Source organism: Rhamphochromis longiceps, linkage group LG8, assembly GCF_057381845.1.
Source record: "Rhamphochromis longiceps isolate RC_006_pf linkage group LG8, R_longiceps_female_GT1.1, whole genome shotgun sequence".
In the NCBI taxonomy this organism is placed as follows: Eukaryota; Metazoa; Chordata; class Actinopteri; order Cichliformes; family Cichlidae; genus Rhamphochromis; species Rhamphochromis longiceps.
Genome location: NC_140564.1, coordinates 17,436,100 through 17,575,594, shown reverse-complemented (window position 1 = coordinate 17,575,594; position 139,495 = coordinate 17,436,100). Strand labels below are relative to the sequence as shown.

Below are 139,495 nucleotides of genomic sequence, written 5' to 3'. Positions count from 1 at the left end.
TATTTCAGTAGAACAAATAAACAGCAGCATAAAGGCTCACTCACAGAGCAGTGTGGACAAACAAATCCACTCATGTTCTCTACGATCCCCAGGATCCGTACACCTGTCTTCTTGCAGAAGGTGATCTCTCTTCTCACATCACCTGTAGATACTGCCTGTAAGAAAATACATGACCAACTTACTTTGAGTGTCATTCATAAAAGAGTGTTTTTATTAGCATGCATTAGGTGGTCCAGCAGTTCTGTCTGTAATAATGACCCCAATAAAAGGAATATATGACAACATATTTTGGTCTTTGCAGAAAATACTACACAAGAGAGGTGCAGTGATGGCCAGTGTTCTTATTTACCTTACTATACAAAACGTGTGTTTTTTCTTGCCTCATTCTGATATGTACCTGAGGGGTGGTGACCAAAATGGCTCCATCCACTCTGTGCTTCTTAAGGTTTTCCAGTACGGCCAAATGCTCATCTGATGTCCCGGGCGGTGTGTCCACCAGCAGCACATCCAGCTCTCCCCAAGCTACATCTGACACAAACTGACCAATCAAAGCTGTGGGTAAAGCACATGCAGACATGGATAGGATGAATGGTAGAACAAACTTGAGCTCAACAGCAAAGTCTTCAAACACTGGGCTGGTGATGCAAACAGTCACATTGCACAATTACTTAAACTTAGTACTGTGAATGCACACAGGGTTGGAGATTCTTGGGAAGCACAGGGTGCTTGTTTGTGGTGCTCTTCAAGACCTCAAAGGATGTCTTGAAGAGCACCTTCACAGGTCTTGTACAGTTCAAGCCTTTCAGATTAGTAGTCTAGCAGATACCGTTTTTCTTGGGACCCCTCCACACCACAGCTTCATCTGGGTCCTCCAATAGAAAGCCAATAGACATAAGGGCCAAGCTCTTCTGGGTGTCAGTGTATACCGGCACCCAACCCGAGTCACACTGGTGCACGTCGGGCCGGCCCATACTCAGCATACGAGGAATGCTTGGCCCACAGAGGTCAACGTCGAGGATGCCAACCTGATTAAACCAGAAGTTCCTGAATGAGCTTCCCATTTGTATGAACATAGTCAGGCATAGCAAAACAAAACAGTAACACTGATGGGTGATTTCTCCATTTAAAAAAAATAATGAATCCAATTAAGCATTATAATGTGTTGTAATATAACAGCATGGTGGTAGGGCTGTTCGATGTAACGATATCGGATGACGATATAAAAACATATGTCGTTTCATTTTATGCTATCCTTTGTTTCGTGGTGTCGCAAAATAAACTGTTTACGGTAATATTTTTTCATGTTTTGATGGTCACTGTAGTGGCTTTATTAAAGTTCTCTCTTTCTCTTATATTTAATATAACCACACTATGGACGGACAAGCCCCTGTTTTTATGCGTTGTGGTTAGCAACAATGACGGTAACACCATCGCGTGTCCGCTTGTTTATCTTCCACATAAACCTTTCACAATAAAGCTCAAGATCCTGTTGAGACTTTTCAAAATAAACTGAATCACGTGAAAGAGCAGATTATTTACGGATGAGAAGTAAAAAAGAGCCGCCAGGTGCTAAAAAATAAACCTTAGACTCAAACGTTAGAACAGGCTTTTCCCCACAGCACTCCGTGTAATAAACACTCACAAAGAAAACGGTGGCTGTTACAACTTGTGTCTAAAAATGTATAGTTTCATGCATCGGTTAAAACACTGGACTCCAGCTACATGACGCGCAGCTGGAAACACTTCCCGCAAGATGGAGCTGCCCGAGATTCACAGAATTTACAGAAAATGTTACATTTTTGTGATTTATATCGTTATCGGGACGATAGATGTCTTATATCGGGATATGAGATTTTGGTCATATCGCACAGCCCTACATGGTGGCATATCTTGACATGAACTAAGCTCACCTTCTTCCCAGCATGCTTCAGGGCCAGCGCCAGCTCTGTGGTGATGGTGCTCTTTCCCACTCCTCCTTTCCCTGACAGAACCAACACAACGTGTCGGACCTGGCCCAAGTTTCCATCTGATTTAAAAAGCAGAAAAAAACTAATAAATTAAGGCTTTATTAGTTTAAATTTAAACAAGCTATGAGACACTCTACCTAATCTGGAAATAGGTTTTAGATAGTGCGGAGGGCACGAGCCCAGTTCACAAGTTCAGCATCAAGTTACTGTCGTTACAGTGCACAGTAACTATATAATTATACATGTTTATTACAAACTTCACTTTTCTAAGGCGATGAAGGCCTTTTACTGAGTATTGAACGACACGGTGGTTAATCCTTAGCAAACGACAGTCAAACATAATCTGAAACGGTCAGTTAGCTTCTGGTAGTTAATTGGCTAAATTAACCGTCAACTACCGTCTCCTAGCATGACAATACACAAAATATATGATAATTAAAAACTGCAGGTATCTGCGAATACTTTTGTTCGCCGGTAACTTCGACTTACCATTAATTTCTTCCATATTTTGGATATCAAATATGCGCACAGAACATGAGGGATCAACTTCCGATATAGTCACGCAGCACCTATCCAATCATACAATACATCCTACATCCAAGTCCCGCCTTTCTTTAAACACAACCAATAGGTTTCTGAAGGGTAGTGCGCTGCATTCAAGAGCGAAGCAAACGTTCAAAAACACAGAGTAAACACGCCCTTGACTGCATGATAATGGTGATCATTATTTTAATCTGGGTCGAAATCTAGAGTCCTACCACGCCAATTTTTTTTAATCTTTGGTTGAGACTGTTATCTGACCAGAAAGCAACAGTTTTAATTAAATGTCGTGTTTAAAATACTTTACTTCCTTTGACTACGATGACCTGGATGACTGAGAACCTTCACAGACACTTTACTTCTGTGTAAACGCTTTTTGGAGAAAAGCAGAAAAAAAATGCTTTTATTAACGTTGCTGTTGACTGGGAACACAAAAACAAACCACAGAGCAACTTGTTGGGACGGATGAATATGGTTTATAGTTTTTGGGGTTATAAGACTTTATTACGAGAGGAGTGCCAAGCCCATTTTAGAGAAATTTCGGAGTGACGCACAACACCCATGCCCATGGATTTGATTTTCCTCTTTAGCGTTCTCTCTTTTTCTTAAATGGATCGTATTGAAGATGTGTTTTCACAATTCGTCTTTCCATTTAAAACACAAAACTTCGCCTGAATTGGACGTGCACACATTTTCAGCCTTTTTTTCTTTGTTTTTTGTAGACATACAGTGTGGGGAAAAATCTTAAATAGGAATGTGACGGGGGGGGGGCAGATGGGATATTGCACAGTGGCAGGAATGAGCAGCAGTACAGACTGAACAGTACAGAAGGTTTTCTTTTGTGGCAGTTGTTACAGTATTGCACTTTTTAAAAAATATATAAATATCAATAAAGTGGAGTGACCAGTGCAGATTAAACAGAGTACTTGTAAAGCAAACAGACTCCTGTAACGTCTGCCAGATGGTAATAAGGAGAAGAGCTTATGTGCTGGGTGGCTGTGCTCCTTGATGATGCTGTGTGCTTTACGGTGAAGACAAATGTCCTGAATGACAGGAAGCCTCATGCCAGTGATGTGCTCTGCTGCCTTCACCACCCTCTGTAGTGATTTACGGCTGCTGGCAGAGCAGCTTCTGTACCAAACTGTAATGCAGCTTGTCAGCAAGCTCTCAATTGCACACCTGTAGAAATTTGAGGTGATTTTGGCGTTCATGCCAACTTATTCGTCTCCAGGTTTGTATTATCAGCAACCCACAGATCAGAATCTGTTCAGTAGCAACAATCCCACAGCATGAATATACCCTATATATAATTAATATATAGTTATTATGCTTTATAAATACCGCAACTAGGTGACTACACAAACCAACATGAACTCCTCCTCCACACAGGTCTTATCCAATAAGCTGTGAAGAGGGCGTGGAGAAGTAATGTTTACTTCTGTCTTGTAAGAAGTGGGACAGATGCACGCTGCACCCGTGACACACTTGGATATAGAGACACACCAATGAGCCACTGCAACACAGTGAGCAGGAAGAGTACAGCAAGGTAAGCACAGAATTCCTGCTGGGAATGACACAGTCCTGTTGCACTGCCTGTTATATATGTGCTAAGATAAAGGATCTGATCATATTTAACGGAACGATTCATCGCAAGCGTTATGAAGTAGACAGCATTCCTTCATGAGGAAATGGATCAGATTCAGGTACATGCGTACATTTTCAGTAGTTTTAAACGTGCCTTCATTATTGCTGTGGCAGTCCACTGGCACCATACCTGTCCTTACATAGACTGACAAAGGAGCTGCTCAAACTCGGTGCTCCGGATGATGATGCATTTAGAGTAATGTAGGGTAAGGCCCAATTAAAATGAGACTGGCTCCAGACTAACTAATCTAAATTAATGGCACTCTCCTGCACCTGTTTGCAAAGCGGTAACCAGCTGTTCCCTGCAGGCATTAACCATGAGAGTTAACAACTCAAGATGTGTAGTTTTTAGCAAATAAAGGCTCTGGTTGTGGTTTGGGTCGTTAACTGTATGTTATTACAGGGTATAATAAGTCTGCTACTCATATTATTTTGTAAACAAGGGTACATTTCAGAGAGGCAAACGCTGCCATTGAGGCATGTGATTGTGCATTTGGTAAACAGTTTGAATAAGATTAGATTCGATGTTTGAAAAAGCACACACAGTCTGGTGATGTTCTGGTTATTGCATTTGTAATTACAGTGTTTTTAACGAGTAAAGCTGACTAAGAATGGAAACAGTGTTGTTGACAGCTTCATTTGTAATTGACTGCAGTCAGCTATTATTGTAGTCTCAATAGTGTGCGCGCATTTTATAGCTGTTTACTGGCTGCCACTCCTTGAGCCTGTTTCTGCCAGAGTTTCCAGCCTGTTTTCCTCCTCACTGTTGCCAAGTTCTTGCTCAAAGGTGGTCATATGCTTGTTGGAATCTTTACGTTACAGCTTGAGACGACTAGTGTTGTGATTTGGCGCCATATAAATAAAACTGAATTGAATTATTGCTCTGTTAACAGCCAAAATCACATGATACAAATGATATAGGTTTCTTATTTTAGCTGTAATTGCTGTTACACCTGACCCACTTATCAGTGGTCAGGTGACCCTGGGAGTCCTGTGAAGCATGGGGGTCCTGTGAAGCATGGGGGTCAGCTTTAAAAAGTCAAAGGCGTGCATGAAAACACATCCTGTTGCTAACTGTGGCATATGGGACAGATGGAAATAGAGAAGCTGACACACAAAGATCATTCGAGGTGACTAGAAAGGCTTCCTCACAGTAAATCGTGCAGCTTGTCTCTAACTGTAATATCATATATGGAAGTGAAAAAAAAGGTCAGCAAACAAAACAGCTGAACTGACAGAGAGTAGTTTGGATTGACCTACTTTCAGTTGCCCTGCAGGTTTGTTAGAAACTGGTGAAATATGATAGCAGTGAGAGGTGGTTCAGACATGTTTTTGGGCCTGGGCCTTATTTTGTAGTTAAATTTAGATGAGTCAGTATGCTGCTTATTCCTAGACGACCCTCACCAGATTTTATACAAGGGGGGAGGGGGGGCTTTATATTAACTAAAGTGTCATATAATTATATAGTGTAGTATTAAGTGGACACGGCCCTGAAAAATAAAGGCATTAGACTACGTGTCCTTGGGGAGTGGAATGCTGTAGACTCTCGCTCATGCTTGCCTGGGAAAAAATAGATAACAGGGGACCATCTTCTAGTGAAAAGTTGCTGAAACGCTGTTGTTTAGACTTGAATGAGCGAGCTGGTAATAAAACTGTTAGGGGCATACCACCATTTTGAGATCCGCGGCAATGTGTCATGCAGGAAGCGTCTCTCTTCTAGAAGTATTGTGTAAGAGAATCAAAGTGTGAAATGATACTGAGCAGTGTGTTGTCTTCCATCGGATGCCTATGAGGAATCAAAAGAACTCGGTGAAGTGTTGATATTTAACAAGTACACGTACAGTGCTAAGCAGGAGTTTAGCAGTGACTGCACTTGACATAAATAAGAAATACGTGGCCTCCTGTACTTGTGCCAGCTGGTCATCAGGTGCTGGGTTGGCTTTCCACAGAACTGCAATGCTAAGAAGAGGCAGAAACAGACGGGCTCGGCACTTGGCCTGGAGTCAAACCTGGCAAGAGACAGATGCCATGGCTGTGATCCAGTCATCAGACAGAGAGGAACAGGAGGGTCGGACAGTCACACAGGTGAGACTTTCCTGTTTGTGTTTACTGGAATATAATTGAAACTGGGCTAAATGGAAAAGTGGTTTCACTGGAAATGAAGAACTGTATCCCTGCAATGTGAAACAGAATAGTTCTATTTAGAGTAAGTACAGCTAGTTCTTCCACTTGGACTGTTCACTTTCTGGAATAGCAGTGTGTGAAATGTGGTCATGACATGACAGCATGCCCAGTACTTTTAAAGAATCTTCTAAGTTTACTTGCTTGTATGCATGACCTCACATCACTAGTGATACACAGTGTTCAAAAACATAGCACACAAGTTCCCGTCTGGCTCTTTAGATTGCAAACTTTCCCCTTTTTTTTTTCCATTCAGCCTTGGCAACCTATGTTGCTCTTTGATAGCAATTTGTTGTGATCCTGATTCAGCTCTACTGCTGGAGCTCACTGCCCCCCTGGACTAGGGCCACGTCCGTGGACTTACAGGATCCTGTTTGTAATGTTTGCGTCAACCAGATCAGTGACTTGGAGCCTGAGGTGGATTACCGGGCCGGGTTCCAGACTGTCTCTGAGGTGGTGGCATTGCCAAGCACAGTACCAGTGAAACGGGAGTCTTTCTTCCACTGTGACCCAGAGGAAGAGCTCAGTCCGCTTCTTGGCGTCATCAGTGACTGTCTCTATGGGGAGGAGGACAAAGGTGAGCAGAAGCTGATGAAAGACAGCATAAAGATGCATGTAAACAATATTATAATTTGGGCATGTTGTAGAGTCTTTATATGCTTACGGCTGTCTGTCGGGGAATATTAACACTATATTCATTCATATTCCAACTTCTGTGCATTGTAAAGGTGTGATTAGTGCCACAACAAGCTTTCACTATCAGTGTCATGTTTAAGGTTCAGGATGGTCAGAAATCAACATCTTCATTTATTTCCTTTGCAAACTCATGAACAGAATAAGAAGGCTGAGAGTCACGTACACACCGATAGATCTAACACGCTCATGATAAGCAGCTGTAACATTTACCCATTAAGATGTTACCATCTGCAAATTATACTGAGCACAGCATATAGCGGTGCCATGAAGTTTAAAGCTATTTGATCACAGATCCCTCAAAACTGCATGATGAACAGCCTTAAAGTGGCGGTAGATGAAAAGCCAAGAAACGTCGGTGTGCTTCGTTTTTGGAAGAACATCTGGCATAACTGCTCGTGCATGGCGTGTGTCCAGGTTTTGACTGGGTGTGGGATGACCACTGTAAGTCCTCTGGAGCCTTTCTGAGCTGTGACAACAGGAAGGTGAGCTTTCACTCAGACTACAGCTGCGGCACCGCTGCAATCCGTGGCAACAAGGAGCTCGCAGACGGCCAACACTACTGGGAAATCAAGATGACCTCCCCTGTCTACGGTACAGATATGGTGCGTAAGAGAAGCTAAAAGAATACTAAAGTTGTAACAAAGTGACCTGAACATGAACATTTTTAAAATGTTTGTTTTGTTTTGCTTTTCTGGTGTAGATGGTGGGAGTTGGAACTTCAGAGGTGAACCTGGAGAAGTTCAAGTACAACTTTGGCAGTCTGCTGGGCCATGATGAAGACAGCTGGGGGCTCTCCTACACCGGTGAGTTATCAGATATAATGACTTTGATTGATAAGAAAACAGTAAATAAAACAAAAATGTTTCCCTGTGTGTTCAAAGGTCTGTTCCAGCACAAAGGGGACAAAATAAAATTCTCTTCTCGGTTCGGTCAAGGCTCGATCATCGGAGTGCACCTGGATACGTGGCACGGCACCCTCACCTTCTACAAGAACCGGCACTGCATAGGTTTGTGTTTTCCTGCGTTTTAAGGATAAGTAGAAGCTTTATTTGTCGGTTGCAGTTGCCTGCAGCTGAAATGACAGACCTACTCGACCATACATAAAATATACAAACACTGGGGAGACAGGTCGGGCTAGGCAGCAAAAAAAAGGGATGGACAGTGAGATGTGTAACACATAGGGGCAATTCAGGAGAAAAAAAATGGTTTCTGCCCATGATGACTTCCAACAAGTGAGTCATCATGAGGAGAAAACAAAAACCTCCATAGCACATAAAGAAGCACAGATATCATCACACTGTAACACCATGAAACACAGATAAGCAACATAAGTGGGGAGGGTGGGTGCACCAATGTACACAGTGGTCATGGTCACTGCGATTATTCGCGCCTCCAGCTGAGCCGCTGTCTCCATCGGGTGGGAGGTAAGCATGGGAGGAGGCATTGGATCCGTGGAAGGGAGTGTGGTGAGTGCACGTCAGTATCAGTGTGCATGTGTGCGTGTCGGGGTGTGTGTCCTGAGTTCAGCTTGAGAAAGTGTCCTTTCGCCTGTTAGGCCAAGATCAACAGTCCGCAGCCTACGCAGGTGGCCTTGAGGAATAGGGCAGAGAGTCAGGTTGTTCTCGTTATCATATCTCTTGGAAGCATGTTGTTGTTCTCCTCGGTGTCAACCTTCAAGTAGCTGGCGCCATCGGGGGGTGGGGGTATAGCCACATTAGAGATGTAGGTAACTGGTTTAGGGCGAACGGACTGCATCCATTTTTCAGTTAGTTACGTTTGTCTGCATATTCTAATAATCCCAATGGGCTCTGCCTGTCCTGCCAACAGGTGTGGCTGCAACAAGGTTACACAACAAGAAGTTGTACCCCATGGTGTGCTCCACAGCAGCCAAGAGCAGCATGAAGGTGATGCAGGCCTGCTATACACCCACCTCCCTGCAGTACCTTTGCTGTGCAAGGCTGCGCCAAATGTTGCCGTGTTGCCCAGACCTGTTTAATGCCCTGGATCTGCCCCCTGGCCTGCGTGTCCTCCTCCACATACAGCTGGGCTGGGTCTTCAGCCTCAGCAGCAGCCCCGAACCCTCAGAGGAGCAGGAGGATTTCGGCAAGACGAGCCTGCCTTCGAGCCCCTGCCCCAACCTGAGCCCGGTGTCCAGTGCCTGTGCTTCCCCCAGCCCCTGCACCAGTCCGATTCCCAACACGGACCCTTACCCGTCACCTCAAACTCATTCCAGCGCTTGCTGCTGTCCCCCATCTCCTCCCAGCAGCGACTACGAGAGCTGCTGCTCCGAGCCAGAAGATTATCAGTGCAAAAGGTGCCGTTGGACTTGACCACGTGGTCCAGCGGAGGAGATGTTTGACAAAAAAGAAAGAAAATTGGCACACAGCTTTTCTACCGTTGCCACAAATTTCTCCTTTTGTTGATCACAGAGAGATATTTTAGCCAACATTTGAGTGGATCGTTGCTTATTTGTTTGCTATGTAACAAGTATTTGTCTTCCACATAATGTTGAAATGAACAAGAACAAAGAGTGTGTGTGTGAGAGAGTGTGTGTGCGAGTGAGAGATGAGGCCTGCTGCCATTTAAAGAGGTTAGATTCAGAGAGAGAAGAGGCAAACAAAAGGTAAACTTCTAGAAAGCCGTAGACTCTGGAAGGAACAGAGGTGCTTTTTGATACTGTGAAATCGACTTTTTGTAAACGTGTTTTGTAATCGCCATTTTGCTTAAATGTCAAAGGTAGCTCTGCACTGCACTCTGCAGTTTTTTTTTTTGTTTCATTTTCTATTTCCAGTTTTTGCTACTTTTCTTTATGGATTTTCTTACTCAGGTTCATTCTTTAAAATAAAACCAAAAAACTAGAAAGTGCCTGCTTCAGCTTATTTATTCTAGAAAGATTCATACATATACATACAATTTATGCAGCTTATATATCTCCTATTTATACACAAAAAGCTGTGCTGAAAAACAGTCATCACATTATTCCCGGTACTCCAGATTATATTCTGGTAATCTATACATTTAATCTGCAGGAGTTAAAATGAGAAGAAAAAGTGCTTTTCCTGGAAAGTAAATCTCAAATCCAAGGCATATTTTTAACTTGTAAACATCAACATTAACATATTAGCAGCCAAGTGGAGACAGAGCATTATCAGAAACCAGATTCGTCCTCGCTGATGTCTCCCGGTCTTCTTGCTCTCGGATTAGTCCAGGACCAGCTGGGGGTTGTGGGCTGTGAGGCAGCGATAGACTCGGGCTGAAATCTCCGGTCCCACGCGTCTCTCTTTGCCTCCGCTTTTCGCTGAGAGGCCCGCGAGCAGCCCTTTTCTGTCCTCCTCTGACCCCAAGCTGTTATAAGCCTAAAATGAACAGAACATATTACAGAAGAAGAGTTTTTCTTCACGCAAACCTTATCAGACCACAGCGTCTCCTCACCTGTAGCAGCAGCTGGGGAGATGGATAGGATGCGGTCACAGCAGAGGCCACAGCAGGGCTGACTCTGTTCAGCTGCTGGATCTGCCTGCTCCAGACCTGAATCAGGCCGGAGCCATCCTTCTCTACCCAAACCCCACTGGCCCATGAGCCATCCACGCAAAAGGGCAGTTCTGCTCCCTCTGTCAGGAGTCTGCAAGAGCACAAAGTGGAGGTTTCATTAATTCACAGTCAGCCGCTATACTGTCTATGTCAGGGCACAGAACTGTGGCATACTTGAAAGGGCGTTTGGACAAAGCTTTGGTGACAGCACAAACATGATCAGTGACCTCCTGCCAGCTATCCAGGAAAACCACGGAGATATTTTTGTAGAGCTGTAGATACACGAGAACCTGGAGATGAAAGCGTTTCAAAAAGAGAGAGAGAGAGAAAGCTATTTGTTATCCATCGAGCTTTTTTGAAGATGTATACGAGTTCAAGATTCAAAGTGTTTATTGTCATGTGTACAGAGAAATAGCATCTCTCTGTGCAATGAAATTCTTCCTTTGCTGTCCATACACAAATGCCAAGTTAGATAGGGTTGAAGGAACAAGACCAATAAGGATAAAAATAATGAAAGATAAATAAATAAGTACAACAATAAGTAAGTGAAGACAAGTGAGGTACGCAGATGTTGATGTAAATGGATGTACAAAGGAGCTTAATGTACAAAATGAACTTAGTGTGCAAAGTGTCCTGATGTGCAAATTGCAGTTGACGTAGGTCAGCTGTGAGTTGTGTGTACATGTGATAAAATTAGGAAGTAAGAATCGCAAATCCTTGAAAGAAAGACAGAGATTCAAAGCAAACTGACCTCCTCAATGTCCAGATGATCCATCCCCAATTTGTATTGTAGAGGCACACTGTGGGCGTTTGACCTGTTGGTAAACAATAGATCAGGTCATACAGTTTCCGCACTTTACTTATAATCAGAAAGTGGAGAAGTGAAGGAGCCACTGGGTAACAGAGGAAGTTAAGTATTCCCAGTTAAGCTGACCTGTAATCTGGCTCAGAGTCTGTCACTAACAGAGTGACCACCTTCTTGCCATCACGGTTGAGAAACTCCAAAATCGGACTCCAGAAAGACCCCACCCCCGTCTCCACCGCTTGGCTGTGGATAATCTGCGGAGTGGCAGAGCGCAGTGTGAGTTCGAGGAGCCACAGCTCCTTCATACAGTCAATGACACCATTACAACAGCTCAAAGGACTGCTTACTCTATTCACAGAGATCACTACATCCATGAAATCAGCCAGACTCAGGACCAGAAGCACCTGCTCTTCCTCCTCCACCACTGAGACCATGCCACCTTCTCCCTGCTAAAGCCAAAACAGTAATCCCTCACGGGAATCAACAAAAATGTAGCAAATTGCTAAATCTAGATTGAGTGAGCTGCCTACCTGAGGTAAATCTTGGGTCCAGGCGATGCTGCCAACGAGCTGCTCGCTCTCGATGCTGAACTTCCAGTCAAGGGAAACCAGAGTGTCCAGCAGGACGTCTGAGCCATCCTGCTGCAGAAGAACTGAAGAAAGATACAAAACAACACAGCAATTTGTGCGTTTTTGTGCATTATAAAGCCCACTGCCATCCCCGCAGGAGTCATAGTCAAGGAAAATGACATTTTTAAGGTGGTGCCTTTTAGGCTGGAAACAACAGCCATTACTTAAACAGTACTTAGGTAATGGTTCTTAAAGATTTAGACAGGCCCTTGCAAGGAGCATTGAGTCACTGATGTGGAACGTAGACCAGGATGGAAATGCAAGACTGCAGTTTGACTTTGCTGCACTTTTTCCCCCTTAAATTCAAACTGGACATCTTGTTTTTGGTAATGACTGTGGAGTGGGGGCGTGAACGCTTTTGAGCTTATGCAGGGTGTTGAAGAAGTAAAGATGCCGTGGAAAACTGTATCGTAAACTAGAAATACAGAAAATACTCTTTAAGAGACAGGGATGGGATCATACATGGCACAAATACAGTCAACACAAAAGAGATCCTACCTGTGTCATTTTACATCTGCACATATTTATTTATTTATTTTTTAAAGTTGGCCCCAAATTGTAGTTGTAAAGTTAATTTCCGGCGACACCTGAAGGCATCCCTGTGTCCGTGTGTACCTGGGTGTATGCAGACAGTGATGCATTTGAGGCAGTTTTCTGGCCGGAGACTCTTGAGGGTCTTGGCTGCCTCTCTCCTCCTCTGCTGCTCCCGTCTCCTCTCCTCCTGCTCCTGGGCTCTGGCCGCTCTCTGTTTCTCTCTCGCCTCCTTCCTCTCCTTCACTTTCAGCCTGTCCTCTTCTATTTCCTCCTTACTGCGACGTTTCCTGGCAGGACTCGGTGTACCGGACCCACCTGCTGCTGGAGGAGCCAGAGCAGCAGACCCCCCCCTATTTGCTGCTGAATTGTGTGAACCCTGCTCCTGCTTTTCTGTGCTGGCTGTCTGGATGCTGTTATCGCTGCCCAAACCGGGTTTTGTTTCAGCGTCGCTGTCCTCAGACTCAGAGATTTCCCACGTTTTAGCTCTCCGTAACAAAGACATCTCACATGTTAGAGTCACAGCCGAAGTCCTTATTTGTAAAACCCTGAAAAAAACTTGGGAATATCTGAGTGGTACGGCATTGTTTGTATAAGCCCACGATGGTGTTCGATGAGGGACAAATCACCCAAAACTCGCGATACTTAGTACTGATGGGATTTCCAGCTCTTTTTAGAGAACCGTCTCTTTCGGCTCGACTCACTAAAAAGATTCGACTCTTTCGGTTCCCAGCCGACTCTTCAGGTTGTTTTGTTGCTTTAATTAATTTATTATTAACAACAATATAAAATTGTGCTCAAAAGGAATTAATATTGTAAAAAAAAGTGGTTTTATTTATATATGTTTATATATAAATATATACGGTGGTCCCTAGAGACAAAGCACTACAAACTCCAAAGCATGTACAAACTCCAAAACACATTTCTAGCATTAACTGAACTTCCAAAACAGAGCTACCTAGATCACTTAAATTACACAATTGAAAGCATATGTGTATTGTTTGTGTATTTATACACAAGCACTCATATAGATTCAAATAATTAAAAAAAAAAGTTCATTTACCTGTTACTACCACACACCAAATCCGGTCGTTGGTACTTTCTGACTTGTGTAGCCACTAGGATCCTAGCATCCTAGAGCACTTCTGTTGTGGTTTGTACCTGTTTTGGAGTTTTTATGTGTTTTGGTGTTTGTACATACTTCGGAATTTTTACGTATTTTGGAGTTTTGACGTGTTTTGGAGTTTTTACGTACTTCGGGGTTTGTACATGCTTTGTCTCTAGCGCCCACCGTAAATATACTTTAATTTATTCACTCCACATAAAAGGTAATAAATAAATCTTATAATACTAAAAACAACTATTTACATTTCTACTTTTAACCATTTAAATTTTCAGCTTTTTCCTGTGAAACAAATTAAAAGTGAAACAACACAAAACACTGCAAACCACAACACAATTAAATATAAATTAAAATATGAAAACAAAAAGAGCATGCACATTCTGTAAAGGTCCAGTTTTGTTTATTGATCTAAGCCTGAACAGCTACGCGTAGTGTCCAGTAGAGGGCTCTGTTGTTTAGTTAGCGGCAAGCTGCACTTCCAGCTCAGACCGGTTTTGTGGCGCACATTTCCCAGTAGGCAGCTCTCAATGAAGCGTGAAGCAGCGTGATACCGGACTCTAGCGAAACGAACAATTTGCAGCCCTTGGAATGCAGAGCGAGGTACATGTTTTAAGTTGTATTTCTTTGCTTAATTGATATTTTGTTGTATTTTCTGCTTTATTTGAGTTCATATTTGTAATAAGCGTCTAAGAAAATGTATTTTGTGTTTCTGTTTAGTTTTCACGGTGCATTGGTGCACCTGGCGCACTGTTAGATTCTGAATGAATCTCAAAGTAAAAATTACTGCACCCGTCGAGGCTCTCTCTGTAGTATCAGGTAAATGTTAAGTGGTAGGAACGTTTCTGCTGGGTTGTTGTTGTAGGGGGGGATGGAAAATAATAAAGGACACTCATGGAGTAATGGCGCGTCTCGTGTGTCTGTGAGTTATGCCTCCAGTCAAATAACATCCATAACCTCAAATAACGGAACATGGTGTCAGAAGACAATTGGAAACGTTAGTTGGGCATAAGTGAAAGGTTTCGGCGTCGGTGCCAGGTTAAAGGTCGGCCATAGAGGAGCTGCGCGAAAAGAGACGTGACGTCATGAGTCAGTTTCAAGTCACCCCGCCGGAGAAGTTCACTTTTAGGTCCGACGACTGGACCAAATGGATAAAGCGTTTTGACAGATTTCGCATCGCGTCTGGATTGGAGACGCAAGCGGACGAAAATCAAGTGAACGCCCTTATCTACACTATGGGCGAGGAGGCAGAGGACATATTGGTATCCCTGCACCTGACTCCCGAAGAGGCGAGCGATTATGAGACCGTTAAAAGGAGGTTGGATGCTCACTTCGTAGCCCGAAGAAACATCATATTTGAGCGAGCGAAGTTTAACCAGCGCCAACAAGAGACGGGTGAGTCAGTTGACAACTTCCATACTGCACTGCATTGTCTGGCAGAACATTGTGGATACGGGACTTTGCATGACGAAATGGTGCGAGACAGATTTGTCGTGGGTCTGAAAGACAAACGATTGTCAGAACAGCTACAAATGGATCCAGAACTAACGCTAGAGAAAGCGCTTAACAGAGCCCGACAAAGTGAGCTTGTAAAGAAGCAACAAGAGATGCTAAGCACTAACTTTAAAATGGATATTACCAACTCACAACTGAACCGCGTCCATGCTAAACGGCAAGAAGGGGCACGTCCCAAGCAGCTGACACCGCTACATAAACAACCCGCCAAAACACAGAAAGAAAAAAAGACACAATGCAGAAGATGTGGAGACATAAAAGGTCACAATCTTCAACAATGCCCTGCGAGGGAAGCCGCATGTAATTACTGTAAGAAAAAAGGACATTTTGCCAGGATGTGCAGAAACAAAAAACTGTGTGAAGTCAATGCTGCAACAGTTTCAGAGAACAGCGATACAGATGATGAGGTCGCTTTCTTGGGTTCCCTCTCTGCGGACACCAAAGAGAGTCCATGGGTAACAGAGATACATGTGGACAAATGCAACACATTCTTTAAAATCGACACCGGAGCGGATGTCACAGCAGTCCCAGAGACTTTCTACACACAGCATCAGTTGGGGAGATTGGATAAGCCCAAAAGGGTTCTGCAGGGCCCAGGAGGAACACGTCTGAAGGTAAAAGGCATGTTCACAGCCACTCTCAGCAAGAACAACCACAAAACCAAAGAAGACATTTATGTCGTAAAGGGTTTATGCACACCGCTGCTGAGCGGGCATGCTGCAGTGGCACTACAGCTGGTTGCTAGAGTTAATCATATTAGCTTAGACTCTATTGACGCTGTCAAACAAGAATTCCCCAAGCTTTTCAACGGCTTAGGCAAAATGGAGGGGGAATACAATATTGTTCTGAAACCAGAGGCACAGCCGTTTTCCCTCTCGACCCCTAGGCGAATCTCTCTTCCACTCTTACCAAAGGTTAAAGAAGAGCTGAACAGGATGGAGCAGCAGGGTGTCATTTCCAAGGTGGAGGAGCCCACTGATTGGTGCGCGCCTATGGTGGTGGTTCCTAAGCGCACAGGCAAAGTGAGAATATGCAGCGATCTCACTGAACTAAACAAATATGTCATGAGAGAGAAGCATCCACTCCCTTCAGTAGAACACACACTAGGACAGCTTGCAGGAGCAAAAGTGTTTTCAAAGCTGGATGCCAATGCAGGATTTTGGCAGATTCCCTTATCCAGGGACTCTTCTTTGCTCACGACCTTTATTACACCTTTTGGTCGGTATTGTTACAATCGTCTGTGCTTTGGAATCTCATCAGCCCCAGAACACTTCCAGAAACGGATGGCACGCATTCTTGAGGGTTTAGAAGGAGTCCTCTGCCAGATGGATGATGTGCTCATCTGGGGGACGTCACAAGCAGAGCATGATGAGAGACTTCGAAAAGCACTGGTTCGACTGCAGGAGGCTGGAGTAACATTGAACGACAAGTGTGAGTTCTCCAAGAACAGGATAAAGTTCCTGGGGCAGGTCATTGAGGCATCGGGGGTTAGCGCAGATCCTGACAAGACGCATGCCGTGAGTTCCATGGATGAGCCCAGCAACATAAGTGAGGTGAGACGCTTCCTGGGCATGGTGAATCACCTAGGAAAGTTTCTTCCTCACCTGGCGGAAAAAACGCGCCCCCTAAGAGATCTACTGAAGAAGTCCAACCTGTGGTCATGGGGGCCACAGCAGCAGCAGGCTTTCGACGGCATCAAAAAAGAACTGACAACACCCCCAGGGCTTGCTCTGTATGATCCAAATGCTGAAACGTGCGTATCAGCTGATTCATCTTCGTATGGCTTGGGAGCAGTGCTTCTCCAGCGGCACGCCGATCTAGGGTGGAAACCAGTAGCATACGCTTCAAAAGCTCTCAGCGCGACAGAGCAGCGATATGCTCAAATTGAGAAGGAGGCCCTCGCTTCAACATGGGCCTGTGAGAGGTTTGCAGAGTTCCTAATTGGGAAAACATTCCACATTGAAACAGACCACAAACCTCTGGTCTTGTTGCTTGGCTCCAAGGGCCTGGACGAGCTTCCACCTCGTATACAACGTCTACGCATGCGATTGATGAGGTTCTCTTATACCATATCTCATGTTCCTGGTAGAGACATTGCAACAGCAGATGTACTGTCCAGAGCTCCTGTATGTGACACAACTGAGGGTTTGCCGGAGGAAGAAATCAACTTGTATGTGGAGTCCGTCATAGCAAGCCTGCCAGCCACAGAGCCACAACTCAGAGAAATCCAGACACATCAGGACAATGACAGCATTCTAAGCCAGCTGAAGAAGTTCTGTGTGGAAGGATGGCCAGATAAGTACTCCATCGGAAGGGTTTTCCAGCCTTATCTGCCATTTTCAGGTGACCTCACAGTCCACAATGGTTTGCTTCTTTATGGGAGCAGAATAGTGATTCCCACATCGCTCAGAGCAGACATTCTGTCTAAACTACATGAGGGACACCTAGGAATAACGAAATGCAGAGAGAGAGCTAAACAATCTGTTTGGTGGCCAGGCCTGAGCAGTGAGCTGATAAAAGTGATTGGGACCTGTGACACTTGCTGCCGTGAGCGGACTAACCACAAAGAAACCATGCTACCTACCGAGTTCCCACAAAGACCGTGGGCCATGGTGGGAACTGATCTGTTCCAGATAGAGAATAAACAGTACCTGGTCATTGTGGATTACTTTTCCAGATTCTTCGAAGTTGCCAAACTGACATCTACAACATCAGAGGCAGTGATCGAGCACTGTAAATCAATCTTTGCACGTCATGGCATACCAGAGCGGGTTCGCTCTGATAATGGACCTCAGTTTTCGTCTGATTCCTTCAAAAGATTTGCACAAGAATGGGGTTTTAGCCATGAGACATCCAGTCCCCACTTCCCTCAGAGCAATGGGGAGGCCGAGAGGGCAGTCAGGACCATCAAAAGTCTTCTTAAAAAGTCTGGCGATCCCTATCTCGCCCTTATGGCATACCGGGCCACTCCATTGGCAAATGGCTACAGCCCAACGGAGCTTCTCATGGGTAGACGGATAAGGACAACTATTCCTGTCATCCCATCACAGCTACATCCAAGAGGTACGGACACAGACAAGCTCAAAGCTATAGAACAATCGTACAGACAAAAGCAAAGACAAAACTACAACCGCAGACACAGAGCACATGATATGCTACAGCTCAATCCTGGAGACAAAGTGTGGGTCTCAGACATGGATACTAGAGGGACAGTCGTGTCCATGGCAGGCTCACCGAGGTCCTACATCATCGAGACAGCAAAGGGCACGCTGAGAAGAAACCGTTACCATCTTACATGGACACCTGGGGCACCAGAGATTTCTGGCGATCCACCAGAGGCTTCACCTGAGAACTCTGTTCCAGCTGCACAGATTGTGTCGGTTCCAGACACTATCTCACAGGAGGCCAGCCAGCAGACTCCTGAAGCTGGGAGCCAAATCCAACCCAGGTCTAGGAGGCCTCCAGCATACCTAAAAGACTATGTTTGCTCATAGGGCTTGGAACTGAGTGAGCACTGGGGCAGAATAATCCCCACACTCAGGCTGAGGGCTGGGTAGTCTACCCCATCCCTCATAGAGACAATGAGAAATAAAGCAAATGGTTGCACTGTTTAAACATGTTGTTTGTAGCTGCACTGAATAGTTCAGAAATGTGCACTTATGCTTAGTGTTCAGAGTTGTATACTTTGAGAGTTTATTTTTGGACATTCTGAGTAGTCTGGTTTGAAACCAAGCGAGTTCAGTAAACAAGCTGTTACCAGATAAAGCACAAGGACATAGTAATAGTATACTTTAAAGCGTGCGGGTCTAATCTGTTTTCTTGGTTATATTCCAGCATCACATCCTATTTAGTAGGGGGGATGTAGTATCAGGTAAATGTTAAGTGGTAGGAACGTTTCTGCTGGGTTGTTGTTGTAGGGGGGGATGGAAAATAATAAAGGACACTCATGGAGTAATGGCGCGTCTCGTGTGTCTGTGAGTTATGCCTCCAGTCAAATAACATCCATAACCTCAAATAACGGAACACTCTCTATTTCTTCCTTGGCCGGGGGACTGCTACAGTGAAAACTCGATCACTGAGTGAAGGCTACTTGCTAGCTCCCATGCCAGATGAGTGCAGCCCGTGCCACGAGCTGGGTCCGTGTGTCAGCTGTGAGAGATTTCTACACCAGTCAAGATCATCTTTGCTTCGTTGCCTACCTCCCCTTTGAACTCTGATGGTCACTTTACGAAGGTGCAGGTATTATGCCCATTAAGGACTTTGCTGATAACAGGACTCTGCACTCTAATTCAGAATTACTTGCCTTAAATATTTTTGTGGTTACAGCCTTAAAGGTATACTGCATTGCACTGAGTAATTACAATCTTTAAATTGTATGGGTTTATTCTTCTTGAAAGTAACGTATATCAGCGGTATTTACAGTTACATTTTGTCTAATATGTGGGTGCTAATCTGTTTATTTATGTGATGTAAACGTCTGATGTGAGCATTGTTTCCAAAAGTAACACTCACGTAAGTTTAAGTCCAGACGTTATCGCATAGAGCAACATACACATTACAGTAACAAAATGTTGAACGCTGCTGAAGAAGCCGACGACTCAGAGCAACAAGGAGTAAGATCCAGCAATCGTGAAAGGCATTTAACTGAAAAGGGTAAAGAAATGCAGGAATATGAGGCAAAGAAAAATGAGAAGGCATTTAACAAAGCTTATGACACTTGGAAGAAGGCAGCTAAAGAAATCAGAACAAAGCTGAAAACTTTCTGCTCACCTGAAGAGCTAAACAATGCCAGTCATGACATAAGAGACAAGCACGCTGTAGTACAACAGCATTATGAACCCGTTCGCCGCAGCCAATCCATGACGCCCGACATTGTTAAGCGAATGGATGCTTGTGCAGTGCTTACAACTGACATTTGTGAAGTTGTTGCTAAACGACAGGAAAATATCGATCAGCTCTTTAACGATCGCCTTGAAAAGGAAAGAGTATGAGTGATGTTAAACAAAAGGGACTATGGTTCTGTGTTTGGTGATACAAAAACTGAAACGTCGTTCCCAGAGGGTTCAGTTGCACGCTCAAAGGCAGATTCTACTGGCAGTCGTGAGGTGGAAGCAGAAGCTGAACTTGCAGCCAAAGTGGAACAAGCAAAGGCCACACAAGAAATATTGGCACAGGAAACCAAGATCAGCCAAATGGAAAATGAGTGGAAAATAAAGGAAGTGGAAACAAAGGCAAAGTTGGAGGAGGAAAAGACTAAACTTCAACAGTTAAAGGCAGACAGTGAAGTGAAAGTAGCAGCTGCACGAGTAAGAGCCCTTAGCGCTCAAAATGACATTGAAAGCCATGATCAAGTGTCCTGCTACAACTTAGAAAATTCCGCAAATCTCCCCAACAGCGCACCACGGCTCTCTTTAAATCCACAAGCACCAACATTTAGACTAGGGCTGCCACAAACGATTATTTTGATAGTCGACTAGTCACCGATTATTTATGCGATTAGTCGACTAATCAGATCATCATCCACTGGACGTAAAACTACAGCTTATTGCACCAGCAGCATCTGCTCTTATATAACTATCATTAGCTTACAGCTTTAAGCTTTTAAGGTGCTAACTAAAAATAAAGACAAGATGATAGTTTATTCAATTTTAATGAAATTTGCAGATTGTTTCGGTGAAGTTTAATAAACTCCTTGCTATCTAAAATATAACAGGACAACGGAGTATATTCTCCAGCATCTCACACTTCTGATAATCAGCTGTCTGCTTGACGTTTATTCAGCTGTGTAAAAACTATAACTTTAATCTCAGACAAACCGATTTACTCAGGAACAAATAAAATACAAAAAAAAAAAAAGCCAAACAACAACATTTTTAATTTATCTAAGTGACTCATATATATTTAACCTGAGTAGCGAAAGACGGCGGTGGGTTTGAAAACAATTTGCCGGGAGTCCGGTGTTCTCACCGCGCTAGTGACCTAGCCCCCGGCTAGCTATCGAGCTAGTGGGTAACAGACGTCTCCGAAAACGTCGGAGCGCTTTTGAAAATATGTGGTGTCCTGATAAACTGAGCCGATATTTGAGGTTTACACAGCTACATTCTCGGCTGAAAATATGTTAAACGTTTATTTTGTGACCCAGAAAGAATAATAAGAGTAATATTAAAACTAACTAGCTGCCGCCATTGTTGGAAACTGAGCTGGGCCGCGCTATGAATTCTGGGACACAGCTGCTTCTTCTTCTTCTTCTTCGGGGTTTAACGGCAGCTGGCATCCTTGTACATGCAGTGCTGCCATCTTCTGTTTCAGTCCGTTATTACACTCTTAAATCCTGCTACTTATTCCTGCGTCTTTTGGGATCTTACAAAGCTTCAAACGACGCGTCGACTATTAAATCAGTCGTCGACGATTTTGATAGTCGACGTAATCGTGACTAGTCGACAAATCGTGGCAGCCCTAATTTAGACCTCACAATACTACTCCAGAACGTGAAGAACTTAGCTTAGTTCAAGCCCTCGCTAGCTCTCTTACCCTAAACAGGCTTCCTGTACCTGAGCCCACCATCTTTAGTGGCGACCCCCTAAAGTTTATGGATTGGAAGGTATCCTTTATGGCACTAATTGGTGACAAACCTTTACCTGTGTGTGAGAAAATGTTGTATCTAAAGAGCTATCTTGCAGGTGAAGCACGAAAGGCAGTAGAGGGATATTTCTTCCGCAACAGTGAGCAGGCATACGCAGGCATTTGGAGCGTTTTAGAGGAAAGGTATGGCAGCCCATTTGTTATCCAAAGAGCCTTTAGGGCTAAACTCACAAAATGGCCTAAAATAGCTGCCAATGATCCTAAAGCACTGAGGGAGTTGGCAGATTTTCTCCAAAGCTGTGCAGAGGCTATCCCTCAAGTCAAAGGCCTAGAGATCCTTAATGATTGTGAGGAAAATCACAAGCTTCTAAGAAAACTGCCTGAGTGGATAGTGCAGAGATGGAGCCGCATTGTGGTGGAGGAGCTAGACAAAAGCCAAGACTACCCCAACTTCGCTCGCTTTACAAAGTTCATACAAAATGAAGCTAAAGTAGTTTGCAATCCTGTTGCCTCACCATTCCTAATAAACGAAAGGGCATCAGAAGAGCGGCATGTTAAAAGAGCGAAGGCACTCAGTACTACCATCCAACCAAAGTCTCCACCAATCCCAGTATCTACTTCTAGACCTAAACCCCCATGTTTGTTTTGCAAAGAAGAATCGCACGGCATAGCTAAGTGTCCTGCTTTTGCAGCGAAAACTAGTGATGACAAGAAAGTTTTCATTCAAGAAAATCGTCTCTGCTTTGGGTGTTTGAGGAGGGGTCATGTAACCAAAGAATGCAGAGGACGTCACTCCTGTAGTAAGTGTGGTCGGCGTCACCCCACCTGTCTACACACAGAAAGAGTGAATGAACCTAAAGAAAAGAAAACTGAGGATTCTAAATCCCCAGATGAAGGTGCAAACAAGGAAGTGCATAATGTTATGACTCATGTACTAACAAGGAAACTATCTTCCACATCCAGCATAGTACCAGTATTTGTGTCAGTTGCATCTGAGCCTGAGAAAGAAATACTTACATATGCCCTGCTTGACACCCAGAGTGACTCATCCTTTATTTTAGAGGATTTGGCCTCAGAACTAAATGTAGATGCCCAACCAGTGCAGTTAAAGCTTAGCACCATGACTTCCGTCGACACAGTCGTTGCAAGTAAACTTGCCAACAACTTACAGGTGCGTGGGTTTGATTCTGAGACTCGTGTCCGAATAGAACACGTCTACTCTCGTGACTTTATCCCAGTTGACAAGTCTCATATCCCTACCAAGGAAACTGCACTTCAGTGGCCACACCTTGAAGGCTTAGCTAACAAGTTACAGCCATTACAGAACTGTGAAGTAGGTCTATTGATTGGTTATGACTGCCCATCAGCACTAGCCCCCCTAGAGATCGTCACAGGCAAAATAAACGAACCTTTCGCACAAAGAACCCTACTAGGATGGAGTATTATTGGTTCTGGTAATCCTCACCTAGACAGAGAAGGTAACCAGAGTTATGTGCACAGGATCACAGTCAAAGAAATGCCCATACCATCAGCCACAGAAGTACTCAAAGTCCTAGAGACTGACTTTAATGAGAGAAACTATGAGGATAAGTATGTATCACAGGATGATGTTCGCTTCATACAAATCCTCAGTGATACAATAAAACAAAGATCAGATGGGCACTATGAGATGCCGCTTCCCTTCAAGGGCAATGATCCACCAGCGCTTCCCAACAATAAGAAGTTAGCCACAGTCCGACTGCAACACCTGAAGAAAAGGCTAAAGGCTGATAAACAGTATCATGAACATTACTGTTCCTTTATGAGAGACATTATCAGCAGTGGTGATGCAGAATTAGCACCTCCTTTGTCTGAAGGCAAGACTGCATGGTACATCCCACACCATGGGGTATATCACCCGAAAAAACCAGCCAAGCTAAGAGTTGTCTTCGACTGTTCAGCAAAATTTCTCAGTGTCTCATTAAACGACACTCTTCTCACAGGTCCAGATATGATCAACTCATTGGTGGGGGTACTCTGTCGTTTCAGAAAGGAAAATGTAGCCATAATCTGTGATATCGAGAGAATGTTCCACCAGTTCTCTGTTTGTCCAGACATGCGCAACTATCTGTGATTTCTGTGGTGGCAGGATGGACAATTAGACAAAGAACCCAGAGAATACAGAATGGCTGTACATCTATTCGGTGCCAGTTCATCCCCTGGATGTGCTAATTTTGGCCTGAAATATTTGGCACAACAGTACACAGCAGACTATCCTAAGGCCTCAGAGTTTGTTGAACAGAACTTTTATGTAGACGATGGTCTAACTAGTGTCCCATCAGTTAAAGAGGCACAAGAACTCATCACCGAAACACAAGCACTTTGTAGACTTGGCGGTCTACATTTGCACAAGTTCAAAAGTGATGCGCTTTCCCAGCTGGAACCCTCAGACAGAGCAGACACCACAGAACCGCTTGATCTCAAACCTGACACAACAGCTGAAGGCCATGTGCTCGGCATCCAGTGGTCAATCAAAAATGACACTTTCAGTTTCAAAATAAACACTAAGGACCAACCTCCTACTCGCCGGAGCATACTGTCAGTGATCTCATCCCTGTACGACCCACTAGGGTTCGTAGCTCCCTTCACCTTAAGAGGCAAAGGTATCCTACAGGAACTGTGTCGCAGAGGCATTGAATGGGATGACCCCCTTCCTGACAACTTACGCTCACGGTGGGAGGACTGGAAAGATGGGTTGGAAAGACTAAAATCAAAGGTTGCACTGCCTCCACCAGGAAAGTTTGTGAAAGAGGACTTATATGCAAGGAAACGTTGGCGCAGAGTCCAGTATCTCACTGAGCAGTTTTGGAGTAGATGGAAAAGAGAGTACCTTCTGAACATATCTATGACACAGAAATGGCACCTACCACGTCGAAATCTTAAAGTCAATGACATAGTCATTATCAAAGAAGACATGCTTCCCAGAAATCAGTGGCAACTGGCTCGAGTGGTTGAAGCTCCAGAAGAAGATGACGGTTTGGTCCGCAGAGTCAAGCTTCAAGTTGGCGATCGAGGCTTAATAAAGAAGCAGGGAACAGCACACAAACCTCACGTAGTTGAGCGACCTGTTCAAAAGCTTGTAGTTCTATTAGAAAATAACTAATTGATGTTTCAATCAATACTGTCACATACTGTACTGTACTGCAAATTTGGGTATTAAATTGTTTAAATGTACTTACAAAAATAAATGGCCAACATCAAACTATAATCAGTCCAATGAGCAGTACAGAACCCTGATTGTAATTTATATAATGTTTTATTTCTCTAGGACACCTGTAAGTTACTTAGCAACAAACACATACGTTTCTGTCCAGGTGGTTTTAAGATATGAGTTTCCCAGTATCAGCCACAGAAGAAGCGGCCGCTCACTCTGTTCATGTAAACGACAGTGAAGCATATGATTTTTGACGCTGTTTCTACAACGAAAACGATGGCGCAGCCGGCGGAAAAAGGTACGTCTCACTGCAAAGTTAATTATTAAAAACACAGCAAGTCAGCACAGATTACTGATACGAACCAGACCTCTGCTTGTGACCCTGAACACGCTTCCCTAAAATCTCAGCATTTTATACTTCCACTGGGATTACAGAATTACATACTTTTTTCTCCTTAAAAACAAGCTAAAAACCAAAACGCACAATAGCGCTTTGTTGAAAGCCAAAAATGTCCTCAGACATAAAGACAAGTATTTGTTATATTGATCTGAGGCTGTTGCCTTTTTAAATCACCTGATGTTGCCCTTTCTTTATTGTGCTTCACTGTCTTGCAGCATACTATCGCTTTGTGGTGCTCTTCTTTAACTGTCTGCTGACCTTTGGGTCCTACTTTTGCTTCGACATTCCCAGTGTGTTACAGGATCAGTTCCAAGGGGTGAGCAAGAGGCAGCGCTGCTTACAGATCGCATCAATATTGCATGACTTGATTATCAGGAGGGAAAGACTGATGTTGTTTTTAATGTTTGACAGAACCTGACGTGTCCCAATGCGACGGTGATCAATGGGACAGTGGACTGTGTGGAGGGACTGGGGATGACCCCTCAGCAGTACAATCTTCTCTATGCCATCTATGCTTGGACGTAAGCACGTTAATGCATTGATTTCACTGTGAAAATGCAGAAAAGTGGCTTATCAATGAGAAGCTTCTCTCTGTTATCAACAGGAATGCAGTAGTGGTGATCCTGGCTGGATTCCTGATTGACAAATTAGGAAATCGCTGTAAGTTTTGTTTTATGTTTTCTCTCTGCATGGTCTGCAGTTATTTTTAATCTACTGACAGTAAAATGATGGTACAACCATTTCTTTTGCTCCTCTTTGCAGTCGGTGTGTTTCTCTTCTCTTTTCTCTGTGTTTTGGGCTCATCGCTGTTTGCTCTCGGCTCCCACTTCAAGGGATCTCCCTACTTGCTGCCGCTAATGCTCACAGGCCGTCTGCTGTTTGGATCAGGCACTGGATCTCTGACTAGTAAGTTCCCCTCATGTATATGGGCGATCGTGGCTCAAGAGTTGGGAGTTCGCCTTGTAATCGGAAGGTTGCCGGTTCGAGCCCCGGCTTGGACAGTCTCGGTCGTTGTGTCCTTGGGCAAGACACTTCACCCGTTGCCTACTGGTGGTGGTCAGAGGGCCCGGTGGCGCCAGTGTCCGGCAGCCTCGCCTCTGTCAGTGCGCCCCAGGGTGGCTGTGGCTACAATGTAGCTTGCCATCACCAGTGTGTGAATGTGTGTGTGAATGGGTGGATGACTGGATATGTAAAGCGCTTTGGGGTCCTTAGGGACTAGTAAAGCGCTATATAAATACAGGCCATTTACCATGTATATGAACAAATATTCTCTGCAGCGTTGCCTTTGAGGAGCATTTCTTAACCACTCAGTTACCTTTCTCCTTCTTCATTAGTTGTTCAGAAACGCATCACAGCCTTCTGGTTCAAAGGGAAGGAGTTGGCTTTGGCTTTCAGCCTGACCGTGGCCCTCTCGCGGCTGGGCTCGGTGTTGAACTTCTTCCTCACGCAGAAGTTTGAAGAAAAATATGGCATGCAGTGGACACTCTGGGGTGGTAGGTGACGAATGCGAAGAAATCTCAAGGATTATGGTGTAGTGCCATGTGACCTGGGTTTCTTATGTTATTGTTTCTTAGGCGCACTGTTGTGTGTGCTGGGCTTCACTTCCGCTGTCATTGTCAGCACCTTGGACAAGATTGGAGTGAGACAGCTGGGTCTCGATGGAGCCATCCAAGAAGAGTCTCGCAAAGTGGTACGATCAATATCCTTTAATAATAACAACATGCATACATAACACTGAAGATTAAAACCTTAATTTTTCAGTATTATGGACACACTAGTGATCTGTGTGTGGAGCATCATTTATTGTTGTGTGTTTTTATGTGTAGAGGATTCAGGATGTGAAGCTCCTGTCAGTAAGATACTGGCTGCTGGTTCTCACCATCATGTTCTTCTACAACGGCGTCTTCCCCTTCATTGCTGATGCAAGGTAGAGTTCTCAACATAAAGTGTGAGCATAAAGACTTGTACATGCAGAGCTGCTTTCAGAGTCATCCGTGAAACTTAAACCTGCATTCCTCTAAATACAACAGCACGTATTGCAAGTGATACTAGTGTCACAAACATTTACATCTGTCTTCTTCTTTTTTCTTTTTTTTTTCCATATCCCAGCAAGTTCATCCAGGATAAGTACAGCTACTACAGCCAGGAGGAGGCAGCTTATATTGTGGGAGCAGTCTATGACAGCTTAGTGGTCCTCTCAGCCATCGTGGGCATTCTCATTGTACGTATCTTTAATTTAAACCCAAATCTTATTCCTGTCTTCAATTCAATTTTATTCATACTGCACCAGATCAAAACAACTGTCCCTGTAGGGTGCTTTATATGGTATGCTAAGACCCCCCATGAGCAAGGACTTTGTGACAGTGGGAAGAAAAACTCCCTTTTAATAGGAATAAACCTTCATCAGGTACAGGAGGAATCTTGAAACACTCTCGCTGTCATGCGTTCCAGGATTATGTGGGTCTGCGGGGAGTTTTTGCATTGGCGAGCGCCGTCTTCACGCTGCCCGTGTTTGGACTCCTGGCTTTCACTTTTGTCCCTCCTCTGGTTTCAACCATATGGCTGGGAGTCACCTACTCCTTTGCTGCTGTGAGTGCGGATTTTTTTTTTTAAATTCATTTTTGATAAATAAAATCTTAGACGTCAGAGTTAAAATGGTAAATTATTACAATGAATTAATGTATTTTCTAGTATGTTAAACTTGTTGCTGCCTGTGTGGCATTCCAGGCCAGCATGTGGCCGTCTATTCCCCTTGTCATACCTCAGGCAACTCTGGGAACTGCCACCGGCCTGGCCACCTCCGTACAGATGTTTGGGGTCGGGATCTCCAATCTCATTGTTGGACAGATACTAGGCACCAAGTCCAGGTGGGGAGAACCTGACATTAGAATCTCATTGCAGTGCACTTGTTTAGAAGGTACCATGAAAGCTGCAGCAATCGCTTCAGAGTGTCGGGTCAGAACATTTGTTAATGTTCACATGAGTGTGGAACAAAACAGCAGAGTCCAAGTTGTCGTTCTTCATATTTAAAATTGAGAAGTGTGTGTGTGTGTGTGTGTGTGTGTGTGTGTGTGTGTGTGTGTGTGTGTGTGTGTGTGTGTGTGTGTACAAAGCATAATAATGCAAACCAGTTACACTTCAAATTACATCATACACATAAAGATACAGCTGAGCTGTACTCAAATGCAGTATATAAATAAATAAGCTGGCATATTACTTCAGACTGGTTATGTAAACCTAAAGTCAGATAATATGAATTAACACACATACAGCTATGCAATGAAAGCAACTTCACACTATTTAACATCCAGTACACAGAGCACAGAAACAACAAATCTCTCTGCTAGAAGCTAGTCAGTAATAAAATCTGTTATGTTAGCGAACTGCCACTTATGCAGAACCTCATTTAAACAGAAGCACAAAGAACTGCTCATATGTCATCAAACACGCTAAACATGGCTAAACAAAAACATGACTAAGTGAAGTACATCTTTAAACATACGGTCTCATGAGCACACGCACTGTCAGTTGTTTAGCTGCTGTTTGTCTCTGAGATGAAGCTGCCCACATGCACACCTATGGTGCATTCAAGGGTACATGGGAAATCCCACACACAACTCTACCTTTTTGTACAGCACTAATTGTCCTTCCAGTCTTGTTTAGCTCTGCAGTTTCTCCATTTGTGTTGCAGTGAAACTAAGATCCCGCTGTGGCGTTGGCAGAGGATGATGATCTTCATGTTGGCCAACACCATCATCTGCATTGTGACCTCAGTGCTGCTTAACGTTGTTGATCACAGACAGGTCAGACATCTGAGGTTACCTCATTTGGTTACCTCATGACTTTATTTTCTCGAAACACTATCAGCAGAAAGTTAATGATGCCCCCCACCCTTACAGGACGGGATCCTCAACAAGACAACCAAGAAGTCAGGGCAGGCACAAGAAGGCTCCAAGAACTCGGGCGCAGAGAAACTTGAAGTGAAAGCCGCTCACCCAGGCAGAGGAGAGGAAGAGCCAAATGAACAGAAAGGAAAAAGTGCACACTTTCTTTAGTAAAGTAGAAGTACAGATACCTGGGTTAAAATAAAATACTCAATTAAAAGTTGAACTACTGAAGCAAATTTTTTACCTAAGCAAGAGAGAAAAAGTACAGGCTCTGAAATGTACTCAAAGTAGGCAAGTAAAAAGTTCTTGAAGGACAATTCTACTGAATTGTCCTTCAAGAACTGTTAAAATGACAATCAATCTAATTGAAACAGCTGCATGTTACAGATGTGGCCTCAAAGATTTGTAGTTTAGATTTAAAAGCACTTAATGTAATGAACTCAGTCATTTTCCATTCGTTCTGCAGTTTGTTCCAAGCTAAGGGTGCTAAATGAACAAAAGCTCTCTTACCAAATTCAGTTTGGGCAAATATACCATTTATACTGTCTTTACACTAGACAGTATAATGTTGGAATTCAGTGAATGAATCTAAGCATCACTACTATAAAGGGACTGAGTAAGGTGCTGCTGAAATGGTGGTCAGCAGTATTTCTCATGTCAGAGATAACAGAACTACCATTAAAGTCAACCTCAGGTCCTTGGTCGCCTCCCTGACTGAGATACTTCTTGCAAGAAAAGCATGTGAAGAGTCCTGCCAAATCAAAAGGTCTTCTACTTCAATGTTCTTTAAGTCAAAGTGTTCCTGAATGCTTCTGAAGTCATTTTGTAAGCGTGGATTTTCTTCGATGTCATGTTATTCGTCTTCACATGCAGTGAATGAGTAACTACCATCTACTTAGGTATGTGTCTGCTTGTTTGTTTGTTTTTAAGCAATATTTAACTCATTACCACAGGTTGATTTCACTCAGGTTATTAAATGACAGATTTTCATTTATTTGACTTTATCTACAGGACATAAGTAGATAATTCAATTTTAAAACACATTTTATCTCTGCTGAAATAGCTATAATAACTACTGCCATGAATAACTGTGTGGACATTACTGCTGTTACTAAATCATGTTATATACACTGAACAAAAATATAAACGCAACACTTTTGTTTTTGCTCCCATTCCCCATGGGATGGACGTAGAGACCTAAAATTCATTCCAGATACACAATATAACCATCCCTCCCAAACAGTGGTCACAAATCAGTCCAAATGTGTGGTAGTGGGCACATCTGCTATATTGAGATAATCCATCCCACCTCACAGGTGTGCCACATCAGGATGCTGATCTGACATCATGAGTAGTGCACAGGTGTACCTCAGACTGCCCACAACAAAAGGCCACCCTGGAATGTGCAGTTTTGTCTCACAGCAAAATGCCACAGATGCCACAAGCAATGAGGGAGCGTGCAATTGGCATGCTGACAGCAGGAATGTCAACCAGATCTGTCGCCCGTGCATTGAATGTTCATTTCTCAACCATAAGCCGTCTCCACAGGCGTTTCAGAGAACATGGCAGCACATCCAACCGGCCTCACAACCGCAGACCTCGTGTAACCACACCAGCCCAGGACCTCCACATCCAGCAGGTTCACCTCCAAGATCGTCTGAGACCAGCCACCCAGACAGCTGCTGGAACAATTGGTTTGCACAACCAAACAATTTCTGCACAAACTGTCAGAAACCGTCTCAGGGACGCTCAACTGCATGCCCGTCGTCCTCATCGGGGTCTTGACCTGACTCCAGCTCGTCGCTGTAACAGACTTGTGTGGGCAAATGCTCACATTCGATGGCGTCTGGCACGTTGGAGAGGTGTGCGCTTCACGGATGAATCATGGTTCACATTGTTCAGGGCAGATGGCAGCTGAGAATGTCCCAGTTCTTGCATGGCCAGCATACTCACCGGACATGTCACCCATTGAGCATGTTCGGGATGTGCTTGACCGGCGTATACGACAGCGTGTACCAGTTCCCACGAATATCCAACAACCTCGCACAGCCATTGAAGTGGAGTGGACCAACATTCCACAGGCCACAATTGACAATCTGATAGACTCCATGCGACGATGTGTTGCACTGCATGAGGCAAATGGTGGTCACACCAGATACTGACCGGTTCTGGGTCCCCAGACCCCCAATAGTGCAAAAAACTGCACATTCCAGGGTGGCCTTTTGTTGTGGGCAGTCTGAGGTACACCTGTGCACTACTCATGATGTCAGATCAGCATCCTGATGTGGCACACCTGTGAGGTGGGATGGATTATCTCAATATAGCAGATGTGCCCACTACCACACATTTGGACTGATTTGTGACCACTGTTTGGGAGGGATGGTTATATTGTGTATCTGGAATGAATTTTAGGTCTCTACGTCCATCCCATGGGGAATGGGAGCAAAAACAAAAGTGTTGCATTTATATTTTTGTTCAGTGTAGTTATGGATGTTAATTAAAAGATTTAATGATCTTGCAGGCCAACAGGTTAACCCACAAATGTTGGCAAATGGAGATCAGGAACCTGCTAATGGCTTCCTGAACGATCTGTATCTCGCTCTCCGTGATTATTGTTGCTATCTACATGAGCTAATAGCTTCAGTACTGGCACAATATGACAATTACCTTTACGGGGACGAAGATGATGACGACGATGACGACGACGACGATGACGACGACGACGACGACGATGTTCAAAATATTCATGTGAGGGACAACGGTGACAACGATGAACAGCACGGGGATCACAATGCTGTGGTTGTGATCATTTTCAATGTTGGTGGAATTGAAAATGAGGAGGCATTTGAAGGCCGCATGGATGTTCGCCAGTACATCCCAGAAGAGGACCCTCAGCCAGGTGTTTCCAGGAAGAGGTCTAGAGAGATGGATGAAGAAGATTTAGGACCAAACAAAAGAATGAGATGGAGCGATGATGACTCTGAAGTATTTGAAGATGCGCACGAAGAGCTTGATCATGAAATTGGAGGCTCGAGGAAGCGTTCCCGAGAGGATTTTGAGCAAGAAGAGCAATACTTGCCTGTGTGCAAACTTCAGAGGTGTTCAATTGAGTCGACCAGCAGCAATGAAGACTAAGACTACTTCGACGGGTTTTTTCAGTATCCTTTCAGTAATCTGATGGCCTACTCAGGTGATCCTGAATCCTCTATGCTGCAATAAGCTGGGCATACACTGTGCTGCGATTTTTCAGTTGCGTTATTCGGCTCCTGATCAAACTGTAGGATTGACTCGCAGGGGTGAGAAGTTTGATCAAGGCCAAACTCGGGACGATCCCCAAAACGATCGCACGACTGAAAAATCGGCTCAAAATGGGCCAAAAATCGCACAGTGTATGCCCAGCATTAGGCTGCCGGGGGATTCCCATGATGCACTGGGTGTTTCTTCTTCACCCACTATGTTTAATAGACCTCTCTGCACTGAATGGTACTTGTTATTAACCTCTGTCTCTGTTCCATGTCTTTATACTATTTTCCTTGCCCCTCCCCAACCGGTCGCAGCAGATGGCCGCCCCTCCCTGAGCCTGGTTCTGCTGGAGGTTTCTTCCTGTTAAAAGGGAGTTTTTCCTTCCCACTGTCGCCAAAGTGCTTGCTCATAGGGGGTCATATGATTGTTGGGGTTTTCTTTGTAAGTATATCTTACAATATAAAGCGCCTTCAGGTGACTGTTGCTGTCATTTGGCGCTCTTTAAATAAAATTGAATTGAAAATTAAATAGATGTCACTGTGATGATTTCTTCCCTGCATAGAAAGCTTAGACCCAAATGCAGATTCAATGCACATGGTTAAACTATTTATGAGACTTTAGAGAGGGAATGGAGAACGTGGCTCGAGCTAGGAGTGTCAGCAGACAGCAGGAACCAGAGGAAAAGCTATCGAGAGACTGAACACCTGGCTCCTGATGGGAACAATCCAACGGGAATTCTGCAACAGAGGGAGAAGAAGTTGCTGGACGGGTAAGGGAGTTTGAGGGTAGGATGAGTACGTTGGCAGAGGAGACCTAAACACAGGGAAAACAAGGTTAAACACAGGGAAGGAGCACGCCAGAACTGGAGCAGAGGGGAAGCCTAGTTACCACTGGAGATGGCAGAACAAACTGGCGAGGAGTAGCAGGCAGCGCTGGTTTAAGAAGCCCTCCTGCTGATTGTTTGCAGATGAGGCCCAGGTGAGATGCTGGAAACTCCACCTCTGAAGTGTGGACACAGTATCCCCATTCCAAGTGGAAAAGCCCCTCAGACACTTCCATGGTGCATGACAAGAAGGATGAGAAAGCATTCATGGTCCATCCATCCCTCCGTCAGCGTAATGCCTAAAAGTTTATTCAGATGTAAATGTATTACATTTTTAAATAAAGATCATCAGTGTTTTTAATGACGCTGCATTTCATTCATGTGTCTCTATTGGACAGTGTTGTAGAAGTTACAGAAGACAGGAATCAGTTCCAGCTTGGCCTGACATTTGATCACTAGTGATGTGTGATACCACTGATTTCCTTTCCGATCCCATACCACGTAAAATTCAGGGTGGTATCGACGATACTGCTCCGATACTTTGTACAAAAACTTTACTCTTTTATTGTATCTCAAATTATAGCGTCATAATCATTACAGGACATCAGATTACTTGTTCTTATCACTTAATAATGCAGAATTCATCATATAGAAATCAAAAACCTGAAGTTGTGCACTATGTGAACACCTTGCCTGCCTGCAGCACTAAAGGACTCCCTGAGAGACGTCTGTCTCACCCTAGCAGCACCCGTCCTTCTCCTCCTCTTCAGTTTGCCTCAACATAAGCTCGTCATATTCTGTGATATGATTTACTTTGAGGTGTTTGACAAGGTTAGTGGTGTTGCCACAACACCTCACTTTCTTGCCACATGTATCGCAAACCACGTCTGGGCTGTTTGTGGATGTAAAATACGTGCGCACATGACTCCAGTTACGCTCAGCCATTGTTGTGAGTGCGCACGCCACAGGCTGCCACACATTTATACAGCCGTATTTCACACATGACTATAAAAGGCGGAAGAGGGAGTAGTTCTTTCCAATGTAGACAATCTGAATGATAGTTTCTTTCCACTGTGTTCCTGTTAATGAAAAACTACAATTTACCCCAAAATGATTCAAATATCGATATTTTAATGTGGAAACCTTCTGTTTCCACATCTGGACTTTCTGTTGCTGCCCACGCGGGTGAAACTTTCTTTGAAGTGGCTCATTGAAGTTGTAATTGATAATCAATTCCCACACAATGAGAGAATCCAATCAATTTGTTTATCAGGGGAAAGGTGTGATTTTTTAGGACACTGGAGCCTAACATTAACTGGTTTAAAATTAGCTTATTTCCATAAGAAGAAAAACATACTGAGAAAGAGATCACCAAAATATACATGTACAAATGTGAAATAGTCATATGTAGTGTGAAAGAGCTATTTGACATCTTTAAATTCAAAGTAATGTATAAATCCACTTACATAAAACATGAAAAGGCGGCGCAGCGATGCCCATCTCAGCCAGTGTATGATGGTGGGGCAAGATGGCAGCTTCCACAACATGACGCCAGCTCCTATGTATTTTTAGTAGATAAATGATACGTTTATGTATCAATTTGTTGGAAGATGTAATTACACCTTAATTATGTAATTAGAAGCAAAAATGATTTTTTTTAATCAAATCACCTCAAAAAATTACTGTACTTACTTTCTAAATCATTCTTTACCTCTGAAAGGGGTGGCTGTGGCTCAGGAGGTGGAGCAGGTCATCTACTAATCAGATGGTTTTTGGGTCGATCCCTGGCTGCTCCAGACTGCATGCTAACTGTCCTTGGGCAAGACATTAACCCCAAGTCACTCTCTGATGCATTCATCAGAGTATGAATGTGTGTGAATGTTAGGTAGAAAGCACAGAAAAAGGGCTTCTATGAACAGGTGTGAATGAGGCAACCTGTATAGAGCGCTTTGAATGTTCAGGTAGAGTAGAAAAGCACTGTAAAAATTTCTCTGTGTTGATTTCTTTTGGACCTCAAACATTACTCACCTTGTTGCAGGTTTCTTTATTAATGCTGAAAACCCAGAATGGAAACTGACCTTACTGCTTCCTTCCTTTCCAAACTATTGCGGCTCCTCCAACCAACGGCCGCGGCAGGCTAAACATGAGGACACAGATGACGTGCAACAGTAAATGGTAAATGGCCTGTATTTGTATAGCGCTTTTCTAGTCCCTAAGGACCCCAAAGCGCTTTACACAACCTGTCATCCACCCATTCACACACACATTCACACACTGGTGATGGCAAGCTACAATGTAGCCACAGCCACCCTGGGGCGCACTGACAGAGGCGAGGCTGCCGGACACTGGCGCCACCGGGCCCTCTGACCACCACCAGGCGGCAACGGGTGAAGTGTCTTGCCCAAGGACACAACGACCGAGACTGTCCAAGCCGGGGCTCGAACCGGCAACCTTCCGATTACAAGGCAAACTCCCAACTCTTGAGCCACGATCGCCCCATGAGATACACCTCTGTACTATTTGCTACTTTTATTCCACATACAACTGTCCACTGTACAAATCGGCACACGGCCTCAAACCATTAAACAAATGCACAGACTGCACAAATAACTGCACCATTTACTATGCCAAATTTCAACATTGGCCTATTGCATAACTTAGTGCAGAAGTATACATAAACCAAAAGATGCATCAAAATGATTCAAGCTGCGCTCAAGCTGCAGTCAACAGAAGGTTTCGCCTCATGCTCACCCTACCTTTCTGCTCATTAACATCAGGTGCCGTGAACAGGTGAGTGCAACCACATTTATCACACCCATTAAATCCTTTTATCTCATTGTGTTTGAATAATTGTAATTCCTTCTACTGGGATCTCAGCCAGAAGTCCATCTTTCACCTCCAGCTCATTTAAATCTCAGCTGCCAGACTTATAACAAATTCAAAGAAATAAATCATCATTCTCCTCCTCACAACCTTTTGGGTATACGATACATGGGTACAAGCCTTGTTACAGATTTGGTCACTTTTTATGAACCAAGTCACTGCCTGCATTCTGCACATCAGACACTCTTAGCTGTCCGTGCAGCCTGGCTCAATGCAAAAAGAAAACAAACCGTTTCGTGTTTTAACTCTTTGAACTTTTCTTTTGAGTTTTTAACTAAGATTTTATTGTGTTCTTTAACACACTTTGTAACTGTTTTGAAAGTGCTAGGCAAATTAACTGTTAACTATTACTGTTATTATTGTTATTGACAGTCTGGAGCTTTGGCAGTATGGAAGGTGGATGCGAGAGGGAGACTTCATGGAAACCACCTTTTTCTTTCCCATCACCATATTCCTGAATGTTTCCAAATGCATAGGTTAAAAAAAACAAAACTCGTTGCTTTTTTAAAAATTCTGCAACACTCAGAAATCCTAGCAGCTGGCACCACCAATGGACGCATAGCAATGTGGAGGATGGTGGTGCAGTCGGGTAGCAGTAGACACTAAGCCCCAGTGGAAACTGCAGACACCAACAGAAATTGGAGGAAATGTCACTCAGCTACAGGTAATGTCTTGACCAGCATTAGTACATTACTTTCGTTTGGTTTAATTACACTTTTATTTTAACTGGAGATTGACAGTAACAACACTGTTTTTCTTTGAGCCAAAATTTCATTGAAGGAAATTTCAATGCAGCTTTGATGCTGGATGGAGACAGCAACGCATTTTAAAACCCTGACTTGGACTGTGGGAATCAAGTCTTTACAATACGCACACACACACACACACACACACACACACACACACACACACACACACACACACACACACACACACACACACACACACACACACACACACACACACACACACACCAGCCTGACCAATAAGAGCCAAGAGTTGCAGTGATAGGCAGGCTGAACCAGCAAATAGCCAGAAACAACTGGTCAGTGCAGCACCGCCTCAGGTACCACATACAGATTTTAACTGGCTTCTGACTTTGTGTGGTGTGGAGTATGCTAGATTTTATATAAATATGGATGAGATTAGCTGGGGATGAACAAAATCTCCTTCAGCAACTATTAAATAGCCAGAAGGGGCCAGACAGTCAATATATTAATTCAGCGTTCCTACAGAACAGACCGTAAAGCATTCCCAAAAAGTCAAAACAATTATTTTAGCAGCTGATTTCTGTACTTAAAAAAACCCCAAACAAACATTTATTATAGCTCTATTATGTAGGTAATGTAGGAGACGTGGACACAAATACACAGAGGGTTAACGAGGGAAGTGGGAGCACACGGGGAACACAGGCGACACTGATAATCATAACGAGACACGGCAGGAGTAACACAACACTGACGGGAGACTATCAAAGTAAAACAGGAAGCACACAGAGACGCAGACCAGATTGGAAGAGAACACAGACATAGCGGGCTGGGAAAACATGGAATAAAACACAAGGAGGAGAAACGAGGCATGGGGGCTGGCAGATACACAGAGGGGGCACACAGGGGGTAAAGTCACGAGGGGAAATCAAATAAGCAACATCTTAACAGAACAACCGAGGGACCCTAAAGCTGACATCAAACAACAACAATACAAGACACACAAAAAACCAGGTAGAAGTCCCAGGACCATGACATGCAGGTGGTTACATATGGTTAAAATGATTCAAATGCACTAAGTATGCATGTTTTTCATATCAATATAGTCCATAACTTGATTACTGTCTGTAGCCCACATGATTAAACACTTTAGTTACATAAAACATGTGAGGTTAGATTTTATCTACTGTATAGCCTGTATAGTAAATTAATATGTAGCCCAATAAGTATAAAATCCAGAAAGCTACACAACATGGGGCGGTTCATTTACAAACACAGTTCTAACTTGAGTTTCACACAGTTTTTATTAGAAAACAATCAAATTGTTAAATGCTTCAAGTACACAAAATGTCAGAAATCTGCACCGTCATGAACAGAAATTTAAACCTAATTTTTCGTGATTTGTTGATTAACCCTCCGAGGTCTAAATCCCACGTTGTGCACATCAACATCACAGATTTGTACAAATAAAATTTATAACAAAGACATGTTAAATATTAAGCACTGGAAACAGCTTGTTGTTTTGTTGCCATAGCGTTTTGTTTTGTCTCCATTTAAAAGATATCAAAATCTGAGCAAACAACTTGATGTCAAAAGAATCTCTGCACATTCCGCAGTCTTTGCTGCTAAAGTGACATCACAGCATTTAAGCATGTTTGAATGAAAACATCAGCATATGAACACAAAACTGAAGAGACACTGCAACCGAATGAAAGCAGACCACTATTTAGTGACATTTGGACGTTTCCCTGAGGATTAACTGCTGTGTAATCTACCAAGAACTAAAGTAAGCTCAAATTTCAGTTTATAAACTCAAGATCATTTACTTAAATATATAAAGCCTGATTTCCCTGCTTGCCAGGACAGTATTTATGTACTTTACATTGTGCAAGACTAGACTATATTTTCCATCATAGAGAGGATGATGTGGATCTATTATTCAGGAAAACAAATGAAGACTTAACTATTTGTCAGCTGATGTAATATTTGACAAATGATACATAAATTAGAAAATGTTCTTAATCATATCTTAGAGTGACAGAAGCTCTTTTTAACACGATTATTTCTCAGATTATTTTGTTCATTTAGGAAAATAGAGAAGACGTAAGTTTTGTTCTCAAACAAACTATTAGAATTTCTGAGAAACTGAGCCTACGTGCACATGTACACGGCTATTTTTGAAAGCGCAGCTTTGTCTCTGCATTTGGGCCTTTCGTCCACACCTAAACAGCAGATTGAGTCACTGAAAGGTGAGATTTTTAAAAAGCACATTTTTGTGTTCAGGTGTGGACGAGGAAAACGGACATTTACTCAGGCAATGTCAAAAGTGTGCGCCGCTGTTGAAGTCACGCTGTGGCCACGTTATTGTTTACATGAGATCAATTTCTACAATGGCAGATGTAGACAACATACTGTGTCTGTTAATCTTAGTATCTGCAGTTTTTACACGCTTACATCAGACGTGGATTCTACATTCAACACAGACGCTCTCCCAACCCAAATCCTGACGTCGGTTTGGAAGAAATGTAATTTTAAAAAATGACATTTATGTATGCTGTATGCATTTAGTCCATTCCAAAGTTGTGAGTCTGTCTTTAGTTATTAACATTTGAAACGATGAAGGCACGTGAAAGTAACACAAAATTAGCTGCTTTTCCAGAAAAAGACAAAAACTTCTCAGAAGTACGTAAGGTTTTATGAGGTTTTCCCACCCAGGCTTCTAGACTTCTGATTGGCCAACATTTCTACACGGTTAAGATTTGGCGTGTTCTTGACAGCGTTTCACTTTGTTTTTAGTGTTTAGATGTGGAAGGAGATATTTTTTCAAAACTGCACATGTGGACTGGATTTTTATTTTTTTTTAAACGAAAAAGGAAAAACGTCCGTTTTCAAACATAGCCGTGTACGTTTGGACGCAGCCTAAAGTCATCACAAAAAAAGCAAATTCTCTGAACATTCTGGGTTGAGGTTTAGTGATCATTGTTGTTTTGTGTTCCTTGTAGTCAAAATGAGTGCAAGTGGAGACGGACCACAAAATAACCAAAACGGTAAGCACATGTACTCAGTCTTGAAACTGATGAAAAACAGATTTTCAGCAGATAGTTATGGATGTTAATTAAAAGATTTAATGATCTTGCAGGCCAACAGGTTAACCCACAAATGTTGGCAAATGGAGATCAGGAACCTGCTAATGGCTTCCTGAACGATCTGTATCTCGCTCTCAGTGATTATTGTTGCTATCTACATGAGCTAATAGCTTCAGTACTGGCACAATATGACAATTACCTTTACGGGGACGAAGACGATGACGACGACGACGATGACGACGACGACGATGACGACGACGACGACAACGACAACGACGATGACGACGATGACGACAACGACAACGACGATGACGACAACGATGACGCAAATGACGGCGGCGACGGCGACGGCAACGATGACGATGACGATGACGACGACGACGATGTTCAAAATATTCATGTGAGGGACAATAATGCCAATGGTGACAACGATGAACAGCACGGGGATGCTGTGGTTGTGATCATTTTCAATGTTGGTGGCATTGAAAATGAGGAGGCATTTGAAGGCCGCATGGATGTTCGCCAGTACATCCCAGAAGAGGACCCTCAGCCAGGTGTTTCCAGGAAGAGGTCTAGAGAGAGGGATGAAGAAGATTTAGGAGCAAACAAAAGAATGAGATGGAGCGATGATGACTCTGAAGTATTTGAAGATGCGCACGAAGAGCTTGAACACGAAACTGGAGGCTCGAGGAAGCGTTCCCGAGAGGATTTTGAGCAAGAAGAGGAATACTTGCCTGTGTGCAAACTTCAGAGGTGTTCAATTGAGTCGACCAGCAGCAATGAAGACTAAGACTACTTCGACGGGTTTTTTCAGTATCCTTTCAGTAATCTGATGGCCTACTCAGGTGATCCTGAATCCTCTATGCTGCAATAAGCTGGGCATACACTGTGCTGCGATTTTTCAGTCGCGTTATTCGGCTCCTGATCAAACTGTAGGATTGACTCGCAGGGGTGAGAAGTTTGATCAAGGCCAAACTCGGGACGATCCCCAAAACGATCGCACGACTGAAAAATCGGCTCAAAATGGGCCAAAAATCGCACAGTGTATGCCCAGCATTAGGCTGCCGGGGGATTCCCATGATGCACTGGGTGTTTCTTCTTCACCCACTATGTTTAATAGACCTCTCTGCACTGAATGGTACTTGTTATTAACCTCTGTCTCTGTTCCATGTCTTTATACTATTTTCCTTGCCCCTCCCCAACCGGTCGCAGCAGATGGCCGCCCCTCCCTGAGCCTGGTTCTGCTGGAGGTTTCTTCCTGTTAAAAGGGAGTTTTTCCTTCCCACTGTCGCCAAAGTGCTTGCTCATAGGGGGTCATATGATTGTTGGGGTTTTCTTTGTAAGTATATCTTACAATATAAAGCGCCTTCAGGTGACTGTTGCTGTCATTTGGCGCTCTTTAAATAAAATTGAATTGAAAATTAAATAGATGTCACTGTGATGATTTCTTCCCTGCATAGAAAGCTTAGACCCAAATGCAGATTCAATGCACATGGTTAAACTATTTATAAGACTTTGTTTAAAGAGAGGGAATGGAGAACGTGGCTCGAGCTAGGAGTGTCAGCAGACAGCAGGAACCAGAGGAAAAGCTATCGAGAGACTGAACACCTGGCTCCTGATGGGAACAATCCAACGGGAATTCTGCAACAGAGGGAGAAGAAGTTGCTGGACGGGTAAGGGAGTTTGAGGGTAGGATGAGTATGTTGGCAGAGGAGACCTAAACACAGGGAAAACAAGGTTAAACACAGGGAAGGAGCACGCCAGAACTGGAGCAGAGGGGAAGCCTAGTTACCACTGGAGATGGCAGAACAAACTGGCGAGGAGTAGCAGGCAGCGCTGGTTTAAGAAGCCCTCCTGCTGATTGTTTGCAGATGAGGCCCAGGTGAGATGCTGGAAACTCCACCTCTGAAGTGTGGACACAGTATCCCCATTCCAAGTGGAAAAGCCCCTCAGACACTTCCATGGTGCATGACAAGAAGGATGAGAAAGCATTCATGGTCCATCCATCCCTCCGTCAGCGTAATGCCTAAAAGTTTATTCAGATGTAAATGTATTACATTTTTAAATAAAGATCATCAGTGTTTTTAATGACGCTGCAGTTCATTCATGTGTCTCTATTGGACAGTGTTGTAGAAGTTACAGAAGACAGGAATCAGTTCCAGCTTGGCCTGACATTTGATCACTAGTGATGTGTGATACCACTGATTTCCTTTCCGATCCCATACCAAGTAAAATTCAGGGTGGTATCGACGATACTGCTCCGATACTTTGTACAAAAACTTTACTCTTTTATTGTATCTCAAATTATAGCGTCATAATCATTACAGGACATCAGATTACTTGTTCTTATCACTTAATAATGCAGAATTCATCATATAGAAATCAAAAACCTGAAGTTGTGCACTATGTGAACACCTTGCCTGCCTGCAGCACTAAAGGACTCCCTGAGAGACGTCTGTCTCACCCTAGCAGCACCCGTCCTTCTCCTCCTCTTCAGTTTGCCTCAACATAAGCTCGTCATATTCTGTGATATGATTTACTTTGAGGTGTTTGACAAGGTTAGTGGTGTTGCCACAACACCTCACTTTCTTGCCACATGTATCGCAAACCACGTCTGGGCTGTTTGTGGATGTAAAATACGTGCGCACATGACTCCAGTTACGCTCAGCCATTGTTGTGAGTGCGCACGCCACAGGCTGCCACACATTTATACAGCCGTATTTCACACATGACTATAAAAGGCGGAAGAGGGAGTAGTTCTTTCCAATGTAGACAATCTGAATGATAGTTTCTTTCCACTGTGTTCCTGTTAATGAAAAACTACAATTTACCCCAAAATGATTCAAATATCGATATTTTAATGTGGAAACCTTCTGTTTCCACATCTGGACTTTCTGTTGCTGCCCACGCGGGTGAAACTTTCTTTGAAGTGGCTCATTGAAGTTGTAATTGATAATCAATTCCCACACAATGTGAGAATCCAATCAATTTGTTTATCAGGGGAAAGGTGTGATTTCTTAGGACACTGGAGCCTAACATTAACTGGTTTAAAATTAGCTTATTTCCATAAGAAGAAAAACATACTGAGAAAGAGATCACCAAAATATACATGTACAAATGTGAAATAGTCATATGTAGTGTGAAAGAGCTATTTGACATCTTTAAATTCAAAGTAATGTATAAATCCACTTACATAAAACATGAAAAGGCGGCGCAGCGATGCCCATCTCAGCCAGTGTATGATGGTGGGGCAAGATGGCAGCTTCCACAACATGACGCCAGCTCCTATGTATTTTTAGTAGATAAATGATACGTTTATGTATCAATTTGTTGGAAGATGTAATTACACCTTAATTATGTAATTAGAAGCAAAAATGATTTTTTTTTAAATCAAATCACCTCAAAAAATTACTGTACTTACTTTCTAAATCATTCTTTACCTCTGAAAGGGGTGGCTGTGGCTCAGGAGGTGGAGCAGGTCATCTACTAATCAGATGGTTTTTGGGTCGATCCCTGGCTGCTCCAGACTGCATGCTAACTGTCCTTGGGCAAGACATTAACCCCAAGTCACTCTCTGATGCATTCATCAGAGTATGAATGTGTGTGAATGTTAGGTAGAAAGCACAGAAAAAGGGCTTCTATGAACAGGTGTGAATGAGGCAACCTGTATAGAGCGCTTTGAATGTTCAGGTAGAGTAGAAAAGCACTGTAAAAATTTCTCTGTGTTGATTTCTTTTGGACCTCAAACATTACTCACCTTGTTGCAGGTTTCTTTATTAATGCTGAAAACCCAGAATGGAAACTGACCTTACTGCTTCCTTCCTTTCCAAACTATTGCGGCTCCTCCAACCAACGGCCGCGGCAGGCTAAACATGAGGACACAGATGACGTGCAACAGTAAATGGTAAATGGCCTGTATTTGTATAGCGCTTTTCTAGTCCCTAAGGACCCCAAAGCGCTTTACACAACCTGTCATCCACCCATTCACACACACATTCACACACTGGTGATGGCAAGCTACAATGTAGCTGTTATGTATGAACCAAGAATTATTGTGTGCTATGCAAGCCATCGCCAGTAGGGGGCACCACGCCCAGTTATGTGTGTATGTTACTTCTGTGTGATCCCAATAAAGAAGAAGTCAACTTGTAAACAAACTGTTGTATGTGCAGTCTGACTCGGCATAATCCTTAATAGTGTATTGACACTACAGTGGAAATATAACAGTAGCCACAGCCACCCTGGGGCGCACTGACAGAGGCGAGGCTGCCGGACACTGGCGCCACCGGGCCCTCTGACCACCACCAGTAGGCAACGGGTGAAGTGTCTTGCCCAAGGACACAACGACCGAGACTGTCCAAGCCGGGGCTCGAACCGGCAACCTTCCGATTACAAGGCGAACTCCCAACTCTTGAGCCACGATCGCCCCATGAGATACACCTCTGTACTATTTGCTACTTTTATTCCACATACAACTGTCCACTGTACAAATCGGCACACGGCCTCAAACCATTAAACAAATGCACAGACTGCACAAATAACTGCACCATTTACTATGCCAAATTTCAACATTGGCCTATTGCATAACTTAGTGCAGAAGTATACATAAACCAAAAGATGCATCAAAATGATTCAAGCTGCGCTCAAGCTGCAGTCAACAGAAGGTTTCGCCTCATGCTCACCCTACCTTTCTGCTCATTAACATCAGGTGCCGTGAACAGGTGAGTGCAACCACATTTATCACACCCATTAAATCCTTTTATCTCATTGTGTTTGAATAATTGTAATTCCTTCTACTGGGATCTCAGCCAGAAGTCCATCTTTCACCTCCAGCTCATTTAAATCTCAGCTGCCAGACTTATAACAAATTCAAAGAAATAAATCATCATTCTCCTCCTCACAACCTTTTGGGTATACGATACATGGGTACAAGCCTTGTTACAGATTTGGTCACTTTTTATGAACCAAGTCACTGCCTGCATTCTGCACATCAGACACTCTTAGCTGTCCGTGCAGCCTGGCTCAATGCAAAAAGAAAACAAACCGTTTCGTGTTTTAACTCTTTGAACTTTTCTTTTGAGTTTTTAACTAAGATTTTATTGTGTTCTTTAACACACTTTGTAACTGTTTTGAAAGTGCTAGGCAAATTAACTGTTAACTATTACTGTTATTATTGTTATTGACAGTCTGGAGCTTTGGCAGTATGGAAGGTGGATGCGAGAGGGAGACTTCATGGAAACCACCTTTTTCTTTCCCATCACCATATTCCTGAATGTTTCCAAATGCATAGGTTAAAAAAAACAAAACTCGTTGCTTTTTTAAAAATTCTGCAACACTCAGAAATCCTAGCAGCTGGCACCACCAATGGACGCATAGCAATGTGGAGGATGGTGGTGCAGTCAGGTAGCAGTAGACACTAAGCCCCAGTGGAAACTGCAGACACCAACAGAAATTGGAGGAAATGTCACTCAGCTACAGGTAATGTCTTGACCAGCATTAGTACATTACTTTCGTTTGGTTTAATTACACTTTTATTTTAACTGGAGATTGACAGTAACAACACTGTTTTTCTTTGAGCCAAAATTTCATTGAAGGAAATTTCAATGCAGCTTTGATGCTGGATGGAGACAGCAACGCATTTTAAAACCCTGACTTGGACTGTGGGAATCAAGTCTTTACAATACGCACACACACACACACACACACACACACACACACACACACACACACACACACACACACACACACACACACACACACACACACACACACACACACACCAGCCTGACCAATAAGAGCCAAGAGTTGCAGTGATAGGCAGGCTGAACCAGCAAATAGCCAGAAACAACTGGTCAGTGCAGCACCGCCTCAGGTACCACATACAGATTTTAACTGGCTTCTGACTTTGTGTGGTGTGGAGTATGCTAGATTTTATATAAATATGGATGAGATTAGCTGGGGATGAACAAAATCTCCTTCAGCAACTATTAAATAGCCAGAAGGGGCCAGACAGTCAATATATTAATTCAGCGTTCCTACAGAACAGACCGTAAAGCATTCCCAAAAAGTCAAAACAATTATTTTAGCAGCTGATTTCTGTACTTAAAAAAACCCCAAACAAACATTTATTATAGCTCTATTATGTAGGTAATGTAGGAGACGTGGACACAAATACACAGAGGGTTAACGAGGGAAGTGGGAGCACACGGGGAACACAGGCGACACTGATAATCATAACGAGACACGGCAGGAGTAACACAACACTGACGGGAGACTATCAAAGTAAAACAGGAAGCACACAGAGACGCAGACCAGATTGGAAGAGAACACAGACATAGCGGGCTGGGAAAACATGGAATAAAACACAAGGAGGAGAAACGAGGCATGGGGGCTGGCAGATACACAGAGGGGGCACACAGGGGGTAAAGTCACGAGGGGAAATCAAATAAGCAACATCTTAACAGAACAACCGAGGGACCCTAAAGCTGACATCAAACAACAACAATACAAGACACACAAAAAACCAGGTAGAAGTCCCAGGACCATGACATGCAGGTGGTTACATATGGTTAAAATGATTCAAATGCACTAAGTATGCATGTTTTTCATATCAATATAGTCCATAACTTGATTACTGTCTGTAGCCCACATGATTAAACACTTTAGTTACATAAAACATGTGAGGTTAGATTTTATCTACTGTATAGCCTGTATAGTAAATTAATATGTAGCCCAATAAGTATAAAATCCAGAAAGCTACACAACATGGGGCGGTTCATTTACAAACACAGTTCTAACTTGAGTTTCACACAGTTTTTATTAGAAAACAATCAAATTGTTAAATGCTTCAAGTACACAAAATGTCAGAAATCTGCACCGTCATGAACAGAAATTTAAACCTAATTTTTCGTGATTTGTTGATTAACCCTCCGAGGTCTAAATCCCACGTTGTGCACATCAACATCACAGATTTGTACAAATAAAATTTATAACAAAGACATGTTAAATATTAAGCACTGGAAACAGCTTGTTGTTTTGTTGCCATAGCGTTTTGTTTTGTCTCCATTTAAAAGATATCAAAATCTGAGCAAACAACTTGATGTCAAAAGAATCTCTGCACATTCCGCAGTCTTTGCTGCTAAAGTGACATCACAGCATTTAAGCATGTTTGAATGAAAACATCAGCATATGAACACAAAACTGAAGAGACACTGCAACCGAATGAAAGCAGACCACTATTTAGTGACATTTGGACGTTTCCCTGAGGATTAACTGCTGTGTAATCTACCAAGAACTAAAGTAAGCTCAAATTTCAGTTTATAAACTCAAGATCATTTACTTAAATATATAAAGCCTGATTTCCCTGCTTGCCAGGACAGTATTTATGTACTTTACATTGTGCAAGACTAGACTATATTTTCCATCATAGAGAGGATGATGTGGATCTATTATTCAGGAAAACAAATGAAGACTTAACTATTTGTCAGCTGATGTAATATTTGACAAATGATACATAAATTAGAAAATGTTCTTAATCATATCTTAGAGTGACAGAAGCTCTTTTTAACACGATTATTTCTCAGATTATTTTGTTCATTTAGGAAAATAGAGAAGACGTAAGTTTTGTTCTCAAACAAACTATTAGAATTTCTGAGAAACTGAGCCTACGTGCACATGTACACGGCTATTTTTGAAAGCGCAGCTTTGTCTCTGCATTTGGGCCTTTCGTCCACACCTAAACAGCAGATTGAGTCACTGAAAGGTGAGATTTTTAAAAAGGACGTTTTTGTGTTCAGGTGTGGACGAGGAAAACGGACATTTACTCAGGCAATGTCAAAAGTGTGCGCCGCTGTTGAAGTCACGCTGTGGCCACGTTATTGTTTACATGAGATCAATTTCTACAATGGCAGATGTAGACAACATACTGTGTCTGTTAATCTTAGTATCTGCAGTTTTTACACGCTTACATCAGACGTGGATTCTACATTCAACACAGACGCTCTCCCAACCCAAATCCTGACGTCGGTTTGGAAGAAATGTAATTTTAAAAAATGACATTTATGTATGCTGTATGCATTTAGTCCATTCCAAAGTTGTGAGTCTGTCTTTAGTTATTAACATTTGAAACGATGAAGGCACGTGAAAGTAACACAAATTAGCTGCTTTTCCAGAAAAAGACAAAAACTTCTCAGAAGTACGTAAGGTTTTATGAGGTTTTCCCACCCAGGCTTCTAGACTTCTGATTGGCCAACATTTCTACACGGTTAAGATTTGGCGTGTTCTTGACAGCGTTTCACTTTGTTTTTAGTGTTTAGATGTGGAAGGAGATATTTTTTCAAAACTGCACATGTGGACTGGATTTTTATTTTTTTTTAAACGAAAAAGGAAAAACGTCCGTTTTCAAACATAGCCGTGTACGTTTGGACGCAGCCTAAAGTCATCACAAAAAAAGCAAATTCTCTGAACATTCTGGGTTGAGGTTTAGTGATCATTGTTGTTTTGTGTTCCTTGTAGTCAAAATGAGTGCAAGTGGAGACGGACCACAAAATAACCAAAACGGTAAGCACATGTACTCAGTCTTGAAACTGATGAAAAACAGATTTTCAGCAGATAGTTATGGATGTTAATTAAAAGATTTAATGATCTTGCAGGCCAACAGGTTAACCCACAAATGTTGGCAAATGGAGATCAGGAACCTGCTAATGGCTTCCTGAACGATCTGTATCTCGCTCTCTGTGATTATTGTTGCTATCTACATGAGCTAATAGCTTCAGTACTGGCACAATATGACAATTACCTTTACGGGGACGAAGACGATGACGACGACGACGATGACGACGATGACGACGACGACGACAACGACAACGACGATGACGACGATGACGACAACGACAACGACAACGACAACGACGATGACGACAACGATGACGCAAATGACGGCGGCGACGGCGACGGCAACGATGACGATGACGATGACGACGACGACGATGTTCAAAATATTCATGTGAGGGACAATAATGCCAATGGTGACAACGATGAACAGCACGGGGATGCTGTGGTTGTGATCATTTTCAATGTTGGTGGCATTGAAAATGAGGAGGCATTTGAAGGCCGCATGGATGTTCGCCAGTACATCCCAGAAGAGGACCCTCAGCCAGGTGTTTCCAGGAAGAGGTCTAGAGAGAGGGATGAAGAAGATTTAGGAGCAAACAAAAGAATGAGATGGAGCGATGATGACTCTGAAGTATTTGAAGATGCGCACGAAGAGCTTGAACACGAAACTGGAGGCTCGAGGAAGCGTTCCCGAGAGGATTTTGAGCAAGAAGAGGAATACTTGCCTGTGTGCAAACTTCAGAGGTGTTCAATTGAGTCGACCAGCAGCAATGAAGACTAAGACTACTTCGACGGGTTTTTTCAGTATCCTTTCAGTAATCTGATGGCCTACTCAGGTGATCCTGAATCCTCTATGCTGCAATAAGCTGGGCATACACTGTGCTGCGATTTTTCAGTCGCGTTATTCGGCTCCTGATCAAACTGTAGGATTGACTCGCAGGGGTGAGAAGTTTGATCAAGGCCAAACTCGGGACGATCCCCAAAACGATCGCACGACTGAAAAATCGGCTCAAAATGGGCCAAAAATCGCACAGTGTATGCCCAGCATTAGGCTGCCGGGGGATTCCCATGATGCACTGGGTGTTTCTTCTTCACCCACTATGTTTAATAGACCTCTGCACTGAATGGTACTTGTTATTAACCTCTGTCTCTGTTCCATGTCTTTATACTATTTTCCTTGCCCCTCCCCAACCGGTCGCAGCAGATGGCCGCCCCTCCCTGAGCCTGGTTCTGCTGGAGGTTTCTTCCTGTTAAAAGGGAGTTTTTCCTTCCCACTGTCGCCAAAGTGCTTGCTCATAGGGGGTCATATGATTGTTGGGGTTTTCTTTGTAAGTATATCTTACAATATAAAGCGCCTTCAGGTGACTGTTGCTGTCATTTGGCGCTCTTTAAATAAAATTGAATTGAAAATTAAATAGATGTCACTGTGATGATTTCTTCCCTGCATAGAAAGCTTAGACCCAAATGCAGATTCAATGCACATGGTTAAACTATTTATGAGACTTTAGAGAGGGAATGGAGAACGTGGCTCGAGCTAGGAGTGTCAGCAGACAGCAGGAACCAGAGGAAAAGCTATCGAGAGACTGAACACCTGGCTCCTGATGGGAACAATCCAACGGGAATTCTGCAACAGAGGGAGAAGAAGTTGCTGGACGGGTAAGGGAGTTTGAGGGTAGGATGAGTATGTTGGCAGAGGAGACCTAAACACAGGGAAAACAAGGTTAAACACAGGGAAGGAGCACGCCAGAACTGGAGCAGAGGGGAAGCCTAGTTACCACTGGAGATGGCAGAACAAACTGGCGAGGAGTAGCAGGCAGCGCTGGTTTAAGAAGCCCTCCTGCTGATTGTTTGCAGATGAGGCCCAGGTGAGATGCTGGAAACTCCACCTCTGAAGTGTGGACACAGTATCCCCATTCCAAGTGGAAAAGCCCCTCAGACACTTCCATGGTGCATGACAAGAAGGATGAGAAAGCATTCATGGTCCATCCATCCCTCCGTCAGCGTAATGCCTAAAAGTTTATTCAGATGTAAATGTATTACATTTTTAAATAAAGATCATCAGTGTTTTTAATGACGCTGCAGTTCATTCATGTGTCTCTATTGGACAGTGTTGTAGAAGTTACAGAAGACAGGAATCAGTTCCAGCTTGGCCTGACATTTGATCACTAGTGATGTGTGATACCACTGATTTCCTTTCCGATCCCATACCAAGTAAAATTCAGGGTGGTATCGACGATACTGCTCCGATACTTTGTACAAAAACTTTACTCTTTTATTGTATCTCAAATTATAGCGTCATAATCATTACAGGACATCAGATTACTTGTTCTTATCACTTAATAATGCAGAATTCATCATATAGAAATCAAAAACCTGAAGTTGTGCACTATGTGAACACCTTGCCTGCCTGCAGCACTAAAGGACTCCCTGAGAGACGTCTGTCTCACCCTAGCAGCACCCGTCCTTCTCCTCCTCTTCAGTTTGCCTCAACATAAGCTCGTCATATTCTGTGATATGATTTACTTTGAGGTGTTTGACAAGGTTAGTGGTGTTGCCACAACACCTCACTTTCTTGCCACATGTATCGCAAACCACGTCTGGGCTGTTTGTGGATGTAAAATACGTGCGCACATGACTCCAGTTACGCTCAGCCATTGTTGTGAGTGCGCACGCCACAGGCTGCCACACATTTATACAGCCGTATTTCACACATGACTATAAAAGGCGGAAGAGGGAGTAGTTCTTTCCAATGTAGACAATCTGAATGATAGTTTCTTTCCACTGTGTTCCTGTTAATGAAAAACTACAATTTCCCCCAAAATGATTCAAATATCGATATTTTAATGTGGAAACCTTCTGTTTCCACATCTGGACTTTCTGTTGCTGCCCACGCGGGTGAAACTTTCTTTGAAGTGGCTCATTGAAGTTGTAATTGATAATCAATTCCCACACAATGAGAGAATCCAATCAATTTGTTTATCAGGGGAAAGGTGTGATTTCTTAGGACACTGGAGCCTAACATTAGCTGGTTTAAAATTAGCTTATTTCCATAAGAAGAAAAACATACTGAGAAAGAGATCACCAAAATATACATGTACAAATGTGAAATAGTCATATGTAGTGTGAAAGAGCTATTTGACATCTTTAAATTCAAAGTAATGTATAAATCCACTTACATAAAACATGAAAAGGCGGCGCAGCGATGCCCATCTCAGCCAGTGTATGATGGTGGGGCAAGATGGCAGCTTCCACAACATGACGCCAGCTCCTATGTATTTTTAGTAGATAAATGATACGTTTATGTATCAATTTGTTGGAAGATGTAATTACACCTTAATTATGTAATTAGAAGCAAAAATGATTTTTTTTAATCAAATCACCTCAAAAAATTACTGTACTTACTTTCTAAATCATTCTTTACCTCTGAAAGGGGTGGCTGTGGCTCAGGAGGTGGAGCAGGTCATCTACTAATCAGATGGTTTTTGGGTCGATCCCTGGCTGCTCCAGACTGCATGCTAACTGTCCTTGGGCAAGACATTAACCCCAAGTCACTCTCTGATGCATTCATCAGAGTATGAATGTGTGTGAATGTTAGGTAGAAAGCACAGAAAAAGGGCTTCTATGAACAGGTGTGAATGAGGCAACCTGTATAGAGCGCTTTGAATGTTCAGGTAGAGTAGAAAAGCACTGTAAAAATTTCTCTGTGTTGATTTCTTTTGGACCTCAAACATTACTCACCTTGTTGCAGGTTTCTTTATTAATGCTGAAAACCCAGAATGGAAACTGACCTTACTGCTTCCTTCCTTTCCAAACTATTGCGGCTCCTCCAACCAACGGCCGCGGCAGGCTAAACATGAGGACACAGATGACGTGCAACAGTAAATGGTAAATGGCCTGTATTTGTATAGCGCTTTTCTAGTCCCTAAGGACCCCAAAGCGCTTTACACAACCTGTCATCCACCCATTCACACACACATTCACACACTGGTGATGGCAAGCTACAATGTAGCCACAGCCACCCTGGGGCGCACTGACAGAGGCGAGGCTGCCGGACACTGGCGCCACCGGGCCCTCTGACCACCACCAGTAGGCAACGGGTGAAGTGTCTTGCCCAAGGACACAACGACCGAGACTGTCCAAGCCGGGGCTCGAACCGGCAACCTTCCGATTACAAGGCGAACTCCCAACTCTTGAGCCACGATCGCCCCATGAGATACACCTCTGTACTATTTGCTACTTTTATTCCACATACAACTGTCCACTGTACAAATCGGCACACGGCCTCAAACCATTAAACAAATGCACAGACTGCACAAATAACTGCACCATTTACTATGCCAAATTTCAACATTGGCCTATTGCATAACTTAGTGCAGAAGTATACATAAACCAAAAGATGCATCAAAATGATTCAAGCTGCGCTCAAGCTGCAGTCAACAGAAGGTTTCGCCTCATGCTCACCCTACCTTTCTGCTCATTAACATCAGGTGCCGTGAACAGGTGAGTGCAACCACATTTATCACACCCATTAAATCCTTTTATCTCATTGTGTTTGAATAATTGTAATTCCTTCTACTGGGATCTCAGCCAGAAGTCCATCTTTCACCTCCAGCTCATTTAAATCTCAGCTGCCAGACTTATAACAAATTCAAAGAAATAAATCATCATTCTCCTCCTCACAACCTTTTGGGTATACGATACATGGGTACAAGCCTTGTTTCAGATTTGGTCACTTTTTATGAACCAAGTCACTGCCTGCATTCTGCACATCAGACACTCTTAGCTGTCCGTGCAGCCTGGCTCAATGCAAAAAGAAAACAAACCGTTTCGTGTTTTAACTCTTTGAACTTTTCTTTTGAGTTTTTAACTAAGATTTTATTGTGTTCTTTAACACACTTTGTAACTGTTTTGAAAGTGCTAGGCAAATTAACTGTTAACTATTACTGTTATTATTGTTATTGACAGTCTGGAGCTTTGGCAGTATGGAAGGTGGATGCGAGAGGGAGACTTCATGGAAACCACCTTTTTCTTTCCCATCACCATATTCCTGAATGTTTCCAAATGCATAGGTTAAAAAAAACAAAACTCGTTGCTTTTTTAAAAATTCTGCAACACTCAGAAATCCTAGCAGCTGGCACCACCAATGGACGCATAGCAATGTGGAGGATGGTGGTGCAGTCGGGTAGCAGTAGACACTAAGCCCCAGTGGAAACTGCAGACACCAACAGAAATTGGAGGAAATGTCACTCAGCTACAGGTAATGTCTTGACCAGCATTAGTACATTACTTTCGTTTGGTTTAATTACACTTTTATTTTAACTGGAGATTGACAGTAACAACACTGTTTTTCTTTGAGCCAAAATTTCATTGAAGGAAATTTCAATGCAGCTTTGATGCTGGATGGAGACAGCAACGCATTTTAAAACCCTGACTTGGACTGTGGGAATCAAGTCTTTACAATACACACACACACACACACACACACACACACACACACACACACACACACACACACACACACACACACACACACACACACACACACACACACACACACACACCAGCCTGACCAATAAGAGCCAAGAGTTGCAGTGATAGGCAGGCTGAACCAGCAAATAGCCAGAAACAACTGGTCAGTGCAGCACCGCCTCAGGTACCACATACAGATTTTAACTGGCTTCTGACTTTGTGTGGTGTGGAGTATGCTAGATTTTATATAAATATGGATGAGATTAGCTGGGGATGAACAAAATCTCCTTCAGCAACTATTAAATAGCCAGAAGGGGCCAGACAGTCAATATATTAATTCAGCGTTCCTACAGAACAGACCGTAAAGCATTCCCAAAAAGTCAAAACAATTATTTTAGCAGCTGATTTCTGTACTTAAAAAAACCCCAAACAAACATTTATTATAGCTCTATTATGTAGGTAATGTAGGAGACGTGGACACAAATACACAGAGGGTTAACGAGGGAAGTGGGAGCACACGGGGAACACAGGCGACACTGATAATCATAACGAGACACGGCAGGAGTAACACAACACTGACGGGAGACTATCAAAGTAAAACAGGAAGCACACAGAGACGCAGACCAGATTGGAAGAGAACACAGACATAGCGGGCTGGGAAAACATGGAATAAAACACAAGGAGGAGAAACGAGGCATGGGGGCTGGCAGATACACAGAGGGGGCACACAGGGGGTAAAGTCACGAGGGGAAATCAAATAAGCAACATCTTAACAGAACAACCGAGGGACCCTAAAGCTGACATCAAACAACAACAATACAAGACACACAAAAAACCAGGTAGAAGTCCCAGGACCATGACATGCAGGTGGTTACATATGGTTAAAATGATTCAAATGCACTAAGTATGCATGTTTTTCATATCAATATAGTCCATAACTTGATTACTGTCTGTAGCCCACATGATTAAACACTTTAGTTACATAAAACATGTGAGTTTAGATTTTATCTACTGTATAGCCTGTATAGTAAATTAATATGTAGCCCAATAAGTATAAAATCCAGAAAGCTACACAACATGGGACGGTTCATTTACAAACACAGTTCTAACTTGAGTTTCACACAGTTTTTATTAGAAAACAATCAAATTGTTAAATGCTTCAAGTACACAAAATGTCAGAAATCTGCACCGTCATGAACAGAAATTTAAACCTAATTTTTCGTGATTTGTTGATTAACCCTCCGAGGTCTAAATCCCACGTTGTGCACATCAACATCACAGATTTGTACAAATAAAATTTATAACAAAGACATGTTAAATATTAAGCACTGGAAACAGCTTGTTGTTTTGTTGCCATAGCGTTTTGTTTTGTCTCCATTTAAAAGATATCAAAATCTGAGCAAACAACTTGATGTCAAAAGAATCTCTGCACATTCCGCAGTCTTTGCTGCTAAAGTGACATCACAGCATTTAAGCATGTTTGAATGAAAACATCAGCATATGAACACAAAACTGAAGAGACACTGCAACCGAATGAAAGCAGACCACTATTTAGTGACATTTGGACGTTTCCCTGAGGATTAACTGCTGTGTAATCTACCAAGAACTAAAGTAAGCTCAAATTTCAGTTTATAAACTCAAGATCATTTACTTAAATATATAAAGCCTGATTTCCCTGCTTGCCAGGACAGTATTTATGTACTTTACATTGTGCAAGACTAGACTATATTTTCCATCATAGAGAGGATGATGTGGATCTATTATTCAGGAAAACAAATGAAGACTTAACTATTTGTCAGCTGATGTAATATTTGACAAATGATACATAAATTAGAAAATGTTCTTAATCATATCTTAGAGTGACAGAAGCTCTTTTTAACACGATTATTTCTCAGATTATTTTGTTCATTTAGGAAAATAGAGAAGACGTAAGTTTTGTTCTCAAACAAACTATTAGAATTTCTGAGAAACTGAGCCTACGTGCACATGTACACGGCTAATTTTGAAAGCGCAGCTTTGTCTCTGCATTTGGGCCTTTCGTCCACACCTAAACAGCAGATTGAGTCACTGAAAGGTGAGATTTTTAAAAAGGACGTTTTTGTGTTCAGGTGTGGACGAGGAAAACGGACATTTACTCAGGCAATGTCAAAAGTGTGCGCCGCTGTTGAAGTCACGCTGTGGCCACGTTATTGTTTACATGAGATCAATTTCTACAATGGCAGATGTAGACAACATACTGTGTCTGTTAATCTTAGTATCTGCAGTTTTTACACGCTTACATCAGACGTGGATTCTACATTCAACACAGACGCTCTCCCAACCCAAATCCTGACGTCGGTTTGGAAGAAATGTAATTTTAAAAAATGACATTTATGTATGCTGTATGCATTTAGTCCATTCCAAAGTTGTGAGTCTGTCTTTAGTTATTAACATTTGAAACGATGAAGGCACGTGAAAGTAACACAAAATTAGCTGCTTTTCCAGAAAAAGACAAAAACTTCTCAGAAGTACGTAAGGTTTTATGAGGTTTTCCCACCCAGGCTTCTAGACTTCTGATTGGCCAACATTTCTACACGGTTAAGATTTGGCGTGTTCTTGACAGCGTTTCACTTTGTTTTTAGTGTTTAGATGTGGAAGGAGATATTTTTTCAAAACTGCACATGTGGACTGGATTTTTATTTTTTTTTAAACGAAAAAGGAAAAACGTCCGTTTTCAAACATAGCCGTGTACGTTTGGACGCAGCCTAAAGTCATCACAAAAAAAGCAAATTCTCTGAACATTCTGGGTTGAGGTTTAGTGATCATTGTTGTTTTGTGTTCCTTGTAGTCAAAATGAGTGCAAGTGGAGACGGACCACAAAATAACCAAAACGGTAAGCACATGTACTCAGTCTTGAAATTGATGAAAAACAGATTTTCAGCAGATAGTTATGGATGTTAATTAAAAGATTTAATGATCTTGCAGGCCAACAGGTTAACCCACAAATGTTGGCAAATGGAGATCAGGAACCTGCTAATGGCTTCCTGAACGATCTGTATCTCGCTCTCAGTGATTATTGTTGCTATCTACATGAGCTAATAGCTTCAGTACTGGCACAATATGACAATTACCTTTACGGGGACGAAGACGATGACGACGACGACGATGACGACGACGATGACGATGACGATGACGACGATGACGACAACGACAACGACGATGACGACAACGATGACGCAAATGACGGCGGCGACGGCGACGGCAACGATGACGATGACGACGACGACGATGTTCAAAATATTCATGTGAGGGACAATAATGCCAATGGTGACAACGATGAACAGCACGGGGATGCTGTGGTTGTGATCATTTTCAATGTTGGTGGCATTGAAAATGAGGAGGCATTTGAAGGCCGCATGGATGTTCGCCAGTACATCCCAGAAGAGGACCCTCAGCCAGGTGTTTCCAGGAAGAGGTCTAGAGAGAGGGATGAAGAAGATTTAGGAGCAAACAAAAGAATGAGATGGAGCGATGATGACTCTGAAGTATTTGAAGATGCGCACGAAGAGCTTGAACACGAAACTGGAGGCTCGAGGAAGCGTTCCCGAGAGGATTTTGAGCAAGAAGAGGAATACTTGCCTGTGTGCAAACTTCAGAGGTGTTCAATTGAGTCGACCAGCAGCAATGAAGACTAAGACTACTTCGACGGGTTTTTTCAGTATCCTTTCAGTAATCTGATGGCCTACTCAGGTGATCCTGAATCCTCTATGCTGCAATAAGCTGGGCATACACTGTGCTGCGATTTTTCAGTCGCGTTATTCGGCTCCTGATCAAACTGTAGGATTGACTCGCAGGGGTGAGAAGTTTGATCAAGGCCAAACTCGGGACGATCCCCAAAACGATCGCACGACTGAAAAATCGGCTCAAAATGGGCCAAAAATCGCACAGTGTATGCCCAGCATTAGGCTGCCGGGGGATTCCCATGATGCACTGGGTGTTTCTTCTTCACCCACTATGTTTAATAGACCTCTCTGCACTGAATGGTACTTGTTATTAACCTCTGTCTCTGTTCCATGTCTTTATACTATTTTCCTTGCCCCTCCCCAACCGGTCGCAGCAGATGGCCGCCCCTCCCTGAGCCTGGTTCTGCTGGAGGTTTCTTCCTGTTAAAAGGGAGTTTTTCCTTCCCACTGTCGCCAAAGTGCTTGCTCATAGGGGGTCATATGATTGTTGGGGTTTTCTTTGTAAGTATATCTTACAATATAAAGCGCCTTCAGGTGACTGTTGCTGTCATTTGGCGCTCTTTAAATAAAATTGAATTGAAAATTAAATAGATGTCACTGTGATGATTTCTTCCCTGCATAGAAAGCTTAGACCCAAATGCAGATTCAATGCACATGGTTAAACTATTTATGAGACTTTAGAGAGGGAATGGAGAACGTGGCTCGAGCTAGGAGTGTCAGCAGACAGCAGGAACCAGAGGAAAAGCTATCGAGAGACTGAACACCTGGCTCCTGATGGGAACAATCCAACGGGAATTCTGCAACAGAGGGAGAAGAAGTTGCTGGACGGGTAAGGGAGTTTGAGGGTAGGATGAGTACGTTGGCAGAGGAGACCTAAACACAGGGAAAACAAGGTTAAACACAGGGAAGGAGCACGCCAGAACTGGAGCAGAGGGGAAGCCTAGTTACCACTGGAGATGGCAGAACAAACTGGCGAGGAGTAGCAGGCAGCGCTGGTTTAAGAAGCCCTCCTGCTGATTGTTTGCAGATGAGGCCCAGGTGAGATGCTGGAAACTCCACCTCTGAAGCGTGGACACAGTATCCCCATTCCAAGTGGAAAAGCCCCTCAGACACTTCCATGGTGCATGACAAGAAGGATGAGAAAGCATTCATGGTCCATCCATCCCTCCGTCAGCGTAATGCCTAAAAGTTTATTCAGATGTAAATGTATTACATTTTTAAATAAAGATCATCAGTGTTTTTAATGACGCTGCAGTTCATTCATGTGTCTCTATTGGACAGTGTTGTAGAAGTTACAGAAGACAGGAATCAGTTCCAGCTTGGCCTGACATTTGATCACTAGTGATGTGTGATACCACTGATTTCCTTTCCGATCCCATACCACGTAAAATTCAGGGTGGTATCGACGATACTGCTCCGATACTTTGTACAAAAACTTTACTCTTTTATTGTATCTCAAATTATAGCGTCATAATCATTACAGGACATCAGATTACTTGTTCTTATCACTTAATAATGCAGAATTCATCATATAGAAATCAAAAACCTGAAGTTGTGCACTATGTGAACACCTTGCCTGCCTGCAGCACTAAAGGACTCCCTGAGAGACGTCTGTCTCACCCTAGCAGCACCCGTCCTTCTCCTCCTCTTCAGTTTGCCTCAACATAAGCTCGTCATATTCTGTGATATGATTTACTTTGAGGTGTTTGACAAGGTTAGTGGTGTTGCCACAACACCTCACTTTCTTGCCACATGTATCGCAAACCACGTCTGGGCTGTTTGTGGATGTAAAATACGTGCGCACATGACTCCAGTTACGCTCAGCCATTGTTGTGAGTGCGCACGCCACAGGCTGCCACACATTTATACAGCCGTATTTCACACATGACTATAAAAGGCGGAAGAGGGAGTAGTTCTTTCCAATGTAGACAATCTGAATGATAGTTTCTTTCCACTGTGTTCCTGTTAATGAAAAACTACAATTTACCCCAAAATGATTCAAATATCGATATTTTAATGTGGAAACCTTCTGTTTCCACATCTGGACTTTCTGTTGCTGCCCACGCGGGTGAAACTTTCTTTGAAGTGGCTCATTGAAGTTGTAATTGATAATCAATTCCCACACAATGTGAGAATCCAATCAATTTGTTTATCAGGGGAAAGGTGTGATTTCTTAGGACACTGGAGCCTAACATTAACTGGTTTAAAATTAGCTTATTTCCATAAGAAGAAAAACATACTGAGAAAGAGATCACCAAAATATACATGTACAAATGTGAAATAGTCATATGTAGTGTGAAAGAGCTATTTGACATCTTTAAATTCAAAGTAATGTATAAATCCACTTACATAAAACATGAAAAGGCGGCGCAGCGATGCCCATCTCAGCCAGTGTATGATGGTGGGGCAAGATGGCAGCTTCCACAACATGACGCCAGCTCCTATGTATTTTTAGTAGATAAATGATACGTTTATGTATCAATTTGTTGGAAGATGTAATTACACCTTAATTATGTAATTAGAAGCAAAAATGATTTTTTTTTTAAATCAAATCACCTCAAAAAATTACTGTACTTACTTTCTAAATCATTCTTTACCTCTGAAAGGGGTGGCTGTGGCTCAGGAGGTGGAGCAGGTCATCTACTAATCAGATGGTTTTTGGGTCGATCCCTGGTTGCTCCAGACTGCATGCTAACTGTCCTTGGGCAAGACATTAACCCCAAGTCACTCTCTGATGCATTCATCAGAGTATGAATGTGTGTGAATGTTAGGTAGAAAGCACAGAAAAAGGGCTTCTATGAACAGGTGTGAATGAGGCAACCTGTATAGAGCGCTTTGAATGTTCAGGTAGAGTAGAAAAGCACTGTAAAAATTTCTCTGTGTTGATTTCTTTTGGACCTCAAACATTACTCACCTTGTTGCAGGTTTCTTTATTAATGCTGAAAACCCAGAATGGAAACTGACCTTACTGCTTCCTTCCTTTCCAAACTATTGCGGCTCCTCCAACCAACGGCCGCGGCAGGCTAAACATGAGGACACAGATGACGTGCAACAGTAAATGGTAAATGGCCTGTATTTGTATAGCGCTTTTCTAGTCCCTAAGGACCCCAAAGCGCTTTACACAACCTGTCATCCACCCATTCACACACACATTCACACACTGGTGATGGCAAGCTACAATGTAGCTGTTATGTATGAACCAAGAATTATTGTGTGCTATGCAAGCCATCGCCAGTAGGGGGCACCACGCCCAGTTATGTGTGTATGTTACTTCTGTGTGATCCCAATAAAGAAGAAGTCAACTTGTAAACAAACTGTTGTATGTGCAGTCTGACTCGGCATAATCCTTAATAGTGTATTGACACTACAGTGGAAATATAACAGTAGCCACAGCCACCCTGGGGCGCACTGACAGAGGCGAGGCTGCCGGACACTGGCGCCACCGGGCCCTCTGACCACCACCAGTAGGCAACGGGTGAAGTGTCTTGCCCAAGGACACAACGACCGAGACTGTCCAAGCCGGGGCTCGAACCGGCAACCTTCCGATTACAAGGCGAACTCCCAACTCTTGAGCCACGATCGCCCCATGAGATACACCTCTGTACTATTTGCTACTTTTATTCCACATACAACTGTCCACTGTACAAATCGGCACACGGCCTCAAACCATTAAACAAATGCACAGACTGCACAAATAACTGCACCATTTACTATGCCAAATTTCAACATTGGCCTATTGCATAACTTAGTGCAGAAGTATACATAAACCAAAAGATGCATCAAAATGATTCAAGCTGCGCTCAAGCTGCAGTCAACAGAAGGTTTCGCCTCATGCTCACCCTACCTTTCTGCTCATTAACATCAGGTGCCGTGAACAGGTGAGTGCAACCACATTTATCACACCCATTAAATCCTTTTATCTCATTGTGTTTGAATAATTGTAATTCCTTCTACTGGGATCTCAGCCAGAAGTCCATCTTTCACCTCCAGCTCATTTAAATCTCAGCTGCCAGACTTATAACAAATTCAAAGAAATAAATCATCATTCTCCTCCTCACAACCTTTTGGGTATACGATACATGGGTACAAGCCTTGTTACAGATTTGGTCACTTTTTATGAACCAAGTCACTGCCTGCATTCTGCACATCAGACACTCTTAGCTGTCCGTGCAGCCTGGCTCAATGCAAAAAGAAAACAAACCGTTTCGTGTTTTAACTCTTTGAACTTTTCTTTTGAGTTTTTAACTAAGATTTTATTGTGTTCTTTAACACACTTTGTAACTGTTTTGAAAGTGCTAGGCAAATTAACTGTTAACTATTACTGTTATTATTGTTATTGACAGTCTGGAGCTTTGGCAGTATGGAAGGTGGATGCGAGAGGGAGACTTCATGGAAACCACCTTTTTCTTTCCCATCACCATATTCCTGAATGTTTCCAAATGCATAGGTTAAAAAAAACAAAACTCGTTGCTTTTTTAAAAATTCTGCAACACTCAGAAATCCTAGCAGCTGGCACCACCAATGGACGCATAGCAATGTGGAGGATGGTGGTGCAGTCGGGTAGCAGTAGACACTAAGCCCCAGTGGAAACTGCAGACACCAACAGAAATTGGAGGAAATGTCACTCAGCTACAGGTAATGTCTTGACCAGCATTAGTACATTACTTTCGTTTGGTTTAATTACACTTTTATTTTAACTGGAGATTGACAGTAACAACACTGTTTTTCTTTGAGCCAAAATTTCATTGAAGGAAATTTCAATGCAGCTTTGATGCTGGATGGAGACAGCAACGCATTTTAAAACCCTGACTTGGACTGTGGGAATCAAGTCTTTACAATACGCACACACACACACACACACACACCAGCCTGACCAATAAGAGCCAAGAGTTGCAGTGATAGGCAGGCTGAACCAGCAAATAGCCAGAAACAACTGGTCAGTGCAGCACCGCCTCAGGTACCACATACAGATTTTAACTGGCTTCTGACTTTGTGTGGTGTGGAGTATGCTAGATTTTATATAAATATGGATGAGATTAGCTGGGGATGAACAAAATCTCCTTCAGCAACTATTAAATAGCCAGAAGGGGCCAGACAGTCAATATATTAATTCAGCGTTCCTACAGAACAGACCGTAAAGCATTCCCAAAAAGTCAAAACAATTATTTTAGCAGCTGATTTCTGTACTTAAAAAAACCCCAAACAAACATTTATTATAGCTCTATTATGTAGGTAATGTAGGAGACGTGGACACAAATACACAGAGGGTTAACGAGGGAAGTGGGAGCACACGGGGAACACAGGCGACACTGATAATCATAACGAGACACGGCAGGAGTAACACAACACTGACGGGAGACTATCAAAGTAAAACAGGAAGCACACAGAGACGCAGACCAGATTGGAAGAGAACACAGACATAGCGGGCTGGGAAAACATGGAATAAAACACAAGGAGGAGAAACGAGGCATGGGGGCTGGCAGATACACAGAGGGGGCACACAGGGGGTAAAGTCACGAGGGGAAATCAAATAAGCAACATCTTAACAGAACAACCGAGGGACCCTAAAGCTGACATCAAACAACAACAATACAAGACACACAAAAAACCAGGTAGAAGTCCCAGGACCATGACATGCAGGTGGTTACATATGGTTAAAATGATTCAAATGCACTAAGTATGCATGTTTTTCATATCAATACAGTCCATAACTTGATTACTGTCTGTAGCCCACATGATTAAACACTTTAGTTACATAAAACATGTGAGTTTAGATTTTATCTACTGTATAGCCTGTATAGTAAATTAATATGTAGCCCAATAAGTATAAAATCCAGAAAGCTACACAACATGGGACGGTTCATTTACAAACACAGTTCTAACTTGAGTTTCACACAGTTTTTATTAGAAAACAATCAAATTGTTAAATGCTTCAAGTACACAAAATGTCAGAAATCTGCACCGTCATGAACAGAAATTTAAACCTAATTTTTCGTGATTTGTTGATTAACCCTCCGAGGTCTAAATCCCACGTTGTGCACATCAACATCACAGATTTGTACAAATAAAATTTATAACAAAGACATGTTAAATATTAAGCACTGGAAACAGCTTGTTGTTTTGTTGCCATAGCGTTTTGTTTTGTCTCCATTTAAAAGATATCAAAATCTGAGCAAACAACTTGATGTCAAAAGAATCTCTGCACATTCCGCAGTCTTTGCTGCTAAAGTGACATCACAGCATTTAAGCATGTTTGAATGAAAACATCAGCATATGAACACAAAACTGAAGAGACACTGCAACCGAATGAAAGCAGACCACTATTTAGTGACATTTGGACGTTTCCCTGAGGATTAACTGCTGTGTAATCTACCAAGAACTAAAGTAAGCTCAAATTTCAGTTTATAAACTCAAGATCATTTACTTAAATATATAAAGCCTGATTTCCCTGCTTGCCAGGACAGTATTTATGTACTTTACATTGTGCAAGACTAGACTATATTTTCCATCATAGAGAGGATGATGTGGATCTATTATTCAGGAAAACAAATGAAGACTTAACTATTTGTCAGCTGATGTAATATTTGACAAATGATACATAAATTAGAAAATGTTCTTAATCATATCTTAGAGTGACAGAAGCTCTTTTTAACACGATTATTTCTCAGATTATTTTGTTCATTTAGGAAAATAGAGAAGACGTAAGTTTTGTTCTCAAACAAACTATTAGAATTTCTGAGAAACTGAGCCTACGTGCACATGTACACGGCTATTTTTGAAAGCGCAGCTTTGTCTCTGCATTTGGGCCTTTCGTCCACACCTAAACAGCAGATTGAATCACTGAAAGGTGAGATTTTTAAAAAGGACGTTTTTGTGTTTAGGTGTGGACGAGGAAAACGGACATTTACTCAGGCAATGTCAAAAGTGTGCGCCGCTGTTGAAGTCACGCTGTGGCCACGTTATTGTTTACGTGAGATCAATTTCTACAATGGCAGATGTAGACAACATACTGTGTCTGTTAATCTTAGTATCTGCAGTTTTTACACGCTTACATCAGACGTGGATTCTACATTCAACACAGACGCTCTCCCAACCCAAATCCTGACGTCGGTTTGGAAGAAATGTAATTTTAAAAAATGACATTTATGTATGCTGTATGCATTTAGTCCATTCCAAAGTTGTGAGTCTGTCTTTAGTTATTAACATTTGAAACGATGAAGGCACGTGAAAGTAACACAAAATTAGCTGCTTTTCCAGAAAAAGACAAAAACTTCTCAGAAGTACGTAAGGTTTTATGAGGTTTTCCCACCCAGGCTTCTAGACTTCTGATTGGCCAACATTTCTACACGGTTAAGATTTGGCGTGTTCTTGACAGCGTTTCACTTTGTTTTTAGTGTTTAGATGTGGAAGGAGATATTTTTTCAAAACTGCACATGTGGACTGGATTTTTATTTTTTTTTAAACGAAAAAGGAAAATTGTCCGTTTTCAAACATAGCCGTGTACGTTTGGACGCAGCCTAAAGTCATCACAAAAAAAGCAAATTCTCTGAACATTCTGGGTTGAGGTTTAGTGATCATTGTTGTTTTGTGTTCCTTGTAGTCAAAATGAGTGCAAGTGGAGACGGACCACAAAATAACCAAAACGGTAAGCACATGTACTCAGTCTTGAAATTGATGAAAAACAGATTTTCAGCAGATAGTTATGGATGTTAATTAAAAGATTTAATGATCTTGCAGGCCAACAGGTTAACCCACAAATGTTGGCAAATGGAGATCAGGAACCTGCTAATGGCTTCCTGAACGATCTGTATCTCGCTCTCCGTGATTATTGTTGCTATCTAGATGAGCTAATAGCTTCAGTACTGGCACAATATGACAATTACCTTTACGGGGACGAAGACGATGACGATGACGATGACGACGATGACGACGACGACGATGACGACGACGACGACGACAACGACAACGACGATGACGACGACGACGATGACGACAACGACAACGACGATGACGACAACGATGACGACAATGACGGCGGCGACGGCGACGGCAACGATGACGATGACGATGACGACGACGACGATGTTCAAAATATTCATGTGAGGGACAATAATGCCAATGGTGACAACGATGAACAGCACGGGGATGCTGTGGTTGTGATCATTTTCAATGTTGGTGGCATTGAAAATGAGGAGGCATTTGAAGGCCGCATGGATGTTCGCCAGTACATCCCAGAAGAGGACCCTCAGCCAGGTGTTTCCAGGAAGAGGTCTAGAGAGAGGGATGAAGAAGATTTAGGAGCAAACAAAAGAATGAGATGGAGCGATGATGACTCTGAAGTATTTGAAGATGCGCACGAAGAGCTTGAACACGAAACTGGAGGCTCGAGGAAGCGTTCCCGAGAGGATTTTGAGCAAGAAGAGGAATACTTGCCTGTGTGCAAACTTCAGAGGTGTTCAATTGAGTCGACCAGCAGCAATGAAGACTAAGACTACTTCGACGGGTTTTTTCAGTATCCTTTCAGTAATCTGATGGCCTACTCAGGTGATCCTGAATCCTCTATGCTGCAATAAGCTGGGCATACACTGTGCTGCGATTTTTCAGTCGCGTTATTCGGCTCCTGATCAAACTGTAGGATTGACTCGCAGGGGTGAGAAGTTTGATCAAGGCCAAACTCGGGACGATCCCCAAAACGATCGCACGACTGAAAAATCGGCTCAAAATGGGCCAAAAATCGCACAGTGTATGCCCAGCATTAGGCTGCCGGGGGATTCCCATGATGCACTGGGTGTTTCTTCTTCACCCACTATGTTTAATAGACCTCTCTGCACTGAATGGTACTTGTTATTAACCTCTGTCTCTGTTCCATGTCTTTATACTATTTTCCTTGCCCCTCCCCAACCGGTCGCAGCAGATGGCCGCCCCTCCCTGAGCCTGGTTCTGCTGGAGGTTTCTTCCTGTTAAAAGGGAGTTTTTCCTTCCCACTGTCGCCAAAGTGCTTGCTCATAGGGGGTCATATGATTGTTGGGGTTTTCTTTGTAAGTATATCTTACAATATAAAGCGCCTTCAGGTGACTGTTGCTGTCATTTGGCGCTCTTTAAATAAAATTGAATTGAAAATTAAATAGATGTCACTGTGATGATTTCTTCCCTGCATAGAAAGCTTAGACCCAAATGCAGATTCAATGCACATGGTTAAACTATTTATGAGACTTTAGAGAGGGAATGGAGAACGTGGCTCGAGCTAGGAGTGTCAGCAGACAGCAGGAACCAGAGGAAAAGCTATCGAGAGACTGAACACCTGGCTCCTGATGGGAACAATCCAACGGGAATTCTGCAACAGAGGGAGAAGAAGTTGCTGGACGGGTAAGGGAGTTTGAGGGTAGGATGAGTATGTTGGCAGAGGAGACCTAAACACAGGGAAAACAAGCTTAAACACAGGGAAGGAGCACGCCAGAACTGGAGCAGAGGGGAAGCCTAGTTACCACTGGAGATGGCAGAACAAACTGGCGAGGAGTAGCAGGCAGCGCTGGTTTAAGAAGCCCTCCTGCTGATTGTTTGCAGATGAGGCCCAGGTGAGATGCTGGAAACTCCACCTCTGAAGTGTGGACACAGTATCCCCATTCCAAGTGGAAAAGCCCCTCAGACACTTCCATGGTGCATGACAAGAAGGATGAGAAAGCATTCATGGTCCATCCATCCCTCCGTCAGCGTAATGCCTAAAAGTTTATTCAGATGTAAATGTATTACATTTTTAAATAAAGATCATCAGTGTTTTTAATGACGCTGCAGTTCATTCATGTGTCTCTATTGGACAGTGTTGTAGAAGTTACAGAAGACAGGAATCAGTTCCAGCTTGGCCTGACATTTGATCACTAGTGATGTGTGATACCACTGATTTCCTTTCCGATCCCATACCAAGTAAAATTCAGGGTGGTATCGACGATACTGCTCTGATACTTTGTACAAAAACTTTACTCTTTTATTGTATCTCAAATTATAGCGTCATAATCATTACAGGACATCAGATTACTTGTTCTTATCACTTAATAATGCAGAATTCATCATATAGAAATCAAAAACCTGAAGTTGTGCACTATGTGAACACCTTGCCTGCCTGCAGCACTAAAGGACTCCCTGAGAGACGTCTGTCTCACCCTAGCAGCACCCGTCCTTCTCCTCCTCTTCAGTTTGCCTCAACATAAGCTCGTCATATTCTGTGATATGATTTACTTTGAGGTGTTTGACAAGGTTAGTGGTGTTGCCACAACACCTCACTTTCTTGCCACATGTATCGCAAACCACGTCTGGGCTGTTTGTGGATGTAAAATACGTGCGCACATGACTCCAGTTACGCTCAGCCATTGTTGTGAGTGCGCACGCCACAGGCTGCCACACATTTATACAGCCGTATTTCACACATGACTATAAAAGGCGGAAGAGGGAGTAGTTCTTTCCAATGTAGACAATCTGAATGATAGTTTCTTTCCACTGTGTTCCTGTTAATGAAAAACTACAATTTACCCCAAAATGATTCAAATATCGATATTTTAATGTGGAAACCTTCTGTTTCCACATCTGGACTTTCTGTTGCTGCCCACGCGGGTGAAACTTTCTTTGAAGTGGCTCATTGAAGTTGTAATTGATAATCAATTCCCACACAATGAGAGAATCCAATCAATTTGTTTATCAGGGGAAAGGTGTGATTTCTTAGGACACTGGAGCCTAACATTAACTGGTTTAAAATTAGCTTATTTCCATAAGAAGAAAAACATACTGAGAAAGAGATCACCAAAATATACATGTACAAATGTGAAATAGTCATATGTAGTGTGAAAGAGCTATTTGACATCTTTAAATTCAAAGTAATGTATAAATCCACTTACATAAAACATGAAAAGGCGGCGCAGCGATGCCCATCTCAGCCAGTGTATGATGGTGGGGCAAGATGGCAGCTTCCACAACATGACGCCAGCTCCTATGTATTTTTAGTAGATAAATGATACGTTTATGTATCAATTTGTTGGAAGATGTAATTACACCTTAATTATGTAATTAGAAGCAAAAATGATTTTTTTTTAATCAAATCACCTCAAAAAATTACTGTACTTACTTTCTAAATCATTCTTTACCTCTGAAAGGGGTGGCTGTGGCTCAGGAGGTGGAGCAGGTCATCTACTAATCAGATGGTTTTTGGGTCGATCCCTGGCTGCTCCAGACTGCATGCTAACTGTCCTTGGGCAAGACATTAACCCCAAGTCACTCTCTGATGCATTCATCAGAGTATGAATGTGTGTGAATGTTAGGTAGAAAGCACAGAAAAAGGGCTTCTATGAACAGGTGTGAATGAGGCAACCTGTATAGAGCGCTTTGAATGTTCAGGTAGAGTAGAAAAGCACTGTAAAAATTTCTCTGTGTTGATTTCTTTTGGACCTCAAACATTACTCACCTTGTTGCAGGTTTCTTTATTAATGCTGAAAACCCAGAATGGAAACTGACCTTACTGCTTCCTTCCTTTCCAAACTATTGCGGCTCCTCCAACCAACGGCCGCGGCAGGCTAAACATGAGGACACAGATGACGTGCAACAGTAAATGGTAAATGGCCTGTATTTGTATAGCGCTTTTCTAGTCCCTAAGGACCCCAAAGCGCTTTACACAACCTGTCATCCACCCATTCACACACACATTCACACACTGGTGATGGCAAGCTACAATGTAGCTGTTATGTATGAACCAAGAATTATTGTGTGCTATGCAAGCCATCGCCAGTAGGGGGCACCACGCCCAGTTATGTGTGTATGTTACTTCTGTGTGATCCCAATAAAGAAGAAGTCAACTTGTAAACAAACTGTTGTATGTGCAGTCTGACTCGGCATAATCCTTAATAGTGTATTGACACTACAGTGGAAATATAACATAAATTGGCGACGAGTTGTGACGTCTGGAAGACTTGGCTGTCTACTGAGCATGAACTGACTGCGTGGCCGAGTTCGGACGGAAAACGGACGATCGCGTGGTGAATTAGCATCGGAGCTAGCTGCTAGCTGCTTTTCGCCGACGAGTCAAAAACGACAGTGTTGGCTGTGGACAGCGGATACATCATGGCTGGAATGATTGGACAGATGGACCCTTTTGATAATGCTGGTGAGCAATGGGCGACGTATATTGAACGTTTTGAGCATTACACCCTTGCTAATGACATTCAGCCTGAGAAACGGGTCCCGGTGCTGCTGAGTGTGATGGGTCCCAAGACGTACAGTCTGCTGCGTAATCTAGTGGCGCCAAGCAAGCCTGGGACAATGCAGTATGACAATATTGTGGGTGTTTTGCAAGCTCATTTTGCTCCCAAACCGCTGGTAATAGCTGAAAGGTTCCGGTTCCACAAGAGGAATCAGGGGGAAGAAGAAACGGTCGCACAGTATGTGGCGGTGCTGAAAAGACTGTCAGAACATTGCGAGTTTGGTGCGTATCTGGAAGATGCTCTACGAGACAGATTTGTGTGTGGATTAAAGTGTGAAACTGTGCAGAAGCGTCTTTTGACTGAGAAGGATCTCACGTTTCGCAAAGCAGTTGATTATGCTGTGTCGGCAGAGACAGCAACACGTGAAGTGCAGCAGTTGAGTGGTTCCCTTAAAGTGAATGCAGTGCTGTCACAAAGAGGTGAAAAATGCCGCCGCTGCGGGAAAATGAATCATACTGATGATGACTGCTGGTACAAAGACCGTGACTGTCACCAGTGTGGAAGGAAGGGCCACACGAAACGCATGTGCAAAGGTAGAGCCAGAAGCAGCCAAGATTGGAACAGGAAAGAGAAAGAGGGGAAACATGAGCTGAAAGGCAATGCAGTTAAAAACAGAGCAAAGGACAAAAAGAGGAGAATTCATCATGTTGCCGCTGAGGAGAGTGAAAGTGAAGGAACCAGACCCGACACTGATAGTGAGTTGGAGCTGTATTCTTTGTCACGAAAAGAGAAATATTCACGTATCTCCCTAATGCCTGTAGTTAACGGGAAGAAAATGGAGATGGAGCTGGATACAGGGGCTGCTGTGTCTTTGATTCCATGGGAACAATATAAAAGTATGCTGAGTCAGTTGCCGCTGCAACCCACTGACATCATGCTGAAAACGTACACTGGGGAGCCGCTGGCACCAGAAGGGGTCATCAAGGTGCAAGTTGAACTGAATAAGCAGCGTGCAACTCTACCCTTGTACGTGGTAAAGGTGGATGCTCCACCACTGTTTGGTAGGGAGTGGCTGAGAGTGATTAAGCTGAACTGGAAAGACTTAAAGATGGTCCATGCCAGAGAGCAAAGCGGAAATGACAATCTGGAGGCTGTGCTAAAGAAACACTCTGCCGTTTTCTCTAAGGAGCTGGGCACAATGAAAGGAATTAAAGCCAGATTGACTCTTAGGCCTGATAGTGTCCCCAAATTCTGTCCACCACGTAACGTGCCTTATGCTCTCCGCCCTCGGGTGGAGGCAGAACTGAAACGCCTGACTGAGCTTGGGGTGATCACACCAGTGGAGCATAGTGATTGGGCTACGCCTGTGGTCCCTGTCAACAAGAAGGATGGCTCAGTGAGACTCTGTGGTGATTTCAAGGTCACTCTTAATTCGCAGCTCTGTGTGGATAAGTACCCACTTCCACGCATTGAGGACCTGTTTGCTTCTCTAGCAGGAGGTCAGCATTTCAGTAAGCTAGACTTAGCAAATGCCTACTTACAGATGGAGGTAGAAGAGGAGTCTAAGAAGCTGCTGACTATTTCGACACAAAAAGGGCTGTTCCGTTTCAATCGCTTGCCTTTTGGAGTGGCGTCTTCACCTGCATTGTTTCAGAAGGCTATGGATCAAGTGCTTCTCGGCCTACCATACACCCATTGTTATCTGGATGACATCCTCGTCAGTGGTCCAGATAAAGAGACACACCTGAGATCCCTTAAGGCAGTTTTGGGCAGGCTGGAGGACTATGGCCTGCGTCTCAAACAGGAGAAGTGCCTGTTTTTCCAAGAATCGGTGGAATACCTGGGCCACATAATTGATGCGGCAGGGTTACACAAATCACCAGAAAAGGTGCGTGCCGTTATGGAAGCTCCAGCACCAGCTGATGTCAGCCAGTTACGTTCTTTTCTGGGAATGCTCAACTATTATGGACGTTTCATACCTGATTTAGCTACAGTCCTGAAGCCGCTGAATGAGCTACTCAGTAAAGAGAAGAAATGGCAGTGGACATCAGCCTGTGAGTCAGCTTTCCAGAATGCTAAAGAACGTCTGGCCTCACCAAAAATACTCACCCACTACAATCCTGAACTGCCTCTCCATTTGGCATGTGACGCTTCACCATATGGCGTTGGAGCCGTGCTCTCACATGTCATGCCTGATGGCCAAGAACGGCCAATTGCTTATGCTTCACGAACCCTCAGCAAAGCAGAACGAAACTATGCTCAGATCGAGAGGGAGGCGTTGGCAATTGTTTTTGGAGTGCGCAAGTTTCACCAGTATCTCCATGGTAACAAGTTCACCTTGCTCACTGATCATCGCCCACTGACCTCAATTCTGAGTCCAGTAAAAGGTACACCATCAATGGCAGCTGCGCGAATGCAGCGTTGGGCGCTCCTTCTGTCAGCACATAATTACACCTTACAGTATCGGAAGGGGGCACATCACGCCAATGCTGACGGTCTGTCACGTTTACCTCTGCCCCTTGCACAGAAAGAGAAACAGGGAGCAGTTGAGGTATTCTACGCATCTCAGCTGGACACATTACCAGTCAGTGTCGCCGAGATCAGACGTGACACTTTGTCTGATGTCACTTTGTCTCGTGTGCTGGAAATGGTAATAACTGGACGTTTTCCAGCAACAAAGGACACAGATCAAGAGCTGTCACCCTATCTGATGCGCAGACATGAACTCACAATACAGCAGGGATGCCTCATGTGGGGCTTGAGGGTGGTTGTGCCACCTAAGCTGCGCTCTCATGTACTGAAAGAGCTCCACACTGCACATCCAGGGATGGTGAGGATGAAGAGCTTAGCTCGCAGCTATGTTTGGTGGCCTGGCATTGATTCTCAAATTGAGCTTCAAGCTAAAGCCTGCCACTCTTGTCAGCATGTGCAAAAAGAGCCTGGGTTAGCGCCTTTACACCCTTGGCTGTGGCCTTCCTGTCCATGGGAACGGATCCATGTGGATTTTGCGGGTCCATTTGAAAGTCACATGTACCTGGTGGTGGTAGATGCACATTCCAAGTGGCCTGAAGTGCATATTATGGATAGCACCACAGCTGGTAAAACCATACAAGTGCTACGGGGTCTCTTTAGTCGCCATGGCATTCCCCACGTCCTGGTGAGTGATAACGGACCGCAGTTCTGTTCTGAGGAATTCAGGGTGTTCCTGAAAGCTAATGGAGTCAAACACATCCGCTCTGCGCCGTACCATCCTGCCACTAATGGTTTGGCTGAGCGTTTTGTGCAGACATTCAAGCATGCACTGAAAGCCTCCAGGGGTACAGCACCTGTGCAACAACGCCTTGACACGTTCCTCTTGACATATCGCAACACTCCGCATGCAACAACTAGAGAAACGCCAGCTATATTGTTCATTGGACGCAAGCTGCGCTCTCGACTGGATTTTTTGAAGCCCAGTGTGGCCGGAGCTGTGCGTCGGTCACAGGATGCGCAACAACAATGCCGACAGCAACACTCCAGGGACAGACGGTTCACTGTTGGCGAGCCTGTCCTGGTGCGCGATTATAGGAAGGGAGAGGACAAGTGGACGCACGGTGTCGTACTGGAGAAGACTGGGCCAGTGTCATACAAGGTGAATGTGGGAGCCCAAGGGGTGTGGAAACGTCATGTGGATCAGATGCTGACACGACCTGAGTCAGTATCTCAGCAGGTCACAGTGGATCCTCCGACAAGCTCTCAGATGTCACCAGCCCAGAGTGGTAGTGACACCATGCTTTACCCTTGTACAATTCTGCAGGAAGAGACTGTTGAACAAGTTATGGGGACCACCGTACCTCCAGATACACCCCAGTCTCTTAAATCATCACCGACTGACTGTACACAGGTTACAGAGCCTGTAAGACGTTACCCAGTGAGAGTCACCAAGCCACCCGCTCGTTATTGTGATGGGTGAGCGTATTAAGTAGTTCAGTGAGAGTGTTGGCGTTCAGAGACATTATTCTCAACTAAAAAGAAATTCATACAGAAAGCAACATTAGTTCCAGTTTTCATGAATGTTGTAATATAAAAAAAAAGAAAAGAAAAAAGGTGCTACTTTGGTTATGGGAAATGTTTCTGCGGGTGGTGCCACGGTCGCATAGCTTAGTGGGGAGGAGATGTTATGTATGAACCAAGAATTATTGTGTGCTATGCAAGCCATCGCCAGTAGGGGGCACCACGCCCAGTTATGTGTGTATGTTACTTCTGTGTGATCCCAATAAAGAAGAAGTCAACTTGTAAACAAACTGTTGTATGTGCAGTCTGACTCGGCATAATCCTTAATAGTGTATTGACACTACAGTGGAAATATAACAGTAGCCACAGCCACCCTGGGGCGCACTGACAGAGGCGAGGCTGCCGGACACTGGCACCACCGGGCCCTCTGACCACCACCAGGCGGCAACGGGTGAAGTGTCTTGCCCAAGGACACAACGACCGAGACTGTCCAAGCCGGGGCTCGAACCGGCAACCTTCCGATTACAAGGCGAACTCCCAACTCTTGAGCCACGATCGCCCCATGAGATACACCTCTGTACTATTTGCTACTTTTATTCCACATACAACTGTCCACTGTACAAATCGGCACACGGCCTCAAACCATTAAACAAATGCACAGACTGCACAAATAACTGCACCATTTACTATGCCAAATTTCAACATTGGCCTATTGCATAACTTAGTGCAGAAGTATACATAAACCAAAAGATGCATCAAAATGATTCAAGCTGCGCTCAAGCTGCAGTCAACAGAAGGTTTCGCCTCATGCTCACCCTACCTTTCTGCTCATTAACATCAGGTGCCGTGAACAGGTGAGTGCAACCACATTTATCACACCCATTAAATCCTTTTATCTCATTGTGTTTGAATAATTGTAATTCCTTCTACTGGGATCTCAGCCAGAAGTCCATCTTTCACCTCCAGCTCATTTAAATCTCAGCTGCCAGACTTATAACAAATTCAAAGAAATAAATCATCATTCTCCTCCTCACAACCTTTTGGGTATACGATACATGGGTACAAGCCTTGTTTCAGATTTGGTCACTTTTTATGAACCAAGTCACTGCCTGCATTCTGCACATCAGACACTCTTAGCTGTCCGTGCAGCCTGGCTCAATGCAAAAAGAAAACAAACCGTTTCGTGTTTTAACTCTTTGAACTTTTCTTTTGAGTTTTTAACTAAGATTTTATTGTATTCTTTAACACACTTTGTAACTGTTTTGAAAGTGCTAGGCAAATTAACTGTTAACTATTACTGTTATTATTGTTATTGACAGTCTGGAGCTTTGGCAGTATGGAAGGTGGATGCGAGAGGGAGACTTCATGGAAACCACCTTTTTCTTTCCCATCACCATATTCCTGAATGTTTCCAAATGCATAGGTTAAAAATAAAAAACTCGTTGCTTTTTTAAAAATTCTGCAACACTCAGAAATCCTAGCAGCTGGCACCACCAATGGACGCATAGCATTGTGGAGGATGGTGGTGCAGTCGGGTAGCAGTAGACACTAAGCCCCAGTGGAAACTGCAGACACCAACAGAAATTGGAGGAAATGTCACTCAGCTACAGGTAATGTCTTGACCAGCATTAGTACATTACTTTCGTTTGGTTTAATTACACTTTTATTTTAACTGGAGATTGACAGTAACAACACTGTTTTTCTTTGAGCCAAAATTTCATTGAAGGAAATTTCAATGCAGCTTTGATGCTGGATGGAGACAGCAACGCATTTTAAAACCCTGACTTGGACTGTGGGAATCAAGTCTTTACAATACGCACACACACACACACACACACACACACACACACACACACACACACACACACACACACACACACACACACACACACCAGCCTGACCAATAAGAGCCAAGAGTTGCAGTGATAGGCAGGCTGAACCAGCAAATAGCCAGAAACAACTGGTCAGTGCAGCACCGCCTCAGGTACCACATACAGATTTTAACTGGCTTCTGACTTTGTGTGGTGTGGAGTATGCTAGATTTTATATAAATATGGATGAGATTAGCTGGGGATGAACAAAATCTCCTTCAGCAACTATTAAATAGCCAGAAGGGGCCAGACAGTCAATATATTAATTCAGCGTTCCTACAGAACAGACCGTAAAGCATTCCCAAAAAGTCAAAACAATTATTTTAGCAGCTGATTTCTGTACTTAAAAAAACCCCAAACAAACATTTATTATAGCTCTATTATGTAGGTAATGTAGGAGACGTGGACACAAATACACAGAGGGTTAACGAGGGAAGTGGGAGCACACGGGGAACACAGGCGACACTGATAATCATAACGAGACACGGCAGGAGTAACACAACACTGACGGGAGACTATCAAAGTAAAACAGGAAGCACACAGAGACGCAGACCAGATTGGAAGAGAACACAGACATAGCGGGCTGGGAAAACATGGAATAAAACACAAGGAGGAGAAACGAGGCATGGGGGCTGGCAGATACACAGAGGGGGCACACAGGGGGTAAAGTCACGAGGGGAAATCAAATAAGCAACATCTTAACAGAACAACCGAGGGACCCTAAAGCTGACATCAAACAACAACAATACAAGACACACAAAAAACCAGGTAGAAGTCCCAGGACCATGACATGCAGGTGGTTACATATGGTTAAAATGATTCAAATGCACTAAGTATGCATGTTTTTCATATCAATACAGTCCATAACTTGATTACTGTCTGTAGCCCACATGATTAAACACTTTAGTTACATAAAACATGTGAGTTTAGATTTTATCTACTGTATAGCCTGTATAGTAAATTAATATGTAGCCCAATAAGTATAAAATCCAGAAAGCTACACAACATGGGGCGGTTCATTTACAAACACAGTTCTAACTTGAGTTTCACACAGTTTTTATTAGAAAACAATCAAATTGTTAAATGCTTCAAGTACACAAAATGTCAGAAATCTGCACCGTCATGAACAGAAATTTAAACCTAATTTTTCGTGATTTGTTGATTAACCCTCCGAGGTCTAAATCCCACGTTGTGCACATCAACATCACAGATTTGTACAAATAAAATTTATAACAAAGACATGTTAAATATTAAGCACTGGAAACAGCTTGTTGTTTTGTTGCCATAGCGTTTTGTTTTGTCTCCATTTAAAAGATATCAAAATCTGAGCAAACAACTTGATGTCAAAAGAATCTCTGCACATTCCGCAGTCTTTGCTGCTAAAGTGACATCACAGCATTTAAGCATGTTTGAATGAAAACATCAGCATATGAACACAAAACGGAAGAGACACTGCAACCGAATGAAAGCAGACCACTATTTAGTGACATTTGGACGTTTCCCTGAGGATTAACTGCTGTGTAATCTACCAAGAACTAAAGTAAGCTCAAATTTCAGTTTATAAACTCAAGATCATTTACTTAAATATATAAAGCCTGATTTCCCTGCTTGCCAGGACAGTATTTATGTACTTTACATTGTGCAAGACTAGACTATATTTTCCATCATAGAGAGGATGATGTGGATCTATTATTCAGGAAAACAAATGAAGACTTAACTATTTGTCAGCTGATGTAATATTTGACAAATGATACATAAATTAGAAAATGTTCTTAATCATATCTTAGAGTGACAGAAGCTCTTTTTAACACGATTATTTCTCAGATTATTTTGTTCATTTAGGAAAATAGAGAAGACGTAAGTTTTGTTCTCAAACAAACTATTAGAATTTCTGAGAAACTGAGCCTACGTGCACATGTACACGGCTATTTTTGAAAGCGCAGCTTTGTCTCTGCATTTGGGCCTTTCGTCCACACCTAAACAGCAGATTGAGTCACTGAAAGGTGAGATTTTTAAAAAGGACGTTTTTGTGTTCAGGTGTGGACGAGGAAAACGGACATTTACTCAGGCAATGTCAAAAGTGTGCGCCGCTGTTGAAGTCACGCTGTGGCCACGTTATTGTTTACATGAGATCAATTTCTACAATGGCAGATGTAGACAACATACTGTGTCTGTTAATCTTAGTATCTGCAGTTTTTACACGCTTACATCAGACGTGGATTCTACATTCAACACAGACGCTCTCCCAACCCAAATCCTGACGTCGGTTTGGAAGAAATGTAATTTTAAAAAATGACATTTATGTATGCTGTATGCATTTAGTCCATTCCAAAGTTGTGAGTCTGTCTTTAGTTATTAACATTTGAAACGATGAAGGCACGTGAAAGTAACACAAAATTAGCTGCTTTTCCAGAAAAAGACAAAAACTTCTCAGAAGTACGTAAGGTTTTATGAGGTTTTCCCACCCAGGCTTCTAGACTTCTGATTGGCCAACATTTCTACACGGTTAAGATTTGGCGTGTTCTTGACAGCGTTTCACTTTGTTTTTAGTGTTTAGATGTGGAAGGAGATATTTTTTCAAAACTGCACATGTGGACTGGATTATTATTTTTTTTTAAACGAAAAAGGAAAAACGTCCGTTTTCAAACATAGCCGTGTACGTTTGGACGCAGCCTAAAGTCATCACAAAAAAAGCAAATTCTCTGAACATTCTGGGTTGAGGTTTAGTGATCATTGTTGTTTTGTGTTCCTTGTAGTCAAAATGAGTGCAAGTGGAGACGGACCACAAAATAACCAAAACGGTAAGCACATGTACTCAGTCTTGAAATTGATGAAAAACAGATTTTCAGCAGATAGTTATGGATGTTAATTAAAAGATTTAATGATCTTGCAGGCCAACAGGTTAACCCACAAATGTTGGCAAATGGAGATCAGGAACCTGCTAATGGCTTCCTGAACGATCTGTATCTCGCTCTCTGTGATTATTGTTGCTATCTACATGAGCTAATAGCTTCAGTACTGGCACAATATGACAATTACCTTTACGGGGACGAAGACGATGACGACGACGACGATGACGACGACGACGATGACGACGACGACGATGACGACGACGACGACAACGACGATGACGACGATGACGACAACGACAACGACAACGACAACGACGACAACGATGACGCCAATGACGGCGGCGACGGCGACGGCAACGATGACGATGACGATGACGACGACGACGATGTTCAAAATATTCATGTGAGGGACAATAATGCCAATGGTGACAACGATGAACAGCACGGGGATGATGTGGTTGTGATCATTTTCAATGTTGGTGGCATTGAAAATGAGGAGGCATTTGAAGGCCGCATGGATGTTCGCCAGTACATCCCAGAAGAGGACCCTCAGCCAGGTGTTTCCAGGAAGAGGTCTAGAGAGAGGGATGAAGAAGATTTAGGAGCAAACAAAAGAATGAGATGGAGCGATGATGACTCTGAAGTATTTGAAGATGCGCACGAAGAGCTTGAACACGAAACTGGAGGCTCGAGGAAGCGTTCCCGAGAGGATTTTGAGCAAGAAGAGGAATACTTGCCTGTGTGCAAACTTCAGAGGTGTTCAATTGAGTCGACCAGCAGCAATGAAGACTAAGACTACTTCGACGGGTTTTTTCAGTATCCTTTCAGTAATCTGATGGCCTACTCAGGTGATCCTGAATCCTCTATGCTGCAATAAGCTGGGCATACACTGTGCTGCGATTTTTCAGTCGCGTTATTCGGCTCCTGATCAAACTGTAGGATTGACTCGCAGGGGTGAGAAGTTTGATCAAGGCCAAACTCGGGACGATCCCCAAAACGATCGCACGACTGAAAAATCGGCTCAAAATGGGCCAAAAATCGCACAGTGTATGCCCAGCATTAGGCTGCCGGGGGATTCCCATGATGCACTGGGTGTTTCTTCTTCACCCACTATGTTTAATAGACCTCTCTGCACTGAATGGTACTTGTTATTAACCTCTGTCTCTGTTCCATGTCTTTATACTATTTTCCTTGCCCCTCCCCAACCGGTCGCAGCAGATGGCCGCCCCTCCCTGAGCCTGGTTCTGCTGGAGGTTTCTTCCTGTTAAAAGGGAGTTTTTCCTTCCCACTGTCGCCAAAGTGCTTGCTCATAGGGGGTCATATGATTGTTGGGGTTTTCTTTGTAAGTATATCTTACAATATAAAGCGCCTTCAGGTGACTGTTGCTGTCATTTGGCGCTCTTTAAATAAAATTGAATTGAAAATTAAATAGATGTCACTGTGATGATTTCTTCCCTGCATAGAAAGCTTAGACCCAAATGCAGATTCAATGCACATGGTTAAACTATTTATGAGACTTTAGAGAGGGAATGGAGAACGTGGCTCGAGCTAGGAGTGTCAGCAGACAGCAGGAACCAGAGGAAAAGCTATCGAGAGACTGAACACCTGGCTCCTGATGGGAACAATCCAACGGGAATTCTGCAACAGAGGGAGAAGAAGTTGCTGGACGGGTAAGGGAGTTTGAGGGTAGGATGAGTACGTTGGCAGAGGAGACCTAAACACAGGGAAAACAAGGTTAAACACAGGGAAGGAGCACGCCAGAACTGGAGCAGAGGGGAAGCCTAGTTACCACTGGAGATGGCAGAACAAACTGGCGAGGAGTAGCAGGCAGCGCTGGTTTAAGAAGCCCTCCTGCTGATTGTTTGCAGATGAGGCCCAGGTGAGATGCTGGAAACTCCACCTCTGAAGTGTGGACACAGTATCCCCATTCCAAGTGGAAAAGCCCCTCAGACACTTCCATGGTGCATGACAAGAAGGATGAGAAAGCATTCATGGTCCATCCATCCCTCCGTCAGCGTAATGCCTAAAAGTTTATTCAGATGTAAATGTATTACATTTTTAAATAAAGATCATCAGTGTTTTTAATGACGCTGCAGTTCATTCATGTGTCTCTATTGGACAGTGTTGTAGAAGTTACAGAAGACAGGAATCAGTTCCAGCTTGGCCTGACATTTGATCACTAGTGATGTGTGATACCACTGATTTCCTTTCCGATCCCATACCACGTAAAATTCAGGGTGGTATCGACGATACTGCTCTGATACTTTGTACAAAAACGTTACTCTTTTATTGTATCTCAAATTATAGCGTCATAATCATTACAGGACATCAGATTACTTGTTCTTATCACTTAATAATGCAGAATTCATCATATAGAAATCAAAAACCTGAAGTTGTGCACTATGTGAACACCTTGCCTGCCTGCAGCACTAAAGGACTCCCTGAGAGATGTCTGTCTCACCCTAGCAGCACCCGTCCTTCTCCTCCTCTTCAGTTTGCCTCAACATAAGCTCGTCATATTCTGTGATATGATTTACTTTGAGGTGTTTGACAAGGTTAGTGGTGTTGCCACAACACCTCACTTTCTTGCCACATGTATCGCAAACCACGTCTGGGCTGTTTGTGGATGTAAAATACGTGCGCACATGACTCCAGTTACGCTCAGCCATTGTTGTGAGTGCGCACGCCACAGGCTGCCACACATTTATACAGCCGTATTTCACACATGACTATAAAAGGCGGAAGAGGGAGTAGTTCTTTCCAATGTAGACAATCTGAATGATAGTTTCTTTCCACTGTGTTCCTGTTAATGAAAAACTACAATTTCACCCAAAATGATTCAAATATCGATATTTTAATGTGGAAACCTTCTGTTTCCACATCTGGACTTTCTGTTGCTGCCCACGCGGGTGAAACTTTCTTTGAAGTGGCTCATTGAAGTTGTAATTGATAATCAATTCCCACACAATGTGAGAATCCAATCAATTTGTTTATCAGGGGAAAGGTGTGATTTCTTAGGACACTGGAGCCTAACATTAACTGGTTTAAAATTAGCTTATTTCCATAAGAAGAAAAACATACTGAGAAAGAGATCACCAAAATATACATGTACAAATGTGAAATAGTCATATGTAGTGTGAAAGAGCTATTTGACATCTTTAAATTCAAAGTAATGTATAAATCCACTTACATAAAACATGAAAAGGCGGCGCAGCAATGCCCATCTCAGCCAGTGTATGATGGTGGGGCAAGATGGCAGCTTCCACAACATGACGCCAGCTCCTATGTATTTTTAGTAGATAAATGATACGTTTATGTATCAATTTGTTGGAAGATGTAATTACACCTTAATTATGTAATTAGAAGCAAAAATGATTTTTTTTTAATCAAATCACCTCAAAAAATTACTGTACTTACTTTCTAAATCATTCTTTACCTCTGAAAGGGGTGGCTGTGGCTCAGGAGGTGGAGCAGGTCATCTACTAATCAGATGGTTTTTGGATCGATCCCTGGCTGCTCCAGAGTGCATGCTAACTGTCCTTGGGCAAGACATTAACCCCAAGTCACTCTCTGATGCATTCATCAGAGTATGAATGTGTGTGAATGTTAGGTAGAAAGCACAGAAAAAGGGCTTCTATGAACAGGTGTGAATGAGGCAACCTGTATAGAGCGCTTTGAATGTTCAGGTAGAGTAGAAAAGCACTGTAAAAATTTCTCTGTGTTGATTTCTTTTGGACCTCAAACATTACTCACCTTGTTGCAGGTTTCTTTATTAATGCTGAAAACCCAGAATGGAAACTGACCTTACTGCTTCCTTCCTTTCCAAACTACTGCGGCTCCTCCAACCAACGGCCGCGGCAGGCTAAACATGAGGACACAGATGACGTGCAACAGTAAACACATGAGATACACCTCTGTACTATTTGCTACTTTTATTCCACATACAACTGTCCACTGTACAAATCGGCACACGGCCTCAAACCATTAAACAAATGCACAGACTGCACAAATAACTGCACCATTTACTATGCCAAATTTCAACATTGGCCTATTGCATAACTTAGTGCAGAAGTATACATAAACCAAAAGATGCATCAAAATGATTCAAGCTGCGCTCAAGCTGCAGTCAACAGAAGGTTTCGCCTCATGCTCACCCTACCTTTCTGCTCATTAACATCAGGTGCCGTGAACAGGTGAGTGCAACCACATTTATCACACCCATTAAATCCTTTTATCTCATTGTGTTTGAATAATTGTAATTCCTTCTACTGGGATCTCAGCCAGAAGTCCATCTTTCACCTCCAGCTCATTTAAATCTCAGCTGCCAGACTTATAACAAATTCAAAGAAATAAATCATCATTCTCCTCCTCACAACCTTTTGGGTATACGATACATGGGTACAAGCCTTGTTACAGATTTGGTCACTTTTTATGAACCAAGTCACTGCCTGCATTCTGCACATCAGACACTCTTAGCTGTCCGTGCAGCCTGGCTCAATGCAAAAAGAAAACAAACCGTTTCGTGTTTTAACTCTTTGAACTTTTCTTTTGTGTTTTTAACTAAGATTTTATTGTGTTCTTTAACACACTTTGTAACTGTTTTGAAAGTGCTAGGCAAATTAACTGTTAACTATTACTGTTATTATTGTTATTGACAGTCTGGAGCTTTGGCAGTATGGAAGGTGGATGCGAGAGGGAGACTTCATGGAAACCACCTTTTTCTTTCCCATCACCATATTCCTGAATGTTTCCAAATGCATAGGTTAAAAATAAAAAACTCGTTGCTTTTTTAAAAATTCTGCAACACTCAGAAATCCTAGCAGCTGGCACCACCAATGGACGCATAGCAATGTGGAGGATGGTGGTGCAGTCGGGTAGCAGTAGACACTAAGCCCCAGTGGAAACTGCAGACACCAACAGAAATTGGAGGAAATGTCACTCAGCTACAGGTAATGTCTTGACCAGCATTAGTGCATTACTTTCGTTTGGTTTAATTACACTTTTATTTTAACTGGAGATTGACAGTAACAACACTGTTTTTCTTTGAGCCAAAATTTCATTGAAGGAAATTTCAATGCAGCTTTGATGCTGGATGGAGACAGCAACGCATTTTAAAACCCTGACTTGGACTGTGGGAATCAAGTCTTTACAATACGCACACACACACACACACACACACACACACACACACACACACACACACACACACACACACACACACACACACACACACACACACACACACACCAGCCTGACCAATAAGAGCCAAGAGTTGCAGTGATAGGCAGGCTGAACCAGCAAATAGCCAGAAACAACTGGTCAGTGCAGCGCCGCCTCAGGTACCACATACAGATTTTAACTGGCTTCTGACTTTGTGTGGTGTGGAGTATGCTAGATTTTATATAAATATGGATGAGATTAGCTGGGGATGAACAAAATCTCCTTCAGCAACTATTAAATAGCCAGAAGGGGCCAGACAGTCAATATATTAATTCAGCGTTCCTACAGAACAGACCGTAAAGCATTCCCAAAAAGTCAAAACAATTATTTTAGCAGCTGATTTCTGTACTTAAAAAAACCCCAAACAAACATTTATTATAGCTCTATTATGTAGGTAATGTAGGAGACGTGGACACAAATACACAGAGGGTTAACGAGGGAAGTGGGAGCACACGGGGAACACAGGCGACACTGATAATCATAACGAGACACGGCAGGAGTAACACAACACTGACGGGAGACTATCAAAGTAAAACAGGAAGCACACAGAGACGCAGACCAGATTGGAAGAGAACACAGACATAGCGGGCTGGGAAAACATGGAATAAAACACAAGGAGGAGAAACGAGGCATGGGGGCTGGCAGATACACAGAGGGGGCACACAGGGGGTAAAGTCACGAGGGGAAATCAAATAAGCAACATCTTAACAGAACAACCGAGGGACCCTAAAGCTGACATCAAACAACAACAATACAAGACACACAAAAAACCAGGTAGAAGTCCCAGGACCATGACATGCAGGTGGTTACATATGGTTAAAATGATTCAAATGCACTAAGTATGCATGTTTTTCATATCAATATAGTCCATAACTTGATTACTGTCTGTAGCCCACATGATTAAACACTTTAGTTACATAAAACATGTGAGTTTAGATTTTATCTACTGTATAGCCTGTATAGTAAATTAATATGTAGCCCAATAAGTATAAAATCCAGAAAGCTACACAACATGGGGCGGTTCATTTACAAACACAGTTCTAACTTGAGTTTCACACAGTTTTTATTAGAAAACAATCAAATTGTTAAATGCTTCAAGTACACAAAATGTCAGAAATCTGCACCGTCATGAACAGAAATTTAAACCTAATTTTTCGTGATTTGTTGATTAACCCTCCGAGGTCTAAATCCCACGTTGTGCACATCAACATCACAGATTTGTACAAATCAAATTTATAACAAAGACATGTTAAATATTAAGCACTGGAAACAGCTTGTTGTTTTGTTGCCATAGCGTTTTGTTTTGTCTCCATTTAAAAGATATCAAAATCTGAGCAAACAACTTGATGTCAAAAGAATCTCTGCACATTCCGCAGTCTTTGCTGCTAAAGTGACATCACAGCATTTAAGCATGTTTGAATGAAAACATCAGCATATGAACACAAAACGGAAGAGACACTGCAACCGAATGAAAGCAGACCACTATTTAGTGACATTTGGACGTTTCCCTGAGGATTAACTGCTGTGTAATCTACCAAGAACTAAAGTAAGCTCAAATTTCAGTTTATAAACTCAAGATCATTTACTTAAATATATAAAGCCTGATTTCCCTGCTTGCCAGGACAGTATTTATGTACTTTACATTGTGCAAGACTAGACTATATTTTCCATCATAGAGAGGATGATGTGGATCTATTATTCAGGAAAACAAATGAAGACTTAACTATTTGTCAGCTGATGTAATATTTGACAAATGATACATAAATTAGAAAATGTTCTTAATCATATCTTAGAGTGACAGAAGCTCTTTTTAACACGATTATTTCTCAGATTATTTTGTTCATTTAGGAAAATAGAGAAGACGTAAGTTTTGTTCTCAAACAAACTATTAGAATTTCTGAGAAACTGAGCCTACGTGCACATGTACACGGCTATTTTTGAAAGCGCAGCTTTGTCTCTGCATTTGGGCCTTTCGTCCACACCTAAACAGCAGATTGAGTCACTGAAAGGTGAGATTTTTAAAAAGGACGTTTTTGTGTTCAGGTGTGGACGAGGAAAACGGACATTTACTCAGGCAATGTCAAAAGTGTGCGCCGCTGTTGAAGTCACGCTGTGGCCACGTTATTGTTTACGTGAGATCAATTTCTACAATGGCAGATGTAGACAACATACTGTGTCTGTTAATCTTAGTATCTGCAGTTTTTACACGCTTACATCAGACGTGGATTCTACATTCAACACAGACGCTCTCCCAACCCAAATCCTGACGTCGGTTTGGAAGAAATGTAATTTTAAAAAATGACATTTATGTATGCTGTATGCATTTAGTCCATTCCAAAGTTGTGAGTCTGTCTTTAGTTATTAACATTTGAAACGATGAAGGCACGTGAAAGTAACACAAAATTAGCTGCTTTTCCAGAAAAAGACAAAAACTTCTCAGAAGTACGTAAGGTTTTATGAGGTTTTCCCACCCAGGCTTCTAGACTTCTGATTGGCCAACATTTCTACACGGTTAAGATTTGGCGTGTTCTTGACAGCGTTTCACTTTGTTTTTAGTGTTTAGATGTGGAAGGAGATATTTTTTCAAAACTGCACATGTGGACTGGATTTTTATTTTTTTTTAAACGAAAAAGGAAAATTGTCCGTTTTCAAACATAGCCGTGTACGTTTGGACGCAGCCTAAAGTCATCACAAAAAAAGCAAATTCTCTGAACATTCTGGGTTGAGGTTTAGTGATCATTGTTGTTTTGTGTTCCTTGTAGTCAAAATGAGTGCAAGTGGAGACGGACCACAAAATAACCAAAACGGTAAGCACATGTACTCAGTCTTGAAATTGATGAAAAACAGATTTTCAGCAGATAGTTATGGATGTTAATTAAAAGATTTAATGATCTTGCAGGCCAACAGGTTAACCCACAAATGTTGGCAAATGGAGATCAGGAACCTGCTAATGGCTTCCTGAACGATCTGTATCTCGCTCTCCGTGATTATTGTTGCTATCTAGATGAGCTAATAGCTTCAGTACTGGCACAATATGACAATTACCTTTACGGGGACGAAGACGATGACGATGACGATGACGACGATGACGACGACGACGATGACGACGACGACGACGACAACGACAACGACGATGACGACGACGACGATGACGACAACGACAACGACGATGACGACAACGATGACGACAATGACGGCGGCGACGGCGACGGCAACGATGACGATGACGATGACGACGACGACGATGTTCAAAATATTCATGTGAGGGACAATAATGCCAATGGTGACAACGATGAACAGCACGGGGATGCTGTGGTTGTGATCATTTTCAATGTTGGTGGCATTGAAAATGAGGAGGCATTTGAAGGCCGCATGGATGTTCGCCAGTACATCCCAGAAGAGGACCCTCAGCCAGGTGTTTCCAGGAAGAGGTCTAGAGAGAGGGATGAAGAAGATTTAGGAGCAAACAAAAGAATGAGATGGAGCGATGATGACTCTGAAGTATTTGAAGATGCGCACGAAGAGCTTGAACACGAAACTGGAGGCTCGAGGAAGCGTTCCCGAGAGGATTTTGAGCAAGAAGAGGAATACTTGCCTGTGTGCAAACTTCAGAGGTGTTCAATTGAGTCGACCAGCAGCAATGAAGACTAAGACTACTTCGACGGGTTTTTTCAGTATCCTTTCAGTAATCTGATGGCCTACTCAGGTGATCCTGAATCCTCTATGCTGCAATAAGCTGGGCATACACTGTGCTGCGATTTTTCAGTCGCGTTATTCGGCTCCTGATCAAACTGTAGGATTGACTCGCAGGGGTGAGAAGTTTGATCAAGGCCAAACTCGGGACGATCCCCAAAACGATCGCACGACTGAAAAATCGGCTCAAAATGGGCCAAAAATCGCACAGTGTATGCCCAGCATTAGGCTGCCGGGGGATTCCCATGATGCACTGGGTGTTTCTTCTTCACCCACTATGTTTAATAGACCTCTGCACTGAATGGTACTTGTTATTAACCTCTGTCTCTGTTCCATGTCTTTATACTATTTTCCTTGCCCCTCCCCAACCGGTCGCAGCAGATGGCCGCCCCTCCCTGAGCCTGGTTCTGCTGGAGGTTTCTTCCTGTTAAAAGGGAGTTTTTCCTTCCCACTGTCGCCAAAGTGCTTGCTCATAGGGGGTCATATGATTGTTGGGGTTTTCTTTGTAAGTATATCTTACAATATAAAGCGCCTTCAGGTGACTGTTGCTGTCATTTGGCGCTCTTTAAATAAAATTGAATTGAAAATTAAATAGATGTCACTGTGATGATTTCTTCCCTGCATAGAAAGCTTAGACCCAAATGCAGATTCAATGCACATGGTTAAACTATTTATAAGACTTTGTTTAAAGAGAGGGAATGGAGAACGTGGCTCGAGCTAGGAGTGTCAGCAGACAGCAGGAACCAGAGGAAAAGCTATCGAGAGACTGAACACCTGGCTCCTGATGGGAACAATCCAACGGGAATTCTGCAACAGAGGGAGAAGAAGTTGCTGGACGGGTAAGGGAGTTTGAGGGTAGGATGAGTATGTTGGCAGAGGAGACCTAAACACAGGGAAAACAAGGTTAAACACAGGGAAGGAGCACGCCAGAACTGGAGCAGAGGGGAAGCCTAGTTACCACTGGAGATGGCAGAACAAACTGGCGAGGAGTAGCAGGCAGCGCTGGTTTAAGAAGCCCTCCTGCTGATTGTTTGCAGATGAGGCCCAGGTGAGATGCTGGAAACTCCACCTCTGAAGTGTGGACACAGTATCCCCATTCCAAGTGGAAAAGCCCCTCAGACACTTCCATGGTGCATGACAAGAAGGATGAGAAAGCATTCATGGTCCATCCATCCCTCCGTCAGCGTAATGCCTAAAAGTTTATTCAGATGTAAATGTATTACATTTTTAAATAAAGATCATCAGTGTTTTTAATGACGCTGCAGTTCATTCATGTGTCTCTATTGGACAGTGTTGTAGAAGTTACAGAAGACAGGAATCAGTTCCAGCTTGGCCTGACATTTGATCACTAGTGATGTGTGATACCACTGATTTCCTTTCCGATCCCATACCAAGTAAAATTCAGGGTGGTATCGACGATACTGCTCCGATACTTTGTACAAAAACTTTACTCTTTTATTGTATCTCAAATTATAGCGTCATAATCATTACAGGACATCAGATTACTTGTTCTTATCACTTAATAATGCAGAATTCATCATATAGAAATCAAAAACCTGAAGTTGTGCACTATGTGAACACCTTGCCTGCCTGCAGCACTAAAGGACTCCCTGAGAGACGTCTGTCTCACCCTAGCAGCACCCGTCCTTCTCCTCCTCTTCAGTTTGCCTCAACATAAGCTCGTCATATTCTGTGATATGATTTACTTTGAGGTGTTTGACAAGGTTAGTGGTGTTGCCACAACACCTCACTTTCTTGCCACATGTATCGCAAACCACGTCTGGGCTGTTTGTGGATGTAAAATACGTGCGCACATGACTCCAGTTACGCTCAGCCATTGTTGTGAGTGCGCACGCCACAGGCTGCCACACATTTATACAGCCGTATTTCACACATGACTATAAAAGGCGGAAGAGGGAGTAGTTCTTTCCAATGTAGACAATCTGAATGATAGTTTCTTTCCACTGTGTTCCTGTTAATGAAAAACTACAATTTCACCCAAAATGATTCAAATATCGATATTTTAATGTGGAAACCTTCTGTTTCCACATCTGGACTTTCTGTTGCTGCCCACGCGGGTGAAACTTTCTTTGAAGTGGCTCATTGAAGTTGTAATTGATAATCAATTCCCACACAATGTGAGAATCCAATCAATTTGTTTATCAGGGGAAAGGTGTGATTTCTTAGGACACTGGAGCCTAACATTAACTGGTTTAAAATTAGCTTATTTCCATAAGAAGAAAAACATACTGAGAAAGAGATCACCAAAATATACATGTACAAATGTGAAATAGTCATATGTAGTGTGAAAGAGCTATTTGACATCTTTAAATTCAAAGTAATGTATAAATCCACTTACATAAAACATGAAAAGGCGGCGCAGCGATGCCCATCTCAGCCAGTGTATGATGGTGGGGCAAGATGGCAGCTTCCACAACATGACGCCAGCTCCTATGTATTTTTAGTAGATAAATGATACGTTTATGTATCAATTTGTTGGAAGATGTAATTACACCTTAATTATGTAATTAGAAGCAAAAATGATTTTTTTTTTTAATCAAATCACCTCAAAAAATTACTGTACTTACTTTCTAAATCATTCTTTACCTCTGAAAGGGGTGGCTGTGGCTCAGGAGGTGGAGCAGGTCATCTACTAATCAGATGGTTTTTGGGTCGATCCCTGGCTGCTCCAGACTGCATGCTAACTGTCCTTGGGCAAGACATTAACCCCAAGTCACCCTCTGATGCATTCATCAGAGTATGAATGTGTGTGAATGTTAGGTAGAAAGCACAGAAAAAGGGCTTCTATGAACAGGTGTGAATGAGGCAACCTGTATAGAGCGCTTTGAATGTTCAGGTAGAGTAGAAAAGCACTGTAAAAATTTCTCTGTGTTGATTTCTTTTGGACCTCAAACATTACTCACCTTGTTGCAGGTTTCTTTATTAATGCTGAAAACCCAGAATGGAAACTGACCTTACTGCTTCCTTCCTTTCCAAACTATTGCGGCTCCTCCAACCAACGGCCGCGGCAGGCTAAACATGAGGACACAGATGACGTGCAACAGTAAATGGTAAATGGCCTGTATTTGTATAGCGCTTTTCTAGTCCCTAAGGACCCCAAAGCGCTTTACACAACCTGTCATCCACCCATTCACACACACATTCACACACTGGTGATGGCAAGCTACAATGTAGCCACAGCCACCCTGGGGCGCACTGACAGAGGCGAGGCTGCCGGACACTGGCACCACCGGGCCCTCTGACCACCACCAGGCGGCAACGGGTGAAGTGTCTTGCCCAAGGACACAACGACCGAGACTGTCCAAGCCGGGGCTCGAACCGGCAACCTTCCGATTACAAGGCGAACGCCCAACTCTTGAGCCACGATCGCCCCATGAGATACACCTCTGTACTATTTGCTACTTTTATTCCACATACAACTGTCCACTGTACAAATCGGCACACGGCCTCAAACCATTAAACAAATGCACAGACTGCACAAATAACTGCACCATTTACTATGCCAAATTTCAACATTGGCCTATTGCATAACTTAGTGCAGAAGTATACATAAACCAAAAGATGCATCAAAATGATTCAAGCTGCGCTCAAGCTGCAGTCAATAGAAGGTTTCGCCTCATGCTCACCCTACCTTTCTGCTCATTAACATCAGGTGCCGTGAACAGGTGAGTGCAACCACATTTATCACACCCATTAAATCCTTTTATCTCATTGTGTTTGAATAATTGTAATTCCTTCTACTGGGATCTCAGCCAGAAGTCCATCTTTCACCTCCAGCTCATTTAAATCTCAGCTGCCAGACTTATAACAAATTCAAAGAAATAAATCATCATTCTCCTCCTCACAACCTTTTGGGTATACGATACATGGGTACAAGCCTTGTTACAGATTTGGTCACTTTTTATGAACCAAGTCACTGCCTGCATTCTGCACATCAGACACTCTTAGCTGTCCGTGCAGCCTGGCTCAATGCAAAAAGAAAACAAACCGTTTCGTGTTTTAACTCTTTGAACTTTTCTTTTGTGTTTTTAACTAAGATTTTATTGTGTTCTTTAACACACTTTGTAACTGTTTTGAAAGTGCTAGGCAAATTAACTGTTAACTATTACTGTTATTATTGTTATTGACAGTCTGGAGCTTTGGCAGTATGGAAGGTGGATGCGAGAGGGAGACTTCATGGAAACCACCTTTTTCTTTCCCATCACCATATTCCTGAATGTTTCCAAATGCATAGGTTAAAAAAAACAAAACTCGATGCTTTTTTAAAAATTCTGCAACACTCAGAAATCCTAGCAGCTGGCACCACCAATGGACGCATAGCAATGTGGAGGATGGTGGTGCAGTCGGGTAGCAGTAGACACTAAGCCCCAGTGGAAACTGCAGACACCAACAGAAATTGGAGGAAATGTCACTCAGCTACAGGTAATGTCTTGACCAGCATTAGTACATTACTTTCGTTTGGTTTAATTACACTTTTATTTTAACTGGAGATTGACAGTAACAACACTGTTTTTCTTTGAGCCAAAATTTCATTGAAGGAAATTTCAATGCAGCTTTGATGCTGGATGGAGACAGCAACGCATTTTAAAACCCTGACTTGGACTGTGGGAATCAAGTCTTTACAATACACACACACACACACACACACACACACACACACACACACACACACACACACACACACACACACACACACACACACCAGCCTGACCAATAAGAGCCAAGAGTTGCAGTGATAGGCAGGCTGAACCAGCAAATAGCCAGAAACAACTGGTCAGTGCAGCACCGCCTCAGGTACCACATACAGATTTTAACTGGCTTCTGACTTTGTGTGGTGTGGAGTATGCTAGATTTTATATAAATATGGATGAGATTAGCTGGGGATGAACAAAATCTCCTTCAGCAACTATTAAATAGCCAGAAGGGGCCAGACAGTCAATATATTAATTCAGCGTTCCTACAGAACAGACCGTAAAGCATTCCCAAAAAGTCAAAACAATTATTTTAGCAGCTGATTTCTGTACTTAAAAAAACCCCAAACAAACATTTATTATAGCTCTATTATGTAGGTAATGTAGGAGACGTGGACACAAATACACAGAGGGTTAACGAGGGAAGTGGGAGCACACGGGGAACACAGGCGACACTGATAATCATAACGAGACACGGCAGGAGTAACACAACACTGACGGGAGACTATCAAAGTAAAACAGGAAGCACACAGAGACGCAGACCAGATTGGAAGAGAACACAGACATAGCGGGCTGGGAAAACATGGAATAAAACACAAGGAGGAGAAACGAGGCATGGGGGCTGGCAGATACACAGAGGGGGCACACAGGGGGTAAAGTCACGAGGGGAAATCAAATAAGCAACATCTTAACAGAACAACCGAGGGACCCTAAAGCTGACATCAAACAACAACAATACAAGACACACAAAAAACCAGGTAGAAGTCCCAGGACCATGACATGCAGGTGGTTACATATGGTTAAAATGATTCAAATGCACTAAGTATGCATGTTTTTCATATCAATATAGTCCATAACTTGATTACTGTCTGTAGCCCACATGATTAAACACTTTAGTTACATAAAACATGTGAGTTTAGATTTTATCTACTGTATAGCCTGTATAGTAAATTAATATGTAGCCCAATAAGTATAAAATCCAGAAAGCTACACAACATGGGACGGTTCATTTACAAACACAGTTCTAACTTGAGTTTCACACAGTTTTTATTAGAAAACAATCAAATTGTTAAATGCTTCAAGTACACAAAATGTCAGAAATCTGCACCGTCATGAACAGAAATTTAAACCTAATTTTTCGTGATTTGTTGATTAACCCTCCGAGGTCTAAATCCCACGTTGTGCACATCAACATCACAGATTTGTACAAATAAAATTTATAACAAAGACATGTTAAATATTAAGCACTGGAAACAGCTTGTTGTTTTGTTGCCATAGCGTTTTGTTTTGTCTCCATTTAAAAGATATCAAAATCTGAGCAAACAACTTGATGTCAAAAGAATCTCTGCACATTCCGCAGTCTTTGCTGCTAAAGTGACATCACAGCATTTAAGCATGTTTGAATGAAAACATCAGCATATGAACACAAAACTGAAGAGACACTGCAACCGAATGAAAGCAGACCACTATTTAGTGACATTTGGACGTTTCCCTGAGGATTAACTGCTGTGTAATCTACCAAGAACTAAAGTAAGCTCAAATTTCAGTTTATAAACTCAAGATCATTTACTTAAATATATAAAGCCTGATTTCCCTGCTTGCCAGGACAGTATTTATGTACTTTACATTGTGCAAGACTAGACTATATTTTCCATCATAGAGAGGATGATGTGGATCTATTATTCAGGAAAACAAATGAAGACTTAACTATTTGTCAGCTGATGTAATATTTGACAAATGATACATAAATTAGAAAATGTTCTTAATCATATCTTAGAGTGACAGAAGCTCTTTTTAACACGATTATTTCTCAGATTATTTTGTTCATTTAGGAAAATAGAGAAGACGTAAGTTTTGTTCTCAAACAAACTATTAGAATTTCTGAGAAACTGAGCCTACGTGCACATGTACACGGCTATTTTTGAAAGCGCAGCTTTGTCTCTGCATTTGGGCCTTTCGTCCACACCTAAACAGCAGATTGAGTCACTGAAAGGTGAGATTTTTAAAAAGGACGTTTTTGTGTTTAGGTGTGGACGAGGAAAACGGACATTTACTCAGGCAATGTCAAAAGTGTGCGCCGCTGTTGAAGTCACGCTGTGGCCACGTTATTGTTTACGTGAGATCAATTTCTACAATGGCAGATGTAGACAACATACTGTGTCTGTTAATCTTAGTATCTGCAGTTTTTACACGCTTACATCAGACGTGGATTCTACATTCAACACAGACGCTCTCCCAACCCAAATCCTGACGTCGGTTTGGAAGAAATGTAATTTTAAAAAATGACATTTATGTATGCTGTATGCATTTAGTCCATTCCAAAGTTGTGAGTCTGTCTTTAGTTATTAACATTTGAAACGATGAAGGCACGTGAAAGTAACACAAAATTAGCTGCTTTTCCAGAAAAAGACAAAAACTTCTCAGAAGTACGTAAGGTTTTATGAGGTTTTCCCACCCAGGCTTCTAGACTTCTGATTGGCCAACATTTCTACACGGTTAAGATTTGGCGTGTTCTTGACAGCGTTTCACTTTGTTTTTAGTGTTTAGATGTGGAAGGAGATATTTTTTCAAAACTGCACATGTGGACTGGATTTTTTTTTTTTTTTAAACGAAAAAGGAAAATTGTCCGTTTTCAAACATAGCCGTGTACGTTTGGACGCAGCCTAAAGTCATCACAAAAAAAGCAAATTCTCTGAACATTCTGGGTTGAGGTTTAGTGATCATTGTTGTTTTGTGTTCCTTGTAGTCAAAATGAGTGCAAGTGGAGACGGACCACAAAATAACCAAAACGGTAAGCACATGTACTCAGTCTTGAAATTGATGAAAAACAGATTTTCAGCAGATAGTTATGGATGTTAATTAAAAGATTTAATGATCTTGCAGGCCAACAGGTTAACCCACAAATGTTGGCAAATGGAGATCAGGAACCTGCTAATGGCTTCCTGAACGATCTGTATCTCGCTCTCCATGAATATTGTTGCTATCTAGATGAGCTAATAGCTTCAGTACTGGCACAATATGACAATTACCTTTACGGGGACGAAGACGATGACGATGACGACGATGACGACGATGACGACGACGACGATGACGACGACGACGACGACAACGACAACGACGATGACGACGACGACGATGACGACAACGACAACGACGATGACGACAACGATGACGCCGATGACGGCGACGGCAACGATGACGATGACGATGTTGGTGGCATTGAAAATGAGGAGGCATTTGAAGGCCGCATGGATGTTCGCCAGTACATCCCAGAAGAGGACCCTCAGCCAGGTGTTTCCAGGAAGAGGTCTAGAGAGAGGGATGAAGAAGATTTAGGAGCAAACAAAAGAATGAGATGGAGCGATGATGACTCTGAAGTATTTGAAGATGCGCACGAAGAGCTTGAACACGAAACTGGAGGCTCGAGGAAGCGTTCCCGAGAGGATTTTGAGCAAGAAGAGGAATACTTGCCTGTGTGCAAACTTCAGAGGTGTTCAATTGAGTCGACCAGCAGCAATGAAGACTAAGACTACTTCGACGGGTTTTTTCAGTATCCTTTCAGTAATCTGATGGCCTACTCAGGTGATCCTGAATCCTCTATGCTGCAATAAGCTGGGCATACACTGTGCTGCGATTTTTCAGTCGCGTTATTCGGCTCCTGATCAAACTGTAGGATTGACTCGCAGGGGTGAGAAGTTTGATCAAGGCCAAACTCGGGACGATCCCCAAAACGATCGCACGACTGAAAAATCGGCTCAAAATGGGCCAAAAATCGCACAGTGTATGCCCAGCATTAGGCTGCCGGGGGATTCCCATGATGCACTGGGTGTTTCTTCTTCACCCACTATGTTTAATAGACCTCTGCACTGAATGGTACTTGTTATTAACCTCTGTCTCTGTTCCATGTCTTTATACTATTTTCCTTGCCCCTCCCCAACCGGTCGCAGCAGATGGCCGCCCCTCCCTGAGCCTGGTTCTGCTGGAGGTTTCTTCCTGTTAAAAGGGAGTTTTTCCTTCCCACTGTCGCCAAAGTGCTTGCTCATAGGGGGTCATATGATTGTTGGGGTTTTCTTTGTAAGTATATCTTACAATATAAAGCGCCTTCAGGTGACTGTTGCTGTCATTTGGCGCTCTTTAAATAAAATTGAATTGAAAATTAAATAGATGTCACTGTGATGATTTCTTCCCTGCATAGAAAGCTTAGACCCAAATGCAGATTCAATGCACATGGTTAAACTATTTATGAGACTTTAGAGAGGGAATGGAGAACGTGGCTCGAGCTAGGAGTGTCAGCAGACAGCAGGAACCAGAGGAAAAGCTATCGAGAGACTGAACACCTGGCTCCTGATGGGAACAATCCAACGGGAATTCTGCAACAGAGGGAGAAGAAGTTGCTGGACGGGTAAGGGAGTTTGAGGGTAGGATGAGTATGTTGGCAGAGGAGACCTAAACACAGGGAAAACAAGGTTAAACACAGGGAAGGAGCACGCCAGAACTGGAGCAGAGGGGAAGCCTAGTTACCACTGGAGATGGCAGAACAAACTGGCGAGGAGTAGCAGGCAGCGCTGGTTTAAGAAGCCCTCCTGCTGATTGTTTGCAGATGAGGCCCAGGTGAGATGCTGGAAACTCCACCTCTGAAGTGTGGACACAGTATCCCCATTCCAAGTGGAAAAGCCCCTCAGACACTTCCATGGTGCATGACAAGAAGGATGAGAAAGCATTCATGGTCCATCCATCCCTCCGTCAGCGTAATGCCTAAAAGTTTATTCAGATGTAAATGTATTACATTTTTAAATAAAGATCATCAGTGTTTTTAATGACGCTGCAGTTCATTCATGTGTCTCTATTGGACAGTGTTGTAGAAGTTACAGAAGACAGGAATCAGTTCCAGCTTGGCCTGACATTTGATCACTAGTGATGTGTGATACCACTGATTTCCTTTCCGATCCCATACCACGTAAAATTCAGGGTGGTATCGACGATACTGCTCCGATACTTTGTACAAAAACTTTACTCTTTTATTGTATCTCAAATTATAGCGTCATAATCATTACAGGACATCAGATTACTTGTTCTTATCACTTAATAATGCAGAATTCATCATATAGAAATCAAAAACCTGAAGTTGTGCACTATGTGAACACCTTGCCTGCCTGCAGCACTAAAGGACTCCCTGAGAGACGTCTGTCTCACCCTAGCAGCACCCGTCCTTCTCCTCCTCTTCAGTTTGCCTCAACATAAGCTCGTCATATTCTGTGATATGATTTACTTTGAGGTGTTTGACAAGGTTAGTGGTGTTGCCACAACACCTCACTTTCTTGCCACATGTATCGCAAACCACGTCTGGGCTGTTTGTGGATGTAAAATACGTGCGCACATGACTCCAGTTACGCTCAGCCATTGTTGTGAGTGCGCACGCCACAGGCTGCCACACATTTATACAGCCGTATTTCACACATGACTATAAAAGGCGGAAGAGGGAGTAGTTCTTTCCAATGTAGACAATCTGAATGATAGTTTCTTTCCACTGTGTTCCTGTTAATGAAAAACTACAATTTACCCCAAAATGATTCAAATATCGATATTTTAATGTGGAAACCTTCTGTTTCCACATCTGGACTTTCTGTTGCTGCCCACGCGGGTGAAACTTTCTTTGAAGTGGCTCATTGAAGTTGTAATTGATAATCAATTCCCACACAATGAGAGAATCCAATCAATTTGTTTATCAGGGGAAAGGTGTGATTTCTTAGGACACTGGAGCCTAACATTAACTGGTTTAAAATTAGCTTATTTCCATAAGAAGAAAAACATACTGAGAAAGAGATCACCAAAATATACATGTACAAATGTGAAATAGTCATATGTAGTGTGAAAGAGCTATTTGACATCTTTAAATTCAAAGTAATGTATAAATCCACTTACATAAAACATGAAAAGGCGGCGCAGCGATGCCCATCTCAGCCAGTGTATGATGGTGGGGCAAGATGGCAGCTTCCACAACATGACGCCAGCTCCTATGTATTTTTAGTAGATAAATGATACGTTTATGTATCAATTTGTTGGAAGATGTAATTACACCTTAATTATGTAATTAGAAGCAAAAATTATTTTTTAAAAAATCAAATCACCTCAAAAAATTACTGTACTTACTTTCTAAATCATTCTTTACCTCTGAAAGGGGTGGCTGTGGCTCAGGAGGTGGAGCAGGTCATCTACTAATCAGATGGTTTTTGGGTCGATCCCTGGCTGCTCCAGACTGCATGCTAACTGTCCTTGGGCAAGACATTAACCCCAAGTCACTCTCTGATGCATTCATCAGAGTATGAATGTGTGTGAATGTTAGGTAGAAAGCACAGAAAAAGGGCTTCTATGAACAGGTGTGAATGAGGCAACCTGTATAGAGCGCTTTGAATGTTCAGGTAGAGTAGAAAAGCACTGTAAAAATTTCTCTGTGTTGATTTCTTTTGGACCTCAAACATTACTCACCTTGTTGCAGGTTTCTTTATTAATGCTGAAAACCCAGAATGGAAACTGACCTTACTGCTTCCTTCCTTTCCAAACTACTGCGGCTCCTCCAACCAACGGCCGCGGCAGGCTAAACATGAGGACACAGATGACGTGCAACAGTATACACATGAGATACACCTCTGTACTATTTGCTACTTTTATTCCACATACAACTGTCCACTGTACAAATCGGCACACGGCCTCAAACCATTAAACAAATGCACAGACTGCACAAAAAACTGCACCATTTACTATGCCAAATTTCAACATTGGCCTATTGCATAACTTAGTGCAGAAGTATACATAAACCAAAAAATGCATCAAAATGATTCAAGCTGCAGTCAACAGAAGGTCTGCTGCATCTCAGACACCATCGCGCTGGCAGAAAGGGCGCCAGAGCCAGAGCAGCGGAGAGGCGAGCTGGAACAAACCATTTTGGGAGGGGGAGAGGTTATCTATCATATTGTTGCTAAAGTGTTACGTCTCAACCAAGTACTGTATGCTTTTCATATTTTTAGTAGTGTGTCACACAAACAGCTGAAGCACCTCCCGAAAATGGGCTAAAATCGCCCCTGGTTGAGATCATGTGACTGATCGGCCAGTTGAAGAATATTCCATTTCTTTGCCTTGAGAAACTCTTTGCATTTGCAGTTTGCTTTGGGGTGCTATCCATTTGCACTGTCAACTGCTGGCCGAGCAGTTTTGCAGCATTTGGCTGAATACGAGCTGAGAGCATAGCCCTGTACAGTCACATCATCAATAAACACTAGTGAACTGGTTCTATTAGCAGCAAACTCTAATCTGTCCACTGGAGATGGCAGAACAAACAAATTTGTTAAACCCCTTGAATTAAAGTCTTCATTGTTTGATCTAAAATCCACTATGGTCGTGTGCAGAGGCAAAACTACTATAAAATGGGACATTATCCAAAAATGCAAAGGTGTAATTGTGTTTATTGTTATAATGGTTGATGCTCGTTAAACATTAACAGAGCTTCAAATTAGCACACTTGCAGGTAGTCCTTGCCAGCCAAAAGACGCTGGATGAGCTGATGGGCTGCATTAAGAAGAATATAGATAAAACCTAATAGACTATTTTGTGTGTTGAATCATGCAATGCAACTTGTAGGATCGAAGAATATTAATGTGTAGGTTGAAAATAGCATAATAGGCTACCTTTAAAACCAATGAAAGCCACCTCACTGATCAATTTAAAAAGCTTTTTAAAATATGAAATGTTTGCGAAATGACAACAGACAACAGTAAACATGCAAATGTCACACAGTTCAAGGCACTTTCGGTTTTGCAAGGTTATCTCGGCTAAACATTTTCGTAGAACTGACAATATTCATTTAGAATGAGTAAAGCCTGTGACAGCTTCATCAGAAATTAATACTCTTTGTGTCTGATTAGGCTTCTTTCAGTTTAGAATTAACTTCGACAACTGTCGGGTTTTTCCGTCGTTTCTCTTCGCTCCACCTCCTGTGCAGTCTGTAAGGTTGTCAGGGGCAACTGGGAGAGACGCTTTACGCTCACACCAGAGGCTACGCGACAACACTGGAAGTAACTGTCGATGTCTGAAGCCCTTTTCAGTCTCTACAGATAAGTTGGCGTCACTTTAGAAGAAAGTGAGCTGAGGTGGGTTTCGACAAGATGACTGACTTCGTTGAACGTTAGCGAGGGCCAGCCATAAATGCTAACTTTGACTAGCTTACCTGGCTTAGCTAATGTTAGCTGCTAGTTGAAGCTAATTTGGATTTATCGTCTTTCCAGTGATGCTGCTATCTCCTGTAATGCTACAGTATCAGCCGGTTTTGTCAAGTATTACGGTGAACTTATAGCTTCACTTAGGTCTGCATTGTTTACTGTCTGCATGTATCCATTAATGAACTAGCCATGTCAACTCCAAAAAAACTAAACAAAAAAACTAAAACAAACACACAGCAACCTAAAGCAGAGAATGATACTTGACTCTACATTTTAGGGCTAACTTGTAATTTTTTTTCCAAAGCTTAACAAACAGAGGAATCCATCTTTTGTCTTTTGTCTCTCTTTTTTTAATATAGAGAAGTACACGGGCGATATGGCGGTCTATTTTGATCACCGCATTGAGGCTCCTGATAGCAGTGATGTACCCTTTCAGTTGACCTGGCACTCAAGTCTTCCTATATTGGCTGTGGCCTCAAGCAGTCCTGCCACCGGTGGAAAAGTAGACCTGTATCTGCAGCAGGTAACCTCGGACATAAAAGTATGTAACATTTCTCTCATATTGACACACACAAATATCGTCACACCTATCTGGTTCATGTTCAGGGGGAGTATGTGGAGAGCTGCCATGTAGTTCGTCCTCACCAGCCCACAGGGCTGCGCTGGCATCCAACAAAGCCAGTTTTAGCGGTAGGCTGGGATAATGGAGAAGTAGTGCTGCTGACACACCCCCCTGGAGATCAAACAGTCTTGCCCGGTGTACATACAACCACCATCAAACTGCTGGAGTGGAGCAGCTTTGGCAGCCGCTTGGTAACTGGTGATGAGGTGAGTTTTTTGCAATAACGTCCTGGCATATATTATTATGTAATATAATAATATATGCCAGGACGTTATTGTCTTTTACATGCTGATGTTTTCATGAATGATGGATCAGTTTTAATAAGATATAATCACTTATTTTTTCTGGGTATGCACTCACTGTAAAATGATGGACTTATTTAAAAATGGCCTGATAACCCTTTCCAGATTGATCGAAGCAACAATTGCTTCCCTGAGATTGTTACCGACATGGCGTGAACACAGACTGGAAACTACCTAACCTTTGTTTTTCAAAGTGTGTACAGCATACCTTTAGTGTCATTTTTTTACCGCAGAAGATTGTTTTGTTTTTTTTAATCTGAAGTGGACATTGAAAAAAGTCATACATCCTTTTATCTCATTGTGTTTGAATAATTGTAATTCCTTCTACTGGGATCTCAGCCAGAAGTCCATCTTTCACCTCCAGCTCATTTAAATCTCAGCTGCCAGACTTATAACAAATTCAAAGAAATAAATCATCATTCTCCTCCTCACAACCTTTTGGGTATACGATACATGGGTACAAGCCTTACATGTTACAGATTTGGTCACTTTTTATGAACCAAGTCACTGCCTGCATTCTGCACATCAGACACTCTTAGCTGTCTGTGCAGCCTGGCTCAATGCAAAAAGAAAACAAACCGTTTCGTGTTTTAACTCTTTGAACTTTTCTTTTGTGTTTTTAACTAAGATTTTATTGTGTTCTTTAACACACTTTGTAACTGTTTTGAAAGTGCTAGGCAAATTAACTGTTAACTATTACTGTTATTATTGTTATTGACAGTCTGGAGCTTTGGCAGTATGGAAGGTGGATGCGAGAGGGAGACTTCATGGAAACCACCTTGTAAAACATGAATACAAGAAACCTTTAACTTGCTGCATCTTCAGACCGTCCACACCTGGAGAGTAAGCAGCCTTCGAAGTCCCATATCAAGTGGAAGAGTATGACATTTTTTTAATCAAATACTATTTTTTGTATTTTATTATAGTGATGTGGCAATGCTAGCTCGAGCATCTGTGAGAGGAGATGAGCGTGCGCTGGACAAGTTTAGCTGGAAGGGGGCACCTCTGAAGATGGGGCCACAGGAGGGACTTGGATTCTTTATCTGCACTGCAGATGGTAGGAGTTTGTGATTCCTGTTGGAGTTTGGAAAATTAAATCATTTGTTATTTTCAATGCATTTGACCATACTTTCTTTAAGACACAATTTGTTTTTTCATTGCCTTGTATAATTTTGTCTGAGGCCAGCAGTCTTCTGCAGTCACAGCCCTCAATGTATAAAGGCTGTTTATTTTATTTGTTTGTTCTGTAAATTGCATTGATGATACTTTGCTTTGTTTTTGAACAGTTACGAAGAACAGTATGAGAAAAGTATTCATGGTTTTAGAAAGTCTGATTAATCCAGCAGACTTGTTGAAAATTATATCAAAAGTGTATTTTGCCTCTGTGAAGCAGTAATCCTGTGGGAGTCTCCAGAAAGGGGAAAATACAACAAGCTATAATGCTATTGATCCAGAATCCAGTCTGATCTTTAATAAATATGAACACTTTGTGGTTTGAGCTGTCAGATATTCCACTTATTTCATCTTTAATCCCATGTCTTATGCATATAGGTAAAGTCCATAGTGTGGATGAGTATTGTAAGACGAGTGTCCTTCTCAGTGTGGAGGGCTCCATCAAGAAACTTCTCTACATTGAGAAGACAGAGGCCCTCGCAGTGATCACAGAGAACCTCATGCTGTCACAGTATGCTCTCGGACCTGAGGGTGGAGCACAGGAGATTATGAAGGTATACAGAAAGATTTTTTTAAAAATATATATTAACCAGTAATATCAACATGAATGATCAATCTCAGTTACTTTAATTATTAATATACTTGAATATGTGTGCCCTTTTTATATTCTGTGCCAGGACTAAAGATCAGTGTGGAGTAATGCGTGACTTTTTTTGTGACAGGGTAAGTTGAGCAGCAAATCCGGGCAGAATGTAGACGTTGTGTGGACAGAAGATGGCCTCCTCATCACTGCATCCGGGGAGCAGGTCATCAGGTCAGTATATACACACTGAGAAAAAAAACATGTAAATTTCAAACTTGAGTAATAATGTCCCTGTTGAATATTTTAGGCTGTGGGATCTGGAAAGAGATGACAACTATGTTTTGTCTCTTGATGAGACTCTGGGATATGAGAGGGGAGAGATGATCAACTGTGTTTCATACTGTGCAGGCAAAGGTAAAAGTTTGCACAGAATTGTAAATGAAAGGAAGCTTTTTCTTTCCCATCACCATATTCCTGAATGTTTCCAAATGCATAGGTTAAAAAAAAACTCTTTTTTAAAAATTCTGCAACACTCAGAAATCCTAGCAGCTGGCACCACCAATGGACGCATAGCAATGTGGAGGATGGTGGTGCAGTCGGGTAGCAGTAGAGGTGACACTAAGCCCCAGTGGAAACTGCAGACACCAACAGAAATTGGAGGAAATGTCACTCAGCTACAGGTAATGTCTTGACCAGCATTAGTACATTACTTTCGTTCCATCCATGTTCTACCACTCCAGGTCTATCCCAGATGTCATGCCAATGAAGAGTCATCAGTTAAACTAACCAGTACAGTACTCTGAACAGATACTTTGGCTTCCTCCCACAATCCAAACATGCATGGGTTAGGGGTGTTTCGATTACATTACATAATTTTTTTAATGATTATGTCACAAACCATCTGTAGTGTTCTGTTTAGAAATTCCACTTTGATCTATCCTTCAGTGGGGCTCCAACCTGAATCTCCTGGCGGCAAACAATTCAAACACAGTTCTGATCCTCTGTGAGCATGTGATGTCAGCCCACTTCAGCCACCAGGTGGCAGCAGTGCAGCTTTCCCCAACACAGCTCAACATCACTCAGTTCCACACAGGTCTGCACTTTTCTCTGCAGTCTGACATACATGTCAGAGGGGTGTGTGTTACTAAGGTAAGGGTAGAGATGAAGGCTTTCACAAAGTATTCCTGTTGGTGACAAGCAGAAGTTTAAACTGCTGTCATGTCAACATAACTTTCTTTTTGTCACACTGTCAGGACTCAGTGACGGTCTGGAATGGCAAGCAGGTCACTGTGTATGAGCTTTCAGGGACAAGTCTGCGCAATACAGGTACAGCACTCACTGAAAAAACAGTAAACAGCGCGGTTTCCACCTTTAATTTCACCACATCTGCTTTCTCTGCCTTACGTCTTTCTAATTCCCAGGATCATTTCCTTGTGATTCGCACGTGGTGGCTGTACACGGCGAGAATCTTTACACTGTAGAACCAAACCGGGTACAAATCCGCACACCTCAGGTCTGTTTGCCTCATATATTTATATAAACACAAATATGAGACAGCTTATCAGCTGACGTTAAGTCAGAGTGGATTTTAAAGAATGTAAACATATTTGATCTTGGGTATTGCTTTCAGGGCACAGTGAAGCAGCTTTTAACCTTCTCCAAGGCAGAGGGAAACCCTGTACTACTCAATGTGCGCCAGTCTTATCTGGTGGTGGGCACAGACACGGCAAACATCAGAGTGTTCGACCTCTCCAGAAGGTTGGCATTCACGTGGATGTTATCCTGGTTAAAACAATTTAAAAAGAAGCCTCTGTGCTTTTTTTATTGAATCTTTATCAACATGTTCTTTGTCCTTATAGAGATGCCAAAGCTCACTGCAGCACCAAGAACCTAGCTGACCAGATTCCCAATCTGGGAGCACTAAGGTCAGTTAAATGTAATGCTAATGGGAGCCAAGTCAGCATCCTAATCTCTCAGGTGAGTGTACTGTGAGCACATCAAACCTTGCTTCTATTTCATATTGGAAATGTAATGTCTTTATATCAAACTGTGCATATTTAACTTAAATGAACTGTGCGAGATTATTTCCTCTCAGGTGAATGGGCGACCTGATCACAAAGTGTACTTTTATGATGTTGAGATGGACACTGTGACACACTTTGACTTCTTCACTGGCAGACCTTCTAGTGGTATCTCACAGGAAGAAGAAAGTGAAAAGTAACCAAAGTAGCTTTCGTCTGTTTTTATTGTGTTCGTGCATATTACCTTTTCCCCCCTTTGATTACATACTGTGCTCACTCTGTTCTGTTTTCCAGGCAGCAGTGGTCGCTCAGCGGTCACTCTCCTGTGTCTCATTTTTGGGATGAGAGTGAACCTCGTCTTTTTGTCTGCGAGACTGTGCCAGTCAGCTCTGAATCCATATTAAATAGTTCCTTGGATATGGTAAAGACCACTCCTAAACACTGTAATATAGTAATAACTAAAGGGTAGTTAAAAAGTATGATGGCTTCCTTTCACTTAGGTGGATGTGTTGGTGGTGACCCTCTTCTGCACACAGGAGCATGGGCTCCTCCTGCAGGACTGCTCCCCTAGACCTCCAGGCATGCAGGCGCTCCTCGCTCTGGATGTGCCCTACTATTATTATAGCTGCAAGGTGAGGACTGAGCCTGTGTGTGTTCTCCATTTAGCTGGGGTGATCCACATATAAATCTGTTGCTTAATTTTTTTGTGTCATGTATCATGTGTCTTTTTATTTATGCTTGTCATTATTCTTATGTGCAACTCTGTGTTTGGTCCAATACACCCCCAGCTATTATTTCGGAGGGGTGATGTATTTCTGCCTGAAGTAAGTGTCTGCTCTGTACGGTTCGTTCAGAAAGCCTCAGTTTTCTTTGTTGTGCTGTGATTGTGTGTGCCTTGCGTTCCATATAAGAAAACATGAAAACTCCAGCCAGCACAAGTGCATCTGTGGAATATCTACAACTCTAATTGTGCACAGCTACAAAAACACTTAATAAGTACGGTAGACATGTTTTGTGATCCCTCCTACTCAGTCTCTAGTGCTCATTGTTCCCCTTTGTATTTCACATTTATTTTATTTTTAAGTTCTCACTTCACAACATGCTTATTACGAGTGGGTCTGAATCATGTGGGTGCTGATCTTACTGCTACATATTTTTACCAGCCAGGTGAGAAGGATCAAGGGTTAATAGAGGTTTCGGCATCGTCATACCGAACCCAGCCAACGACAGGGACGCCCTCCCAGGTCCCTCATATGGTGTCCCGGAAAGCTCTTAGAGACTTTGTAGGTCTGGAGAACTGTGAGAAGGCCACTCGTGACGCCATGCTCAACTTCAGCTTCTACCTGACTATCGGTGACATGGATGAAGCCTTTAAGTCTATAAAGCTCATCAAGAGGTATGTTTACATCACAGATGCATGTGTCTTTCTCAGTGGTATTTGCTAATAGAGGAGGCATGGAGCATGGTATTTGCTTCTGTTTGATAACCGTCATCACATCCCCACCAATCCACTAATTGTTTCCACAGGGGCTTTAGTTCAAAGACAAAGCACACAGCACACAGGGGGTAGCATTGTTAACACAACCTTGACAGTTCTTGGAATGCTTTCCAATGCTCTGCAGTGGGAGAGCTACAACAAACTGTTGATTTTCATTTAATCTCATTTTACTCAGCACCTTTGACTGTTAAGGTCAAACTCTTACAATAGCTCTGTAACCTTTAGTGTGCTATGCTCTCTTAAAGTCTCATGAAGAAACTGTCCCTGCTTTTTCAATATTTTCAAAATTTGTCTTGCCTCTAAAAACATACAGGGTATAAAGGATGGATGTAGGTGTCTGTGTCATTACCTGTTGGTAGGTGCTGCCTGGTTATGAGCTGAGAGTTTTCATCGTCACCATTTTGGCGTTTTATAACCTTACATGACAGTTGAGAGGTGGATCTGACTGTCAAGCACACCGCACTCTCATTCGTTAACAACTTGTGATCGTCAAGTCATTGGCCAATGAGCATGCACAGGTCAATCTTTCTTTCTGACTCTAATGATAAGTATAATTTACAAAATGAGCTTAATGTTTTATTCAGTATGACCTGAGTTGCTAAAAGCAGAGTATTTATTGATGTCCACAGAAACCACGGGAGCATATCAAAATTATTTGAAAATTCTGACTCAGTAACTAAAAATTACTTTATTTATTCAGAAGTTTGAGTTACTTTTGAGATACTTAACCTGAAATTTGGCTTGAAAAAAGTTTTTTTCAATTGGGTTTCTATCGTTGGTCCTTGCTGACAATTACAATAAATAGAGGTTTAAAGTACATTAGCCTTAATTTTTCAGTCCCAGAAACGACGTCCATCATTAATACTGTTAGTCCTAAGCAATGAGAGCCTTTGTAATTAAACACCTGGCAACGAAAAGTGATGACACACCAATGATCTTTCAATTTGAAATCTCTATATGGATCCTTTAAAATAACTCACTGTACATAAATTAGATTAAAAACACAGGACATGATTAAGGGTTTTTTGTGTGTCTCTGTTGAGGGAAGGAACTCTTCAGTGTGTATATGTGTGACTGTTTCTGTTAGTGTGCGGGTGTGTTCTGAGGGGATGTACTTTTCTAAACATTAAATCTCACACACACACACACACACACACACACACACACACACACACACACACACACACACACACACACACACACACACACACACGTTCGAGGTCCCCCTGCCAGTTTGGTCCAAAGCGAGTGCCCCTTTTCCATTCTTACAAACATTAAATCAGGTCACTAAAAGGATGTGTGTGTTAGTTCCTGCAAGTGTGTGTGCGTCTTTGAGAAATTTATGTGATATCAGCGATGATCTGATATTATCTTTAGGGGAGTACGTGATCCAGGGAACAATTCTGCTGTAGCGTTGCTTTCGCACGTACAAACATTACCCAAATGGGAAAATAGCATAAAAACAAACAAATGGGAAAACAGCTTACACCATTGGCCGGATATTCCAAACTGTTTAATAGGCATGATGACAGGTTTACTTGGTTCCTCATTGAAGGCTATTTTTACTGCTGCGCATATTTTTTTTTTGAAGATTTGTATTGTGTATGATTCCCGCATATCTCCACCCACAGAATTATGCATTTCCTGCAGTACTAACCTGTATCTTCAGGGACTTGTCTCTATGATGCAGGTCTGAATTAACAAAGGGTCTCATATTTAAATCTGACTCTAGCTCGTGAACCAGAATTCATTCAGATGTAGTAGATTTATTTTGAGGAAATATCTGGTGGAAACACTAGAGGCAATATGCCTGTTTGACATGTGTGCATTAAAAGGTGAGATCACCTGAGTCACAGCTGCATCAATGTGCACTATAAAAGGCCCTTCCTCCCTCTGATAATGAAACCCACAGTATCCATGGATGAGATATAAAACATGTAACACACTTTGAAGGTGATGTTGTCAGTATCAAAGTTCCTCCTGCCGTTAAAAGCAGTGTGTCACATCCAGGTTGGGATGTCTTACTCAGTGCACACTGTGCTGCTTCCTCTCATTCACATTGTCCTTGACTTTTAAGTGACATGCTGCTACAAGATTATCTTCCCACACTTATGCAAGCAGTCTGTTACAGTCTTTTTCTTTTGAATTTATTCTTTAGAGCCAAACTTTCCTTGGAATTAAATGACTCAAGAAGGTGTTCAGGCTGAGACTGGTGTGATACATTTGACCCTCATGACCCCCATTTAAGCCAGTTGTCACTGGAAAGAATGAGCTAATTTTAGTTGTTCTTCCCTGTGAGGTTTTCATTCTCCAAGGAACTGATATCGTCATTCAGTACTTTTTGTACCATCCTTTGATGCTTCAGGCTAGAGTCAAGTTCCTTATTATAATAGTACAACTGGAAGTTACTCTGAGACTAGGTTGTTTTGGATTTGCTGAGATATAACTGCTGGACATGGTTTCGGGGTTCAACAGCTGTGATGCAGCTGTACGCGTATAGTACTATGAGAAAGTGCCCCCCCCCCCCTTTATCTTAGTTTTTTCTATATTTGTCACAATTACATGTTTTAGTTCATTCATTAGACAAAGATAACCTGAGTAAATATAAAATGCTGCTTTAAAATGGTGGTTTAATATTTTAAGGGACAAAAACTTTCCAAACTTACCCGATGACCTGTGAAGAGGTAATTTCCCCCTAAACCTAATAACTGTGCCACCCTTGGCAGCAAGAACTGCAATCGGGCATTTGGAGAAACTGGCAAAAAGTGCTTCACATCGCTGGGGAGGAATTTTGGCCCACTCTTTGCAAAACTATTTTTAATTCATATTGGAGGCTTTTTAACCATGAACAGCCTGTTTAAGGTCAGGCTAAAGCATCTCAATTAGATTTAAGTTTGATTAGGCCAAAACCTTCATTTTGATTTTTGTGAGCTGTTTAGAGGAGTGACGCACCAGGACTTGCTGGTGTGTTTTGGATCATTGTCCTGCTGCATTACCAGAGTGAGCTTGATTTTTGTGTGATGAACTGATGACGGACATTCTCCTTCTGGATTATCTGGTCGAGAGCATGGTACTATCGTCACACTACCACCTCCATATTTGACTATTAGTATGAGATTCTTTGTGTTAGTTTTACGTCAGCAGTCTCTTTCTTATTGTTGAATAATGAACTCTCACCTTAACCAAAGCAAGTGACCCTCGCAGTTTTTTAGATGTTGTTCTGGGTTCCTTTGTGACCTCCTGGATGAGTCGTAATTTTGGCATACCGGCCGCTACTGGGAAGGTTCACCTCTGTTTCAACTTTTCTCCATTTGTGGATAATTCAATTCAATTTTATTTTATTTATATAGCACCAAATCACAACAAAAGTCGCCTCAAGGCGCTTCATAGATACAGAGAAAAACCCAACAATCATATGACCCCCTATGAGCAAGCACTTTGGCGACAGTGGGAAGGAAAAACTCCCTTTTAACAGGAAGAAACCTCCGGCAGAACCAGGCACAGGGAGGGGCGGCCATCTGCTGCGACCGGTTGGGGTGAGAGAAGGACGACAGGATAATGGCTCTCACTGTGGTTCACTGGAGTGCAAGAGCCTTATAAAATGTCTTTGTAACCTGTTCCAGAAAGATAGATGTCAAGTACTTTGTTTCTCAGCTGTTTCCTTAGATTGTGACATGATGTGTTGCTTTTAGATTTATTAACATATTTGACTTTGTCAGACATGCTCTGTTTAAGTGATTTCTTGATCCAGCAGGCCTGGCAGTAATCAGGTCTGGGTGTGGGTAGTGAAATAGTTCATTCATGATTAACAAGGAAGGCACACAGAGCCAGGAGGGTTTGGATATTTTTTTTACCTTAATAAATGAAACCATCACTGAAATCTTTTTCTAGATTTAAAATTTGTTTGATGACCTGAAACATGTGAATGTGCAAATGAATGTGAGTGCGAATGGTTGTTTGTTTGTCCCTATGTGTTAGCCTTGCGACAGACTGGCGACCTGTCCAGGGTGTACCCCGCCTCTCGCCCTATGACAGCTGGGATAGGCTCCAGCGCCCCCCGCGACCCTGAAAAGGATAAGCGGAAGTGAATGGATGGATGGATGGACCTGAAACATGTAGGTGTCACAACTGTGCAAAAATAAAAACCCACACTTTTTCACAGCATGTTGGTCTGATGACTCAAACAAGCTCTCCTCCACACAGTCCTTATTCATAAAGTGCTTTACAACAGCGGTCCCCAACCCCCGGGCCTCGGACCGGTACTGGTCCGTGAGTCGTTTGGTACCGGGCCGCGAGAGTTGAGGCTCAGGTGTGAAATGTATGGTTTTCAGGGTTTTTATCGGTTTTCAGCGTTATTTTGTTATTGTTTTTATCGTTAACTTTTTTTCCTGGGTCTTTTCACGTGTGTTATGAATAAATCTTATTTTTTTGTGATACCGGTACTGGTTTTATTTTGTTGTATTTATCCGCGACACCTTAAAGGCCGGTCCGTGAAAATATTGTCGGGCATAAACCGGTCCGTGGCGCAAAAAAGGTTGGGGACCGCTACTTTACAAAATCAAACATTACAGCTCACTGCTGGATTTTCCCTTTTGAGTGCAGTTAGCCAAACAGCAAACAGCCACTTACTACTAAAGAGACAGTTTCTTAACATAAAACACATTTTTTCTGCCAGGAGCAGCACAAAAGTGATCCCTTAAACTGGTTTTTAGTTTTAGTGTCCTTATTTTCCTCCGAGTTATCGATTCTGTCACTAGTTAGCTAACATAAACTAATATAGGGCTATTTGCTGCAACCAACCAACCACATTCCTTACTAACAGAAGATGACGCTAAACATGTTTTTAAAACTTTGACTTTAAACACTTATTTCTTAAATCCAGCTTCACAGACAGTGTTCTATGTCAGTTTTTGAGAGCAGGGCTCAGTGATGTAAATTAGCCTTTAAATGTGTAGCGTTTCATGTCCTCTTTAAATCAAATCTGTTTTGGAAGCAGCCATCTTGGATCAAATATTGAGGAATACAGAGGAATAAAAATAAAAATCCTGTAAAGAATCAGCAGGCAAATCCAATTTAAAAAAGAAATAAAGTTTGTTGACTTTGCCCCAAAATTGTTTTTTTTTTCTCTCAACACAGTGACATGATTGGCTAATGTGTTTCACATTAAGATAATTAATCAGCTCTTTGGGAGCATGGGCAGGACAACTGTCATCTTTAGTTTTTCTTCAACACATTTCTGTCCCACTTCTCCTCTTAATGTAATTTCTGGTTAAATGTTATGAGAAGACAACTGCTGATAAAGAATTTCCAGTTGATAAATGGTTAAAGTCACTAGAAAAATGGTAATTCATTAAAATAAACTTTTAATGAATGAGCCTTTGTCATGATGTTGGGCACCAAGCAGCAAAGACAACAACCACTGCTTGATTATACTTACCAATAAATTTATTGAATTTACATGATATACATGGTATATTATTATTTTAATGTGGAAGTCCCACAAATAACCTGGGTTTTTTTGCAGAAATATGATATGGTCATTACTACTACTTATGATAGCGCTATGGTATTATTTTTTATATATATTATATTAATTTAGGTATCGAGTATGTACCAAAGCAAGGAGAGAATCATAAAGGAAGCATCATGAAAAATGAACTTAACTGAACAAGTTGCAGTACATCGGCAAAATAGCTACTAACAATTGAAAAAAAACTATTCCACAATTATCCATACACATTGTTTAGTGGGTTATTTGTCTTTTATCTTTTTTAAATTTTCTTGCTTCAAAGTATTCTTGGAACATTATAATATATCCTCGTGTTCTTCTTTCATTTGTTCAAAATGCCATCTCTCACTGGCTATAAAAAAAAATTAAATATTGTCACTGATTTGGCAAAGCACGGCCCAAAAGCTAACTGAAGACTCTTCAGCTTTTATCCTGGCATGTTCCCTACATGTAACATATATAATTATTATGTGCATAACATTTTTTAATAAACTTTAAACTAGTGAACACAAATATGAGGTATTCTAGTATTATAATTTCAACATCTTTCATTTTCTCAAATTTATGATTGTGCAGGAGACCATTTCATAAATGCACCATTAATAAAATATGTCAAGTTCCAGCTTGATCTTTTCATATGAATTATGTTTTATGAAAGACAGTCCTAATCCAAATTCTTTACTTAACAGATTACTCTGGCTTGAATACATGATTGAATCATGCAGGATTTGAATTTCCCTGGAACGTTAGGGCTGCTTTATACATTAACTTTAGTTAAAAATGTGAAACCTGTGCACTAAATAGCAAAATATTTATCATATCTCTATTGTTGGAATGGGAGAAATAGAATACGATTGCAAGCGTATGTTAGTCCAGCTGTTGTGGGAGCACAGGAGCGTCGTCTTCTTTTGAGAGTCCCATTACTGTCACGTAGCTGGAGTTAAACATGAAGGGTCCTGTCACTGGCGTGTCATGTGAGATCTCCTGAGTTCAACAAGGCGACTCCACATAGTCATTGTCCAGACGTGGGTGAAAAGGTGACGCTAGTGAGGGACTGATGATTATAACTCGAGGTGCAAGGCAGTCATCACGGCGGTGTAAAATGTTCCAGATGAGCATAGCCGCAGCCATAGTGGCCAGCAGGCAAGCTGCTATGTCCATATAGCAGGAGTAGGAAAGGTGGGTGTTGGGCCCGATCTTATAGAAGGTCACAAGTCCAATAACCAGAACAAAACCTGCAACGGAGCAGAGAGAGAAAAATCAGTCAGCTGTTATTTACCAATATCAGGATCCAGTGAAATACAATTTGTGCTTTTTCTTATTTTAAATTATGAGGTGCTCTTCTATTCAAGCTGCATCTTGTTTCACACTGGAAAAACAGACAAGGTCATGTTTCATCTTGACATAATTACTGAGAGACTCAGAGTGCAAACACTGTGTTGGTGAAATGAAGCGTTTACAGGAATGCTAGCAACTCCTGTGCACATTCAAACCAGGTGATCGAGGTCAGCATGACCATGAGCTGGCAATGTTGTGTTGTACCAGATGAGACTTTTGACAATTAATTGTAAGGTTGAGACAGAGTCTCTGGGATCGTTTTAAGACATTTTAGTTACAACAGTTAATAAAATGAAACCTGCAGTGGTAGAAGAATCCCATTCTCTCAAATTTGGAAATGTATTGGTAAGTTGAAGCATTAAGATTTCCTTTCACTGGAACTGGCCAACCCAAGAAAAACAACAGTTACGATTTTTGTTTTTTACCTTTGATATTTAGAAGCCCAAGTGAAAGAGACTGCTTGGCCTAATGTACAACTGAAGTCTCTCTGTGGCTTTTAAAATCCCACATACTGACACTTAGACCCCATCACTGTAGTCACTGTATTGCTCAGGAAGGCCAGAGCTATGTGCGCAGCCTTTGATTTGGGAAATCTGTTTCCTCTGAGGAAGAACTTCAGAAATCTCAAGATTAAAGTTCTCAATAGCAGAAAAATATCAGAGCATGAATACAGGCTTGGAAAAGCCTTTGAGATGTTTTATCTCCTGCTGTCTTTGATTCACAGGAGCTTGACTGAAGCAAAGAGGAATTCCTGCTTGCATGCGAAGTTATAAAGCCTTAGTCTTTAGTTTCATGCTGTTCCTTTGATCTTTATTTGGTTGTATCAACATTTTTCACTGTCTCCATGGCCGCTGTTGTCCTACTTCTTTACAGTTAGGTACAGTGTGTCTTAAAGCAACACTTCTTGGGGTTTTCCTCATTCAATGCCTTCAAGTGTGCTCTGGAGCCATTATATAGTTCAACAATGCTACATGTCTAAAAAACCTGCCTCATCCACAGTGGTATAAATACAGGGACCAAAAATAATCACTGGAAATAGGGATGTTAGTGCATTAGGATATGAATCATTCGGTTTCCTGAAGCAGTCAGTGGCACCAATGAGGGAAGTTCATTTATATTTCTTTCTCTACCTCCACTGTAAGATGGTTGTCATTGTTTTAAATGAGGATGTGGATAATTGTGTCTGTATATCAATATGTGTCCACTACACTGTGTATGTAAGAATGTAACTGTTTGCTCATGTCTGTTCATGTTTAACCTGTCTGGCTCCTTATCCAAGAAAATGAATAATCTCCTCTCCAGCTTCCAGCCAGGGTGGGCTGTGTGAACCTCTTTTCTGGCAGGGACTTATCTCTCAAGCTTCCTTCCCCTGCTTCCTCTTTCCATCCTTCCTTCCTCGCCTCCTTGCCACACCCTGAGCTCCGAGGTTAATACATTTACTGGACATCTGACACAATGTGTCACAGAGAAAATCTTAATGAGTCTTGCTGCTATGTGACTGGTTCTTGGAAATTCCTTTGGCCCTGCATTTTCCTTTTAGCTAGTAGTGACCTACTGAAGTTGTCATGATGTCTTGCTTCTCACCAGGAATCTATTGAGCCACAGACTTTAAGACACAAATGTGACTTATTTTGGAGCCAGGTTTAAAATCAGTGAACGGATCGTACAAATTCACTAATCACCTGCTTCTTAGTGGGATGTGATCTGCAGTGTTGACATTTGTCACGTTAGAGCCGTGTCCATTCAGAAAACACATTCCAGAGTTGTCTCACGGGGTGAAAAGACCACTATTGTGCTTTCAGTCTGGACCAGCCAGTGTTGCTGAGATATGGCTCTATGCAGCTTAATATTGTTATTCCACACACTCACACTCTACTTGCAGTTGTAAAGCATTTTGGCACGTCCGAAAATGAAAACATTCCAGTGAAAGGGAGCGATGGGCAAAAATACCTCCATTCATTCAGAAGCGAGCCCCATTCAGTGACTCAGTGGGGGAGGGCTGAAATGGGAGTGGGGAATGAATGAATGGTAGAGGCCTGCATAACTATCTACACTCAGATGATTTGGTCTTCTTTGGGATTTTTCAGCCTTTATTTCCAGGAATTATGGCTCAGTCACTTCATTATTATTGAATCTGATGGTTATTTTTAGAATTGATTAATTGTTTATTTGTCCAACTGTCCAAACCTCCAAAAATGCTCCAAACTGGATGGCATTTTTATTATTCATGTTACTCTTGTGGTTTTAGGGATGGCACTGTTAGTCTGTTGTTCGTTTAGTTGGGCTACCGCTGTGGCCCAGATTAACGTGCTGTGCAAAAGTGTTGAGCCACCATCATTTCTTTATATTTTCCGATGGAAATAGGTGCAGTTATTTATTGAACCACGTACCAATATACATGGAAATGCAGTATATAAGGTAAAAACAGAATTTGCTTTCCAGATGGTATTGTATGATGGATCAAAATGGGACTTTTCTGTGTGCATTTCAAACCATGAGAGATCCTCCACCGTGTTTAGCAGATGGAAATATAAACCCATCCATCCATCCATCCATCCATCATCATTCTCTCCTGCTTATCCTTATTAGAGTTGTGGGGGGCTGGAGCCTATTCTAACGACCCAAAATTTAAATTTTGGATACATCACTCTATCAGACCTGTTTCTACTGATTTCCAGCTCAGTTCTTGTGTATTTTGGCAAAAGCCATCAATTTATTCCTTTCCCTTCCTTCCCTTCCACTGGCACCATTGAGGTGTCACTGCTGTTCATGAGGCTTCAGTAAACAGTAGATGGATCATCTGAAGGGCCAGATGCAATTCTCATGGTCCTGTTTCAGGTCTTTTCTGAAAGTTTTTCTTTTATCTGTTCAGACCATGATTTCCAGATGCTGTTCATCTGCTGTCGATGGGCCACTTCTTCTTTTGTCTTCTGTTTGTCCAGTTTTCACAAATCTTTAAAGACTCACCATGCTAAAATACGCCAAGTTTTAAACCTTTAGCCCTATTAGTGCAAAAGTATTATTTTATGCCCGTTAAACAATCAAACAAAATGGTCTGGTGCAAGGACTGAAGTAAAAATGAGTGGAAGGCAGACAATGTCTGAAGAAAAACTTCAGCTTCAGAAAGCATGGAGAACTTTTGCTGAAGACCACTTTAATAAATGACCAGAAAGCCTGGCTTGAAATAAGAGGTGGCCCAAGTTTTTTTTTCATAGTGCTTTAATACAATAAACATTGGATGTATTTTCAAGAAATTTGGTTGAGACGGCCAAGCTTAGGATGGTGTAGGATTAATGTTGCTGACTTATATCTAATGACTCTTGACTTACATGTGCAACTACCCCACCCATTAGATCAAAGTTTACTCTCATCTAGTGACACATCTATGCAGTATTCAGGAAATACACATTTTTCCCAAGTGACTGGTGGGTACTTGGAGGTTGCTGACAAGTCTTTAGGCCGGTGTGACTGGAGCTTTAGACTTCTAGTTTGTCTAAAGAACAAGCCTTGTTTGTGACCTTGAGAAACATCTTGCTGTTATCCATACAAAAAAAGGCTTAAAGAAATGTGCCTTTTTTTATTTTGAATTTATATTTCATAGGATAATATTTGGAAGTCATATCATTTTCTAATATGTGAAAACATCTGCCGAGCCTAGAACAGATAGGTCTGTTTGGTCTGGATTGATCTGTTAAAATAATGCTGTTCTGCCTTTAAGACATATTTATTGCATGTCACAGAGTTTTCACGTAGCAAATATTAGTGGATAGTTGCTTTGATACACGTGTTACGTGTATGTGGATATGGGAGTGTATTTTAAAAACATCAGAAAATAATATGAAGTGAATAATATGAAATGATGAAGAAAATAATATAAGTGTAGCAGTTGTTGAGTTTATTTTTATGTATGTAATAAACTCAAACAGAAGATTTCTATCAGCTGGAAGTAGCAAGTTAACTTCAGCTCCAGTCGTCAAAATTCGAATGTTTAGTCTGTTTTTTTTCTTAGTTTTGGTAGTTTTATCTGCTGTCCATGTGTTAAAGATGTTCTCTGGAGCAATCTGTCTTTAAGAAAACAAAGGAGCTCAGTATATACAAGCGACACTTGTCATCTGATTTTTTTTTCTTGTGTCGTGTCCTATGAACGACTATGAACTGATAAACTTCTAAGGTCAAGATTACATTTTGATAATAACCTTTTTGTGTCAGAAGAGTAAAATTGGAAGATCAGATTTTTCCAGAGAGTGTTATTTTTTTTAATGTCAGGGAAGTAGGTGTGTGCTGTAAATTTCTTTTTAGAATGCCAAATCTATTATGCTGCTGCCTTTGGTAATCGTTCTTTTGTGAGATGAGCTCTTGGCCACTGAGGTGTTCCTCGTGTTGTTGTCTAATATAGGAAAATGCAGTAATACTGGGTGGGCCTCAATCCTCTCACCAAGGTCTTTAGATAAAAGCCATCAGCCCTGCTGGAATTTGTCCTGAATAGACTAAAGATAAAGAGGAGATTCTTTACTTGCAACTACTCTTAGACACTTTGTAAACAGACATAAAAGCTAGGCCAGTGTATCTAGAGTGAGGCAAGTCCCACCCTGCTGTCATGAGTACCAAAGGACATTTCTTCACCGAAGCTCACTATAAACAGACAATCACGCCACAACACACTCTTAACATACACAAGCATATATGCACATATTCCCTCCTGTCAGTGCACACACAAACACACAGTCCCCGTCGAAAACTGTCTTTCCCGTTAATTCCCCCCTCCCCTCTTTTTCCTTCTTCAGCTCAGGGGTTTGCATAACAGGTAGTTACAGACATTTCCTCGTCCTGAGCAGGGATATCCTGGCGCCCGACAGTCGCTCCCTGGCTCACTGCAGCTTTGGTCCATGGATTTTGGACTAGGACTAAATTTAAACCCACAGCAGACCCCCTTCATGCTGCTCAGAAACCAAGCAGCTGAGTGACCGCAGCGCACAACACACTTCCTCAGCAGGGGCACCGGGACAAGTCAATACTAGGGGACACTTAATGTCGATAGTAGAGGATGGATGGATGGATGGAGGGATCGACAATGGATAGATGCTAGTTAATTCCAATTGCAGTTAATCCTGAGGATAGTACAGGTTCTATCTTCCTCTCGTTTTCGAAATTTTGACTGAATTGATGGAGAGTCTTATCAAGTCAGATTTTGTTTCCGCTATTGTGACCACTTTTCATTTAAATATGGATGAGTATCCACATTTAGTAAAAATATGGTCTATGATGCATTATTTTTTTTTAAATTAGGGTTTACTTTTTCTTAGGTAGACCTAAAGGATGAGATTTGCTAGTGTCTTAAGTTTTTCACAGTAACTTCCTGCAGCATTTGAGGCTTAGAAGTCGATCTTCAGTATTGGAAAGTTGCCCAGTGCAGGTCCAGCTGTGATTACAGCCCAATTTTATGGCACTAAATTTTGGATTTGGTTAAATCTTTGCAAATGGCAAAACACTTAAAAAGAGGGGATGCTGGTACTTACTGGTTAGTTGGAAAAGTGCAGCGATGGCTTCTTCCCACCACTGGGATTCGTGTGAGATGAAGGGCAACTTCATCAGGCCTAGAAGGAAGATCAGCTGACCTGCAGTCAGGGCCACTGTCGCTATCAGGTTACATGCTCGCATCATGTTAAACTGCACTTGAAGGACAAGAAGAAAAAGTTGTGTCATATTTCTGGCACTGTGATGTAAAAGGGTCAAATATACACATGAAAAACTAAATGGCAATAATAGTTTTTAAAGGATAGCTTTATTATATGTCTGAATTTTTGAAGGCACCATAAAACCAATTTACTAATTTATTTAAAATGTACCCACGGTTTCTAAAAAAAAAAAATCTAGTGCAAAAACAACACAGAACATAGAGGCCACCTCTTCTTCTGAAACACTGAAGGATTTTTGAACTGTGGAGTATAACTCATCTACTTTTGAAAGTAAATATAGGATTTCAGCTTCACAGTGGTTCAGAGCTGGTTTGTCTTGTTTCAGTTTTTTTTGTGTGTGTGTGTGTGTGTGTGTGTGTGAAGGCAGGAATGCTCAGGACTCTTTTCCTCTGGAGAACTGCAGTTATACTTGCAGAATTGTAATTACGTGCAGAATGTGGTTTGGCATTGTCTTGCTGAAAAAGACAAAACCTTCCCAGAAGCAAACGCTGCCCTGATGGCAGCATACGCAAGTATCCAGACATTCTGCACTTTGCCAGTGCCTTGTGTACTACTCCATCCCTATACCATCACAGATGCTTTGGAACTGAGCTGGATGGATCTTGTCTATAGCCTGCTGGACAGACTGTCCATGACTCTATCTATCTCATATAAGATCATTCCCAGAAAAGGCAGCTGTGTTTCTCAGTCTTGTTTATACATATTAATATATTTTTTGTGTGTTTGTTTTACTGGTTGATGTGACTCAGGGGATACAGCTGATCATTCCCTGATCTGAAGGTAAATAAACCTGTTCTTAGATAGTGCTTTTCTACTCTATTTGAGCACTAAAAGTGCTTTGTACAGCATGTCTCATTCACCCATTCACACAGTACCTTTTTCTTCATCTAACTGCTTTCTATCTAAGATTTACACACACACGTACACTGTGATCACGCCAAGGATAGCAAAGCATCCATACTTATGAACCATCATCCTTTCAATTAGTAGATGACCTGCTCTACCTCCTGAGCCACAACAACCCCTGAAACATCCATCTACAGATTTCCCTTGAAGACATTCATGTATTCATACAGTCCAGTAGATACATTAAGTGGTCAGTTAGAGTGTAAAACCTCTACATGAATACCAGTTCATGTTCAATTTATGTTTGCGTGTTAGAGCTTGAACTTTTATTTGTGGATGCAAAAACTGTGTTCACTTTGATTTTAGAAGTATGTAGATTTCTCCAGATTATCTGAGTCTTTTATTTATGGCAGTTTATACCGCAGATGATGAAATCATGCAAGGATAAAACTCCTATATTGGCTGAGATTTTCTGAAATTGTCGAGGTTTCTATGTTATGTTATGTTTTTTGAAGTTTTGTGGGGGGAGGAGTTCTGTTCTTTTGTGACCTATATTCCAGTTTTTTTGTTTTTTTTTGGAAACAGGGTTATAAAATACACTTCCAGCACAGGAGCATTGACACGATTACTATTTTTTCATGAATGGTAAGTCACTTCTGCCATTAGTTGGCAGCGCTGCCCAGTGACCAGTAAAGCTGGCCAATGGATTTCCAGCATTTCCCAGACTTGTTCTTGAATGACAGTTTGGAGCTTATTATTAGAAGCATATAAATCCATTGTAGCATTGACTTTGACTGAAAAATGTAGCTGTTTTATGGAGTACATGCTACAGATTTTTGGATGGTTGAATACATTGGATAAACTTGGAAGTTAGGAGCTTGGATTTAATTCATGGATGTCAATTTTACCCCAACAGTGAAATTCTTCAGAGGTGTGTTTTCATATGAAAACAAACAAAACTGACTACTATATAAAACTCTGCAGTACAGCGATATCTGCAGCATTAAGTGTATTTCTTTTATTTATAAGGATGTACCAATGTATCAGTCAGCAAGTTTAACAAGACAAAGGTTAGACACTTTTTTTAAAGCAGACATAAGCATGCTGTGATGTCGAATGTAAAATCTAAAGTAAAGTTAAAACTTACATTTGACAGTGCTACGGGATTCTTGGTAGCCTGCATACTCAGAGCCCCAACCAATGCTTTCACATTGCTTCTGTGTGCCTTGCCCCCTTCTGTCAGCCTGGAGGTCGTCACGGCCCCTCTCCCCGCCGTTGGGGCACATCTTCCATAGTCCCACACTGCGCTTTCGGCCGTCCTCCAGAGCCTGCAGAACCCAGCTGGGTGTGACGGCTGCCACATTATTTAGGACCAGGGACAGCAGGGCTACGGCCACCGCTGCTACCACCAGCCTCTGCAAGGCCATGTGATGCCCGGCACCTGCCACCTCTCCCCCTCCGTCGTGCCCCTGCTCCGAGTCCTGTTCGAGCTCAGTGGGCTGCCAGCTCCCTCGCCTCTCCTCTGGGCCAGGAGCACTAGCAGTGCTCTGGGCCCCCTGGCTACTCTCCACCTCCTCCACCACCACCTTCTTCTTTCAGCTATTAGCTAGTGTCGTCCCAGCTCACCCAGGGATGAATTCGGCAAGAGTTTTGTTTTAGGGCTTAGCTAAAGGACATCTCCATTCATCCTCATTCAGGAGTCGGTTGTCGTTGCAGCAGATCCTCAGCCCTCCTCCTCAGACAGCAGTGTGGGTACGTCGGGATTGATCCAACTGGCACCTAGGTCCATTCCACTGGCTCCGGCTGACTGCAGCTTGACTCTTGGATCTCAGTCCTTGCTTGTACTTTTATCTTCTGCTTTTCCACCCTCCAGTGCTCTGTTTAATGCACTTTTCAGACTTCTGGGTTTGCAGTTGGTTTATTTAGGTGTGCAGTAGATCGACTTTCCTTTTCTTCTTCTCAGAAATGCCACATTTCTTCCAGAAAAGTACAGATGACAAAAGTAGATTCTTCGGAGAGCGTTGCTAGGAGCTGACTTGTAGGTGGCTTTGCTTTGACTACCCAAGACTGTCTCTCAACTTGAAGAGCCCCTGCTGCCTGCCTGGAACAAGAAGTCCTCTAGCCCACCCCCTTTTACCTCCTTCTATCTTTCCCCCCTCTCACTCTCTCTTTTTCTCTGTTGCTCACTCGCGCACACACGGTTTCTCTGCAAATGTTTGCGGTCAGAGTTGAAATGCAGGGGAGTTGCAGTTCATCATAATCCGAGGAATCACTTAGCAGCTGTAGCAAGCACTGAACAAACAGCTCCCTCCTTCATGATCACTTTAAATATGAGCCTGTGTTTGTGCCAGTGCGTTCATGTGACAGAATGTCCAAAAGACCCCCTCTTAGACGTCACTGTTCGGTATATTCTTTTGTCTGGAGACCAGGGGGCGTTTGCTAAAGTCTCCACTCTCATGTACAACAAACATAGTGACTGCCACAGTCGGCCAGCAACAGGATGTGTTTCCTGAGAGGAAAAGAGGATGGGAAGAGAGGCCAAATGTAGACCTGTTTCTTCTCTTGTCTTTCCTTTTCTGGCTCTCTAAATCTGGCCACTCAGAGTAATGTGAACATGATTTTTTACTCAACATTTTTAAATAACCCAGATTTTTCCCTCCCTCTGTTTTGTTTTCTATTACCATAAACAGTAAGACTTTGGCTGCCACCTATTACTATTGCTTTTTTTCACTTTGTCTCACTTCTTATAGCAAGGCCCCTAAAGATTTGGGGTATTTCCTGTTGCCTAACTTTAATAAACAGCCCACATCTGTATCAGCTAAAGCAAGGAGGAGGGAGGGGATGGAAATAGAGACCAGATGGCTGTGGAATCTTATATTTGGAATTGAAACTGAACTGGGGGATGGGGTGTGTGTAAAAGACTTGATTTACGTCAGAGAAAAGGAAAAAAGAAAAGGAAAGATAAAGAATGACCTCTGTTTTGAGTTTAAAATCCTCTTCTCCATCTTAAAATGTAATAATTTCTAGGTTATGCTTTTATCAGTAAACAGGATTGTTTGATGGACATTCATTATCATTGTTTGATATTGGAATGATACTACACCACTAAAAGTCTGACCCTAGTGACATAAAAGCATTTAAAGCCTTAAGTCAGGTTTGTCCCCATATTCACATGCATTCAGTCTAACTATCAAATATAAGCTTAAATGGAACCAGACATAAGTGGAAAATATTAAATACCTACCAACTTTTAATTTTTTTCTATGTATATATTTACTTATTTGTGTATGTGTGTATAACTGATCTTACTGTTGAATACTAAAATGCCAAGGCAGTGAGCCACACACACATCATCCTTGCAAACAAGCCATTTCTCCTTTCTCTTGTAGTAAAGCGGTGTGGGAAAACATGGCACGGATGTGTGTGAAAACCCGCCGGCTGGATGTGGCACGCGTGTGCCTTGGGAATATGGGAAATGCCAGGGCAGCAAAAGCACTAAAGGAGGCGGAGGCTGAGCCTGAACCAGAAACCCAAGTTGCGATGTTGGCCATTCAGCTGGGCATGCTGGTGAGATATTAAAGAATCTTTTTATTTTCGCCCCAGACTATAAGAAAGAATTGCAAAAAGGGTTATTCCTCTGTATTTGGGTTCAGGTTGCAACTTAATGTGAAAACTCCATAAGAGAAAAGATTACATTTCATTTAAAAAGACAAGATAACTTTAAAAAAAGGAACTTGAGTTTATAAAATCATTCTAGAAGATAATTTTAGTCATTTTTAAAACAAAAAAACCTGCGATCCAGCTCACAGAAATGCCACATGCTTTGGCTACAAATAACACATCCTTCCTTTAAGTTGTACCACGCACAGACTAAGGGACTTTCCGGGCCAAAAGCATTTATCTTTCCATCATCTTTTCCTGTCTTCCAACAGGAGGATGCAGAAAATTTGTACAAAAGCTGTCAGCGCTACGACCTGCTGAACAATTTCTATCAGGCTTCTGGTAAATGGCAGCAGGCTTTGGAGACAGCTGAAGTTCATGATCGCATCCACCTGCGCGCCACGTACTACAGTTATGCCAAATACCTGGAATCCATGGGCGACAAGACACTGGCCCTCACTTAGTAAGGAAAACAAAAGCTTATTTATTATTTGGTCAGTAATGTAGTCGTGTGTGTCAGAACAACTATACAAAGTGTGACTGATTGTTATCCTTTTTGTTACAGCTATGAGAAATCAGACACACACAGAGTTGAAGTGCCCAGAATGCTCCAGGACGACACGTCATCTCTAGAGATTTATGTTAACAAAATGAAAGACAAGTAAGTCCCGGCTCTCCCTTTATGGTTAAAAACATCTGAAATGCTTTTAAACACCAGGCCTTCCATATGTATAACTCAGGAGCATCTATAAGTGGTGGGCCCAGTACCTGGAGAGCCAGGCAGACCTGGATTCTGCACTGCATTTCTACGAGTGTGCTCAGGATTATCTTTCCCTCGTTCGAATCTTCTGCTACAGGGGGGACATTCAGAAGGTGACTCAGTTTTTAAACTTGTAATTTTAAAGAATTTGATCTTGAAGAGTTGAGTTTACTGATTTATATATAGTGTCTTGTGTACTTAGGAAACATGTATAGGCTTGTACCACTGTAAGCCACTGTAAACAGTATTGTTATTCTGACTAATTTACATTCTTCTTTTATATGATAACATTTTTGAAATTTCCTAGGCGTCAGAGATAGCCAACAATACGGGAGACAGAGCAGCTTCTTACCACCTGGCCAGGCATTACGAGGGACATGATATTAAACAAGCTGTTCACTTCTACACACGAGCCCAGGCCTACAATAATGCTATACGACTTTGTAAAGTAAGGGTTTTTCAGCAGCCTCAGTTAGAAATATATATCTATATATAAAGCAAGACTTTTTTTCTTTTTTTTGTTTGCTTTCTTTTTTCCCATCGTTGTTTTCTTGTGTTTCTCTGATCAGGAGAACGGCCTGGATGACCAGCTGATGAACCTGGCCCTGCTCAGTAACCCAGAGGACATGATGGAGGCTGCGTGTTACTATGAGGAGAAAGGCTCCCATTTGGATCGTGCTGTTGCGCTTTACCACAAGGTGTGTTTTTTTTCCTTTCCAGTGAATGGATTGATGCATTATAAATCGTTCCACAAGGGGGGGTGGTGGTATTGTTAAATACATTTAAAGTAAGCAATGTGAAGTAGATTTTCAACTGTGGCTATATTTATTCATTTCTTTCTTATAGGCTGGCTATGTGTCCAGAGCTCTAGAGCTGGCCTTTGCCACCGAGCAGTTTGGTGCTCTTGAGATGATCGCAGAGGATCTCAATGAGAGCTCAGACCCAGCCCTCCTGGCTCGCTGCTCTGACTTCTTCAGCACACATTCCAAGTATGAGAAGTCAGTGGAGTTACTGGTAGCAGCCAAGAAGGTACCGCTGCGACACAGCATCACCTGTCTGCTCGTAAATCCATTCATATGTGCTAACTCCTGCTTTTGTGTCTCCACATTTGTGTACCCAGTACCACCAAGCCCTGGAACTGTGCGTGACGCAGAACCTAACGATCACAGAGGATTTGGCCGAGAGAATGACTGTACCTGATTCGAAGGATATGTCCGAAGAGGCCCGCAAGGAGCTGCTGGAGAGGATCGCTGACTGTTGCATGCGGCAGGGCAATTACCATCTGGCCACTAAGAAATACACACAGGCTGGCAACAAACTCAAGGTAATTATCAGATGTGCTATACACTCATTAGGAATTCTGTGCATAGGATGTATCTTGCCTGATACATATGCAACACCTAATGTGTCTCCTTGAGGGAAAAAAAAAGTATGCGTCATGCTGTTACACTGGAAACGAAATAATTGTGACTCTAAAAACTTAAATTATTTTGTTTCTTCTTAACAGGCAATGAGGGCGCTCCTGAAGTCAGGCGACACAGAGAAAATTGTTTTCTTTGCCAATGTTAGTCGTCAGAAAGAGCTTTTCATCTTGGCCGCCAACTATCTCCAATCTCTAGACTGGCGTAAAGATCCAGATATCTTAAAAACAATTATTGGTTTCTACACTAAAGGCAGGGCACCGGACCTGCTTGCTGGCTTCTATGAAGCTTGTGCTCAGGTGAGCAAAATATCAGTTCATTTGGCCGGTTTGTTTTGACGTTTATATTGAATTATATAATTGGAACAAAAAAAACAAAAAAGCTTGCCTCAGTATCAGAGCACATCAAGCAAAATACAATTTATAGATAAATCTTGATGATTCAATAAAAAGTTATTTTGTTATCATTTAAAAGGTGGAGATTGATGATTACCAGAACTATGAAAAGGCTCTGGATGCTCTGACTGAGGCATCAAAGTGTCTCTCAAAAGCAAAGGACGCTTCAAGCGGACAACAGGAAGTGCGACTGGCTGATCTGCAGCACAAGATCACCTTAATCAGGAAGTTTGTCCACATACGCAGGTACGAATATGAACTCATTTTCATTATTTCAGTTTTACCGTAAGTTTTAGTTTTCATCATAGAACGGGTCGTTTTTGATGGATGTTTCGTTATTGCGCGGGTCAACCTGTCTGCGAAGCTTTGAGCTCATCACATTTGTCTACAGTTTGTACATCGAGGATGCCAGCGAGGCGGTGCAGCTGTGTGAAACCCTGCTGGAGGAGCCAGAGCTGGACCCTGCTGTGAGGATTGGAGATGTGTTTGGTTTCCTTATCGAGCACCACTGTCAGCAAGGCAACTTCCAATTGGTGACTGTCTTCTTTTTCTAGATTTTTCAATAGGTCAGATTACACTAATCACATTAATGTAGGGCTGTAATGATTCATCATGTAACTCAATTTAAAAAAACAAATCCTTGGTGCTACTTTCTAAATTTTTCTATTTGTGTCCTTTGTAATTCTTTTCCAGGCCAATCGTAAACTGGAGCAGCTCCAAAAGCTGTTGCCATCCCAGAATGTTAGCTACTACATCAGCCAGGCCAGCCTAGTGGCCCTGCAGAAAGAGCTTGGTATACCTATGGATCGCAGTGACAAGATACACATCTCAAAGGAGGAAGATGAAGTGGAGGAGGATTTAAACATGTTTTAACCCAGTAAAACTATATCAAATATATCTGCACTTTTTCAGACCGGAAATAACTGTGGAGTTAGTTTTGTCCGAAACAACTTACATGGGAGATATGAGGGTTGCCAAAGTCACATTATGTGGACTGAGCACAGCATCTGTTTGCATTCAAAGGCACTCGACTATCAGATATTGAATGAGTACTGTGGAAAACACGAAAACTAAAACGTTTGTGTGTGTGTGAGCTGCAAAACATCAAAAACCTACACAAGATACTGCAATATGGAGTTAATGTATATGACAAACTTGGCCGAGGTTGCAACATTCTCCAAAATGCTGAATATAATGAACATTGAACCTCTATCCTCTGCAAAGGGAAATCATGTAATGCAGCTGTTTTATTCTTAAATTTAAATCCTAGGTTTAACCTTTTTCCAGCAGCTTTTGTGAACGCAGAACGCCTTTGAGCTAAACTTGGCTCTGAATGATGTTATAGATTTATCTCTGTGGCTTTATGAACGACTGTTTTTACAGGGATTGATTTATTCCTCATGTCTGACTGTGGTTTACACACATTTGGTACAATTTATTTTCATATTCAGCTGATGTATTAAATGTAAATATCTTCTCAGTGTCTTGACTCATCTCTGTAAAGCCTTTTGGAGCTATTTTTGATAACACGAGGCCACGTCTAGCAGTACCATAGACTGTGAATTAATTGCATTGTTCTTATACATTGTAAAGTTCCCATTAAAACATCAAATAAAATGAGATGGAAATCATAGTTTTTGTTTTAGCTAGATATGCAAAAAAGCTCACTGCACACTGACTGAGGTGTAAAGCTGTTTTTTGTGTTGCAAGTGCTGCTGGAGTTCTAACCTTTTCAGACTTTTTTAAGTATCAAGGTGTAGCAGAAACCTCGACTGTGCTTCTGTTTTTTTCAATTATCATGATCACCTTTTGTGTATGAGAGATAAGATTGTTATGTTTGGCTGAGTTAGCATAACCCCCTGTCATTAGTTATGATGTAATATAATGAGCGTATGGTACTATCTTGGGTTGTTAAGCTAGATTGTTGAAGTATTATAGAAGAGCAGCTATTCCAACTGTGTGCTCAAGAGGGCGCCGTTGTCCATAGAATTGTACCGTAGTTCTTTGATAAGGGACTGAATTAATACAGTATAAAGGATAAATAGAAACAGCGGAGTCGCTTATAAAACTGTTACTGTTACCCGTACTTCATGTTTTACCAAGCTAACTTTAGATACTAACAGGTTAGCAGGCTAAGAGCGGTCAAATATGCACCAGAATACATTTACTGTGACATGTGGTGGTGATAATACACATTTATTCACGATTGGTATTAAGTGAAATCTGAAGAAAGAGTTTCCACACATGAGTTTTGTTTGTGTTGTGGAGTCATGGAGAGGTTGTTGGTGGATACAAGCAACAGCTGACAGTGGAGGGGAAGAAAAGATGGACGGCCAGGACCAAAATTCAAATCAGCTTCAGGAACGAGTTCAAGCTCTGACAGGAGAAAATGTGAGTAAGACCTTTCCCATTTGTCTTCTTACTAAGTATTCTCGCTTTTGGCAAGGTAGCTTTACCAAAAAGGGTGAAATGATCACACAGCAGCAAAACTGGAGGCCTTGAGACTAGTGCTTTTTATGTTTGCTTTCTTCCAAAGAAATTAACAGTTTCGAAGTTTTATAATGGGTTCATTTTAATGGACAAAGAAGAAAAAACAACCTAGAAAAAAATAACTGATTAAATAAAGTTCTAAATGTATTTGCATGTTATTGAGTGAGATACCTGATCTCCTTTAACCCAGCCACAACTGGCTGTGTGCCCATGTGGTGCACAGCCAACCAACCAATTGATCAATTAATGATACTCCTGATCGTAACTGTTATATTTATAGAGCACACCTGTCCACAGAATTCTAACCTTTCCAAAGAACGTCAGGGACAGGATTTTACACCTGCACAAGGCTGGAATGAGCTACAAGACCATCAGCAAAGAAGCTTGGTGTGAAGGTGACAACTGCTTGTGGGATCTTGTAAGGGTCCCTATGCACATGTGTAGGCAAACTTATCTGTTTGATTCAGAGAAGTCTTGGCAGAAAAGTTGTGTGGTCAGATGAAACCAAAATTGACCCGTCATGTTTGGAGGGAGGGAAATGCTGAGTATAACTTAAAGGACACCGTCCCCACAGTCGAGCACAGAGAGGTGGAGGCATTATACTTTGGCGCTGTTTTTCAGGGGATCAAAGAATTATTTCCCCCTCTGTATAAAATGTGTGCGTGTATAGTTGCAGTGGCGTGGCAAATACGAGCGTGTCCTCACCAAAGTGGGCTACCTGGAGACCAGACTGAGCCACCTGGCCAGCTCCAACACAGACCTGTCCTGCAGGCTGGTCCAGAGTGAAGAGGAAAGACTGAAGGTGCGTTAAACAAACATGAGTCATAATTTAATTGTGAGTGTATACTACAGAACTAACCTTTTTATTTTCTCTCCCAATGTCTGTTTAGATCTATAAGGAGCTTGTAGAGGAGAAACTTAAGGCTAATAAGATAAGAGAACAGTATGAAGAAGAGACATTTGAGCTGAAAACCAAGGTGAGGGTTTTTCTACAAATCCTTCCACAACAAGACTGCTGGCAGGATCATCCTGAATCACCTTTTCTACACTTTTTTTTCCTTCTCACTCTGGTTAGGTACTTAACCAAGAAGGTGTGATAACAGAGCTGGAAATAGAGCGAGACAGGTTGCTCAGGGAACTGCAGTCCACTGAGACATGCCTGAAAGGGAAAGAGACTAGTGGCCAGGACTTGACTGAGGAATATGCCACACTAAAGAAGAACTACCAGATTCTGGCTGAGGTCCACGATAAAGAATTAGCCAAGAGTGGAGCGCTCACAGCAGAGCTGCTGGTGCTGGCCCAGGCCCAGGACGCCCTCCGCAGGCAGCTGGAGGAGCAGCATCAATGTGTGAAGACCAGCACCGAAGGTCTTCATGGGGAGCTAGACAGGGTGCGGGTTTTGATCACCCGCATGTCACATGACACAGTCAAGGTGAGGCAGTAAATATCGAGCTCCACCATAAGGAGCAACTTTAAGTTGTTAGAATTAGAATACAGATTCTCATGTTTTGTTATGTTGTTCATTTGAAATGCTTGTATGTTGTATTGACAGCCTGAGGAACAAGCAGAGATGGAGAAGGAGCAAAAAAGCATGCAGAAAACTGTGAGTCCTTAAGTTTCAAAATAGTAACCGTCGAAGTTTATAAGTCTCTGACTGCCTCCCTCAGCTTTTTCATTCATCTTCCTCACGTAGCTGCTTGAAAACCAAGATGAGATCAAAGACAAGCTGGAGGAAATGAAGAGCAGCTACAAGGAGCAGCAGAAGAAACTGGAGGAGAAAGTGTGCGAGTGTTTGTCATTTACTTGTGCAAAAGCTCAATGAAAATAAAAGATCATTATCTTTGCATTTCCAGTCAGGATGTAGTGCGTCCCAGTGTTTGCCCCACATGCATCTGCTTTGTGGTTGCCTCTTTGATTTTTTTCTGCTAAGCTGTGGCTTTACTTGCTCTGTGCATGTGTGATGTGGTCTCTTTGCTTCTTCTCTGTGGATTTGTGCTCTCTTGTGGTCGTGGCCTGTGTTTGGTCACCAGGGTGGCGATGGGTAAAGAGCACCAGCAGATCCACAGAGCGATGCACGTTAGCCAGCAGAAAGTCTCTGAGCAGAGTGCGGTGAGCATTCCTGGTTATTACCACTGTTTATATGCTGATTTGTAATGCTGTGATAACTTTGTATATCCATCCCTTGCTCTGTTTAAACTTTAAACTTTATAGGTGGGGGGTAATGATGTTCTGTATGTGCTGTTTCCTTTGAAGGCCCTGATGTGCTCTCAGAGACAATTAAAGGAGGCAGAGGAGGAGAACTCCAAGCTGCAGCTGCAGGTGAAAGAGCTGATTGAGGAATATCGCACAAGGCTCGTGTGCTACTTACAGGACATAGCTGTGAGTAACGGCACACACAAAGCAGGTTTGATAGTAAGACGTGGCAGTATTGATAAGACCTCTGCTCTGTGTAATCCAGGACTACATCGATGGGCTTGAAGAAAGTAAAAGGCCGTCAGAGCCGAGTAAGATGAGAGGATTCATCGACAGCATGCTGCAGGATGTTCGTTTATCCTACAGGGCGAGGGAGGAGCAGCTCGCCACTGCTGCTCGCTCGTATAAGAAGAGACTACAGAGGATCACCCAAACTCATCATGCCCTCCTGATTGCATACAGGTGATGCTTTCTTTGTTTCATTCCTATTTGTTTAGACGTGATTGTTTATGAGCTGCAGTTTAACAATGGTCTGATCCATTTACTAAAATTTATTGTAGTGTGTATGAAAACGTTCCCATAATTAGAGACAGCATGTAGGACATGCTAAATCTTGCACATAGAGCATAATATAACACGACTACTTTGGATTATTTTGTTGCAAAGTTATTCTAACCCGGCAATGTCCGATCTTTGTTTGAAGTCTGTGGGCGGGGCTGAACTCAAGCACTGCCATCAGCGGTGTAATAATACCTGGTTTGTTCCTACATGATGGTCTTTAGGCTTCAGAGGGAGCAGATCTTGGCCAAACCAGAGAATGGTCTTGATCCCGGACCTCCAGAAGCCCACTTCAACTTGGAGCCAACTGAACTGAAAGATGCAATGGAGAAGGAGCTCCAACAACTGCACCAGGACAAAGCAAGGCTGGAAGGTCAGCTGCAGGCGGCCTGGGAGCAGGTAGCACAAAGCAAAAGTCTGCTTTGAAGTGGAATGATTTGCTTTTGTTTTGTCTCGTGAGTGCTTATTTTCGGTCTGTAGGGAGTCGTCTTTGTTTCCATACTTCCCGTATTAAGAGACTTTCTTTTGTTGGGAGTGGTGATACTGAAAATATTGACTTTAAAGTTTGTACTGCTGTTTCACTGCTGCAGAGGTGGATTCGGATCATGTAACAGCACTCATATATAAAAGTCGCTGCTCTGAATCAGTTTTTTTTCTGACTTGGTGCCATGCAGAGCCGATTTTACTTAAATACGCTTTCAGAAAAAATAACTATTTGAGAACATGAGTGTAAATCAGAGAAATACTCACTGACTTCTCTAAAATGAGAAGTTTAGACTTGTTTCCAGTTTAAGGAAAGATTACACTTACTGACACCTTTATTATTGTTCAACTACTTGTTAACACAAAAATCAATTAGCCAATCATAGGGCAGCAATTTAATGCATTTAAGTATAGAGTCATAGTCAAGACAAGAAGTTTAAACTCAGGATAAACTTAAAAACGATGGGCTGCACCAGCAGAAGACCACAGTGAGCAAAGAACAGGAAACTGGGGCTGCAATTCACATAAGATCCCCGAAAACTGGACAACAGAAAAACATTTCCTGGTTTGAGAAGTCTTGAGCCTGTCTCTGAACCTTGCATAAAAACAAGGTGAAAGCATGGATCCATTCTGCCTTGTATCAGCTGTTCAGACTGGTAGTGGTGGTATAATGGTGTGAGGGATATATTTTCATACAGAGAGGATCATTCCTGATCTTAAGCCTGACTTTTCCGTTTTAGGTGGCTACGTTCAAAATACCCATGCAAAATATAAACCGTCAGCAGTGAGTGTCACTGTTTTTTTTTCTTGCTCTTATTTTTATCAGATAACAAATGTGGTCAGCTGTGCATTTTGTCAAATAAATGTTTGAAAAATGTGACTTTACCAGGCTGGACAAACCGGAGCAGCGATTCGAAGAATCCTGTGGTGACATAAGAAAACAGCTGAAGGAGCCCACTGACTCCACACCGGTAAACAAATCACTATTTTCAGCTTTTTATACTGTCTGATTACATACTTAATATGAAACAAAATGCTAATAAAAGGTTATTTGAAGATTTCATTCCTTCAAACAGGTGTCCTTTGAGAAGGAGCGTGCCCTTCTCATGACCAGAGTGACAGTTGCAGAGGCTCAGGTGCTGGAGTTGCAGGACTATATTGAAAAGCACCTGAGCAGGTCAGGAAGTAGCTTGATGTGTAGGTTATAAAACGTCGGCTCTCAGACGCATGCTACATTGGTCTTGACTACTGATTGCAGGTATGAACAAGAGATCGCACATCTGCGCGGATTACACGGGACAGTAGAGGAGGCAGGGCGTTCCCAAAGCGCCAAATCAGCTCAATGCTAAGGAAACAAGTAATAAAATTAAAACATCAAAATAAAATTAAATATATAACATTATGAATTTGTAAAATTCTCTTTTTTTTCTCAGATCTCAATATACTCAGTATAAGTGTATTTAAATAGCTCATTTTAAGCATTTAAACCTGTCCCATCAGTAGGTGGTGCTGCGAGCACTGATGGTCCCCGCTATGAAAGCGCCCGTCCTCTCAAAGAATCTGGCCTTGAGAAAAAAATGCCTGGAATGTTTGTAGAGCTTATGTCAATTTCACGAGCTCGGGAGAAGAAAGCGTTGTGACAATGAGGGGTCACCGTGGTGAGAATAATGTCATTACATGTTACCCAGACACATGCACGCCTGTGAATGCTTTCCCCTCAATACAGCGTTGAGAACTGTCAGGCAGACAAGCCAGGCTTTTTCCAGAATGAGGGTTCATATTTATAACCTCAGTGATGGTGTGAATGGGCAGCTATTCCCTTTAAATCCCTTTAACAGTGAAAGGGTCTGCTTTTCTTTTCTTGTGAGATTGGTGGCTGGGTGTCCTGCCACAGTTCACAGGCAGAACTTTAAAATTATAAAAGTCTCTTTAGCGTTTTTTTGAAATAAGAAAAAAAACCAATGTCAAACTTTACGTTGAAAAAAAATTTTTTTTTTAATGTTCATGCTACCGTACTGTAGAGGAAATGATGAGAAAAGAAGAGATTGAAGGAGTCATACGCATGTCACCCCAATTCCCATTTCTGGGGGCATGCCAGCCATGGGAGAGAAAGAGGGGGGGCAGGGGTGTGAAAGTTTGAGAGGAATGGGAAGTGGGATTTTGTTAGTAATGTATTACACTCCCAGGGCCCTGGGAAAAGGGGTAGGGGGTGTTCAGCTTTGGGTCTGTGCCAACATAGTCACTGTGCCAAAACGCTGGGTGCTGGAGACCACTCCTCTCTATCTGTGGGAGAGCCGTCTGTGGGAAAATCAAATCCAGGTTTGCCGCTTGGCCACCGGTCGTAATGCGTAAGCGCGGATACCTCCGCAAACTTGCACAAAATTAATTTGCTCTTAGTAAATAAATAAAGAGCACGCAGTGGAGATTGTAACATAGCAAGTGCAGAGTGCTGGTCCCCGAGGCAATGTGCCAGGACCCCCCCCTTAAGATGGGAAATTTTGACTCCATAGTATGTGAGCTGCCATTTATCTGCTGCCACATATGTGACCGCTATTATGAAGTAAAATCTGGCCATAACCGTTATTAGATTAGATTTAGATTGTAGACATCTAAATGGAAAATTTCATTCATGGGAACTAACAAGTAAAATATGGCAAAGGCTTTGATTAAATAGTATAAATGAGTGTCACAAGAAGGATTGGTTGGTAGTTATTTTAATGTAACAGCTGCATTAAACCACACAGAAATCCCGTTAATGGCTTAGTGAAGAGTCTGGCTGACAGTAAAATACAGAAAAAAATGTTAATGACTTTTTTCCAGTTGAAGTGGAGGCAAAGTGCCTGCTTCCTGCAAAACCTCCAAAAATACGAGCAGTTAGACAAACTGTAAACTAAACACAAATGAGTTTATGTGAATCCGGTGCTCAGTTGATGAGAAAGCCCTTTGTGAGGTTAATATGAGCTCATGGGGAGAAGCAATCATTCAAATGAATCCACCATCAGTGTGATGGGCCTTTTGTCTTTTCAGTTATAGTGATATTTCTCTTAGAAGGATTATAAAAACTTCTATTTATAGCAATTTTCAGACCCTTAAAAAGAAGTGAGCAACAGAGTCATTTTCTTATTGATATAACACAAATGTGTACGAGCGTGCAACCCGAGGAGTCACCCCCTGGTGGCCATTGGAAACAATGTTGTTTGAAGGCAATTGTACTTTGGGTTCCTTTTTAGACGTGGGTGCCAGTCCAAGGCTGCTGCCTGCAGAGGCTATGAAAGGCCCCAGTCGCCCACGAAAGCAGTCAGTGACCATCTGGCAACCACCGGTCGCGAGGGAAAAAATGTATTCCTCGACTGGCTGGCAAGTGACTGATGGAAGTTGATGCCAGTCGCTGTGAAATTGATTGCTAAGGCCTCTGTCACACTGTGCTAGAGACCAGTCTGTGACCCCCTGGAAACAACAGGTTGCTAAGGAAAAATGTACAAGTGGTTGGTGAAAAGTTCCTGAAGGTTTCACAAGGTGAAACTGGTAGAGAGTTATATGGTGCTTTGTTTGCTAGCAGACTGGAAGATGGCACTTTTGCCTCACAGCAAGAAGGTCTTGGGTTTGAATCCACCCTCTGGTCGGGGCCTTTCTCTGTGGGTGGAGTTTGCATGTTCTCTCTTCCTCTCACAGTCCAATGACATGCAGTTAGTGGGGTTAGTAGGTTAAGTGTTTGGTGTAAGGTGTAGGGGTTAGGTGACTTGTCCAGCGTGTGCCCTGCCTCTTGCCTCATGGTAGCTGGGATAGGCTCCAGCCCCCTCACAACCCTGAACTGGATAAGTAGAAGTGGATGGATGGACTGCTAGCATCTGCCAGCAAACACTTGCCAATGGTTTGGGAAATGCATATTTTTCCCTAGCAACTAGAGGTCACTGACTGGTCTCTAGGCCTGCATGACCAAGGTTGATGGGTGTAATGGGTTAGACTGCAGCATTTTAGATTTCAGCATCAAAATCCAAACTGAACGAACTCTGTTATTTCTGATCAAGGGTGAACAGTTTAAACGCCACAAAGACGAAATTTATTTCAGTTAAATTATGATACATTCTTTAATATTTCTACTTTACTGATACCAAATTAAAACTGTGATTAACACATCCGAGCTCATTTAACACTTTATCTCCCCTTTTCTGTCTTTTTAGGCACACACAATCATATACACAATAATTTATCATTTCAAATTTATTTCAAATTTTTATCTTTTTTATGTTCATGACATATTTATTTTGTTTCTGTGTCTGGGTTTCTTGGTGAATTGTGAATGAAGAAAATGCTGTGTTTCAATAATTTAAAAAAGTTCTGTTTAAAGTTACCCACGCAACAATATCATTTATATTGTCGACAGAAGGTTGCGTCACATTCACGCAGCAACTATAGGAGCGCATGGACCATTATCACTGAGCTTTACATGGAATCATTGCAATGCAGGACCATGACCTAATCAACATTAGCAACTACATGGAAACATATGATGCTTATTTACGTTCCCTACACTCTTCTGTTTTGTCGATGATACTTTGGGCGCGCATTTGTTTTGGTGGTGGGAAAGTGGTGAAAAGGTTGCACGACTGTGTCGTTCTGGGGATGGGAAGTGGGGTGTAGCGATGCGGAGGAAGTACCTCACATGGCTCGCGATGGGCCGCTCGTCAAGAGCCCCTTTGTTTTAGGAGGTTAATGCCTAATTGATACAAGCTTAATGAGAGTGGGCTGTGTGTGAGCCTGGGGTGGAGGGGGTTGGTGGTGGTGGTGGGGGTGCTGCACGGCCCTGCCGTAATTGGAACGGACAAGTCTTGTGTGGTCGAGGGGTGTACGGGGAATGGATTTCTGGGAACGCAAGGAAAGTTGAGGAAGAGTGGGAATGAGGAAGAAAAAGTGACAATGAGTGCGAGGAATGTGGGAGAAAAATCTGGTGTGATAGTGAGAGCATCGCGAGATCATGAGAAAGAAATGTAGTGACGATGGGGGGGGGGGGGGGGGGGGGACGACTCGCTGTTCTCATGGATGTTTAGTTCTAATGGAACTTTATTGTTTTACGAGCTTCCCATAAATCGGGTTCGTGCAGTGTACGATACAACAACTGCAGACCTACCAACATCAACTGTAACCGTTCTCTGAGACACCTGTCGTTTCTGATGAGCTGTCTTTTCACCCCCTCTTTCAGTCTGACAGTCTGAGACTATTCACGCAAGAGTCCTCAGCTTCCCTCCAGACAAGCTTTCAGTATGAAGGCTGGAGAGGCATTAAGAGGGAGGAGGGAAGGGGGCAGGAGAGGGGTGCACAGAAGAGACGAGCCGTGCACTTTAGAAACCTTGAAGAATTAGGACTGAAGGCTTTGGAGAGTCTGGGTGGCTGCAAGAAAAGGGGGTTAAAAAAAATTGTAAACGGGTCCTGGTTGCATAACTATAAAGATGAGAGGGAAAGCAAGATTTCATAAATTGAGCTTAAGCTGGGTGTGCTTCAAACAGCCGTGCTAAATGATGATAGAGTGAGTGTGGAAGACTGGAGAGGAGGAACGGTTACAGTACTGGTGAGAAAGACGGGAGGGAGGCGGCTCAATGAACAGGAGTGAGTGAGAATGAGGCTGAGTGTCGGTGAGGGAAGGAGAGAAGGGCAGACCCTCTGCGTTCCCACACTCAGCAGGTTCCCACAGTAGACCCAGCTAATCCCTGTCTTAATTGGGGGAGAATTCCAGCGCACATGTTCCCCTGGAATGAGCAGGGAAACTCAGGGAGCATCTGACACATCAGACAAGCTGCAGCGGCTGAGCTGATGCACAGTGTGCCAGTGCACTCTGTTGGAATATAAACACACCGCCCGACTGTCAGCACATCTGATGCATAAATGCTTTCACAAGTTACACTTTTTTTCCCCCTCCCCACCCTTTTCACTCCGTCCAGCGCGAGAAGTGTTCTCGGCAGCCACTTAGCATCGCTTTAACCACATTCCAAGAGTTAAAATTGTGATTTTATGAATGTTAAAAGCAGGCGTTGGTACTTCAAGACTTTCACGCTTTCAAATGTTTGGGTTTCACTGAATTCCAGGAGCAATTTTTAGTCACGACAAGTTTCTGTGTTACGTCTCTGAGTTTAAGGATGTTTGGCTGCTGGTGATATTGTTGAAAGGAATACACTGAAGCTCCAGTTTGGACTCGGGAGCTAGACAATGCAATAGGTCTAGGCTGCTTCCCATGATACAGTGATGAATGTTTCTTTTTCATTCAACCGTTTTTTCTCAGCATGTGTTTATACACCACTCTGCATTTAATCGTTAGTTATTACTCATCTCTGGTTCTTCTCCACAGTGTGTCTCACCCCCAACTGGTCTCTCTGAGCCTTGTTTCTGCTGGAGGTTTCTTCCTGTTAAAATTGAGTTTTTCCTTCCTACTGTCCCCTAAAGCGCTTGCTCATAGGGGGTCTTCCCAATGTTGGGCTTTTCTCTGTATTATTGTAGGGTCTTTACCATACAGTATAAAGCACCTTGAGCCAAATAAATAAAATAGTTAAAACTGAATTGAATTATTGCTATAGCAGCAGAGGTATGAGAAGTGATTATGTCTCAATATCAGATTTCAAATACATTTATTTGCAAATTAGTCTTCATTTTGTTACAATAAGAGAAACAGTGGTTGGAGACCGTGGAGTGACCAAAATAATGGGTGACTGACTGTATTAAGGCTAATGATTATACAGGTGGAGGCCAATACAGGCAGCTGTAAGCGATGTCTGTCTGCGATGCCTCACCTCAGCTAAACTGATAACCAGACCTCCCGACTGGGTTTGTGATGTTGGTACCTGTGGTTGGAGCATTCTTAAAGCAACTAACTGACAGGTGGTCTGACTAAATAACAATCTAAATAAATCGAAATATTTGTTCTAGTTTTGCTGAATAGTATTTTTTTTGTACATTAGATTAATTACAGTAAATAAATGAGGTCTCTGCTTCTTTTTTAAAATATCACAGTAATTAACTTCTTTAAAAATCTATTGTTAGAAAGTATCATGGGTTTTTCAGCTAGCTTTCAACTAGCGAAATGCTAGAAGTGCTCATAGTAAGACTAGTATAAGATGGTAAGACTAGATTTTAGTGAAGGATTGTACGTATGAAAAAATGATCACTTGGTACTAGACTCAGTGTTTTATAATGAACCCCCACCACACACGCACACACACACGCCTTTCTGCTGAAGAACCTGTGCTTTCTGCAGGTTTAGTTTTTAAAGCATGACGTTTACATTCACACCTACCTTGCATCGTGTCTGGCTGATGGTGCAAAGGTATTAGTGTAAGGAGGCTTTGAACTTCTCTGTCAAGCTTTGATTTAATTTTTTTCCCTCATTTTAATCAATACTCAGCTGTTTCTGCTTGTGGAACACAATCGACCCCTAACATGAAAGCGTCTGAGGGTG

General features: G+C 42.3%; 15 protein-coding genes and 4 long non-coding RNA genes across 39 annotated transcripts in view; 12 read left to right on the top strand and 7 right to left on the bottom strand.

Annotated features, from left to right (window-relative positions):
• Nucleotides 1-2,587, bottom strand: part of nubp2 (nucleotide binding protein 2 (MinD homolog, E. coli)) — a 3,704-nt gene extending 1,117 nt beyond the window's left edge. The window contains exons 1-5 of the mRNA XM_085416193.1: nt 2,457-2,587; nt 1,911-2,026; nt 827-1,025; nt 398-552; nt 45-155 (exon numbers count right to left, since the gene is read on the bottom strand). Of these exons, the coding sequence (XP_085272319.1) occupies nt 45-155; nt 398-552; nt 827-1,025; nt 1,911-2,026; nt 2,457-2,472 (597 nt within the window). The 5' untranslated portion in view covers nt 2,473-2,587. The remainder of the gene's footprint in view (nt 1-44; nt 156-397; nt 553-826; nt 1,026-1,910; nt 2,027-2,456) is intronic.
• Nucleotides 2,588-3,945: 1,358 nt separating this feature from the next.
• Nucleotides 3,946-9,852, top strand: spsb3b (splA/ryanodine receptor domain and SOCS box containing 3b). Of its 5 annotated transcripts, none has more exons than XM_085416186.1 (7): nt 3,946-4,053; nt 6,101-6,236; nt 6,642-6,909; nt 7,443-7,630; nt 7,729-7,831; nt 7,910-8,035; nt 8,856-9,849. In XM_085416186.1, exons 1-7 carry the CDS (start codon nt 4,013-4,015, stop codon nt 9,356-9,358), a joined length of 1,365 nt encoding a protein of 454 aa, XP_085272312.1. In that variant the 5' UTR covers nt 3,946-4,012; the 3' UTR covers nt 9,359-9,849. The 5 variants fall into 5 exon arrangements, with proteins under 5 accessions (XP_085272312.1, XP_085272316.1, XP_085272311.1 ...); XM_085416190.1 differs by having other exon boundaries at nt 6,729-6,909; nt 8,856-9,846; XM_085416185.1 differs by having other exon boundaries at nt 3,980-4,053; nt 6,068-6,236; nt 8,856-9,852.
• Nucleotides 9,853-9,932: 80 nt separating this feature from the next.
• On the bottom strand, nt 9,933-13,158 carry eme2 (essential meiotic structure-specific endonuclease subunit 2). Of its 2 annotated transcripts, none has more exons than XM_085416192.1 (8): nt 12,609-13,158; nt 11,895-12,016; nt 11,712-11,810; nt 11,494-11,618; nt 11,311-11,374; nt 10,734-10,849; nt 10,461-10,650; nt 9,933-10,384 (listed from the first exon to the last, which is right to left on the bottom strand). In XM_085416192.1, the coding sequence occupies exons 1-8, from the start codon at nt 13,027-13,029 to the stop codon at nt 10,229-10,231; spliced, it is 1,293 nt and encodes a 430-aa protein (XP_085272318.1). In that variant the 5' UTR covers nt 13,030-13,158; the 3' UTR covers nt 9,933-10,228. The 2 variants fall into 2 exon arrangements, with proteins under 2 accessions (XP_085272318.1, XP_085272317.1); XM_085416191.1 differs by having other exon boundaries at nt 9,935-10,384; nt 11,712-11,813.
• Nucleotides 13,159-18,061: 4,903 nt separating this feature from the next.
• mfsd1l (major facilitator superfamily domain containing 1-like) lies at nt 18,062-31,518 on the top strand. 3 transcript variants are annotated; one of them, XM_085416180.1, is made up of 14 exons: nt 19,086-19,392; nt 25,095-25,232; nt 25,550-25,650; nt 25,746-25,855; nt 25,939-25,994; nt 26,097-26,240; nt 26,669-26,827; nt 26,909-27,024; nt 27,161-27,261; nt 27,444-27,555; nt 27,786-27,923; nt 28,062-28,201; nt 29,026-29,137; nt 29,234-31,518. In XM_085416180.1, exons 2-14 carry the CDS (start codon nt 25,178-25,180, stop codon nt 29,387-29,389), a joined length of 1,500 nt encoding a protein of 499 aa, XP_085272306.1. In that variant the 5' UTR covers nt 19,086-19,392; nt 25,095-25,177; the 3' UTR covers nt 29,390-31,518. The 3 variants fall into 3 exon arrangements, with proteins under 3 accessions (XP_085272307.1, XP_085272306.1, XP_085272305.1); XM_085416179.1 differs by having other exon boundaries at nt 19,086-19,398; XM_085416181.1 differs by lacking the exon at nt 25,095-25,232 and having other exon boundaries at nt 18,062-19,398.
• A 67-nt stretch (nt 31,519-31,585) lies between these two features.
• Nucleotides 31,586-32,992, top strand: LOC146663424 (uncharacterized). Its single transcript, XM_085416184.1, has one exon. The coding sequence runs from the start codon at nt 31,712-31,714 to the stop codon at nt 32,354-32,356; it is 645 nt and encodes a 214-aa protein (XP_085272310.1). The 5' UTR covers nt 31,586-31,711; the 3' UTR covers nt 32,357-32,992.
• A 6,797-nt stretch (nt 32,993-39,789) lies between these two features.
• On the top strand, nt 39,790-41,389 carry LOC146663423 (uncharacterized). Its single transcript, XM_085416182.1, has 2 exons — nt 39,790-39,924; nt 40,017-41,389. Exons 1-2 carry the CDS (start codon nt 39,885-39,887, stop codon nt 40,751-40,753), a joined length of 777 nt encoding a protein of 258 aa, XP_085272308.1. The 5' UTR covers nt 39,790-39,884; the 3' UTR covers nt 40,754-41,389.
• Nucleotides 41,390-41,465: 76 nt separating this feature from the next.
• LOC146663422 (uncharacterized) lies at nt 41,466-44,081 on the bottom strand. 9 transcript variants are annotated; one of them, XR_014913033.1, is made up of 4 exons: nt 43,404-43,711; nt 43,157-43,248; nt 41,756-41,989; nt 41,466-41,604 (listed from the first exon to the last, which is right to left on the bottom strand). It is a non-coding gene; the product is annotated as an uncharacterized LOC146663422 (long non-coding RNA). The 9 variants fall into 9 exon arrangements; XR_014913032.1 differs by having other exon boundaries at nt 41,506-41,680; XR_014913036.1 differs by adding an exon at nt 43,771-44,081 and having other exon boundaries at nt 41,513-41,989; nt 43,404-43,506.
• Nucleotides 44,082-48,386: 4,305 nt separating this feature from the next.
• On the top strand, nt 48,387-49,991 carry LOC146663421 (uncharacterized). The gene has a single exon (XM_085416177.1). It carries the CDS (start codon nt 48,584-48,586, stop codon nt 49,355-49,357), a length of 774 nt encoding a protein of 257 aa, XP_085272303.1. The 5' UTR covers nt 48,387-48,583; the 3' UTR covers nt 49,358-49,991.
• Nucleotides 49,992-56,782: 6,791 nt separating this feature from the next.
• Nucleotides 56,783-58,355, top strand: LOC146663420 (uncharacterized). Its single transcript, XM_085416178.1, has 2 exons — nt 56,783-56,917; nt 57,010-58,355. The coding sequence occupies exons 1-2, from the start codon at nt 56,878-56,880 to the stop codon at nt 57,717-57,719; spliced, it is 750 nt and encodes a 249-aa protein (XP_085272304.1). The 5' UTR covers nt 56,783-56,877; the 3' UTR covers nt 57,720-58,355.
• Nucleotides 58,356-58,834: 479 nt separating this feature from the next.
• On the bottom strand, nt 58,835-60,441 carry LOC146663419 (uncharacterized). Its single transcript, XR_014913029.1, has 3 exons — nt 60,365-60,441; nt 60,117-60,208; nt 58,835-58,949 (listed from the first exon to the last, which is right to left on the bottom strand). It is a non-coding gene; the product is annotated as an uncharacterized LOC146663419 (long non-coding RNA).
• A 4,197-nt stretch (nt 60,442-64,638) lies between these two features.
• LOC146663418 (uncharacterized) lies at nt 64,639-66,892 on the top strand. Its single transcript, XM_085416176.1, has one exon. It carries the CDS (start codon nt 65,474-65,476, stop codon nt 66,254-66,256), a length of 783 nt encoding a protein of 260 aa, XP_085272302.1. The 5' UTR covers nt 64,639-65,473; the 3' UTR covers nt 66,257-66,892.
• A 313-nt stretch (nt 66,893-67,205) lies between these two features.
• Nucleotides 67,206-69,201, bottom strand: LOC146663417 (uncharacterized). Its single transcript, XR_014913025.1, has 3 exons — nt 68,900-69,201; nt 68,654-68,745; nt 67,206-67,486 (listed from the first exon to the last, which is right to left on the bottom strand). It is a non-coding gene; the product is annotated as an uncharacterized LOC146663417 (long non-coding RNA).
• A 78-nt stretch (nt 69,202-69,279) lies between these two features.
• Nucleotides 69,280-80,094, top strand: LOC146663416 (uncharacterized). 3 transcript variants are annotated; one of them, XM_085416173.1, is made up of 3 exons: nt 69,280-69,912; nt 78,570-78,614; nt 78,707-80,094. In XM_085416173.1, exons 1-3 carry the CDS (start codon nt 69,870-69,872, stop codon nt 79,456-79,458), a joined length of 840 nt encoding a protein of 279 aa, XP_085272299.1. In that variant the 5' UTR covers nt 69,280-69,869; the 3' UTR covers nt 79,459-80,094. The 3 variants fall into 3 exon arrangements, with proteins under 3 accessions (XP_085272299.1, XP_085272298.1, XP_085272301.1); XM_085416172.1 differs by lacking the exon at nt 69,280-69,912 and adding an exon at nt 69,919-70,704; XM_085416175.1 differs by lacking the exon at nt 69,280-69,912 and adding an exon at nt 72,765-72,779.
• LOC146663415 (uncharacterized) lies at nt 80,091-83,483 on the bottom strand. Of its 3 annotated transcripts, none has more exons than XR_014913026.1 (3): nt 82,083-83,483; nt 81,856-81,947; nt 80,091-80,688 (listed from the first exon to the last, which is right to left on the bottom strand). It is a non-coding gene; the product is annotated as an uncharacterized LOC146663415 (long non-coding RNA). The 3 variants fall into 3 exon arrangements; XR_014913027.1 differs by having other exon boundaries at nt 82,102-83,482; XR_014913028.1 differs by having other exon boundaries at nt 80,091-80,379; nt 80,455-80,688; nt 81,856-82,477.
• A 2,220-nt stretch (nt 83,484-85,703) lies between these two features.
• Nucleotides 85,704-88,170, top strand: LOC146663414 (uncharacterized). The gene has a single exon (XM_085416170.1). It carries the CDS (start codon nt 86,754-86,756, stop codon nt 87,534-87,536), a length of 783 nt encoding a protein of 260 aa, XP_085272296.1. The 5' UTR covers nt 85,704-86,753; the 3' UTR covers nt 87,537-88,170.
• A 6,113-nt stretch (nt 88,171-94,283) lies between these two features.
• On the top strand, nt 94,284-96,451 carry LOC146663413 (uncharacterized). The gene has a single exon (XM_085416171.1). It carries the CDS (start codon nt 95,143-95,145, stop codon nt 95,815-95,817), a length of 675 nt encoding a protein of 224 aa, XP_085272297.1. The 5' UTR covers nt 94,284-95,142; the 3' UTR covers nt 95,818-96,451.
• A 3,846-nt stretch (nt 96,452-100,297) lies between these two features.
• ift140 (intraflagellar transport 140 homolog (Chlamydomonas)) lies at nt 100,298-127,947 on the top strand. 2 transcript variants are annotated; one of them, XM_085416167.1, is made up of 30 exons: nt 100,298-100,434; nt 100,863-101,026; nt 101,110-101,331; nt 102,149-102,270; nt 102,354-102,484; nt 102,979-103,154; nt 103,323-103,414; nt 103,491-103,597; nt 103,721-103,863; nt 104,129-104,332; nt 104,437-104,509; nt 104,605-104,696; nt 104,814-104,941; nt 105,043-105,160; nt 105,279-105,400; nt 105,499-105,625; nt 105,705-105,836; nt 106,368-106,600; nt 123,481-123,658; nt 124,024-124,214; nt 124,317-124,412; nt 124,492-124,624; nt 124,819-124,959; nt 125,081-125,209; nt 125,358-125,540; nt 125,632-125,835; nt 126,019-126,231; nt 126,407-126,573; nt 126,719-126,860; nt 127,021-127,947. In XM_085416167.1, exons 2-30 carry the CDS (start codon nt 100,880-100,882, stop codon nt 127,198-127,200), a joined length of 4,326 nt encoding a protein of 1,441 aa, XP_085272293.1. In that variant the 5' UTR covers nt 100,298-100,434; nt 100,863-100,879; the 3' UTR covers nt 127,201-127,947. The 2 variants fall into 2 exon arrangements, with proteins under 2 accessions (XP_085272293.1, XP_085272294.1); XM_085416168.1 differs by lacking the exon at nt 104,129-104,332.
• Nucleotides 112,130-122,512, bottom strand: tmem204 (transmembrane protein 204). The gene is made up of 3 exons (XM_085416169.1): nt 121,239-122,512; nt 119,066-119,221; nt 112,130-113,446 (listed from the first exon to the last, which is right to left on the bottom strand). Exons 1-3 carry the CDS (start codon nt 121,516-121,518, stop codon nt 113,202-113,204), a joined length of 681 nt encoding a protein of 226 aa, XP_085272295.1. The 5' UTR covers nt 121,519-122,512; the 3' UTR covers nt 112,130-113,201.
• Nucleotides 127,948-128,652: 705 nt separating the features above from the next.
• ccdc78 (coiled-coil domain containing 78) lies at nt 128,653-133,400 on the top strand. The gene is made up of 14 exons (XM_085417367.1): nt 128,653-128,718; nt 129,488-129,619; nt 129,708-129,794; nt 129,893-130,249; nt 130,370-130,420; nt 130,511-130,599; nt 130,848-130,926; nt 131,071-131,196; nt 131,276-131,472; nt 131,793-131,967; nt 132,792-132,835; nt 132,941-133,022; nt 133,128-133,228; nt 133,310-133,400. Exons 1-14 carry the CDS (start codon nt 128,653-128,655, stop codon nt 133,398-133,400), a joined length of 1,677 nt encoding a protein of 558 aa, XP_085273493.1.
• Nucleotides 133,401-139,495: the final 6,095 nt, after the last annotated feature.

Bases quoted from the DNA above. Each gene is read 5' to 3' on its own strand.
- LOC146663416 (XM_085416172.1), top strand. From the start codon at position 70,008: ATGGGTCCCAAGACGTACAGTCTGCTGCGTAATCTAGTGGCGCCAAGC. The intron at 70,705-78,569 runs GTGAGTTGGAGC...TGTTCCTTGTAG, and splicing joins AACCAGACCCGACACTGATA to TCAAAATGAGTGCAAGTGGA. The intron at 78,615-78,706 runs GTAAGCACATGT...ATGATCTTGCAG, and splicing joins ACCACAAAATAACCAAAACG to GCCAACAGGTTAACCCACAA.
- LOC146663413 (XM_085416171.1), top strand. From the start codon at position 95,143: ATGTTAATTAAAAGATTTAATGATCTTGCAGGCCAACAGGTTAACCCA.
- LOC146663414 (XM_085416170.1), top strand. From the start codon at position 86,754: ATGTTAATTAAAAGATTTAATGATCTTGCAGGCCAACAGGTTAACCCA.
- LOC146663418 (XM_085416176.1), top strand. From the start codon at position 65,474: ATGTTAATTAAAAGATTTAATGATCTTGCAGGCCAACAGGTTAACCCA.
- eme2 (XM_085416191.1), bottom strand. From the start codon at position 13,029: ATGTCTTTGTTACGGAGAGCTAAAACGTGGGAAATCTCTGAGTCTGAG. The intron at 11,619-11,711 runs GTAAGCAGTCCT...GCCACTCCGCAG, and splicing joins TAGTGATCTCTGTGAATAGA to ATTATCCACAGCCAAGCGGT. The intron at 10,850-11,310 runs GTCAGTTTGCTT...TTTCATCTCCAG, and splicing joins ATCATCTGGACATTGAGGAG to GTTCTCGTGTATCTACAGCT.
- LOC146663421 (XM_085416177.1), top strand. From the start codon at position 48,584: ATGTTAATTAAAAGATTTAATGATCTTGCAGGCCAACAGGTTAACCCA.
- mfsd1l (XM_085416180.1), top strand. From the start codon at position 25,178: ATGATTTTTGACGCTGTTTCTACAACGAAAACGATGGCGCAGCCGGCG. The intron at 25,651-25,745 runs GTGAGCAAGAGG...AATGTTTGACAG, and splicing joins TACAGGATCAGTTCCAAGGG to AACCTGACGTGTCCCAATGC. The intron at 27,924-28,061 runs GTGAGTGCGGAT...GTGGCATTCCAG, and splicing joins TCACCTACTCCTTTGCTGCT to GCCAGCATGTGGCCGTCTAT.
- LOC146663420 (XM_085416178.1), top strand. From the start codon at position 56,878: ATGAGTGCAAGTGGAGACGGACCACAAAATAACCAAAACG. The intron at 56,918-57,009 runs GTAAGCACATGT...ATGATCTTGCAG, and splicing joins ACCACAAAATAACCAAAACG to GCCAACAGGTTAACCCACAA.
- spsb3b (XM_085416185.1), top strand. From the start codon at position 4,013: ATGAGCCACTGCAACACAGTGAGCAGGAAGAGTACAGCAAG. The intron at 7,832-7,909 runs GTGAGTTATCAG...GTGTGTTCAAAG, and splicing joins CTGGGGGCTCTCCTACACCG to GTCTGTTCCAGCACAAAGGG. The intron at 8,036-8,855 runs GTTTGTGTTTTC...TCCTGCCAACAG, and splicing joins CAAGAACCGGCACTGCATAG to GTGTGGCTGCAACAAGGTTA.
- LOC146663424 (XM_085416184.1), top strand. From the start codon at position 31,712: ATGTTAATTAAAAGATTTAATGATCTTGCAGGCCAACAGGTTAACCCA.
- ift140 (XM_085416167.1), top strand. From the start codon at position 100,880: ATGGCGGTCTATTTTGATCACCGCATTGAGGCTCCTGATAGCAGTGAT. The intron at 104,697-104,813 runs GTCTGTTTGCCT...TATTGCTTTCAG, and splicing joins TACAAATCCGCACACCTCAG to GGCACAGTGAAGCAGCTTTT. The intron at 126,861-127,020 runs GTGACTGTCTTC...ATTCTTTTCCAG, and splicing joins AGCAAGGCAACTTCCAATTG to GCCAATCGTAAACTGGAGCA.
- tmem204 (XM_085416169.1), bottom strand. From the start codon at position 121,518: ATGGCCTTGCAGAGGCTGGTGGTAGCAGCGGTGGCCGTAGCCCTGCTG. The intron at 119,222-121,238 runs GTAAGTTTTAAC...TTGTCCTTCAAG, and splicing joins ATCCCGTAGCACTGTCAAAT to TGCAGTTTAACATGATGCGA. The intron at 113,447-119,065 runs GTAAGTACCAGC...GCTCCGTTGCAG, and splicing joins TGCACTTTTCCAACTAACCA to GTTTTGTTCTGGTTATTGGA.
- LOC146663423 (XM_085416182.1), top strand. From the start codon at position 39,885: ATGAGTGCAAGTGGAGACGGACCACAAAATAACCAAAACG. The intron at 39,925-40,016 runs GTAAGCACATGT...ATGATCTTGCAG, and splicing joins ACCACAAAATAACCAAAACG to GCCAACAGGTTAACCCACAA.
- ccdc78 (XM_085417367.1), top strand. From the start codon at position 128,653: ATGGACGGCCAGGACCAAAATTCAAATCAGCTTCAGGAACGAGTTCAA. The intron at 130,421-130,510 runs GTGAGTCCTTAA...TTCCTCACGTAG, and splicing joins AAAAAAGCATGCAGAAAACT to CTGCTTGAAAACCAAGATGA. The intron at 133,023-133,127 runs GTAAACAAATCA...TCCTTCAAACAG, and splicing joins AGCCCACTGACTCCACACCG to GTGTCCTTTGAGAAGGAGCG.